The sequence below is a fragment of the Saimiri boliviensis genome, chromosome 12 (assembly GCF_048565385.1).
Source record: "Saimiri boliviensis isolate mSaiBol1 chromosome 12, mSaiBol1.pri, whole genome shotgun sequence".
NCBI lineage: Eukaryota > Metazoa > Chordata > Mammalia > Primates > Cebidae > Saimiri > Saimiri boliviensis.
In genome coordinates, this window is record NC_133460.1 from 71,673,190 (window position 1) to 71,795,085 (window position 121,896).

General features: G+C 36.1%; 1 protein-coding gene across 8 annotated transcripts; it reads left to right on the plus strand.

Annotated features, from left to right (window-relative positions):
* The first annotated feature begins 43,243 nt into the window (after nt 1–43,243).
* A1CF (APOBEC1 complementation factor) lies at nt 43,244–119,024 on the plus strand. 8 transcript variants are annotated; one of them, XM_039465328.2, is made up of 13 exons: nt 43,244–43,331; nt 55,846–55,985; nt 66,928–67,071; nt 82,547–82,681; nt 84,692–84,822; nt 89,676–89,914; nt 97,607–97,771; nt 102,545–102,642; nt 106,898–107,171; nt 109,153–109,358; nt 112,400–112,536; nt 113,562–113,713; nt 116,839–119,024. In XM_039465328.2, exons 3-13 carry the CDS (start codon nt 66,973–66,975, stop codon nt 116,982–116,984), a joined length of 1,782 nt encoding a protein of 593 aa, XP_039321262.2. In that variant the 5' UTR covers nt 43,244–43,331; nt 55,846–55,985; nt 66,928–66,972; the 3' UTR covers nt 116,985–119,024. The 8 variants fall into 8 exon arrangements, with proteins under 8 accessions (XP_039321262.2, XP_003922495.3, XP_010331614.3 ...); XM_074382513.1 differs by lacking the exon at nt 55,846–55,985 and adding an exon at nt 59,416–59,524 and having other exon boundaries at nt 43,282–43,331; XM_074382512.1 differs by lacking the exon at nt 55,846–55,985 and adding an exon at nt 59,410–59,524 and having other exon boundaries at nt 43,294–43,331.
* Nucleotides 119,025–121,896: the final 2,872 nt, after the last annotated feature.

Consider the following 121,896-nt stretch of genomic DNA (forward strand, 5'->3'; position numbering starts at 1 on the left):
TTAATATATTTGGTGACTGATATGGTTTGGCTCTGTGTCCTTGCCCAAATTTCACCTTGAATTGTAATAATCCCCATAGGTCAAGGGTAGGATGAGGTGGAGGTAATTGATTCATGGGGGGGCAGGGGAGGGTGATTTCTCCCATGCAGTTCCGGTAATAATGAGTGATTCTCATGAGGTCTGATAGTTTCATGAGCATATGTCCTTTCCCCAGCTCGTACTCATTTTCTCTCCTGCTGCTCTGTGAAGAGATGCCTTCCACCATGATTGTAAGTTTCCTGAGGCTCCCCTAGCCATGCAGAACTGTAAGTCAATTAAACCTCTTTTCTTTACAAATTACTCAATCTCAAGTATTTCTTTACAACAGCAATGAGAATGAACTAATACAGTGGCAAAGAAAATCTTGTTTCCTGTTCTATAACATGAAATAATTGTGAAAACTTTCTAGCCATGTGCAGAATCAGAAACTGGATCTCTTCCTTATACCATACACAAAAAATTGACTTAAGATGGATTAAAGACTTAAATGTAAAACATAAAACCATAAAAACAATGAACAATAATTGAGGAAATACTATCCTGAACATGGGCCCTGGCAAAGATTTCATGATGAAGAATCAAAAGCAATTGCATCAAAAACAAAAATTGGCAAATGAAACCTAATTAAACTGAAGAGCTTCTGCACAGCAAAAGAAACTATCAAAAGAGTAAACAGACAATCTAAAAAATGGGAGAAAATATTTGCAAACTACGCATCTAACAAAGATCTAATATCCAGAATCTTTAAGAAACTTAAATTAACAAGCAAAAAACAAACAACCACATTAAAAAGTGGGCAAAGGACATGAACACACTTTTCAAAAGAAGACATACATGGACAACAAGCATATGAGAAAATGCTCAATATCACTAATCATTAAAGCAGGCATCCCCAAACTTTTTACACAGGGGGCCAGTTCACTGTCCCTCAGACCATTGGAGGGCCGCCACATACTGTGCTCCTCTCACTGACCACCAGTGAAGAGAGATGCCCCTTCCTGAAGTGCGGCGGGGGGCCAGATAAATGGCCTCAGGGGGCCACATGCGGCCTGTGGGCTGTAGTTTGGGGATGCCTGCATTAGAGAAATGCAAATCAAACCCATTATGAGATACCATCTCACACTAGTCAGAATGGCTATTATTAAAAAGGGAAAAAAAATGAACAGATGCTGGCAAGGTTGTGGAGAAAAGGGAACCCTTACCTATACACTGCTGGTGGGAATGTAAATTTGTTCAGCCACTGTGGAAATTAGTTTGGTGATTTCTCAAAGAACTTAAAACAGAATTATCATTTGATCCAGCAATCCCTTTATTAGGTATATACCCAAAGGAATATAAATTGGTAGACTGGATAAGGAAAATGTGATACACACACACTCACACACACACACACACACACACACACACACACACACACAATACACACCATGGAATTACTACACAGCCATAAAAAGAATGAGATCGTGTCCTATGCAGCAACATGGAACACAAAAAAGATAACAATAGACACTGGGACCTACTTGAAGGTGAAAGGTAAGAGGAGGACAAGGATTCAAAAACTACCTATCAGGTGCTTGTTACCTGCATGATGAAAAAATCTGTACACCAAACCCATGACACACAATTCACCTATATGACAAACCTGCATATGTACGCCTAAACCTAAACTAAAAGTTAGAAATAAAATAAAGTGGAACATTTAACCAGGAGTTTTATGATGCCTTTTTTAGCTGCAGTGGTCTATTGCATTGGCCCTTTTGTGCCAATGTTGCTTAAAGTTATATGTGTTCTTATAAAAGAACTGGGGAATGATCCATCTGTTATAGAACCAGTTATCACTGAATTTAAACTGGCAATCAGTAGGGACATTGAGCTAAATGTTTTATTAAATGAAAAAGTTTATCTTCCTAGCAAAAATCCTTTTGTTTGTTCTTTCTGCATCCTCTTAGTAACTTAGATCATCCACCACAACTCCAGCCTCACCAAACCTGCCTCAATGGAAATAATATATGCATCCACAGCATTCATTCACTTAAGAATACATGTTGAATATGTTCTGTGTATCAGTTACTATGCTGGCGACAGAATGGGAATGAAAAATGCTCACAGGTAACACCCTTCTTGAGAGGACAGTCCACAGGGACCATGATGAATATTGATTAAATAAGCAAATAAAAGTAAGTATGAAAATACAGTGAGAAGGCAAGAGATAGGAAAACATGCTGGAGGAGGTGATACCGCATTAGTAAAAGCTGATGGTTGAGTAGGTATTAACTAGGGACATTTGTGGGAAAAGTAGCCCAGCTAGAGACAGCAGCAGTTTGAAAATACCTGAGACAGGAAGAGGCTGATGCTTTTGAGGAAGTGGAAAAGGCTAGAGTACACTAAAGGGAGCCTGTGATGAAAGACAGAGGGGGCCAGCACATGGGGCCAGTTGTGGTCTTTATCCCAAGAGTCAGAAGCTCCAGTGTCCACAGGGAGCTCTGCTTCTGCTTTTGGCTGCTCCCTAACTTCATGATAAACATACTGTTTTAACACTCACAGTCCAGATTATCTTTTCCTCCCTTGTAAAAAGAAAAGGTTGAATTAAATGAGCATTAAGTTTTATTCAAGCAGTGAATGTCTGCCTTTTACACACTCTGCATTTTGCTCATACTTAAGTTGTGAGAATATGATGAAGATTCCCAAGGATTTATTATGATTATAAAGCCATTTGCCCCTGTTGAAACTGTCTTTTGAGGGGCTTGGAATATTTGTGAACTGCAAAGTCAGTGTTCATCATCATCTTACAAAGCAAACTGATCCACAATAGTGTGTATCAAACACTTCAGCTATTATTATTTGCTTCCTTAGTATGGAACACAACAAACTCAAATGCAGGATGTTTCAGCCACACCACCAATGAACTCTGAGGCCCCTTACAGTAAAGCCGATTTGGGATGATGTTAACATTATTCAAATACTTTCTATCCTTTTTTTTCTAGTCACAGCCTCTACCTTAGCAAAACAGGTACTAAGGAACAGAGATCATTCTTTAGAATCCGATGCCATTTAATGTTATGTATCCTGCAACTTAAATGTTTAATCTTGCTTTGGTTCTAACTCCAGTCTAACACAGTCTTCTTGTATGGATTTGAAGAAGCTCAGTCTTGTGTTCCTTTCAGTGTATTTCTGAATTCACCTTCCAGTGTTTTACTATTGTCATGAATGTCAGGAGTGGGAAAGCCTGAGTATGAAATGACAACTAAGAAGAAAGTCATTAAACATCTTTACAAAGCCAATTGAACAACATAATAGTAATTATCAACTGCTTAGTTTTAAGACATTCTTGCCGCAAAATTCAACTGCATCCTTTCAGAATGTCGTGAGTAACAGAAACGTGTTATATACAGACGATAGATTGTCTTCAGTAAAATAACACAAATTTCTTTCTTCCTTCACAGTGAGCTTATTATATTTCAAACAAGAAGTTGTGAGTTAAGGCTTGAAATTGAAGCAAAACAATTTTCTCAGATTTTTCAATTTTGTCTAAGTGGTTGCTTCAACTCTTACCTACTGCTTTTATTTGGCAGTGGTGAAGTGCTGTTTTCTCTGTGTAAAGAATCTGGAATTTAAAGTTCAGAAAGTAGTGACTTTCTCAGATGTCATAAAAGACAGATATATGTTGAATAGAATGAAAATTTCCTTTCAGAAAAAAGCCTGAATGATGTTGCAAATACGTGAGAAGAGACAATAAAACCCTTTGGCTATTGTATTCTAAAATGTTCTAATTCTTTACCTCTTGTGTGTGTGCATGTGTGTGTGTGTGTGTGTGTGTGTCTGGCATCTGTGGCCTTACAGGAGAGGTTAGGAGAAAGCAGCAGGTGGAAGACTAGTGGGATAGCGAGCATCAGCAGGCTGCCCATGATGGTGTTCCTGCAGGAAGAAACTACATAGTGAAGGTTATGGATTCTCGAGTTGCCAGCCAGCTCTATCATGCACTTGGCTGAGTAACTCAGGGTATAGCCATTTTAAATAAATATCTCTGTGCCTCAGACTCTTCCCCTAGGAATTATGTTTAACGGTACTTACTGTTTACAATTGTTGTGAGGCTGAAATGAGATAATTCATGTAGCATGCTCAGAAGAGTGTCTGCACATTATCTTACATTACAGCAATGCCGCATATGACCCCAGTTATTGCCTGTCATGAGTAATACATTTTAACAGTGATCACTACCACATCTGAGAGATTAAATCAGGCTGTTTACCACAAAGTTTATCAGTACATATGTGAAATAAGCAGTTGTCAAATGGAAATCACAGATCAATGAGAAACTCTTTGGGTAATTTTTATGCTTCCAGGGAGATAATGTCTTACATTCTAATGTAGAATAATGACTGTATAGTCAAAAATTGAATATTTTGTGGTGAAAGTTTCTAATAATAAAAAGATTTATTAGTCCTCTATAATAACTTACAACCTACTGAGATACTAGATTTATAAACACTTTCATTTAACTTCCATGCCTTAAACATATTGTGAGTCTGACTCATCCTATTAAATTGGCCTCTTTTCTGGAACACCTATCTCAGATAATTTCACCTAAGTAAATTGCTACCATGTTAAGAAAATATTTTCAAAAAATCAGCATTTCAACAATGTGGGCGCTCCTTTAAGAGAAAAGTCCAAAATGCATTATTCCTTTAAATGATTTCTTAACCATGTCAGAAGAAAGATAAAGTTCTTATTTTAGAATTGGGTGATTGATGTGAGCATTAAAGTCTAGCAGTTTAATAGATCCTGGTCTAAGCTGAAGAGTCCATAATGCATAATTTATTAACCTAGGTCTGCCATACGGATTTATGGATAGTGAAAACAACCTGAGCTAGGAAGTTGGTAAGTATTCATATCATGTCTGACGTCATAGCATGTTGGAGATTGACTGTCTCTTTAAAATCTAGGAATTTCTTTGGATACCTAGTGCCAGGGTTAAAAAATAAAATATAAATCTCTAAATTGAAACATGAGAAGGAAAGTGTAGAGATAATGTAAGTACTACTTTTGAAAAAATTTAGTAGTCTAAAAGTAAGTTATGGAGTGTTAAATGAATTAAAATCATTTTGAAAAATGTATAATAAAAATGGTTTTAACTCCTCTTAATATTAATTTATTCCTTCAACTATATGAGATTAAGGATAAATTTTGGTATTTCTTACTACTAAAATTGACCAAATATTTATCCATGTTTATGCTGTGTCAATCAGATATCTTCTGATTTTGAACTTTAAAAAGTTACTATTATGAAATGGAAAAATAACTAATTTTCAGAATAAAGAGGGACCTAAATGGTATTTTCTGTTGCTGCTGCTGCTGCTACTACATTTTGAGAATAAAGCTTTAAAAAATAGTACTCATTCCCATTTTTAGAGGGTTTGATAAAAAGATTACTAGCTATACCCACTAAATAGAAAAATAGTGGATGAAAAATATGAACAGGAAATTCAGAAGAAAAGTACAATCAACATATTAACAAATTTTGGCCTCATTCACTATTACAGAGACATAATTCTAAAATGCTGTTGGTACACATAAATACTTCAGTTGTATCATATTCAGGATATGGAGAACCAGGTACTGTGATACACTACAGGTAAGAATCTAAAATTAGTGAAGCCACGTTAGAGGATAAATTCTTGGGTCTGGCCATTCCACTGCCAGAAATTTCCTTTCAGAGATTTTCTACAAAATTATGCCAAGCTATCTAGGTACAAGAATGTTTTCTGAAGCATTGCATCTGCTAGGAAAAAAACTAATTCCAACCTGAAAGCTCTTTAAGAAGGAGCTGGTTATGTGAATAACAGACCATCCATCCAACATATTATGACACAGCCTTGCACTGAATGTCCCTGGGGAAAACAGTCTTGTGTGGAATCTGAGCCACGTTGAACAAATGCCTAGTTTATAACAAGACTATCTGCTTTGAACAATAGGTCACTCCCTAAATTAGTTAAAACCTGTGAGTTTTTAGAAAGATGAAATTCAGTTGAAATTCAAGTATAATGTAGTCATTTAAATGCTGATGCAAATGAGGTGTCTTCTTATGGAATGATAGATACATTAAAAGACTGATAAGATAGTTGGTTAGGGAAAGCTTAGCCTCTGAATTCCTAGCTGCTCAATCATAGGGGCTCTGGTAATCTACAATGATCTCCATAGAAGAGCAGGTCCCAGGTTCTCTTTCTACAATGGCCAGAGGTAATAGGCTGTATTTGTAGTTGGGGACACTGCTATAACAGTGGCTGAAACTGTCGTCTGCTTCCTCTCCCCCATTTCAGAAATCACTCAGCCCCACTGGCTGCTGAGACAATGTTGTCCCCTCCAAGCTTCTCAGCAGCCACCAAACCCTGTAATTCTTAACTTTCTCCTGCTTTGGAGTCCTCTGCTTTCTTTCCTAATGAGACTAGGGAGAATATAAAATTACATTAAAACTTTGGTTTTATACCTGGAGGGTCAGTAGACTCTGTTTGAAGACCCCCTTGTTATAGAAGAAAAATGAGTTGCTCCTAATTCTACCGTTGAACAAGAAAGTAGCCTTTAACCTAACTTAGTCACTAAAAATGAGTTTCATTTGTATATAATTAATTAATCAATTATTTCATTCACTTATTAAACAAATATTTATTAAATACCTACTATGTGTCAGGGTATGTCCTGTGTGCTGCAGATACTGCCCAACCTAGCAAAATCTCTATACTCTTAGAGCTAACATTCTCATAAAGGAGGACAATAAATATACTACACACACACACACACACACACACACATACACACACACACACACACACACACACACATACACATAAACAATATATGTAATAGAAAACAGTAGTGAGACAAAGGATAGTAAAGGAATAGAGTTGGTACTAGATAGGGTATGTATCTCTGTGGAGGTGATATTTGAGGAATCTCTAATCAGTGTACAGGGTTTACTCTTTTTATTACATCTGAATAGAGAAGAACTGAGACAAAATCGAATAGTGCTGGGGTAAATTTGCCATTACTAAATCGAAAGAAACATTAATTGCCTTGGTCCAAAATTAGCCCCCTCTTGTTTGGTGGGGCACTATACCTGTTGCAGTGCAGATGACGTAACAATGGTGGAAATGTGCCCAGAATAGCTGCCTTTTAGAAGATGTAGGTTACGTCTATATGTTTCTAACATCACTGGCTAAATTGTCTTGAATTCAAATTAGAAAAGGTACAAGAAGAGCTGTGAAGTATTTTTTTTAGACCCAGTCTGGGTCTTTTCTGGTCCCAATTCCTTTGAACTTGAAGCTACACTCCCATCATCCATATTATGCCCCACCACAGACAATATTGCAGCATGTAGGGTGGCCGACCTTCCCCGTCACCCAGGAGGCAGGACTTCCATTACTAAAGCAGGATAATCCCAGACACATGGTACAGTTGATTATGCAAAGTACTTATTTCTCATGGAGGGAAAGGCTGTAGTAATATGACCACAGACTAATCCCTGCTCCCCTGGAAGCCCGATCCACTTAGCTTGATCCCACTGCTGAGAATCTGGCAGATCTTTGGCAAAATAAAGCCATGATGAAAAAAGGAAAGGGAAAAACTACCTGAGTTCCTAATGGTTTTTGAATTCCTGATTCCAGTGGTACCCCACAACCACCAGAAACTTTACCCTCTCTTAGTTACATTAAACACTTTTATAAAAAATTGGGTATTTTGTTGTTATTGTTGTTGTTTACATCAGTGCAGGTTTGTTTCTGTAACTCATAACAAAAATAACTTTGATTAATATAATATCCATCAACAGGCACTGTCCAAACAATTTTAAAAAATTTTTTCAATCTCCTGCCTTCTTGATGGGAGGTCAGTAGTATAGTATTTGGGGAGATTTATAAGAGTAGTATTTTCAAGGGGAGAATTATTAATAGTTTCTAGAGCAGTAGCAAAGTTCATTAATGCATCAGAAAGCAAGCATTAATGGAAAAATGCCACCCAGTTTCCAATTTTCTTTGTTAATGAGCACATTTCATTTTCAGGCCAACAATGATTTGTTCAGATTCCCTGGTGCCAGTAAAATTCTAAACTCAGTACTATCTTGGACTCACAAAATCACAGTGCAAATAAAGGCTGATATGCCTAGGCCTTCAAACATTTTTGGAAGCTAAAATTTTATAAACAACAAATATTTTTAAAATATTATTACCTAAAGTCCCAAGTCAAGGCTTCAGGAATTAACAATCCAATGCAGGATAATAAAAAGATAATTTATGAAAATGTCATGATCTGTTTGAGCCCTGAATTGCCTCATCCTCACAAGGGATGGAGTCCCTATCCCCTGCCTAGGACTTGTTGGTCATCTACTTTGATCTCTCCCACTAGGTCTGAGGATAGAGAAGTATAAGCCACAAAAAGACAAAGAGAAGGTCCAAAGTGGGTGGAAAGAGCTCTCCCCTGCCTAAAATAAAATGACAGAAGAAGCACAGTCTTGAAGTGATGATCAATCATGAATCTCACCACTTCTCACCATTTCCCCAGCACTGACCTGGTCCATGCCACTGTCATGTCTCATTTTCATGGTATTTGCCTACTAACAACTGCCCCTGCTCCTCTTTTGTCTCCCAAGAGTCAACCTTCTACAAAACAGATAGAGTGTATCTTTTGAAAATGGAAGGCAGACTGTACCTCTCTTTGCTGAAAACGTTCTGATTTCCCACCATACTCAGGACAAAATCCAAACTCCTTACATTAGCTTACAAGGTCTTACATAACCTGGCTGTTATTGTTGATATTGCCTGTCTTCCTCACTACAACGTAAAGTTCATAAGGGCAAAATCTTGCTTTCTTATGCACTGCTGTGTCCCCACTTCCTGAAACGTAGTATGTCAGTGAGGGAATGGGGGAGCAAATGAACAAAGATATAAAACACACCTAGTTTCAAGTCCCAGCTCTTTCACCTCCAGGCTCCGTTAATTTAACAAGTTACTTTACTTCCCTAGACCCCAGGTTTTTTTTTTTTTCCAATCTCTAAAGCAAGCAAAACTACCTCCTCCCTCCAAAAGCTGTCATGAAGAATAACTGAGATAAATTATATCCCTTAGACCAATGCTAGAACTTAGTAAGTTATATGGTTTGGCTGTGGCCCCACCCAAATCTCATGTTGAACTGTAGCTCCTATAATCTTCACATGTCATGGGAGGGACACAGTGGGAGGTAATTGAATCATGGGGAGGATTTTTCCCATGCTGCTTTTATGGTAGTGAGTAAGTCTCACAAGAGCTGATGGTTTTCTAAAAGACATTTTCCCTGAACATGTGCTCTTGCCTGCCACCATATAAGACATACCTTTGCTCCTCCTTTGCCTTCCACCATGATTGTGAGGCCTCCCCAGCCATGTGGAACTGTTAGTTCATTAAACCTCTTTCCTTTATAAATTGCCTCGTCTTGGATTATTTCTTCATAACAGTATGAAAATGGATTATTACAGTAAATTATTATCAGTAGAATGAGGTACTGCTGTGGAAGCAACTTTGGAACTGGGCAACAGGCAGAAGGTTGGAACAGTTTGGAGGGCTCAGAATAAGATGGGAAAATGTGGGAAAGTTGGGAACTTCCTAGAGACTTGGAGATCTCAGAAGACAGGAAGACGTGGGAAAGTTTCAAACTTCCTAGAGACTTATTGAATGGCTGTGTCAAAATGCTGATAGTGATATGAACAATAAAGTCCTGGCTGAGGTGGCCTCAGATGAAGATTAGGAACTCATTGAGAACTGAAGTAAAGGTCACTCTTGCTATGCAAAGAGACTGCCAGCATTTCGCCCCTGCCTAGATATCTGCGGAACTGTGAACTTAAGAGAAAGAATCTGGTGAAAGAAATTCCTAAGCAGCAAAGCATTTGCTCTCAAGCACCCAAGTCACATCTCAAATGCTTTGCTGCTTAGAAATTTGGTTTTATTCATTCATGAAGATATGGCTTGGAATGGAAACTTATGCTTAAAAGGGAAGCAGAACATAAAAGTTCAGACCATTTGCAGCCTGATGATGCGACAGAAAAGGAAAATCCATTTCTGGTGAGAAATTCAAGCCTGCTGCATAAATTTGCATAAGTAATGAGGAGACAAATGTTAATGCCAAGACAGTGGGGAAAATGTCTCTAAGACATATCAGATGTCTTCACGGCAGCCCCTCCCATCACAGGCCTAGAGGCCTAGGAAGAATAAATGGTGTCATAGGCTGGTCCCAGGGCCTTACTCTTTGTGCAGTCTTGGGACATGGTGTCCTGTGTCTCATCTATGGCTAAAAGTGGCCAACATACAGCTCAGACCATTTCTTCAGAGGTTGCAAGTCCCAAGTCTTGGCAGCTAACACATAGTGTTGGGCCTGTGGGCACACAGAAGTCAAGAATAGAGGTTTGGGAATCTCTACCTAGATTTCAGAGGATTTACAGAAATGCCTGGATGTCCAGCCAGAGGTGTGCTTCAGGGGTAGAGCCTTCATGGAGAAACTCTGCTAGGGCAGTGTGAAAGGGAAATGTTGGGTGGGAGCCCCCACATAAGAGTCCCCATTGGGGCAGTGCCTAGAGGAACTGTGAAGAGAGGGACACTGTCCTCCAGACCCAAGAATGGTAGATCCACCAACAGCTTGCACCATGTGTCTGAAAAAGCTTTAGATACTCAATGTCAGCCCATGAAAGCAGCCAGGAAGGAGGCTGTATCCTGCAGAGCCACAGGGGCAGAGCTGCCCAAGACCATGGAACCCACCTCTTGCATCACTGTGACATAGACTTCAGACATGGAGTCAAAGGAGATCATTTTGGAGTTTTAAAATTTGACTGCCCTGCTAAATTTCAGACTTGCACGGGGCCTGCAGTCCCTTCATTTTGGCCAATTTCTCCCATTTGGAACAGGTGTATTTACCCAATGCCTGTGTCCCCATTGTATTTAGGAAGTAACTAACCTGCTTTTGATTTTACAGGCTCATAGGCAGAAGGGACTTGCCTTGTCTCAGATGAGACTTGGACTGTGGACTTTTGAGTAAATGTTGAAATGAATTAAGACTTTGGGGGACTGTTGGCAAGGCATGATTGGTCTTTAAATCTGAGGACATGAGATTTGGGAAGGGTCAGGGAGGAACAATACTGTTTGTCTGTGTTCCCACACAAATCTCATGTTAAAATGTAGCTTCCATAATCCCCACAGGTTGTGAGAGGGACCCAGTGGGAGGTAATTGAACCATGGCGGTGAGTTTTCCTGTGCTATTCTTGTGATAGTGAATAAGTATCATGAGATCTGATGGTTTTATAAAGAACAGTTCCCCTGCCCATGACTCTTGCCTGCCACCATGTAAGATGTGCCTTCACTCCTCCTTTGCCTTCTTCCTTGATCGTAAGACCTCACCAGTCATGTGAAACTATGAGTCCATTAAATCTCTTTTCTTTATCAATTATTTCTTTATCTTTATCTCATGCTGTCTTTAGCAGCAGCATGAGAATGGACTAATACAGGAAATGTTCAACAAATTTTCTTTCCTCCTAGTCATTCCTCTACCCTCCCAGGAAAACCAACAGCAGCATAAAGTGAGATTCACAGGTCATCAGAGCAGCTGTTGGGTTACGCAAGCCATGAATTTATGAACTCTCCTGAGTCTGAAATTCTATTTATTCAATTAGATTTCTTTGTCCCTGTATATTTCTTAAAGATTCAAATATTCCTGGAAGAAAACATTCATAAAGTCATCCTTTATCTTAGTTAAATAGTTTTTCAAGTGAATTCTTTCTGTGACTAAAAGTCCTATAGAATACATCAAAAGCAGAAATGAAAGATGCCAAAGAGAAGCTTCACAGATGTCTAGAGAGTTTGTTTAATCTAAAATCAAAGCCTAATATCAGAGTCATAACTAAATCATGAGATGAAACAGCTGGTTATTGAACAAGAGTAACCAAAGATACATGCCTTTAGTGTGGACATCACTTAATGTCAGCAGGTTTGTTGCTACGTGACCAATGGATACAAGTGCTGAGAAATGCCCCAGTGGTTAAGCCAGAAACAAACTGTGAATTTTTTCATTAGTTATGTAAATGATTATATTAAAATTAAACTAGTGACACGATCATTCCAAAAAGCCTTAAGATTTCTGTATAGTTTAGCGAAGATGACCAGATGGCCCAAATCCTGCTACAATTTTGCCTAATATATCTATGTCTTCCATTTCCTTTTACTCTTGGGGTAGAAAAGGGAGAAACTAGCCATGACCAGCTACCCTTCTTTTATTTCCACCATCCTTCCATAAAGGATAGATATATTGAAACAAACTCACCTAAGCTGATCACACTACCATCCTAGGCATTGTAGTAGTGTGAGACTCTAATGTTGCTACCCTATCATGATATCTCTTTAATGGCCCTGAAATACCTCACCAATCCTTTCTCTTCTATCCCCATAGAGATTGTAGTTTAAAAATGGCTGGGTTCCCTGGATCACAGAGAATTTGTAATCAGGGAAAAGTCTCTGGAAGCTGAAGGGCTTGAGGGCCTGTAACAGTGTGGGATTTCAAAGGCTATCCTTTTATTCATTTTATCTTCTTCAATGACATGCTTCTTTTCCCCATATCTCCATTGCCATCCCCAATCTAGATATATTTTTGAAGTTGAAATCCTCTTTGAAAATAAATAAAATTCTTTCATTTATAAAATGTATTCTCTTTTTGTTGCCAAGATATGTTTTTAATAGTATATCACATTAAAGCATCTGCAGTTATGTGTGAAATCATAGGGTAGATAGTGAATAATTGACCTGGTTTGGCTGAGGTATTATAACTTTCTTTTTATTTCCTCACATATTTCTTCAGGTAATTTTGAGCTTGCATTCCTAAAATGAATGGCTCTGTTTCCATAAACAGACATAAATAAAACTGATCTTTGGACAGACATAAACGTTTTTATAGAAAGTAGAGCTCATTTCTTACATACCCATACCTGAAGTTCAGCCAAAAATGTCTTCCCTCTTCAGAAATCTGTGTTGCTGATATTTCTTAAAGAAAGAACTCTGAATCAGGGAGGGAAGAATGACCTGAAATCTCATCAGTGTCCTAAATTCTGTACTAGTAATTTTAGAACCATAATTTTAGAACATGAGATTGCACTGAGGAGCTAATAATACTACTAAAACTTGTTGCTATCTTTTCTCAGCCTAGATCAAAGGTTTTATAAGCAAAGAACACCAAAGCTCTAAAAAAATTGTAATTATTACTATGTCATTTGCAGGGCAACCTAGATTAATTCTTTGTTTCGAGAGGCCACATTGTCTTCTCCATATGCTAAAGGTAGAGTAGGTAGAAATAAAATGCAAATTATTTTTAAATATCAGCTTACTTAAATGGTTAAAAAAATATTTCTCAGGTAGAAAGTCCTTGGTCTGTAGTTTCACATTTTGTAGAGTTTTCCCTTGCTATTCAAACTTTGCTGATTATGAAAAGGAGGAAAAAATGTGAGATAGCCCCTGGGGTTTTGTTTTATTTAAAGGTCTTCCAGGGATCTCATATGATGCATCAATGTCAACTATACCCCCTTCATTGTTTTCTCTATTTTCAATTTTTTTTTTTTTCAGAATTGTAGACTGTTGCTAGAGGCTAAGCACTGTGTTAGGATCTGAAGATTAAGTTGACTCCATTCCCATTTTCAAGACAATAACTCAGTCTTTTTTTAACTTCTAAGTTCAGGAGTACAAGTGCAGGTTTATTACACTGGCAAACTTGTATCATGGGGGTTTATTGTACAGATTATGTATCATCCAGGTTTTCACCTCAGTACCCATTAGAATAACTCAGTCTTAAAGATGACTAGTTCTAATCAGTGCCTCTACTTACAGTGAAAGTTATCATTGCTTGCTTCTGGAGTCCATCAACTCTCCTTTTTTCCTTTCAGTGTTTTGCTCTCTCCAAAAGCTCTTTAAAAAGTAGCTACTGGGTACTACTGACCTCTCCTTTTACTTTCTTCACCTTCACCTACAATTCATTTTCCACAATAGACTAAGAATCTACCATTACAGAAGATATATAATGATATATAGGAGTATTGCCTTTCAAGGAATATAACTTTTTTAAGTGGATCTTGGGAGAGGACAAAATTTAGCCCAGTATAAAGCTTCTGGCAATGAACTTTCACAGTGTGGGGCATATGGCTACTTGATGTGTTCAATCTCCTATGTTTATAAAAACCAGAAATATACTAACATAAATAAATACAAAGTAGGATTAATGGTAAGAATACAGGTATTTCATGGACCAAAGACAGAAAATAAAGAACAGTTGGGAATTCAGTGGCATTTTTACTGGGAACTAAAGTACTCAAAGGCAGTTATGGTTCTCCAACCCTCTCTTTCTCTCTCAAAGTTTCTAACCTCTACACCTCTCTGAGCTTGGTGCATCTTCTTTTCTTAATGAGTTAATTCTTCTCATTCACCTTGCACATGGCTCAATGTAGCCAGCAGTCCTGACTCCATATCATAAAGTTGTAGCCCTTCTACCCCTCACTAATTAATATTAACCCTTAATTTAAATATGAAGAAGGGACCAGGGGAAAGTATGGGAGTCAGAGTCTAATTGATCTAGCTCATCTCTTAAAACCAGGCTACAAAATTTGCAGACTAACGCATAGGCAGATATTGGGTAAGGCATTCCTCTTGGCCCAATCATCTGAGCTCAGAAACTGTCAAGTTACCAAAGTAGATAGGGCTGTCTGAGCGGGATCTAGATAGGGCAGATGTTTTAAAAAGTCTGTGTGTAAGATCAGGCAGTAACATATTTTTAATGGACCCAGGCTCAGTATCCTATCACAATATGTCTGTAGATTTTCACATGTTCAGCCCTTGCTCTCTTCCTGCTTTCCAATTATTATTATTATTTATAATTTGAAATCCATTTTAAATTTGCTTGTTTGCTTCCCACATCGTTTGTATTCTCCTTCATTTTAGGCCCTCAAACTTCAGAGCTTAGTTAGCATTGAGACAAAATAAAATCTACAAAGACGCTCTAGTGGCCACAATTGCCCACTTCTAAAGCAATCATAATAAGAGAGTACTCAAACCATCTCCATCTGCCATGGCACACTGTGGCTGGAACACTGTGTATCATAGAGACAAGTGGGCAAAAAGGATGAGATGTTCTAAATGCCCTTCAAAAACAGCCAGAAAGCAGCCCAGGGGCCTCTGGATTGCTCCCTCTTCAACCTACCACATGGGACTGGCCCTGCCTCAAAATATGATTTGGTATCTTTTCTATACTCACCTGATCTCTTTACAACTATCTCCCTTTGGTTTTCTCTTTCTCTTCCTCCTCCCAATATGTTAGCCCTAATCTTAGCTGTTGAGGGAAAAAAAATTACTGCAGATGGGCAAATTGCTCACTTGCACGCATAGTGCAATACACAGTGGTCCAAGAAACTGTGCCATGGAAGATATAAAATCTGCCCTGATAAAAACTCCCTCATGAAATGCCGCAACCTTCCATAAATTTAACTAGTTGATGGGATTATATTACACATCTCATTTTGCAAAGGTGACTTTGATGAGACAGACAACTTGAAAAGTAAATTCTAGTTTTTGTCCTTCAGAAGCAACTTTTTGGATGAATAGGAATGAACTGAATGTTAGAAAAATGTTTCTTGCTAGTATAGGTCATCTCCTACTATAGAAAATAAACCTAATCATTTTCACTTCTTCAGGCTCCCCTGCAGCTAGGACATGGGCACCTAACCTGTCTTAGACAATGAAACTGATCATTGTGCATGGGGCACTCTGGGAAAGGTTTTCCTCACTATTGAAAATAAATTTGCCTCCTACCTACATGCCTTTGGAAGTTTTCATGTCTGCAGCTGTAAAAGCTATCATGCAAACCATGACACAGTAGCTAGTAAGATTATACAGAATCTGACCCAGAGCCCTGCCATGTTTTTAGCTGCTGAATCATCATCCCTAGAAGTCAATAAACAATGTATCATTATATAATCTATTTTTATCTGGGTATTCCATTATTTATAGCCAAAAACATACTCTTATTGAACTGATACCATTATCTCTAAGACCCCCACCAGCCTTAAGAGTATATAATCCTGTACAAAAAAAGAGAGAAAAGCAATGAAAGTTGTCCCATTGATAAGTAAATTGTTTTAAGGATCAATAGAAGAGAGACTTCAAAAAGGGATACTCTAAGAAGGCAGACTTATAGCCAAAGTAGATAGCTGATTATATGGTGTGGCTTGGGAAGCCCAGAGATGAACCTACCATAAACAACTGCTGTCTTTATACAAAAGTTGGTGGAAGGGACATCTGTGGTATACACCTGCAATATTTTAACTGACCATTATTGTTAATACTCTTTCTACTTTAGAAATCTGCCTCACACCATAAAAGTCAAAGGAAGATTTTACCCCTTGCTATCCCTAGCAGCCAGAGTAACAGAAAATGGCTAAGAACTGATCAGTTGAATGTTCCTAGACAGGATTTTGGATCTTAGAGGGTAGAAAATAGGGATGCCAAGTCAAGTTATAACGTTATTGATGGAAGACTCCTTAGCCTTGATGGAGTACTGAAGTACCACTAATTGTGGCTTCTTAACCAGACTGTTTTTGTGATATGAACTTGGATAAGAATTCTTGATGCTCAGTCTCCCTTAGTCCTGCCTGTGTTTTAAACCTGGTTCTTCAATTTTTCAAAACCTTTGGGAGCTATCTCCATTATATTCAAGGTATGTTCATTTTTGGTTTTTGTTAACCAGGACCCATTTTTGTTCATCACAACCAAGAAACCTGACTGAGTCTCAAAATCTTCAATGTAAAGAAGTATGTCTTCAGAAACCTAGATTTCATATAGACTTGTGAAACTAAAATTTAGAAGAACAACTTCAGCTTTCAGAGAATGTCTGGAACTTTCCAGTAACTTCTGCCCCTATCCAAGAAAATAATTTCAGTCCTGGGAGGTATGGAGGGAACCAAATCAGTCCTCCATGAGGCAGCTGTGACTTTATTGGCTGCCCACCCCTGGCAGGTGCATACCTTCCCCAAGGACTTTAGAATAAGTGGTGGTCATTTATGACATCAGAAAACACCTTCATTTCTCACTGCCGTTTTTCAAGGATAGCTATGACTGTCCTTCAAAAGTATTTCTGACACATATTCAGAGAGGTGTGTGTGTTTGAGAATCAACATTGAGTAGAATATGACCTTTATTAAGAACAAGACCTGCAGAGTTGGCTGGAGAGAAAGAGGCCCACAATTGTTCCATTTATAGTGGAGTTGCTTGCCTATCCACCAAAGACCAGACTTCTTGCTACAATTATGAAAACAAGTTACAAAATTACAAATAAAATAAAAGGAAAAAATAAACGAGAGCTACATCAACACAAACGTAATAGTTAATTGTAGGCTAAAGTAGTTGGTAGAAAAATATAATGAACAAAATAAGTGCAAAAAAAGATTATTATTAACAAGAAAACAGGAATTAGGATACAATTCAATATAGAGAAAGAAAAATAAAAAATTTAAACAAATAAAAGATAATGAAAAATCTCAGATTAAAATGAATAAAAAGGAAGATAAGTCATAGAGATTAAAAAGATAATATGAATCAATAAGAAAACATTATTTTTAAAAACCATTTTTCAAAATAAGGTGTACCAAACAATGCAAAGCTCAATGGGTGTGTGTGTTTTAAATAACAGCAATGCCATTCTCAGTAAAGATAAGGAAAACATAAACAACTGAAGGAGGTAGCTGGAAGCCCTCAAGAATCAAACAAATTCCTTTGTAGGAAGATGTAGAGAGAGAGAGAAAAAAAAAAAAAGGACTATCTGTAGCATTCTGGGACAGTTATCTTTGTCAATTTTACCTAATTAAGATAATATACTGTCTCAGAAAACATAATGCCAGAAATTAGGCAAGTATGTAGTTTACCTAATGTCACCTTTATTGCCTTTGGTAGCCAAATACCTTTTCTTGAGCCCCCACTATATATATGTCAATATGAGTCTTGTCATTTTCATGTTGGCTGCCTTATGTAATTTCCTCAACAAAACTGGCAAGGCTCAGCCATCCTCAGATGCTATCCATACACTGTGTATTAGTTTCCCTCTGTTTCTGTAAAAATGAGTTGGTGGCTTAAAACAATATGTATTTATTATCTTACAATTTTGGAGTCCAGGAACCTACCATGAGTCTTCCATAACTAAAATCAAGGCATTGAGAAAGGGCTGCTCCTTCTGGAAGTTCTGTGAAATAATCTCTTCCCCTGACTTTTCCAGTTTTTAGTTTTTTGAGGCTGTCCTCATTTCTTGGCTCATAGGTTGCATCGCAATGCTTTTTCTTCTTTTGCTTTCAGCATCACATTTCTTCTTCTCTGATCCTAACTCTTCCTGTGTCCTTATGATTACAAGGACCATTGTGATTACATCAGGTCACCTGGATGATCCACACCGTGCCCCCTTCTCATGATCCTAATTTAGTCACATCTACAAACTCCGTTTTGCTATATAAGTTGACATTCACAAGTTCTAGAAATTAGGATGTGGACATCTTCAGGGACTGTTATTCAGTCTACCAAAGACTAGTCGTGTCAGAATTTCCTGAGGAGTGGATAGTTAACAGTATTGTACCAATGTCAATTTCCCGGTTTTTATCACTATATTAGGATGATATAAATGGTTAACATCAGGGGAAGATGGATGAGGTGATACATAAATTCTCTACAATTTTTGAAACATTTTTGTAATTCTAAAGTTATTAAAAAACAAAACAATATAATCGAGGATATAAACAACAACAAAGAATTTCCTGGAGGTTTTAAAAGATTTCCCAGCTGCTCCCAAAATTATAGAATCACATTCTCCAGAAATAGAGACTAAGAATCTGCCTTATAGACAAGCACATGATCCTGTTTCACAGCCAGGTACAAGAACTGCTAACTTGAAGATCATTCTAGTATTATTCCAAGTGTGGTCCACTATCATCAGCATCATTTGAGGTCTTATTAGAAAGGAAATTTTCTCAGGAACTACCCAGACCTACCAATCAGGATCTGTCCTAGGCACAGGGCCCAGGAATCTTGTGTTTTAACATATTCTCCAGATAAGTCTTCACACAAAACTTTGATAAGCACTGAATTGCACATATTTTAAATCACAGAACATAGCTATTGCTATCTCTAGTGTTTGAACCAGAGGCAATTGAGGCTCAGTTAAATGAGATACTCAAGGTAACATAGCCAGTAATTGCTAAAACTGGAACAAAATTTCAAGTTTGATTGAAATAGTCATCAAATTGTCATTTAATTCTGGTATTTCACCTTAAGCTTTATATTAAAGTATCAAAGTCTTTCCCCAGATGAAAATATATTAATCTGCTTGGATAAATTATTAAGATATTAAGAATGAATAAGAGGACACCCATTCATTAAACATAAATAAGATAACCTGCTACCAGCAGAGACTTGAGGGAATGAGATCCAGAACAGTCAGCTTGACAGCCAAAGCAAAACCTTGTGTCATAGCCCATGAATATATTGACCCAATCATATATTTCAAAAACTTCAGTCCTGGTCCTTTTAAAATTATTTTAGTCTATAGTCTCTACATTCATATTCCCAGATATAACTTCCAAAGAATGAGATTCAGGAAAATATATCTCTCACATATGGAAAAATAGCCAAGGAGACAGGTCTACATGTGCACTGGGAGGAAGAACCTATCCCCACTCCATACCCACTCCCTGAATCTTGGGGACTAGTACATTCAAGGACTTGCAGAGAAAAGAGGGACTTTTGGTAAGGAAACCCAAAGCAAACAAAGAAGGAAGCAACTCTAAGATGTTGGCCATCATAGAAGAGTGCCAGGTCTGACTGTAATGCCACACCTGGGATCTGAACATCTTCCTCAGTACATCCTTCACCTGGGTCCACACTGCATAGAAAATATGAAACTAAATGATGGACAGTTAACACCAGAAAAGAGGCAAGGCAAGAGAAGAGGAGGTAGAAATTTAAAAGCATCCAAAAACAGCAAGAATTTTCCCTAGTGACATTGGCAAAAGTAGTTAACTGAAAGGGCCCTGCGGATTGGGAATGGTGAGTGGCCCACATTCACTAAGGGTTAGAAGAACAAGCTGTGAAAGAAGCAGAGCCACTTGCCCATTCCACCCCAACTGTGGATTCCCTTGAAGCGATAAGATACAAATTGAACCTAAAGGACTTTTCCATTCATTTTTCTTGACTTGGGTGTGCTTATCCAGTTGATTGTAAGGATGCTTGATGAGTTGAACTACTAACCTATCTACAAGCAGTGATGAGTTCTGAGAGAACAGTAGAGCCGGCACCAGATGAGGGCTTGAAGCACTGAGGGAGGTTTGGTGAGCAGAAAATCAACTTCCCCTAAGACTAAGGGAGTTCAGCGGGTGAGCCTGCATCCACACTGTGGGCCTCCAAGTCAGGACATCCTCTTTCTGTGGACTCCAGAACTTTGCTCTCTGTATTATGTGGGAAAGTGACTAACTCCTACTCAGAACATTTCCAAATGCTAAGGATGCTTCAAAAGCTCACTTATTTTAGATCTTCACTTTTCAGTCCATAAAAACTTCTGGCTATGAGAAACCCAGTTGTCTTTTGAAGGAACAAAGATGAAGAAAATAAATCCTAGAAATGATTCTGAGCCCTGTTTGACAACGGTACAACAATTTCCATCACTAATACCTGAGGCCTGATTAGAATGACTTTAGAAGTGGTTTGTAAACCACTCAAGTACTTAGTGGTTCTTGCTAGGAAAGAAGTCTAAATGTCTCCATGCAGATTGGGAGATAGGGGAAAACATGCACTACTCACTCTGAGCTGTCCTGACATGCTGGCTTCCTTCCAGACTACCTGATTAAATCAGGACCTACATTTGTCACTGACCTGTTTTCGCATTTCTGGCACAGGCAGTTAATATAAGCCCAATGCTCTGTGAATAATTTTTGTGTGAAACTTAGGGTTAACCTATTATATTTCTATATTTGAATCTTGCTAATGGTGGCCTATGATTCTAATTATTGTCAGAAGTGGGTAATGAGCTAATAGTGTGGGGGCAAAAGAATACTGGGCAGGAGCCAAGCAAACAAGATTCACCTCCATGAATGATCTCCACAAATGGTCTCATACATATGCTACTACAAATGCCTGCTGAGAACACAAAAGGCCAAGGAGAAACAAGAAAAGCATTGAAATGACCTGCATTGATTCAACACTTTTGGAATGTCATAGCTCTGCACTGATATTGAGAAGAATCTTCACCCCAGTATCATTCTAGCCACTTGAGGCTGAGAAGCTCTTTGGTGTTCAATGCCTGCAATGCTAGAACAGGTTATATAAAAATAAAACACTCAGCTCCTGGCCACAAGAAATACACAGTCTACTGGAGGAAAAACAAGTAAACATATCTATGAAACAGCGTGATAAGTGCTGTGATGGAAGTGAGCCTTGCATGGCCAAAGAGCAGAGACAGAGGAATAGAGGGAGCTCACAGGGGAAGAACAATAAAAACCTCTTTATTATTTTTTTATGTGTGTGATCCAATGAGGTGATTTTTTTGTTTGTTTGCATCATTCCATATTTTCAGAAGATAGGATCAGGGAATAGTGATTCCCCGTTAGTGTCTCCTGGGTTTCCCATCAAAGACTAGGTCCTTAAGAAGACCTATCTTTCCCTAAGGCATTGAGGAGAAGCAGCAGCTTGAATGGGCTGATGGCAACAGGAATCATTCCAAATGAGAAAAATTGTGTAAGACAGTTTATACATGTCACCAACCTCCAGAGAAAAACAACATAGAACACACAACTGGACACTATTTCCCGTAACTAAATTAACCTTATTTCTTCAGAATTTCCTGTAACCATTTTCTCCATAGCTTCTCTCCATACCAATGAGGTCCCTGACTCCGATGCATCCACTGGAGTCGATCTTCACAATCTCCCACCCACTCCCATCATTTTGCCTCTGTTCTTGCTTGCATAACACATTCCAGAGCCTGTTTATGTCCCTCCTGGCGGTCCATAGTAACAGGCTCAGAACCTACTCACTCCAGTGCAACCCACCAGTGCTGCCAAATGAGTATTTGCAAACTACGGCTACTGCCAAATGAGTCCTCTGCTTGATGTCTCTGCAACACCTCCATGAAAGAGCTTCTTTGACATTTGAACCTAACATCACCCCATGCAGCAGCCAAAAAGACATCTATGCTACTTTTCTGGGCCTGACTCAAATGCTCTTCATTTGGTCGTTGCTGCTGCTTTTAAACTTTATTTTTTTAATTCCATAGGTGTGCATGGTAAATATTCAAACTGTACAAAGGATAAGAAGTTAGAAAGTGTGTCTTCTTTCACCACTGAAACTCACTCATACCTCCCTGAATTTCCCAGAGGCAACAATGTATTTGGTTTCATGGTCATTCATTGCACCTATAAGAATGAATATATATGTATATATACACATATATATATTTTCATATACATGTATATGCATACACACATATATATACACATACATACACAATATGAATGCATGAATCTATATCCATATATATACACATACACACCATATACATACACATATACATAGGTATGTATGTGTGTATCTATATCAGTACATCCATACAGAACTGCCTTATCCTTCTTAGCAGCTGCACAATACTCAATTATAAAATATGTTGTAATTTAATCAGTGGTCTATTAACAACTTATTTAGTTCATTCTTTTGCCACTAAAAATGGTGCTAAGTTATACATTCTAGCTCTAGTCAGGGAAAGATTTGTATAATAAAGCAAATTGTGTTCAATCTTCAGGGTCCCTCAGTTAAATGGGCTCATTAACAGTTTTTTTCTCATCACAAGGGAACTGCAAAATTATACATGCTTCAAGATACATAGAACTTAGATTGACACCTGAATATAGCGTAAATTTTCTATGACAGCAGAGTCAAAGTATACATGTATTTTACATTTTGGATGATGTTGCTGAATTCCAAAGTCATGTCTGTAATCCATGCTGATGAAAACTCTCTTCACTTCTTTAGAATTTCCATAGCCTTTCATTGACATTTCTACTGGTATACATCTCTTTATGCCTTGTTAGTTATTCAGGGACTCATCTCACCTTCTTCATGTAGCTGTAAGCCCTTTGAAGTCAGCCCTGGCGTCTCTGTATTCTACCCAGTGTCTACCAAGGTGCCTTTCACAATGTAGACATGTAAATATTTGTTGAGTCTGCTTGAAGTTGTTTTGGATATGATGGATATATTGCATAATAAATCAGTTGATAAAACACTTATACAGAGTGAAAAAATAGACTACTTCTGCATTGCCTTAAGTACAATTTGAATTTGGATTCTATCCATAAGATACCAGCTCTTCTACCTTTGCAGGTTTAATGGCTGTTCCTTCCTTTCATCATTAAAATCATGTACAAATAGTATCTGGCAGTGGCCTCATTCCAAAGACCTACAAAATAGTATCTAATTTGTTCTCTTACCAACTTTTCCAGTTAATATTAAGCAACTGATACTACAGTCTAAATACAAACTTGTACCCAAATTTGCAAATATTAAAAAGAATCAAAATCTCATTGAAGCCTGAACACTGAACACATGCTGGCTACTGCCTTCTCATTATCTTTAAGGGGCCTACTACTTTCCAGCAGAGGCAAATTTTACTTGTTAGACATAATTGGGTTTTGTGTGTTTTTTTGTTTTGTTTTGTATTTTTTTTTTTTTTGAGACAGAGTCTTGCTCTGTTGCCAAGCGCCAGGCTGTCTCAGCCTCCCAAGTAGCTGGGACTACAGGTGCGTGCCACCAAGCCCAGCAATTTTTTGTATTTTTTTAGTAGAGACAGGGTTTCACCATGTTGGCCAGGATGGTCACGATGTCTTGACCTCCTGATCCGCCTACCTCAGCCTCCCAAAGTGCTGGGATTACAAGCATGAGCCACCATGCCCGGCCTGATATAGTTATTCTTTACAAAAGCAGTGCCAGGTACTAAAAAGCTCTTCGATGTATGTGCAGTATTTTCCAATTAGTTCAGAGCATTCACGTTAAGCTGATCAGAATACATAAATGTTAAAATGAATGGGATATGTAATTTCTAATTTTAAGCAATACAAAGCTTAGCAATGTTGGAATCATTAGTTTTTCCTTGATCTAAATAAAAATTTAAAGTCTCCCAGAGCTCAAGTTAAGCCTTATCATACATTAATCTTAGGCTTTTTGATTGTCAACTGATACTAACTCGATTCTAACTCTGCTAATCCCTCTATGCTTCCTAAAATCTCAATGTTTTTTTCTCTCTCATTATTCCTAGTAGTCCTCTCACTTTGATATACATTATGATTCCCTAGGAAGTTAGCTAAAAATACAATTTCCCAGTCTCATCCCTACAGTGTCTGATTCAGTAATTTCTCAAAAATATGCTACTCCATGTATGGTCCCTGTGACATAGCCTTGACATCACCTGAAGGCTTGTTAGGCACACAGGATCTCAAGCCTCACCCCAGTCCTACTAAATTATACTCTGCAATTTTAACAACATCCTAGTAGAGTCATATGCACATTAAAGTTGGAGAAGTTCTGAACTATTCCCCTCTTCCTTCCCATCTTTTTTCAGTTTGTCTCCTTGACTCCATTCTCTCTTACCTACTCCGACATTAGTCTTCAAATCACCTTCTTGTTTTCTTACATCTTCACTGTACCCAATGCTTAAAATATAACAGTAAATGAGTCCAACAAAGCTCCTACCATCAAGAGTTTGTCTTGTCTTTGGGAAGACAGACAACAAATAAAATCAACAAATGAAATTTTTAAAAAGGTCATGACTTGGATAGGTTAACAAAGAAATAAACATAGTAGAATGAGAATGAGGTAGGTACTATTATTCTTTTCGTCCAGATGAGGAAACTGAAGTTGGAGATCACACAATTAGTTGAGGGCCACATAGCTAGTAAATGGCAAAGATCCAAATCTCTCTAATGCCAGGCCCTATGGTCTTACTCAGTCTGCTAAAATGCCTTCAGTAGAAATCCAATTGGGATTTATCCACAGACCCTCTCTGGTCACCTGTGAGACCTTTTCTCTTTTATTTCCAGGATTTTTAAAGCCTTTGCTCCCCCAGACTTTTTGCTCTAATTAGTTTGAACACATTTCTGAAGCTCTGATCCTGGCACCACTAATACATTAGCCCATCTTAAGGCTTGTCACAGTGATAGAGAAAAAAACAGTGCAAACTTTCTTGCCCACCCCAGAAGCTCTAACTATCCCTCCATTGATTAATGAAATTAGACACTTCTGGCCATTTTGTCCATAGTTTAAGAATTTTATCATCTTGCCTCTTATAAAAGAAGAATCTACTTCTTGGTATCTACAAATTACCAGTAGTTAGTGTCTTCTCATATCTTTTCCAGGAAGTAAAGTAGATAGTAAAACATAAGCCCAGGGTATAGAACAGGCCCCATCTTTTATCCCAAATCCAGAAAATGGCAACTATTCTTTTTCCAAGGTCCCAGGTTACAAAGACACTCAGTTGATCTCAGTTAACATTAGACAAATATATTCCCAGAGAGCACTGCTTAATTTTCTTGCTAAAGAAAATTATGCTATGCTAAAATATCCTCACCCAACTTTGATTCCCTGAAATGTTGATACCACTTACGTTAAAATAGAAATATTGATATACTAGAGTATTCTAGCAAATAAGTCTGATATATTTTGTATGTATTTCCTTCAAGAAAATATTTTATAACTTGCCCATATGTAAATATTATAATTGTATTTCAGTTTCCTATTTTTTAATTTTTAATTTTTGTGTCTACTTGGTAGGTGTATATATTTATTATGCACATGAGATATTTTGATACAGGAATACAATATATAATAATCACATCAGGGTAAATGGGATATCCATCACATCAAGCATTTATCCTTTGTGTTATAAACAATCTAATTAATATTACTTTAGTTACCTTAAATGTGTAAATTATTTTTTATTAAATTCATCCTATTTTGCTATCAAATACTAGATTATATTCATTCTTTTTAACTATTCTTTTAGACCCATTAACTACTCCCACTCCCTCTCACCCACTTTCCAGCCTCTTGTAACCATTGTTCTATGCTACGTCTCTATGAGTTTGTTTTAACTTTTGGTTCCCACAAATAAGTGAGAACATGTGAAGTTTGTCTTTCTATGTGTGGCTTATTTCACTTAATGTAATGACCTCCAGTTTAATCCATGTCGTTGCAAATGACTGGATCTAGTTCTTTTTTATAGCTGAATAGTACTCAGTATACCATGCATATGTACTGCATTTTACCTTTTCATTCCCCTGTTGATGGACACTTGGGTTGCTTTCCAATCTTGCCTATTGTGCATAGTGCAACAATAAATATGGAAGTGCAGATATCTCTTTCATATACTGATTTCCTTTATTTGAAATATGTACTTAGCAGTGGAATTGCTAGATCATATAGTAGTTCTATTTTTAGTTTTTTGAGGAACCTGCAAACTGTTCTTTTATAGTGGTTGTACTAATTTACATTCCTAACAACAGTGTACAAGGATTCACTTTTCTCCACATCCCCATCAACATTTGTCATGGCTGTCTTTTGTTTTCCACAGTGGCTGAAAAATTTACATTCCCACCAACAACATAGCAATCCCTTTTCTCTGCAACCTCATCAACATCTGTTTTTTTTTTTCTTTTTAATAATAGCTGCTCTTACTAGTGTGAGATGATACGTCATTGTGGGTTTGATTTGCATTTCTCTAATGATTAGTGACATTGAGCATTTTTCATATATTTATTGGCTACATTTATGTCTGCTTTTGAGATGTATCTGTTCAAGTTTTTTGCCCATTTTCTAATGGGGTTATTTCTCTTTTGTTAAATTGTCTAAGATCCTAACAAATTCTGGATATTAGATCTTTGGTGGATGCATAATATATGAGTATTTTCTCCCACATAATTGGGTTGCCTGTTTACACTGTTGATAGTTTCTTTTGCTATGCAAAAGCTTTTTAGTTTAATTAGGTCTCACTTATTGATTTTTTGTTTTGTTGCAATTACTTTTGGGGACTTAGTAATAAATTCTTTGCTATGGTTGATGACCAGAGGGTATTTCTTAGGTTTTCTTCAAGGATTTTTGTAGTTTTAGGTCTTACATTTAAGTCTTTAAGTATTCTTGAGTTAATATTTGTGTATGGTGAAAAGCAGAGACCCAGTTTTATTCTTGTGTGTGTGGTAGCCAGTTTTCTCAGCATCATTTATTGACTAGGGAGTCATTTCCCTATTGCTTGTTATGGTCAACTTTGTTGAAGATCAGATATTTACAGATGTGCAGCTCTATTTCTGAGTTCTCTATCCTATTTCATTGGTCTATGTGTCTGTTTTTGTACCAATATCATGCTGTTTTACAAATAAGCCTATTTCTATATAAATTACCCATTCTCTGGTATTCCTTTATAGCAATACAAATGAACTAATTTATTTCCATATCCTGGCTATTGTGAATAATTCTGCAATGAAAGTGCAGAATTTCCACTTCAATTTCTTTTGATATATACACAGAATAGGAATTGCTGAATTACATGATGGTTCTATTTTTAATTTTTTGGGAACCTTCATACTGTGGCTGTACCATTGGACAACCCACCACCAGTGTACAAGGATACCGATTTCTGCAAATTCTCATAAATACTGCTTTTCATTTGCATTTTGATAATGGTCATCCTAACAGGTGTGAAATGCTATTTTCATTGTATATTTGACTTGCATATCCTTGATGATTAATGATATTGAGCAGCTTTTTATATACCTGTTGCCATTTGTATGTCTTCTTCGGAAAAATGTCTATTCAAGACCATTGCCTATTTTTCAATCATGTTTTATTTTGTGGGTTTTTTTTTCTGTTGAATTATAGAAGTTTCTTATATTTTGCATATTAACCAGTTACCAGTCAAATTGTTTGCAGATATTTTCTCCCATTATTTAGGTTGCCTTTCACTCTAATTGTTTCTGTGTTGTACAGAAGCTTTTGGGTTTGATGTAGTCTTACTTGTCTATTTTTGCTTTTGTTGCCTGATATTTTGTGCAGATAATTACTAGAAATTTTGATGCTTATTGAATCTAGTAATGGGAAGAGATTTGGGTTTCAACAAAAGTGGTAAACTTTAAAAATGTGCCTTGACACTATTCGTTTAAACAAAAAGAAAGAAAACCATTGTAGTGGACACTGTGTGGTTGCCTTTCAACATTCCTCCGTCTTCTTCCCTTTGTGTGCCAGCTCACATAGTTTTCAAATTTTACACTGATTAATATTAATCATGATACTGTCAGTCCCTCTTGCCAATAGTTGAAGAAATGAGATGTAAGCCAAGCAGCATACAGCTTTTCCCTATAGACAGGGGTTATAAGAGAATGGACCCATGAAGATCTCTGTCTTCCCTGGATCTCTGTTTAAGGATGTGAGGCCTGAACCAACCTAAGCATGAGGCTGACACATTAAACCAAGAGCATTAGCTGGAAAATGAAGCCAGAAGTTCTATAGCAAAACCAAAGCCTGTGCCACTTAAGGACTTCCAGCTCCCATATTTTATCCAGCTTGAGGACATCTAGCTACCATTTTTTGTCAAATCTATTACACGGCCATTGTGAAATACACATTTTATGTACCAGTAAGAGAAGAAAAACACCACTGTCCCATGATGTAATGCTTTCTTTATCCCTTAGATTTTTTTTATTAATTTTCTTGCTGAAATAGCTTCTTTAGATTTATTTAGATACAGATTTTCATTATATATGCTTTTATACATAATAATAAGGAGCAGATGGAAAACAAATTTAAGGTCATTTCAAAACTTCTCACACTCAATCTGGCTCTCCTTAGGTCTAGGTTTCTCCACATACTTTCCCTCCCTGTGCCATCAAGACCATTGAATACCTATTTTTAAAAAGAATCGCACACTGCTATCTTCAGGACTTTGTTCTAAACCAGTGATACCTAATCCTTCAAATATTGATGTGCATGTCCAAGTAATAACATCATTATACTCACTATCTGGCCGACAGTGATTATAAGATGCAGTTTGAGATATTAAAATATGGAAAATGTATATCTTAGTATTGCTGAAATATAGTACGTATGCCAAGGAAATATAGTATGTATGCCACTGAAGTAATAAAAAATAAGGGCTTTGTTAACTTTATTTTTATTACCTATTTTTTATTACTTCAGTGGACCCTAACTATCAACATGAAAACATGCCCCTGAGAGGCCACCCTGCCTCCTGCCATTATTGCTGACTTATGTCTTTAGAACCATGTTGAACAACTAGAGAGCTGGAGCCAAGCAGAGTGTTTGTGTTGAAGAATTTTGTAAAGCAACAGTGATTTGCTGCTTGAAGGGTGAATTATTAGTGTGACTTTTCACATTATCAGAAAGCAATTCTTAAAGGTTATAGAAACTGTTTCGTAGTAGATATCACAGTAATAGCCATATTACAACTCATGGGCCAACTCACCCAAACTGAGTAATATTTGACATTACTTGTCTTAATATAAATTAAAACTTGGTATTATTAGTTTAAAAGAAAATTTTCAAAAGTAGTATTCTATTTAATTACAGAAGTGATGATCTGTGCTTTGGGCCATTAAAAACGGGGTCGGAGGCATGTTTTTCATAGAGTATGAAAAACATGCTTTAGTTAACTAAAGCATGGAAGCTATCTTTAAAATAAAGTACAAGTTAAGAGTAAATATATTTGAGTTAATAATATTATTTTTACAAGATAAATAATCTTACCTTGTACTAAATGTCCTTCAAAACCACTTGTGTACAACAAATGAATTCTCAGCTTGAATTTCCCAATAGTCCATAACAGTCCTCCACTAAAACAAAACATTATTTAAACTCTCAAATACATTTTGATCTCTAGAGAAGACAGAAGACAATGAAGGCAGTAATTTAAAAATTTTAAAAAGCTATCATATATTAAGTTCTTTATATGTGACAGGCATTGTGTTATGCACTTAATACACAGTGCCCCATTTAACTTTCACTCATGAAGTGGTCAATTTTAATATCACCATTTTATTAAATATAGAAGAGAAAAACTGAGGCTTGAAAGCACTAGAGAACCTGCCTGCAGTTCTCTTGGAAAATGCAAAGCTGTGAATCCAACCTGGTCTTTTAATACCCTACACGTATGTGCTTTCCTTTACCTACCTCATTACTTTTCAACATTAATTTCTAAGGTGATATAGCAAAGCCAAGGACCTCTTCTAGATTTCCCAGACAGATCAAAAAGGTACTTTTCTCAACTCTCCCCAGTGTATTGAATTTGCTAATATTTATTTAAATACATAATCTGCTCAAATTTTTTAGTTCCTCTAGCAAACTAGGATATGGGAGAAATACTTGAAAGATGCATAACTTAGGCATTGAGTAAAGGATTGGCAACATTTAAATATTTTCTTGAAATTTATGTTGACTTTTAGGGTCCATTTTTAATAGATAATATTTGCTTGTATATAAGTATGGAGAAAGAGAAAATGACAGAGAGAAATAGTGATAGAGGTGGATATAGATGCATGGATATAACTTTATAATATGGGTTTTGAAAATCCATAACATATATCTCAATAGGAATATTCAGCGCTGCCTATGGGCACAAGGTTGGGCAATCCTGGGTTCAAGTTCTTGCTTACTGGCTGAGTGACCTTGGGCAGATATTTAACTTATCTGAGTTTAATCCCTTCATCTATAAAATAGGGAAAGCATTATTAATGCTTTCCTTTGACAACTGTTTTGAAGTTTTGGAATGGTATACGTAATGTGACTTACACAATGTTGATACATTCTTATGCTCATTCATTCATACATTTCTCCACTTAATATTCACTGCACACTTACTATGTTCCAGGCACACTTCTAAGTATTAAGGATACAGTAGTAAACAATCAAACAAACTAAGATACCTATGCTTCCCCCATAAAGTATATGATTTTGTGTGGGAAACTGCATCAAATTTGAAAATAATACATATATTATATATATATATATGATACAACTGAGAAAAGTGTTTCTGGACACAGCAAGTAACTGAAAGAGCTCCCAGTGGTCATAGCTGGAACAATTTGAATAATGAAAGTATTGACCTGGTGGCTCATGCCTGTAATTCCATCTCTTTGGGAGGCAGAGGCAGCTGGATCACCTGACATCGGGAGTTCAAGACCAACCTGACAAACAGGGAGAAACCTCGTCTCTACTGAAAATACAAAAATTAGCTGGGCATGGTGGCGCATGCCTGTAATCCCAGCTACTCGAGAAGCTGATGCAGGAGAATCGCTTGAACCTGGGGCAGAGGTTGTGGTGAGCTGAGATCGTGCCATTGCACTCCAGCCTGAGCAATAAGAGCGAAACTCCATCTCAAAAAAAAAAAAAAAGTATTATTGGGTTATAACCCAAGATATAAAATAAATAAATTAATGAGTAAATTCTGATTTAAATAAATGATTAAATAAATAGGTACAAAGAGACAAATCTCCTGTGCAAAAGAATTCCAAATAATATAAACAGATACTATGCCCAAAAAGAGAATGAACATAAATTTCCATTCCTTAAATGTGGGCTATGCATAGTGACTTCCTTTCAAAGGGTACAATATGTAAAGCGAAAGGAAAGAGTAATTTTTCAGTGGAGAAACCTGACAAACACTATTTTATCTAGATGATCAAAGTCAACATCAACAGCCACGTATCATGTTGCTGGTACATATCCTTGATAGAATGTAATAAAGGCAGCATTTTAGCTCTGTGATCTTTCTACCAAACTGTCAACCCTAGTCTAATAATAAGAAACACATCAGATAAATTCTAATTAAAGGACATTCTATAATATACTTGATCAGTATGCCTCAAAACTGTCAGGGTCTTCAAAAACAAAGTCTAAGAAATTGTCACAGCAAAAAGAGAGCTTAAGTAGACATGATGAATAAATGTATATGGTATCCTCGATGAGATGCTATGACAGAGAATATGAAGTAAAAATCTAAGGAAATCTGATGAAAGTACAGATTTTGGTTAAAAATTAATACCCATATTGGCTCATTAACTATAACATGTGTACTATGCTAATGTTATGTTAATAATAGGGGAAAAGGGTGTTGGGTATATAGAAACTGTGCTATCTTTATAATTTTTCTGTAAATTTAAAGCTCTTATAAAAATAATGTTTATCTTAAAGAAACAGCTGCAAAAATCTAGAATGGACATGTCCTAAACCTTAATAAACATTTTTTCAAAAGTTTTAAAAAGTTCACCTAAAGAGAGGCCTATGGAAGTAGTGAGCAGACAATTGCTAGATTTGACTTTCCTATGTATAGGTATATAAATGGCTTCCTGAGGTGGTCCTGGTGAGGCTGAGATAGGATTCATTAAAGAGTAGCTACTGTAGTTTTTTTTCTGACTAGCTTTGTTAGTTTAACAACAACAACAACAACAAAAGGATCTTTGCCTCTTTATCTAGAAGTCAACACTACTAGAGTCACTCACTGAGTTTGCCTAGCCATGGACCAGTGCCTGGGAGAGAACAAGGCATGTAAGTATGAGTTCCCTCCAAGACACCACCAGTAGCCATCAGTCTACAAACGAAATCAACATGTATTAAATGATTTTATGCCCAGCAAAGCAGCAAGCCTTTACACAGAGTATTCATCTCACTCTTTGTACAAAGATATGAAAACTCCATTTTACAGACGAGGAAACTAAGGTTCAGAAATTATATGGCTAGACCTGCCAGAGCTCAGACTTAAAATCTTTGACTCCTGCCTTTTCCATACTACCTAGACTAATGTGTTTATTTTGTTTGCCATGGAGATCATAGCCCTAATGAGATAAAACCATTTTTAAAGGCTTGCCCTGGTCACAGTTGTATAATAATATACAAAGTGCACAGGATGGTAAAAATGTTAGTCGACTACTCTGGTAAATTTTTTTTAAAGTATAGTAAAAAATATCTACCCTGGCATAAAGTCAGCAGTCAGATGTTTGAACTCAGAGGAACTTAGCAAAGTAGGTCTTGCTGAATTAAGTGTGCCTTTAACTGGTGCTTTGGTTGAATGTCCCTTTTGCAGCAAATGAATCCACAATAACTATCATTAACACGAAGCTCATTTTCCAACTGAGTGAACAGAACTGGGTGAGGTTGTAAAGTGTGGTTGTTCCATTTTCAGTGGCACTTTATTGTGTGAAGTTAATGCATTACAAGTAATCCATGTGGACAAGCAAAAATATTTCCAGCAACAAAATCCAGAAATATTTTGGTTGGCCAAAGCAAACACAACCTGGGATGCGTTTTAAACCATGAGCTGCTGTCCTCTCTAATCCTCCTACTCAAAGATTTAGATATAACACTACCATGAGCTCCAAACACACAAAAATGTATGTTTTGACACAAACTCAATGTACTGTGAATCCTTTCACTTTCTCTTCTATATTTTTGTCAGATAACAAATAAAGGAACTCCCTCCTTTTTCTCTTACTACTAAATCCTTCTGAATAATAAACTAATCATATTATTGGAACTCATGTTTTACTTAAATAATCTATAGTTAACCTTCATTGAATACTTACTGTATACCAGACAATAGGCTAAATGTTTTATTGAATTAAATTAATTAATCCTCAAAATACCACATTTTACATGGAAAAACAGTTAAGAAACATGGAGAGTAGGTTGAGACATTTCAAAATGTATTTAATAGTGGAGAAAGTGTACATTATGTAAATTACATCTCAACAGAACTGTTTTAAAATAGATCTGTGTTTATCATCTGTCTTTCTCTATCATCATCTGTAAGTGAGATCCAAAAGAGAATACAGGGAATTGTGGAGAAATGATAGTAAAGAGATAGCAGCTGATCATTTCTAGAACTGAATAAAACCTAAGATCTCTGACTGGAAGCCCTAGATACACTCTAGTGAATCTGCAAAATAAGAAAGTGAGACAATTTTCACATAATATATGCATTGGAAGTCCTCCTTTATCTATCCCCTCAATCTTACAGCCTCCTTCACAAGCTACTATTAGTAAAAGTTTCATGTATGGGAACAGAGATATAACTATATATTTTTGCAAATATATTACACAGTTTGCTATGTATGTGCTTTTAGTAAAAGGGATCATACAATATAATTGCTGTGCAGCTTTCTCTTTTCATGTGGCAATAAACCATGAGGATCTTGACATGTAACTCTATATGAATCTTGGTTTTATCTATTGTAAGATTTTCCATTTTTAATGCTATTTAAAAACATTTGTTTTTTTTTTTTCAAATTCAGAGAAAACAAGAGAAGTTCATGATTCCCCCCTCCCAAAACAAAACAAAAATAATCCGTTTTAGAGAGAAGGAAATTTAAATAATTCCATCAAGATTTCACAGCTCGTGAATAGGAGTTCTAAACTTGAAGTAAGCAGGAAAGCTAGCTTGAGGGCCCAAATGCTTAGCCCCTGCACCTTCCTACCAGGTACTTAGCAGTGTTACTACTCAGCCAGTGCACTCCAGTACTGACCTCCCAGGTCAAACCTAGAACCCACCAAGTTCTAATGTCCGAAGTGAAGTTTTAGAGTTTCTCATTTCAGTTCTCTATGTTCTCCTCCAAATTCAACCTTTGCCAGCCCTGCATAGGCCACTTCCTTATGGGACTCAGTTACCTCAATTACTAAAAGAGACGGTCAGACTAAAAACTTTTCCAAATCTCATATTCTCTTTCTTTTCCTGTGGATTGAAGCTTCTGATCTGACGGTCCACACAAAGGTTCACTCTGAGCTTCCTACTTGACAGAACTTTAACCTCATCAGGTATACCTAGGAGGCATGGTACAAGTTTATAGAGTCACGGTCACAGAATTAAAGAATCACAAGATTTTACCACTAGAAGAGAAGTTAATGGTTACAGGGTGCCAATGAGTACCCAGGTGAAAAGCAGAAGCCAGCAGCTCCCAATGCCATTTTCTAAAGCCAGACTGAACTTAGCTACATGTCAAGGTATTCATACCCAAGTTCTATTTCTTTCTCTGATTATTTTAGTAGAACAAAATGTAAGAAGGAAATTGGTGAACACTAAATAAACATCACCAAAAACTGAAAAACAAAAGAAGGCAAGAGAACATCAACTGCCACCACCTTGGTGGTAGAGAGTGGGAAGAAAAAACATTTGCCTGCTACTTAAAATACACCCATCCTGCTCTATGCACTGTAAAAAGCATTCTGCAAACAGCCACTCTTCAGCAGCCTTCTATATGTGTATATATATATATATATATATATATATATATATATATATATATATATATCTCACTTATGGTATAAACACATAGATCACTTAATTACTTTAAAAAATATACTTAGAGATTAATAGCCCTACTTTGCAATTAAGAACACTGATATTCAAAGACATTAAGACATCTTCCAAGGCCTCTCTGTGCTCTTTGCTTCACTCCATGCTGGCTCCTGGTGTAACAGTACCATGCAGAAAATATTTAACCTCATTATCTCATTTTCAAAACAGAAAAAATTGCACCCCCTGCTCTAATTACTTTCCAGAGTTGATATAAGGATAAAATACAAATACCTATAGCAATGTCTTAACTTCCACAGTGATCTATGAAGCTCAAGGCAAATTCACATTGTTCACCCCGCAGTGTAAATACATAACATTGTTAACCAAACCATGCAGATGGCATTAGACCTTGTGACAGAAAACACAGTAGTTTTCAGAGCAGTGTATTTTGAGAACACATAGAATCACAGTTTCATTTTTGTTTGTTAGGATAATAGAAAAAATACAGTTAATGTTCAAGACTTCTTTTAAGACTGATTAATATAAAATTAATATAGGTGAATATTTTTACCTTTTGTTAAATGTAAAGGGTAGAAATGCAGTTTCATTACATAAATATGTTACATAGTGGTGAAGTCTGGGCTTTTAGTGTAACCATGACTCAAAAAGTATACATTGTACCCATTAAGTAATATTTAAATAATATCTCATCCCTCATCCCCCTTCTATCCCCTGACCCTTTCAAATATGGGGAAATAATTAACATGAATCTCTCATTGAACTAAGTACTTTCCATCTCATCTTTCCTCTGAGTCTCATGGCAACTCTATGAAGTGGGTGCTATTATTATCTCCATTTCCCTCTCTCTCTCTCCACACACATTTGCTGAGAGTTGTTTGTTTTATTCTTGTAAATTTGTTTAAGTTCTCTGTAGATTCTAGATATTAGCTCTTTGTCAGATGGGTAGACTGCAAAGATTTTTTTCCCATTTTGAACTGATTGCCAGTTCCTCTAATTATAGTTTCTTTTGCTGTGCAGAAACTCTTAAGTTTAGTTAGATCTTATTTGTCTATTTTGGCTTTTGTTGCCATCGCTTTTGGTGTTTTAGTCATGAAGTTCTTGCCCATGCCTATGTCCTGAACAGTATTGCCTAGGTTTTCTTCTAAAGTTTTTATGGTGTTAGGCCTCATGTTTAAATCTTTAATCCATCTAGAGTTAATTTTTGTATTAGGTGTAAGGAAGGGGTCTACTTTCAGCTTCCTGCATGTGGCTAGCCAGTTTTCCCAACACCATTATTAAATAGGGAATCCTTTCCCCATTGCTTGTTTCTGTCAGGTTTGTCAAAGAACAGATGGTTGTAGTTGTATGGCATTCTTTCTGAGGCCTCTGTTCTGTTCCATTGGTCTATACCTCTGTTTTGCTACCAGTACCATGCTGCTCTGATTATGGTAGCCTTGTAACATAGTTTGAAGTCAGGTAGCTTGATGCCTCCAGCTGTGTTTTGTTGTTGTTGTTGTTGTTTATTTGTTTGTTTTTTGCTTAGGATTGTCTTGGCTATGCAGGCTCTTTTTTGGCTCTATATAAAGTTTATGGTGGTTTTTTCCAATTGGTAGTTTGCCATTTCTAGATGTGAGAATAGATGCTTTGAGAGTGAGATGACTTACCTGAAAGTAGGTAAACAGTGAGTGGTTGAGTAGTAACTGGGCTGCAAAACCTATGATTTTTAACATTATACTCTACCAGCTTTTAAGACTGAGATGATTGTTTTTAAGATCTGCTGAAAGTATTATGGAAACTGCAAAGCACATTTGAAAGGTTAATTTCCATTTTGCATAAGCTACAAATAACACAAATCGAAAATTAGCCTCCTCAAATACAGCCTCATTTTTGGTTGAAAGTTTAATATTCTCTTCACAAAAATCTTGATATTAGTTTCAGCTTTCTTTTTTATTCCATTTGAAAATGTATGAATGCATACAATTGCATTTTATTATTCCACTTTTGTTACTCTTCCAAGTTCTTCTAGTATTTATTAACAAAGTCAGAAAAAATGCCCTTTTTATTTTATTGATAAATGTTTTCTACTTGGATATAGAAAGTATGGATTTGGTGAATTAGTCCTGATTTAAATTCTGGCAATTATATTGGCCAGATCCAGTTTTTATTTGGGAAAAAATGAAAAAAAATACTGCTTAAACTGCTGTATTTAGCTTCTCAAGAGTCATCTGTTAGCTTGAAGAATTCAAAATATCAATTGGTCATAAGGAGCAATACATCTGTGTGAAAGCAGAAACAAATATGCTTTTTTCATAATCTTTGCTCTGTGTGTGTATGTGTGTGTGTAGTACACACACAAACACATGTGTATTCTTATTTTAACTTTGCTTCCCCCAGAGTGTCCCCTACCTTTTGAAAAGAATATATCTCTTTTTATCAAAGGTTAGTAAAATTAACAACAACAAAAAAATAGTTAATGACATCATCATTTTAAACAAAAGATTATGTGATAACTCTTTCTCAGGTCATTAACTAAAAGCTAGTGCAGATTTTTCTGCGGAAATTTGTTTATTTATAGTAAATAGAATAAAGTCGATTCTAGTGCAGATTAAAGACCTAACATAACTAAAGGAATACACCAGATTCAGTAACCGAATTTTTCTTTCTAAAGTTTCTCCTTTACACAAAATCAGTATTTGCTTTTATGTTGGTTAAGCTGGATAACATTTCTTTAAAAAAAAAAAGACTACATTTAAAAATTCTAATTTCAAGAACATTCATTAACGGGGTAAGGATGAAAAGGAACAAGGTAAGGTGGGAGGTTCTTAACTCAGGTGAAAGGGCAGGGCCAGGCTAGCATCCCACTGTTACGGTTTTTAGATGTAGCCAGGGCTTTATTAAATTCCTAATTTCTCATCTTAACCTACAATTATGTTGTGTTAAAATACCATTCTAATGTGCCAGGAGAACAAGATGTGATTTCCTAAAGCACAAAATAAAGAAGGGGAAAGAGAGAGAGAGAGAAAGAGTGTGTGTGTGTGTGTGTGTGTGTGTGTGTGTGTGTGTGTGTGTGTTTAATCAACTCAACACTAGATGGCTCTAGTTACAAAACCAAAACATTTTCAAAAATCGAAAACTGGGATATGACGTAAGAACAAATGAATTCTAACCCACTGAATCAAATTCTGCTGTCTTCCAAAGTCTTGCAAGCATTAAGAATAGCATTGAGCGTTTAGGTTTGATATGTTATGAATCTCCAAAGGATCAGGTATAAATCCTAGAAGTTCTTATGTCACAGATCAAAACAAGAAGTTGCACTGACATCACCTCAAAGGCTACAGATCTAATCTGCTTTGTAATCACCCTGTTCTGTATATACATGGTACTCTATTATTTTCTAGTCATTTTTACATATACCAATTCCCTCAACCCCCTCAACAACTAATGAGGTATATAAGGGATGGAGATATTTTCCCCATTAAAGGCAAAGACTCTGAGACTCAGAAAAGGGCCAGAAACTTGCTCAAGATTAAGTAGCTCATAAGTTATAGTGTGTTGGGACTGAAGCGCTAAGGTCCCGACTCCCAGATCAGAGTACTTTCTAGTCAACAGGCAAGGAAAGAGAATGAGCTTTTGCAATACTCAGTGTGTCTGATATGGCCCCTCAATTCTTTGAAATACTCCCTTCCAGTGAATTAAATAGCCCTACCCACCCACCAAACACTCTAAAATGAAACGTTGAATTCTTAGGAGATTGAAGTGAAAGGGTTTTGTTTGTTTGTTTTTTAGATGAGTCTTACTCCGTTGCCCAGGCTAGAGTGCAGTGGTGTAATGTAATCTTGGCTCACTGCAACCTTCGCCTCCCTGTTTGAGTGATTCTCCTGCCTCAGCCTCCTGAGTAGCTGATTACAGGAACCTGCCACCATGCCAGCAAATTTTTATATTTTTTGTAGAGACAGGATTTCACCATCTCAGCCAGGCTGATCTTGATCTCCCAACCTCGTGGTCTATCCAGAAGAGATTTTTTATGGAACTAGGACAGGAAGGATGGTGGCAGGGAAGGAAGTGTCTTATGCTTGGTAATCTTTGATTTTGATTTATATTTTAGGTTTTTAAAAGCTTTATGTGTTAGCTTCAGCAGCAAAAATTGATGATTTTCACCTAAATACAGTCTGAAAGCAAGATTCGTTAAAATCCATAAGCCAAGTATTTCATGTATGAATGACTGATCATTGCAACCACTGAATGAGCACTTACTATGAATCTGCTATAGCCTGTTTTTGTAAGTCTCTTTCTTTTTGAGTATGCCCACCTCATCAAATAGTATCACCATCCAGCCAATGGCTCCATCCAGTAATTTGAGACTTGTCCTTTAGATGTCATGCCCCCTCAGTTCCCACATCCTCTTGATGATTTGCCTCCTACACATTTCACTGACCATGTCTACTTTCCTCTATTCCCAGAGCCACCACCCTAATCTCAACTACCATCCCCTGCCACCTCCCCTCCAACTAATCTCTTTTAGATGTTTCATCTCCTTCAAGTTCAAATCACCAACTTACTTGAATATATACATGAGTAAAATTATTCTAAGATAACCAAAAAAAAAAAAATAGGGAGAGAGGTAGGCAATGTTGTCCCATGGCAATTTATTCTCCATGCTACACCCAGAATCTATACAAATGGTTCATGTGGCTCCCCTTTGTCAGATGCTTCAGTGACTTTCCATTGCCCTGGGATAATGCTGGGAATCTCATGATGGCCCTTTATGAATCGCCTGATTTGGCAACCTAATCCAATCACTGTCCCCATCAGTTTCCCTCTTGCCCTTCACAACTGACCTTCTATCAGTTATTTGGATGTGTAAAACTCATGTGAACTCAGAGCTTCCCCATGTGCTATTTCCACTGACTAGAATGCCCACCTCCCACCCACACATCCTTCAGGTCTCAGCTTAAATGTCTTGTGTTCTGGAAAGATCCCACCCAGCCCTACATGAGGTTAGGTCCCTGTGTTTTATGTCCTGTTTAGCATTCTGTACTTCTCCTTCATAACACTTATTATAATTATTATAATTAGTTAATCATTGAGGTATTTGCTTAATGTGTGTACCTTTTATCTGGTCTGTTAACCACTGCATCCCTTAACACTAGCACAGTATTTCCCAAACATTTAAAATTGTGATCCATAATAAAAAAAATAAATTTTATAACCAGTACACACAGATATATACATAATTAGAAAAAAGTTTCAGGAATAATATTACCCTTTCTAGATGTAATTCACTTGATAGTTTCTATTTTTAATATGTTAGATACAACCCACTTTATTGATTTTATAGCCTACTAACAGACTGAAATCTCATTTTAAATAACCACCTTTCTATCGCAACACTTAGCAGAGAGAATTTTCTCAGTAATTGTTTGTAGAATAAAGTAATAGAAATTTCACATTTACCAGCCACTATCTAAACTGGGTTTATTTTTACGAAGCAAAGGCAAGCCTTGCCATCCTTGGTACAGTTAACTCTCTTGATTAGACTGATGAAGTCAAAGTCATAAATTTGATCTTATTCTGATCTATTGGTTTCTCTGTCTCAGGGCCACAAACTTTCTCTCTAATTAGCCCTCAGAAAAAGAGAGGCTTTTTGTTTTTCTTTCTATTCCTTATCAGTATATTCCTATCCTTGTAACAAAATGGTTTCAAAAATAAAAAGGAATAACAACAATTCATTACTACCAAATTCATTACCACCATTGGCTCTTAGGAGTGATATATGAATTGTCTTACTGAAATCATCAGACTCTGGGTTAATGTGATTATAGTCCTGCCCTGTTGAATGACAGGATCCATCAGATAATAAATTGACATATTTTTAATAACTGGTTACAACAGACTGAATGTTTATGTTCCCCCTAAAATTAATGTTAAAACCCTAACCCCCAATGTGATGGTATTTGGAAACAGGTCCTTTTGGAGGTAATTATGATTACAGCAGGTCATGAGGCTAGGTCTCTCATGATAGGATTAATGCCCTTATTTTTAAAAAGAAGAAGATATAGGATCTCTCTTTCTGTGTGCCTGCACCAAGGAAGGCCATGTAAGGACATAACCAAAAAGAGGGCCCTGCTGGAACCCTGATTTTGGGCTTCCAGCATCCAGAACTATGAGAAACAAATGTTTGTTGTTGAAGCTACCCATTGTATGGTATTTTATTATAGTAACCTGAATGGACTGAGACACAGTTAATATCATTCTTTTTACCTATTGTGTTTCGATGTTTCCTTCAGATACCTAAAAATCCTAGCTTTCCTTTCTTCTAGATGCAATTCACTTATCACCATCTAAGTACCTACCACACAAAACAATAAAGGAAACCCTCCCAAAACTGTCCATCTTACAATATCAACAATTCTTTGTTGGACCAGGCAAACTCAAACTAAGAATTCCACACTCCTTTGGGAACTATGCAATCCCAGACTGTGCTTTCACTAGGGAAACCAATAGGACTGCTTTGTGAGGGGATCCTTTTTCAAGAAGGAAGCAGAGGGATGTGTCCCTCATTCACCTATCTAGCTGGGTGGGACATAAATGCTTCCTCTAGCTCTAACATCAGGGGTACAATTCTGGGGTAAAACAATTGTTCCTGGGGTGTTTTGTTAAATCCTGTCATGCATTGCTATGGGAAAAAGGTAAATCATTTCACATTTGAGAACTGAAATAATTTCATGTTTGAGAACTAAAAACTGCAGGCAGAACTAGCATTCCAACAGTATCTTTTATCTCTTCTCTTATGTATTCATAGATGTGCTTAATTGATGGATCTTCCTTTGAGTCTCTATTATAGAAGTATTGCTTGTTCTGTGCTTTTTTGTAGACAAAAATGCTCTCTTAATGGTTGGTTCCTAAAAAAATTGACTCTTCTTACTAGAAATGAAGCCAAGGAAGCATATCCTCTAATTCTAGTTTTGGAGCATGTGGTTTCCAAGCCCTTAAATCAAAATTTACTCAAAATTAGAAAGGTTTTGGTTCTTTTTTCTTTTCTTTAAGTGGGTTTTATTACCCTTAGGGATTTATTCTGTAGAGTAGAGCTCTTACCAGAGAACTCAGAGTATAGAGTTTGTATTTTTGAAAGCACCATTTGTCTATTTTTCAAGAAATTCAGTTACCACTGAGATTTCAGGCAATCAGCAATAGCATCAGTTATCATATAACCCCAGTACATGACTGATTTTTATGTTTCTCACAAGTTAACCCCTCTTACAATCTAAATTAGCAGCTTGTATACAAAGAAGTATGCTTTCCCCAACCTGATCTGGCCCAAATCTATCTACTTTATTGTATAAGTGCTTTGTGTATTTTCTGTTTGTAGGCCAGCATTTATCTATGTACTTGACCTAAAACTCTACACTTTACTCCCTGTAATACAGTGATATAAAAAGTGTAAAACAAAGAAATAGTCTCAAAATTACCTTAGGCATAATATCATTTTGGCATAGCAAAAAACAAAGGAACTGACATTTAAAAAGCTTACATGTCCAATTGCAGTGAATTTTACTTTTTAAATATATCATATAAATCAATGAAATAGCTTCAAAATAATATTTACCCCAACATTTTTACAACATTTATTTTAATTTTGTAAACAAATAACAAAGATAGTTTTCATAAATTATATCTGGGCTGTAGTGACCCAGTTATCTGGTCAAAGGGCTCCATGGATGCAAGAGACAGGGTGAGTTAAAGTTTAACTCCCAGGAATTGTAAACCAAACCTAAAGCCACTGAACCTTTGGAGTTTGATATGATGATTAGAGCATAACCCAAGTGACACGTTGAATTCGCCATAATCAAGGAAACCTTTTCCGGGTGGGGATCTCTGAAATTACTCAGGTATGATCCATGTGTTTTCCTCTTTTCTATTTCTGTGAAACTGTGCATTGTTGTAACAGTGGGAATGCAGTGAACACAGCTTTTACTCTCTTCTGCTATCTAGCCTAATTCGAGGAATTATCTAGCTTGTTTTTATACTAATGAAACAATTGGAAAACAAAAGAATATATTGGAATTATCATATAATCTCAAAATGAGACAGCTACCAGGATTTAATAAATTTCTGAGGGTTCAAGAGTGGAACAAATGTTCTGAGAAGTTTATTTAGCTGTAACCAGACACCAGGGAGAGTTGTGGTTGAGTGCCTGTCCTGATCCTAGGAATCTGAGAAACAAAAATGCAATTAGCAAAAGAAATAGTATTAACATCCCTGGCAGATTTTGAGTTCTGTATGTTGGTCACAATTCCTATCATACTTCAGACTTCATATATTTAATTATCTACTACCACCATAAAAAATGTCTTGGTAAATTCTTGCTATTTCTCCTGCCATTATCTTGCTAACCAAAGGAATGTGTAAACTCTTCACTTTTGATTCTGGCAAAAAAATATTATGGAAAATGACTGGCTTTTAGTATGTTAAATCTCAACCTTGGAATGGCTAATTATTGGGTTGTTTCCACAGTTTAGGTAACTGTGCTGAGGTGGATATATTTTCACATATTTTTGTTTACTCCAAAAAGATTATTCACAACCAGAATATAATGGTATTTTATCTCAAGAAAGTAATCAATCTGGGTATTTACCAGAAATATTCCACTTCTGCCAGAAACCTCCTAAACTCTGACTTTTTGTCATATTACCAATGTAATTTCCAAGAAGAACAGATTCCAACTAAACAAGGTATTTACTATAGGACTTTTCAGATATGTATTGTATATTTCCAACAAGATGAAGAATACAGCATTATTTGTGCATTCTGCAGGATTAGTGTTTTGTAGAGTGTATTTTGGTAAATTCAGCTCTAGTTATAATTTAGGATCAAGAAAAAAATGCGTTGGTCTGCTCTGAAATTTCCTTTATAATGTGTGTTACGGAGCATGCAATGGAACATAGGTCTGGAAATGACAGTGATATCACTTACTTGTCAAAGCAGTAAGGCTTTGCCCTGCTCAATACAGAGAAAGAGACCAATGACTTACAAGGTTCACATTTTCTGGAATAACATTTACTCTGCCCATTTTATATAACTCTTAACACTTTACTGTTTCATTTTACTATTTATCCATTTTAAGGGAAAAAGGAAGACAGGTGGCAAGGAAAAGAAATATTGTTGTGGGCAAACACTATAAAATGACATAATGGATATTAAAACACTGTAAATACTTAGTTCTTATTTTCTGCTGCAGTAATACCAAGGTGGTTTTCTGTCATTTCAAATATCAACACTATATTTAATGGATGTTAATAAATGTGGCTCAGAAGAAAAGTGACTCCATTGTCAAGTAAGTCGAGGAAATGGTGTTAGAAAAGTTATAGCAGGTCGTATTACCCCATGAGTGTTTTTAGTAAAACATGAGTGTTTTTAGTAATAATGATAACAGACATCTATGAAACACTATATTGTCAGGTCTACTTTTAAGTTCTTTCCATGAATTACCTCACGTGATTCTTAGGACAACTCTGTGGGGTAGATACTATTATAACAGGTTATACATAGGAAAATAGAGGCACAGGTGAATTATCTAACAGGCTCAGCTACTAAGCAATTGGCAGAGCCAGGCTCCCTAGTCTGGTGGTCTGATTCAGAGCCCAAGCATGTACCCATTGTACCATACCTTCAAGGACTGGGGACTCATGAAACATGCAAATATTGTCATTTATCATGACTACCTAAGAAAGTAGGCAATATTTTGCTTCCTGGGCTTCATTTACAACAGAACATCTTCTTTCAGGAACATCTATCAACATCTCTCAAAACTGATATTTCTCAGAATACAGAAAAGGAAAGACCAAATCACTTTTATAGCCCATGTCCAGCATTCATAACAATCAGAATCGATTGAAATCATCACAATTGAAAAATCTAAAGGACTTTAGAGTTTAGTCTTCTTCTACCAAATACAACTATGCCTATCTGAGAAACTTTAAATTAATTACAGAAAGAACGCTAGGTTTTTTGCCTGGACACAGCTAAGTCAGAACGCCTATTGCAAAACTTCCTAGGTTTGTGACCTTGGGCATGTTGTTTGACTCCTCTGAATCTCAGATTCCTCAAATGTGGAATAGGGGTACAATCTGCCCCACAGTATTTTGTGAAGGTTAAATTAGATGATAAAGCAAAGAAGTGAAGTACAGTCACTGGTATTTAAGAATTCAGCAGCAACTCCCTTCCCTTTTCACTTTCCTGTTTGTAACAACCTCCAGAAAACTTTTCTAAAATTGCCCAAGTGTACCTATTAGGTCTTGTTTGTCAAAACAATATTAATAAAGTTGAAATCAAAAACTGTACATAAACAAAATTTCAATTAATTGCAAATAGCAGTACTATTCCATTTATTCAGAGAAAGTCAGTCTGTAATTATTGTTTTTAGTATTAAAACACACAGGACATATGTTTATTTTAGAGAATATTTTACCTGACACAGGACACACTTGTTTCATCATGGAGGCAGTTAATGTTAAAAATTTGTTTCAGTAACTGTCTCTCAAAATATTGTCATCCCTTAGAAAGCTGAGTGGTACTGTGGGTACTATTACACAATGGTTTTCATTACCTTATGTGTCTCTAAAATGACTCAATAAGTTCAAACAAGACAGTATTGATCGACAGAGGATAAACACCATTTTATCTTATTCACAGAAACAGTAACCAGGCTCCCGCAAAGTGCAGCTCTTACAGTCCAACTGCTCCCAGGAAAAGCATCTGGAAAAGGAGCAGTACCCTTGCAGTGACATTCTGTATTAGAAATCTATAGCCCATCTGCTCCTTGGCCTGATCCTGTAAAATCCAGAGAGTCGTTAACAAATGTTTGCTGCCCATTAAATCAGAAAAGCTAGTTTATCATTTTATTTCATCAAATCTACTGCAGCTAGGTTATCAGTTTTGTTTTTGTTTTGTTTTGTTTTGTTTGAGACAGAGTCTCGCTCTGTTGCCCAGGCTGGAGTGCAGTGGAGTGATCTTGGTTCACTGCAACCTCTGCCTCCTGGGTCCAGGTGATTCTCCTGCCTCAGCCTCCTGAGTAGCTGGGACTACAGGCTCTAGCCACCATGCCTGGCTAATTTTTTGTATTTTCAGTAGAGATGGGGTTTCACTATGTAGGCCAGGCTGGTCTCGAACTCCTGACCTTGTGATCTGCCTGCCTTGGTCTCCCAAAGTGCTGGGATTACAGACATGAGCCACCGCACCCCATCTAGGTTATCGGTTTAAATGACTACTTAGAATTTTCAATTTAATGAAATAAAATTTTGTATTGAATATTTTTGACTGATGCAATCCAAAAATTAAAACATAACTTTTGTAAAAAATTATTGTCTTGACTAAAATATGCTTGTATCTTGAAAGTTCTAATTTGATTTCTTTTAAAGATATGTAAGCTGAGTTTTTTTTCCTATATAGATTTATGAGTAGAGTTTTATGCATATATGTATTAATCACATGTAGAACATTTTCCAAATTTGCTTATTCAGTAGGGTTTGGTCCCTGGTAATATTAAGAGGGAAATAGTAACAAGGATGTAAGATAAATCTCTCTGGTTTTCACAGTTGGGTACAATGCTCTGCTCCAGACATAATACAACTAAAGAGAATTAGCACATGACCAATTTGGCCAGACAGAATGTCTGAGTGAGCAGATTAGTTTGTAATTCTATAAAATCTCACCTGCAATGATGTAGTGATGTCTTCCCTTCCTCCAGCAATTAAAAAATAATCACTGTTTTAGGATGTCCAATTGATTTAAAAATCACTAGGATTAGTTAAGTAGTAGAACCAACTACAATAATACCTTATTTCCATAGGATATTCTAGTTTATAAAGCTTTTCATATAGAAGAACTTATACAGATTTTTAATGGCAAATTTCTTCATAGTTGATGTCAATTCAGGATGCCTTGTCTCTTCAAGGTAACTGTGTCAATATTCACCATTCCAATTGTACAAATCTGATTAACTGAAAGACACTCCCACCTAACGTTTATAAGCCCAACTCTGTTCATGTAGCACAATGACGATTAGGTAATGGGCCTTCAACAACTTCACTGGACATTAGTGTATTAATCAGTTAAGAGGCTAGATGAAAACAATGAAGAGAGGAGAGGACATAAGGGCCCACATAGAAAGCAAGAGAAGAACCACTCCCATATGGGTCCTAGAAGAAAACGGCCCTGAAAAGATTCAATTATAACTCAGTCCAGATGCTGTAACTAACACAGTGAAACATATAAAGGAACAGAGGATTATAAAATCTCCTACCTGCCTGGCAGGGGACTGGCAAAGCATTGTATACAAATGAAATTTTAAAAATTTCTATTGGTTTTAGTATTCTTCTATACTACTCTTCTATTGGGATTCTGCTTAGTGCTTATCTTTCCAGCTGGGGCCTTTAGCATGAAGTAAATTTTACTTTTAATTATTAGATGTAATTACACCCTAATGCCTCTGACTATTTGCAATGGAAGTCAGAAATCAAAATCTGGTACCATGGGGGAAAACGGGGTTGGCACATATAGATGCTCATCTCAGAAATCCTCTTTCTAATCCTCTTTTCTGAAGATCCCTAACAGTTCCTCTCAATTCATGCACTACCAACTAACTAGAATCGGCACCCTGTGATGATTATAACAATGATGTTAATAAAAGCTCTTACATCCTCTTACATTCTGCCAGACACCAGGCACATAGGTTAACTCATTTAATCCTCCATCACTCTATGGAATAGGTACTATTGCTATGCCATTTTTCCAATAAAGCATCTACAGCTTTAGGAACATGAAGAAATTTGCCCCAGGTCACACCAGTAGTAAGTGGTACAGGAGTGAGTCCCAGCAATCTGGCACAGGCCACCCTGCAAAGAAAGGACCAATGGAACACTGGGAAGCATCACAGCTTAGAACTAGAAGGAAACTTTTGAGATCCTTTATTTGACAAAGAAACTTGGGTTCCCCAAAGATAGAAGACAAATTTTTGTTAGAATGAGAATCCAAGAGCAGGACCTGAACCCTCAGGGAGCACTTTTCCATCATACCACTTCCGGCTGTATAGCATTTCTAATTCAGCCTGATTCTCTATGAAAATTCTGAGAGACATATTAATAGAGCCCCATGGTTAAAGAGGAATACTCCCTTCACTCTGAGTCTCACCTTCCTTGCTATGCCCAGACTCATGGACTGACACAGTCAGAGACTCTGTTAAAGGAGACCCATTTTGTGACTTGGAGAGGCTGAGAGGCCCAAATCATAGAGGAAATATGTGCAGACACCGGCATGGATATGGTTTAGCTTTGTGTTTCCACCCAAATATCATCATAAATTGTAATCCCTAGGCCTGAAGGGAAGATTCTGGTGAAAAGTGATAGGGTTGTGGGGGAGGTTTCCCCTGTGATTTTTCATGTTAGTGAGAAATTCTCATGAGATCTGATGGTTTTATAAGTGTTCGACATTTCCCCCTGCACACACTCCTTCTCTCTCCGGCTGCCATGAGAGAAGGTCCAAGCTTGATTCCCTTTGCCTTCTGCCATGATTGTGAGTTTCCTGAGCCCTCCCCAGCCATGCAGAACTGTGAGTCAATTAAACCTCTTTATAAATTATGCAGTCTCAGATATTTCTTTATAGCAGTGTGAGAACAGAGTAATACAGGCACCGTGAACATAGTGACAGGATAAACCACAGAGGCATTGCTAAACATACAAAGTAATTGTCCTGAATGACTTGGTTACCTTATACTCAAATTCTGTTAGTGTCTGAATAGGACATAGCACCTCCTACCTGGAGGACACACCCTTTTCCCTGTGGAAAAATAATTGGGCTGCTAGGTCTATATCTGTTAAGGGAGTCCCATATTTAAACTGACCTGATTTAGAACTTTAAATTGAAACTTAGATGCTCCCAAATAGCAGCTCCACCAACCTGAACAGAGTTGTTCATTTAAAATAAGAGTTTGTTTCCACAAGTTTTGTTAAAATATAAATTAGTTTGGATGCAGGATGTGAGTGATAGGGACAAAAGTCACTTAACAGACCAACTAGCTTGGCAAACCCTTGTGGGAATCAAATTTTGATGGTGGAGAAAGAAGATATTAAGAGTAGATGGTCCAGGGAGGAAGTATCAAAAATAACTGGAGGGTGATATAAGGGACTTGAGTAGCAGGCATTTATCTGATCTTTAAGGAATAATTAACTTATTAAAGAATTCTGTTAGTAAAGTCACTTGAATATCACACTTGTGAAATACTAATTCATCTGTGTCTATTTTTCTCATTATATAACAGATACTTAACAGGTGCATTGACTTGAATTGGCATCATGCAGGAAATGCTATTATATGGACCCTTAAGACATTTTAAGAGAAAAACCTATAATGCCTAGAAATTCAATTTTCTCTGCCTTTTAAAAACAAGCCATCAAGTCCAATCTTCTCTATAATAAGTTAGTAACTCAGAATTGCAAAGGATTTCCTAAAGCCCAATGATCCAAATCTCTGATTTGTGGTGTTGATATAGCAGAGTGGAGACAAATTATATGTTAAAGCAGAAGGTTCTGGACCTGGAATGGTTGGACACAAATTCTGGCTCTACCACTTGCTACAATTTAACTCTAGGCAATTTATTGAACTCTGTGACTATTTCCTCTTCTGTAAAGGCAGGTTGTTTAAATAATTAGATCAGAAATTATATATACTTAGAATAATGCCAAGCAAATGTGCATAAATTTTAGCCATTTAGCTATAATGCTGATCATATTTCTGTGTTGATTATAAAATGTTTTACTAGAGGAAAATAGGTGAGAAACAGGCCATGCGGTGCAAATGTAGAGTGCTTTTTAGAGTGCAGTAAGATGGCTTAGAAATTAACTCTATCCCCATCACTGGCTTGCAGTGCAAATTTGGAACACTCTTTCTGACTTTCTTGCAGTTTTTTTCTTTTCTTTTTCTTTCTTTCGAGAGGGAGTCTCACTCTGTAACACAGGCTGGAGTGCAGTGGCATGATCTTGGCTCGCTGCAACCTCCACCTCCCAGGTGCAAGTGATTCTCCTGCCTCAGTCTCCTGAGTAGCAGGAGTACAGGCATGCACCACCACACCTGGCTTTTTTTTTTTTTTTTTTTTTTTTTTTTTTGTATTCTTAGTAGAGACAGGGTTTCACCATGTTGGTCAAGCTGGTCTTAAACTCCTGATCTCATGATCTGCCTGCCTCAGCCTCCCGAAGTGCTGGGATTACAGGCGTGAGCCATTTCACCCAGCCCTCTTGCAGTTTTCCTAAGACAGAGACACTCCCTATCATAGACAGGGTCTCCTAAATTAGTATAGAATGATTTGAAGGAACCTGAGTAATTATAGGAGGAAGAAAAAGAGAAATACAGATCCTCACACCAGAGTGCAAATCTCTTAATACTTCATTATTTTCATAGTTGTGATAAAAAAGGTTAATACTCAAAGCCACTTATGATGATGCATGTAAATTAGCATAATATCAGGACAAATATAATATGGCTTTTAAACTAGAAACATAAGGCTGTCTTTCCTTACAAGTCTCAGATTGCTTCTGTGCCACTGTAACATAGAGCTTTAGATAGATTTTGTAAGCTTCACTCAGAGATCAAATATACTCCATTAGTCAGGGATTGGCAGACTTCGTGAAAATTGAGTTTTCTACTTAAATTTCTCCAAATTGGTCTGAGGAAACCAGATGCAGCAACTAAGTTCAAAAGATCAGATTCCCAATGAGGTTAAAAAGAGAGGAAGAAACATAACACTAGACAAAGAATGAATGAAACAGCACTCACAGTTCATCAGGTCTCTATAATATACCACACAAATAATTGGTACCAGGACTATTGAATAATCACCTGCTTTTAAGCTGAAGAATATCTACATTATATGCCATGATTACCACTTTACGAATTCATAAGATAACTTAAAAATTAAACATATTTGTATTAAACATGCAAAGACATTCTACTTTTCTCATTAGGCCATGTCATTCGACAATTTCTAAATTCTGCCAGTTCTCTTTCCCAGGAATCTTACAGAAGTCAGGCATTTTGGGAATAGCTGAGTATCATAACGGAATAAAGACAGCACAACAGTCACCAGCAGTAGTCTGATCTTAGAGGTACTAGAACAATAATAGCACAAAAAAAAGAGTTATGTATATGTATTAGTCAATGTTCTCTAGAAAAACATAGAATATATATGTAGATACAGGCAATAAATTTATAAATGCACCAAAACATAAATAAAATATAAATTTATATAAATATGTAAGTCTACACATATCAATACAAATAAACAGATTTATTGTAAGGGGTTGGCTCATGCAATTATAGAAGCAGAAGTCCCAAGGTTTGCAGTTAGCAAGCTGGAGATTCGGGGGAGTCCATGTGTAGTTCTAGCACAAGTCCAAAGGCCTGAGACCCAGGAAAGTCAACGGTATAAGTTCCAGTCCAGAAGCCAGCAGGTTACAGACACAAGAAAAGCCAATATTTCAAGTCCAAAGATCAGGAAAGGCCACTGTCTCTGCTCTGTCATGCAGGCAGAGCTCCCTCTTACGCAGCTTTTGTTTTATCTAGGTCTTCAATTGATTGGATGAGGCCTACTCACATTGCATCTGCTGTTAAAATTTTCCAAGATATTTTTTGGGTTAAAAACCCATCATTCTTCTCTGAATCTTCAGTGTTGACAAAGACAGGTCCCTTATGAGTATTCCCGTTTCTGAGTTTCTGATATGCTTCTCCAAGTTGAGCACAGGCTGGAAGCTTTATAAGAGAGTACTGAAGTCAGAGCAGCTGCAAAAGGAAAGGGGTGCATTGAAAGGTCTCTTGTGTGATGCTGTGCTGCCAAAACTGACCTCTCAAGAGTTTATTCACCCCTGTGTGTATACATGTATACACACAAAATCACATACACCCAACACCTAATGAAATAGGCATGAATTCGGCTTAGCCAGGGAAATTATAGAAAGAATAATGGGAATCCTAGTCGTGTGGTAAATGGGAAACAAAGACAAAGGCACTTAGGTAAAATAAAAAGTGACTGGTGTGCCTAGGAGACCTGACGGGCTTGAGCGTGGCATAGCTCCAGGCTTGCATTGAAAGTCAGGAAAGCCAAGTAAGGACCAGGACATGGCAAGCTCTGAATGTCAGGCTAAGGGGCTGAACTCTTGTTTCTTTCTAGTTAGTGATGAGTCCAGTGAAGGATGTGGGGGCGGAGAATACTAGAAGGGATATTTTAGGGAGGTTGATCTTTCAGTGGTGTGCAGAACAGACATGCTGTGCCCAGAAGGTAGTAAGCAGTGACATTCCTTTCACTCTACACTTTCGCTGAGCTCAGGTTAAGTTCAGTAATGGAAAATGGGGTGGGAAATAGAGCTGGGAGTGTAGAGGGAACAACAGGTAAGTATACGTATGTACAGAAAGCAGAAAACAAGTGAAGATCCAGGCTTCATTTGCCTATATCGAAGACTCCGCTGGATAAAGAGACTGTTAGAGTTTTAGAGGCAGAATTCATGGCAACTCACAGAACTCTAAGGCTCTTCATGATTCACATGATTCAACTTTCCTACATCTGCCCTTTTCTCCTAAGAGATTTCCTTGCTCTCTGTACTTTCTCCACCCCACAGCTTTTGCTTCCTTTCCATATGTAGAACCATACAAGTACTAGTTTTATGGATGCAGTGGTAATATAAATATCTTATTGGCTAGTCCTCATCAAAACTGAGTTGAAAACAAATCATATGAGCCAGAATCTAGTAAAAGTCAGATTTTTAAAGGTTGTTCAAGGTTTTTTATTTGTAAATGCTAACTAGGAAAATATTCTTTAGAAATGATGAAAATGTAGATAAAACAATTATTAGAGAAAAATTTGAATTATGTTTTATTTCCTCCTATCTAGTTTCTACCTTTGTCATGCAGTTTTTTTCTTTTTAATTCGATTTTTTATGTGACTGTATGGCCCATTTATTTGGTAGGTGGAATAAATTCAATTACCCTCAACTGTTTGGTTTGGTTTGACCTGTAACATATATAAGTTAGAGATTAAGTCAGCTGTTGTACATGCAGCTGCATATTGTTATCACCTGGGAAGCTTTAAAATATATCATGTCCTGGGCCCCATTCCAGACCAGCTGAATCAGAATCCTTCCAGGGGTGGGAAAGATGATGCCTAAGCACAGGTGATTCTACATGAGGTCAGGTAGGCAGTCTGGTTTTTGTAAACAGCTTCTGTATGTCATTGCTATTGGCACCTGGCTCTACTACAGCTGTTCTTAAGTGATCTTTTAATGCCAGTCGTGAGTATGCTTTAATAGTGGTACAATATTTCAAGAATAGGGCTTTAACGCAACTTATTGAAAGTCACAGTTATGGGATTTACTCAAATTGGACACAACCTCTCTTGGAGAAGATTACAGTGAAGTTTTGAGGCCATGGAATAAAAAAAGAGGAAGGAGAGATTTAATGGGGTGAGTATTACTTGCTAAAATTCAAGAACCCTTGCAGTTAAACCTCATAGTACTATTTTGACAAGATGTGCATAGGTGCATAGGTTAATGCTTCCTCTTCTGGTATTTCCTTGTGTAATTTACACTTCAAGCTAAATCCTAAGGATTTAAAGTGCTTTTCATTAATATTTAAAGGGCATTGGAGAAATGCCCTTTAAACAATGGAGAAATGTCTTTCAAAACAGAAAATGTACCTTTATAAAATCCACTTAATGAGAATATGCTAAAAAGCAAGATGTGTTTCTATTGGATCATAAGTTGTATAATTTTAAACAAAATTTTATATGAAAATAAATTGTTCTAACTATTTGAAATTACTTTTCAAACAAAACAAAAAAGATTTCTAGATGTCAGGATTGTTTTGCAAAAATGATGATCTGATGATCTGTGGGCCAGATGAATATGCTTAACTTCCCTAAGAGTTGAGGTAACACTTTTCTTTTCATGAGCTTGTGTCCGATTTCTGACTTGATGGAGTTTTTTTAAAAATTGAGAAAATATACCTCCTCTACCACTTGCATGTATTGATGCCCTGATTTAATACAGGTGTGTGTGCATATGTACATATACACAGATATATACATATATACACACATTAAAATTATAATAAAATAATTATTTGTTCATTATATATCTGCTTCTTTTTCTCTAATAAACTCTGAGACAGTGGTTTCTATGATACTTTTTCACTGATATAGGTTTTCTTTTCTCTATAGATATTTTCACTACAGTGAAATTTTTTCAGTATCTTAGGTTTTGCTATTTTAAGTTACTCTACTTAGGATTTAGAATGATTCCAAATTGGAGGGTATATAGATTTTAAACCTCAACAAACAGTAATCAAACATCAGCTAGTCCTATACTTCCTTGCAAAAATAGCAATTTCTTTAGACAGTTGTATCAGCACTACTCGTCCACAACATTTAATATCTTGCCTTAAAAGTACAATACTCATGTTAGATGGATTCAGCAAATTCTTTAGCCATGAGTGTCACTAGAAGAGCAAGAAAGAGAATAAAAATTAAAGAATAAGACAGAAAAAGAGATAGAAGAAGGAAAAATTAATTATAAGGACATCTGAGGATGGAGGGTGAGAAGATCCTACTCATTCCCTGAGAGTAGCTGTGTGTAACACATATACACAAAATAGTTGTGTTGGCTGCCTTGAGAAGCACTTGGGTCTTTGATTACCTCCACTGCACCCTCATGAGATATCTCTTCTATAGCTAATTTCTTCCTCTATTGCTATTTACAATCCAAAAGAACTAAAGATCAGTGGAAAGAAGAATCAACACTTTAAAGAATTTAAATGGCCTGGCTTGGTGGTTCACACCTATAATTGCAGCATTTTGGCAGGCTGAGGCATGTGGATCACCTGAGGTCAGACGTTTGAGACCAGCCTGGCTGACATGGCAAAATCCTGTCCCTACTAAAAATACAAAAATTAGCTAGGCGTGGTGGCATGCACCTGTAATCCCAGCTACTCAGGAGGCTGAGGCAGGAAATCACATGAATCTGGGAGGTGGAGGTTGCCATGAGCTGAGATCATGCCATTGTACTTGAACCTGAGTGATAGAGGGAGACTCCATCTCAGAAAAATAAAATAAAATATAAGAATAAAAGTATGCATGAAAGCTGAGTCAGATCTTGCCAAATGATACATCACTAGGTAAACCATGAAGGTGCCACACTTGCCAAGAAGTAAAATTTCAGTAAGATATGACTAAGTGCATAGCAGACAGCTGGATCCATTTGGACCATATTAACAGGGGGTCAGATCCTTGATGTGTCCGAGCAAAGCATCAGATAATCCACCCACAACATTCCTTGAAGAAGCTATTATAATAGTTCACTTTCATTCCAGCAAAGAGGCTAAGTAACCATAGTGCTTCAGATGCTCCAGTCCATGTGTCCATATGGAAGAGAATCTGGACCATAGCATCACCCTCATCAGCTCATTATGATGTCCTGTGTTCTTCACAGCAACACTTTAAGGAAGGCAGGGTAGGTATGATCTCCACACCCCCTGCCTAATTTTTTTTTAAGATGAGGAAACTGAAAAGAAGTAAAATTAGTAATTACGAACACAGTCTCAGCCACCAGGCTACCTAAATTCAAATCATCTCTCTGCCACTCATTACCTGTGTAACCTTGAGCACCTCAACCTTTCTCTATCTTGATTTATTACCCATATCATAGGAATAATAATACCTACAGCACTGAGCTTTTATGAGGTTTAAATAAATTGTGTTTAAAACTTTCAGAACGTAGCATATGTGTTCAGTAAATGTTACCTATGTATATTGTTCTTTTTTAAAGTGTTTTTAAATTTTGCCACATAATAGGCCAAAAAATGGTATCTCGGTTTTTTGTTTTAATTTGCCTTTTCTTGATCACTAAAGATTATCATTATTAAATTATAAATTTATATGCTATTTTGATTTCTTTTATTGATTTCCTTTGCTCATTTGTCCACTGATTTGTGTCTATTTATTTAAAAATAATCTTTATATTACAGATATTACTTCTCTGTCTGCTATATAAATAACAATCATTTTCTGCCAGCTGTGGACTCTTGTTAACTTCATTTATTTTGCCATTACAGAAGTTGGTAATATTCTCATAGTCAGATCTGTTAGCTTTTCACTTATCGTTCTTAATATGCTTGGTTTAGAAGACCTTCTGTACCACAAGATTATAAAAATACTCTTCTGTATTTTCTTCTGGGAGTTATACAATGTTTTTAAAGGTTATTTATTCCATTTAGATTGCTAGCATGTTATGAGGTGATATGTCCACTTTATTTTTTTCTCGAATTGTCTATGATCTTCCCATGTATTTGAAATTGCATCTATTTCCAAGTTCCAGTATAAACAAAACTATCGGTCCAGAGTTTTTATTTTATTCCGTTAGTCTAGCTCTCTATTTCTGTTTGTTTTCATCTTAACTGTTAATTAGGGTGATTCCAAATTATTCTATACTTTCAATACATGTGGCAGCATTTATTGCACATTGTTCCTGCCAGGTGAACTGTGAAATCAATTTGTCAAATTGCAGAATAATTTCATTGGACTTTAAATTAGAATTCCATTAAAGTAATAATTTGAAAACTGATATCTTTACATCAATAAGACTTTCATTCACTCAGGACTTTAGATCTTTTAGACAAATTTTATCAGTTTTTTCACATAGGTTTTAAACATTTCTCATTGTTTATTCATATTTTATAAGTTTTTCTTATATTGTTCAGATCTTCTCATTATACTTCACTTGTTATTTCTGTTAAATACAGAACATTTATTTTATAATTGTCCTTGTAGTATTCTTTCACTAGTTTCAATTATATTATATAGTTGATTTACTTGTTTTTAATGAAAATAAATAATTGCAATGTTTCATTGCTATGTGTAATATTTGTTTCATATTTCTGAGGGATGCTTTTTATCAATTTAAGGATATTTTGTTCTATTGCTAATTTATGAAGATTTTTTAAATTATCATACTTTAAGTTCTGAGGTACATGTGCAAAACGTCCAGGGCTGTTACATAGGTATAGACATGCCTTGGTGGTTTGTTGCATCCAGCCCCTCGTCATCTACATCAAGTATTTCTCCTAATGTTATCCTTTCCAATCTTCCTACCCCCTGCTATCCCTACCCTAGACCACCCAGCCCCTAACAGGTCCCAGTGTGTGATGTTCCCCTCCCTGTGTCCATGTGTTCTCATTGTTCAACAACCACTTATAAGTGAGAACATGCGGTGTTTGGTTTTCTGTTCTTGTGTCAGTTTGCTGAGAATTATGGTTTCCAGCTGTTTTTTAAACCAATAGTGGGTATTCACTTTTATTAAGTGCCACTTTTACATTTACTGTGATGTTCATATGTTTTCTCTTTATTAATGAAATGAATTAAACTTCCAGAACCCTTAATGTTGAATAGACTTTGTATTTTTGTAATGATCCCATCTTGTTTATTGTATATTATTATTTTGGATGCTTTTCCATATATAGTTCATATCTATACTCCTATGATATTGGTCTAGTGTTCTACTTTGTGGTATTTTTTTGTATTGGGTATTTTAAGTTTGTGGATAATTTCAGAAGTTTTCTATTATTTTCTACTCTTCAAAAGGCTTTATATTTCTTCAAAGGAATAATTTGCTTCTTAAGTAACTTATAAAACTTGCCTAATAAAACAATCTGGACCTGGTATTATTTGGGAGGGAAACACTGATTGTTTTCAATATAGATTATGATTACTAGTTTACTCAAATTTTTAACTTATCCTGAGGCAATTTTAAAAATTCATACTATTCTATGTATTTGTCTACTGCATGTATATTTTTCAAATTATTGGCAAAAGTGTTCTCTTTTTTAAAACTCTATGAATCTTTGGTTACATCAAATTTTTCTTGTTTTGAAAATTTATTTTCTCCTTTTTAGCTTGTCAGGATTGCCTGCTGGATGCTAATTTACTAATCTTTTCAATCAGCTGGTACATACATTTATCAAGTCTACAGATTTGTTTTATTAATTCTACTTTCGTCTTTGATTCCTTCTAATTTCTTTTAGTCCATTTTATTCTTTCCCTAGCTTCTTTAGTTGAATGCTTAGTTTCAGTGTTTATTGTCTTGTAATTAATAATAAACAGACAATAGTTTACAATAATCCACTGTACATTTCAAAACTTCAAAATGATTTAAATGTTTTTAGCATAAAGAAGAATCAAATGTTTAAAGTGATAGATATCCCAATTACGCTGATTTGAGCTTTATACATTATATAAATGGATTAAATTATCACGTGTACCCTAAAAATATGTTCATCTATTATGTATTAATTAAAAAATAAAATCTTGACCACATCTCAATGAAAAGTATGACATTTTTATTAACATCCACTTATTAACATAATTTTAACTTTTACATTTTATAGTATGAATAAGAGCTATGTATCATAGATAGCTAAATATAGTCAAATAAGCAAGAATGAAGAAAACAAAAATAATTTTTTAATCCACCCACCCAGAGATATCAATTAGCTTTTTGTAATCAAAGTATTTTTGAATATAAAAATTAATACAAATGAAATCAGACCATAAATTTTATTTTATAATCTGCCTTTTCTACTTTGTATTTTACAAATATCTGTCCAAGTCATTATATATTTTTCTATAACATTGATTTGCTGCACTGTACCACTGCTTATTCAAATATTTCTTTATTATTAGATATTTCACTTGTGCCTAACCTTAATAACGATGCTAATATATTCTATGAGAGGTGACAAACATGAACAGTCTCAGAAACTTAAGGACTTTTCTACTGAGAAGCAAAAACAAAGATAAATTAAGTAACTGAATCCATTATTAAGGCAATATAAAAAGCTTAAGATAACGCATTCAAAATTGCATTTTTCTCTGCACTGGAGAAACAGGAGGAGAGCAACCAATGAGAAAATCACAGATGATGGCTAAGATGAGTTAAACAAAGCAGCAGAAAAAGAATAAGAACAGAATATTTCCACAGCACCGTCTGTATGCCAGGTACTATGTTAGGCGCTCTCACATTCATTACTTTATTTATTTCATCCTTTAAAAACCCTTCAAATTAGGTATCAGTGTTCTTATCCCCTTTTAGACTAGAAAACCAGGTCTCAGAAAAGTTCAAATCATGGTACCAGAACTAAATTTTTTTAACTTTTATTTTTTAAGTTCATGTGTACAAGTGTAGGTTTCTTACATACGTTAACTGTGTCATGGCAATTTACTGCACAGATTATTGTATCACCCAGGTATTAAGCCTAGTACCCATTATTTATTTTTCCTGACCTTCTTCCTCCCACCCTCCACCCTCTGAAAGGCACCAGTGTGTGTTGTCCCCCTTATGTGTCCACATGTTCCCATCATTTAGCTCCCACTTCTAAGCGAGAACATGCAGTATTTGGTTTGTTATTCTCCTCTATAGCAGGTTCCACGTTTTAAAAGACGCTTACATTTAAATTTCAGTTCTGTTTCTGTGTAAGTTTGCTACCGATAATGCAGGAACAGAACTGAAATTTCAGTGTAAGCTTGTCCTTCTTTACAATGTGGAAACCTACTACAGAGAAAAATTTTCATCAATAAGTATAAGTAAAATTAACATGTCTGCTATGAACAGCTTTTACATTTCTTTTCTTTAAGCCTTGTCTTGGTCCAAATTGACAAATTCCAAATTAATGTATGATTTATTACTAATGCCTTAATAACATAGAGGAGGTTCTGGTTAATTTTGTTCTACTATTGTTTTAGAACAATAAGATGCCATATATTGGGACTTTGTGTGATATCTTCATGGCTACATTTTTGAAATTTTAAGCATTCATATTCTCTATTAATTTTGCTACAGCTCATGATGCATGTCCAAAATGCATGCTGCCACATTAATTTATTTCCAAAATAGACTTATGATCAATTGTAAATATTTTTCCAAGGTGAATATTAGCGCTTTGTATCAAGCAATGCAAAGTATTACTTACTCAGCATCATCAGGCAAATATATAGACTTTGGTTATAAATCCTCATCAACCATTTCAAATCTCACTTAAAATCCTCTCTTAGTTTTCTTTCCATGACTTGGTTCTTCATGTGGGGTGAGTTTTTAGTTACAAGATAAATGTGTTTCCTCTTTTTAGCTCTTTGGTTATAAAACCAAAGAGCAGGACATAGTATCTGTCTAATACGTTTAGATTTAGAAAAGTCAGAATGTGCTACCCTGCCTGTGACTCTCTTCCAACTTTCTTCTCATCTGATTCCCTGCCAACTTCCCTGAAACAGGATCTACTGGCACCTGAGGCCAACAGGGTCAGGAACCGCAACTCTAACCTTGCCCAATAGTGAACTCTGGCAATTTCCATTGAGCAATTGCAGCCAAGTGATGGGTGAGCTATTCATTCCAACCCTCTCTGCCTTTCAGAAATGCAGAAATCTTGAACCCTAATAATTTCTAGATATTTGTTTTCTTAGTCAAATAGGCACTGGCGTTGCAAATATAAAACTAGACAGATGTAGAAAAGTGTGTCCAAATATTAACTTTATATTTTAATCACTCTATTCTGAATTTTTTTTACTTTTCTTGTCTCTCTCACAAGTATGATGGCATATTGGCAAATGCAGAGAAACCACAAGAATCAATTTCTTACATAAAACAAGTTCATTCCAGGAGAGAACTTCCAGGAAGTAACCAGAGAAGAGAAATAATAAGTATTAGGACTTTCAATTCAGATTACTTTTACTTCAGTTTGACTGCAAGTCACTGTAATTCATAAACTTGCTGATCCAAAGTTTTGCATTTCTTCTACAAGTATCTATTAAGCACTTAGCATAATGTCAAGCAGAGCCTTCTGGGCAAACAAAGATGAGGTATAAGATAGTCCCTATGCTCAGAAAGCTCACAATTTGGTGACAAAAATAGACATATAAGCCAATAAATACAGTCATGTGTGAAACAATACAGGGATGTACAGGTTTTTTTGAGAGCACCAAGGAGCTGACACTTAAAGGTTACCTACAGAGGTTGTCAAAGAAAGAAAGCATCACAGAGCAAAGAAGATGTTAATCAAGTCGAGAAGGATCAATACAGCTGCTATGGTGAAGTTAGGAGGCATGGGAAGGAAAGGGCATTCCAAGCAGTGATCCTGGAGGTGTAAGAAAACATGAGAAGGCCAAGTGGCAGGGCATGTGAACGACACTGGAAGGGGAGTATAGGATCTAGTTCTGAAGGGGTAATGCATCATGCTAAGAACCTGGGGCTTCATCCTTTCCACAGTTTTGAAATTCTGCCTCTTGGATTTAGAGATTGATAATTATAATAATTAAAATGATATAATAGCTAATATTTATTGGACAGTTATTACATGCCAGAAATCATTTTAAGTATTTTAAATGTATGTTCATTATTTGGCTCCCAATATTAATATTGAATTATCAAAGAACCCTGTGGTGAACTTATTAGCATCCCAGTTGTATTTATTTAATGATTAGTAGTAGTAGTAGTAGTAGTAGTAGTAGTAGTAGCAGCAGCAGCAGCATTTTTGAGACAGGGTCTCATTCTGTCACCCAGGCTGGAGTGCAGTATCCCAATCAAAGCTCATTGCAGGTTCAACCTCCCAGGCTCAGGTGATCAGCTTCCCAGGTAGTGTGACTACAGGTGCATGTGCATGCCACTATACCTGGCTGATTTTTTGTATTTTTTATAGTGATGAGGTTTTGCCATGTTACCCATGCTGGTCTGGAACTCCCAGGCCTCCCAAATTGCTGAGATTACAGGCATGAACCACCACACCCGGCCTCATCCTATTTTTATGCGTAAATAAACAGGCTCAGAGAACTTCCTCTGGGATGAAAGTTGAAGAAGAAAAGAAGGGGCCATTTTCACATAGCAGGTTTGGTGGTGAGGATATATTTCAACCAAATGTTCCACTGCTAATAAAAACATACTGTCTGAGAGGACAGGGAAACACTGATTGCCAGTTAACGGAAACTGTAAGAACTAGAGGAAGTCCTGGTCTTTCACACTTAGTGTCCTTTCCCCGTCCCCTTGTTAGAAGGGATATAAAGAAGAAGTGAAAGGGGAGGAAATTAAACAAGGAAGGGTTGGCATTTCATCAGGCCCTTCCTGGAGTCCTTTTGCTATTCCTCTACTCTGCTTCTCCCCTCCAGCATGAGTTATTAGCAAACATAGGACAGTGTTTCACAGGTGTTTTCACATTTCATCTTCACAATATGGTGCACAGCCTGCTCATCACCCCAATTCACAAATGAGGAAACTGATGCTTAGAGTATGTGAATATATGATTATTTCCTGTAATACTGACAGTAGTCTTCCCCTCCATCCAATCTCCATCTTTTTTGATCCTTTCTGTTCTCGGCCATCCTTATCTAGATAACAGTGCTGTGCCACAAACCTGTGGATTTTCTCCACATAAATTATATAAGCATACTATATTTTACTTACTGTGTATTGATATATATTGGTTTGTACATATTTTGAGAGTACATGTAATATTGTGATATCTCTACACAATACGTAATGATCAAATTAATGTAATTGGAATATCACATCAAATATTTATTTTCTCTTTATGTTTGGAATATTATAAATCTTCTAGTTATTTTAAAATATAAAATAAATTATTTTTAGCTATAATTTCCCTACTGTACTATCAAATACTAGAACTTATAACTGTATTTTGTACCCCTTAACCAACTTCTCATCTCCTCTCCACTACCTTTCTCAGCCTCTGGTAACCACCTTTCTACTTTTTGCCTCCATGAGATCCACTTTTTCATATTTTACTTACTGATCTTATTTATTATCTCTTTCATGCCCTATAAAACTCCATCATATTTTGGGGGATGAGAGGTCTGGTATTTTCTCAGCTACATCCCTATGTCTTGAAAATTCTTGAAAGACAGTAGATACTCAATAAATAATTTCTGAATTAATAGGTGGTAAATACTCATGAATGCTTTTCTTTAGTTCCTAAAGTTTTAATGCATGCCATATGTTTGTTTTAAATTCTATTTCCTCAATAAGATACATTAAGATAACATATATCCTTTTATAATTCTGATCTGAAGAACTTATAAGGTGCTAAATTAGAAGATGTATTACAAAGACTTTATTTCAAATTGACCAAGCTTTTTAACAAAAGTTTGACTTGCTTAAAATAAATATTTATCTGGGATTCAAGTTCACCCCTTAGAACAGGTCAATACTTTGAGAGGGTTATTTTTGCAAAATGAAAATTAAAGATTAAGTGTTTCTTATGGCAGATTTTGAATTTTATTTCCATGCCCTGATTCCCAATGACTTAACACTATAATTGAGATATTATAGAGATTTTCTCAATAACTTCAGAGTGAATTTATATGTGATCGAAAGACCTTTCTGATCTCAAAATACCTTTAATAACCTTTACTAATGATTAACCAGAACTAAAGGCAGATTTTGCAAATACGACCTTGTCATTTCACCATGGCTGTTATCTTTTCAATGGCAAAGATGAAGTTCAGCAAAGAACAAATCTACAATTTGGCCAGTAGACTGTAGACTTTGCCTTTAAATAGCCTCAAGACATACATAAATAATCCTAGCAGACCCCATCCACAGCCTCCCTGCTTTTGTTAGGTTAATTCAGTACAGTAGGAGAGTTTGAGGGTGTCATCACAAAAAGACAATTTTAGTAACCTTTGGGAAAAGAGCAAGAGTTAGATTTTATCTTAAAGACTAGTTTCCTTTGTAAGTCTTCAAAAGTCTTTGCCTTTTGCAAAGTACAAACACTGAAGCTGGCATGTTAACTTACTAAGTTAACAGAGTCCCCATAAAACACGATGCCCTAAAGCCAGGCAGAAGGTAGAGCTGGCAAACAGAGAGTATTAACTGTATGCTTCTTGAAACAATCAGTGAATGCAAACTTAATTGGCCTGGATCAGCAGCAAGCAAGAACCATCAGAAAGGTGAAGGCAAGAATGTCCATGTTGATATGCAGAGAATAACATTGTTCTGGCCCTGAAAACAGTTAACTCTTCATAATCTCAATTTTTCTTTTGATTTTCTAAATTATACTGAAAATACACTTTCTTTCTTTCTTTCTTTTTGAGACGGTCTCACTCTGTTGCCCAGGCTGCAGTGCGATGGCATGATCTTGACTTACTGCAACCTCCACCTCCCGAGTTCAAGTGATTCTCATGCTTCAGCTTCCCAAGTAGCTGGGATTACAGGCATGCACTACCACTCCTGGCTAATTTTTGCATTTTTAATAGAGACGGGGTTTCACTATGTTGGCCAGGCTGGTCTCGAACTCCTGACCTCATGTGATCTGCCTACCTCAGCCTCCCAAAGTGCTGAGATTATAGGCATGAGGCACTGTACCTAGCCAAAATATTACTTTCTAAATGAAGCTTATCTATTAGTTTGGGACATTCTTTTTTTTTTTTTTTTTTTTTTTTTTGAGATGGAGTTTCGCTCTTGTTACCCAGGCTGGAGTGCAATGGCGCGATCTCGGCTCACCGCAACCTCCGCCTCCTGGGTTCAGGCAATTCTCCTGCCTCAGCCTCCTGAGTAGCTGGGATTACAGGCACGCGCCACCACGCCCAGCTAATGTTTTGTATTTTTGGTAGAGACGGGGTTTCACCATGTTGACCAGGATGGTCTCCATCTCTTGACCTCGTGATCCACCCACCTCGTCCTCCCAAAGTGCTGGGATTACAGGCTTGAGCCACCGCACCCGGCCGGTGGAATTCTTTATTTCTACTACTTCAATAGTAGAAACCCTATGTCTATTACTAATAGTAGTACTATTAGTATTACTACAGTAGCACTAATTATAACAATAGTATTAATAGTAATAATTACCTGTAATTAAAATAATACTATAATAATGGTGGTAGCAATAGTAATACTAATAGTAATACACAATTACTATATTAGTATTTCCATTATTACAACTATTAGTAACACTAGCACTGGCATTATTAATAGTGCTACAATTAGTAATACTAATGCTATTAGTAATATTAGTACTAATATTAGTGCTATTAGTAATAGTAGTACTATTAATACTAATATTAGTAGACAGTCCTAATAATATTGCTATTGTTGCTGATAGTAATATTCTATTACTCTTCTATTATTCAAGTAATGGTAAATTTTTTTCTATTACTATTCTATTATTCAAGTAATGGTAATTTTTGTACTAGAATACCTTAAAGCTGCATTTTTCAGAAATGACCACTTCCACTTCTTTTTTCTTGAAAGAAAGTTTTTTCTTTCACCCAATTTTTCACTCAGTTTCTTATATTATTAATGGTATCTTCATCCTCAATATTTAAAGGACAATGAAAAGCAGTACAGGAATTCTCAATGAATAAGTCAGAAAATTTTCAAAAGTACCTATATTCAAATACATTCTAGTTGCATTTGAGTCAGATCATTGTAAAACATATTTCCTCTGTCCTTGTTGACAGCGCACATTAAACAGAATGAAAACCCAGCATAGAACCTTCCCTGAGCCACTAATTCTGTAATTAGTGTGGCAGCCTTCACCTCTGTATATGTGGGAACCTCTCAGGCCTCACACCCCCAACAGCCTAGAACCTTCAAAATGGATATTATCCTGTTCTGGAAACCTGTGGATGTGAGAACTACCCATTTAAAATGTAATTCAAATCATGTTTCCAAAATAGAAAATACAGACAATGAAATGCTGTATATGCAACATGAACATATGTAAACTTGCATCATTTTTTAGATTTTACAGACTTTTTCATGTACTCTACTGAGCATATCTGTGGCATGTGATCTGGATGTCAGCAGACCCTTCCCACATCAACGCAAAAGTATCTATTGTTCTTGTTTTGTTAAAATCAATGTCACATTTTTATTACATAGAGTAGTTTGCACGATGACTTCTGTATATATGATACTGGCACATTTTGTTCTAAAATTTTATCTTTGGAGAATAAGTAGATAATTGTTTCAGCTGACACATAAAATACAGCTCAATCTCTGAGAATTCTGATGCCTTATCTTAGTGATTAGAATTAATGATGGTGCCCTCTTCCCACATCTTTAAGGACCATCCTTCATATTATTTTAATAGATGGGAGCTGATCTGTTTTTGGGCATTTGGTGACATCCTGAGATAAGTGGATTCAGAATTACTAATCTGCATTATAATTGGAGAATGAGTATTATTCATTGTTGTGTTTCTAAATTTCAACTAATATTGCACATTTTTAAAAGTTTTTGAGTACATTCACCGAGCCTTATTTGTATATAACTCTTAGTTGCTCTAACTTTAATGACTCATTTACAGACAGTATTTCCTAAAGATGACCTTCATGAAAAGGAGAAGTTTGGACTTGGCAACAGTAATTTACTTAATTTATCTTAAATTTGGTTTCAGTGAGCAACCCTAATTAACCTGATTTTTTGCTGATAATCACTCTCAATGGAATCAAATCACAAATCCGGGGATGGATTGAGCGGCACCCAGAAGGAAGCAGCCCTCCGTGCACTGGTCCAGCGCACAGGATATAGCTTGGTCCAGGTAGGAACTTCTTGTGAAATCTGCTGAGACTCACCACTGAATTTGCACAGTGGTGGGAATATTAGTGGTCCTAAAATGCAAAATGGGAATGGTCAGTTATGTAGCTCTTTAAAAAAATGTCCCTTTCTAAAAGAGAAGGGAATTGCAACATTTCAGTTTTGTAGATGACCCTGAATGTAACCTTCTTTCTACTCTAGGTTATCAATTCAACCTTAACTTGTCACAGAATCAGTGTCCACAGTTATAGAGACTATCACAAAAAGGCAGCTAGAATTTGCCACTCAAGGCTGTGAAGTAGAACCACATTGGTGTTTCAGAAATCAGCAGAAAGTAAACTATAGCAGGAACCAGACTTAGTTTCCAGAGAGATCACTGCAGATGTAAGACTTCTAGACGTGGGATCCAAGGAATGAACATTTTGTGTCTAGCTGCTGCAGTTTGTTTTCTCAGAATACCCACTCATCCAGTCTAGTATATATAATACTAACTTCTGTCCATGTTTTGCATTTTTTAAAAGAAAAAAAAAACCACAATAAAACTGTCTATTCATAGATGTTGTCTTTTAGAAATTATCTGTATTTTACTATTATCTTTATGATTCCTTCCTTTAGAGAACTTATGCTGCATTAAAAAGCAAACAATGTAGTGTTAGATACATATATTATCTTATTTAAAGAAAAAATGTTGGTCTTTTTACAGTAGGACAAAGTATTTTAATTTCTATTAAGTTTCTATTATTTCATAGTTGACTTTTTGAAGTTTCATTTAAGTCACTGAGATACTGATGTATTAGTTTTCTTAATAGTTAAAAGTCAAATTATTTTAGGCTCATTAATAAACTTTTGAAAAAAGGGTTTTTTTTTTTTTAGCAATCAACACTTCCCATAAATGTTATAACATCAAGAATGTTTTGAATCTTTTTTTAATTTTGAACTTCTTGATATTAGAAACATTTGTGCAAAGATGGTGAAATAGAAAGCATTTCAATCCTTTCAAACAGCAATCTGTTAATATTTATACATAAGAGTGTTCCCTTTCTGGAACTGTATTTCTAAGAACCCATAATATAAGATAGAAATATGCATAAACCTGTCTAATGTGACATTAGCCAGAATGCATGTCATAAACCTAAATGTATAAATATAAGAAAATTACTAAGTAAACTATCAATGTATAATTATTATACTCAACAAGCAGAATTTATAAAAAATAATATTAAAATAATATAAATTGCCAATTATATTTAATTCAATTCTGGGTACTTGTTCTTCCTTTTCCCCCAGATGAAATTTAGGTCAAGTCTCGTAACTTTTCTGGTAACGTTCAGATAATAAAAGATCCTTCATTAAAAAACTGATATTTTTTTCATATTGATATTATTCCAAAGTAGATACAGTTTGGAATAAAAGTAAAGACTTAAAATCACTCGAAGTTATAGTTATTTCTCCTTCCCCACGTATGTCAGGGTGGAGAATTATTTCTTTTCCGTTTTTCTGAGCTTTGTTTTCCTCTTCCAACACCAGTTTGGTAACAATAATTTCTGACTCCTGATTGAAGCAGAAGGGAAAAATTAAGCAAAGGAATGGGGGAAGGAAAGTTTTTACTGAGCTATCTTCATTGGGTTCTGGGACCTGACAGGTATCTAAAGCTTGTGCAATTCTTTGCAGGATCCTCATACACCCAGCCTCCTGCTGGGTTCTCTTTGATATCTGAATCTGCCCTCATGGAGAGGATGGGAGATAATCATTAATTCCTACCTGCGGCCAAACTCTAGTCCCCTGGAAACACACATTCCCTGACCCAGCAAAATCTGGAAGTTAAGGTGACACAAAGCAACCACCTCTCCTTGCCAACAACGAAGCTGTTGTTCACATTGAGAGATTTCAGGAGTGAGTTAGACCCACCAGCTAGCGTCTTTCCCAAACACAAAGGCAAGGAATACACATCAAGCTGTCTAGGTGGTTTCTCTGCTACTCCTCTCTCCTGCTTGAGGCAAAATGATAGGCAACTCCCAATTCCTCCCATTTAGGGGGAACTAAAACTCACAACACAAGAGCAGTTGTCTCCAAATATCTTTGCATAAATTCCAAAAACTCCCCTCAAACCCTCCAACCTCTTTTCTAAGTGTGGAATGTTGAGTAAGAGTTAACAATGCAAAAATAGTTTCCTGCTACCTTCTCATACTGCTTGGTACTCTAGTCACTTGGTTTCATACCAAAACCAGAGGCCAGAGTTAATGATAATTTATTACATATTTCAAAATAGCTAGAAAAGAAGATCTGAAATGTTCCCGACACAAATAATTGAGATGAGAGATACCCTACTCACCCTGATTCAATCATTATATATTGTATGCATGTATTAAAATACCATATACGGACTCCATAAATATGCATATTATTATGCATCAATCTTAAAAGTCCAATTCCATCTTAAATTCCTGTTACAGATGAAATACTATTCAGTTACTAACAGTAATCATATAAAAAATTCTGAAGGACAATTGTAGCATTATTGTTAAAGCTACGTAGATAGTTTGCAAATAATTTTTTTGAAGAGACCCAAATAACATTGGAGATAATGTTACTCCATTTTAAAATTTTACTCCATTGTAAGGTCTAATGTTATGATTTAAGAACATTTATCTGATAGAGAAAAATCATATGCATAATTTAAAATGTTTTCATATAACATACTCCTAAAATAATATGGCCAATCTCCATATTACCTTGATCTTATATATTCAATAATATTCAGAAAATGTTTATAGTCATGACTTAGACCACAATTTAATTGTAATAATAATAACAAAAATATTCTAACTGCTTTGTGTATGTTAATTAATCTAGTCCTTACTATACACTGTGTGGTAGCTACTATGTTTATTCCCAATTTCCTGATGAAGAAAACACGGCACAAACAGTTTAGATAACTTGTGAGATTGATAGGCTAAGATTCTGTTGTTATTGGCCAATTTTTTTGCCTAGATTCAGAAAACTAAGAGTTGCTATAATGAGACTTTTAAGATTGCAATTTTAGAGATCAGCATGCCAGAGCATGCAAAAAACATTTTATTTGAAACTAAACTTTGTAACATGATTCACTTTAAGTAATATTGGTTAGCAATGTGAATGTTGAATCAGAAGATCTTCAATAATGTGGAAGCCTAATATTCTAAACGCTAGTTATCTATAGCTAAGGCTTCTGATCGTAATGTAAATACCTATATAACTCAATCATTTGGAATGAATTGAAGAATCCCTCCTGATTTTGGCTACAGAGTGTGGAAAATTACACAAAACTTTAAGTCGGAAGGCCTATAATCTAATCTAGTCCCAACCACATATGAGTTGTATGATCTTGAATAAGTCCCTTAACAACTTCAAGCCATAATCTCCTGGAAGATCAGCTTGGTAATACCCAACTATTTGCCCATGATTTTTGTGATTCTAGTATCTTCTAAATCTAGTCACTGGTCAGCACACCGGACTATTTGGTCGAAAGGGTAGACCAGGCATGCGTAGAAACACAACTTCAAACTTTTCGTAAGTTAGGGAAAATCCTTTAGTCGTACTAATACTTCAGCCTTCCTATTCTGGATTATACAAAAGATTAGTATGATTATCCAAAAAGAAAGAAAGACAACATTAAGAACATCAGGTTCACTTTTTTTTAAAGTTTTTGTACGAAAGTTAAGGTAAAGAAACATCTTAATACAATCAAAAAAGCATACCCATAAAATGATAGTTTAGAATTCTATGAACTAGAGTTTGAAGGCTTTACTTTTGCTGTATCTTTACAGTCTCTAATACTGAATGTTGAATATTTGCAAAACAAGAATTCAAAAACAGAGTGATAAATTTGTGCTCTCTTATCACTAGCAGGACAAATACAGATATTAAAAATAGAATTATGTGAGTTACTTAATAACGTGAGCCAGTCTTTTATGTAGCAACTGATGCAATAATGCGTGCTTCTAAGGATTTGGAAATATGCTTTGTGATTTTTAAAAAATAATTAAATATCTTTGGATATTGATGGCTGAACTGTTTGTCAAAGTATTTTAGAGAATAAAGAGACGTAATGCAGTACCCCACATATAGTAGGTATTCAATAAATACTATTGATAAAAATTGTATAATGCTACTAAGTTAAACTTTAAGCTTCATAATTGCATTAAGCCTTATAAAAGTATTTTGGAAGGAAATGTGCTACATTATTAACATGGGGATAGTCTTTGCCTCTGGGTAATGGAATTGTATGTGGGGATTTTTTTTCCCAGCTTTTTTATTCTTAACTGTACTTCCAGATTTCTAAAGCTAGCATATATTTCTTTGATAGCTAAAGACAAAAACAAATTACATTATGATGAGCCTTTCCTCAAGAATGCATTAATGATGTGGGTCATAAACTGTGATATGTGATACTCCTCCCACCTGGAATTTTATCCTTAGAACTAAAAAAATACATTCTCATAGGTAAGCATATTCAGAAAAGTATACACTTCCACCCAATGTGGTATCTGGTGACATCAAGTTTAATTCTATTGCAACTAAACCTAAATGTATATTTAATAAAAATCACCCTCAAGTAGCCTGAATATTTTTAAAAATAGACACAGACTTAAAAATATATTAAAAAATAGTATTTTAAAATATATACACATATATAAATATATATAAGTTAAAATGTGGTATGTATTAGCATTGTTTATCTAGTTATCCTATTGGTAGTTTATTTTCTAAAACTCATTACAGCACAATCAATTTTTATAAGGTATGATAGTCTCCTTGCTTTCTTAAACCAATGCTCATCCTAAATAAGCATCAAGGTTTTGTTGTTTTGTTGTTTTGGGGGGTGTTTTTTGTTTTTTCGTGTGTTTTTTGTTGTTGTTGTTTTGGTTTTGTTCTTGTTTTGCTTCCTTAATCCTTATTATTGAAAAAAATGTGTTAGTGCTGGGTCTTGGGATTAGAGAATATAAAAACGCAGTGCCTGACCTAAAGTTCATATAACATGGGTAAAATGAAAAAGAATATATTCAAAATTTAAAACAGCAACAACATAAGGCAGCCTCAAATGAGCAATACAGCTGTGGGTACCAAATAGATGAGCAATTTTTGTACAGAGGCTTAAAACTGACCATGCTCTTTGACCTGAGGAATGAGGACAAATATCTAGACATAAGAATGTTCATCATAGTGAAATTTATAATTTTTTTAGAAATTTAAAGTTAAACATATCTTAAATATCCAACAAATATTAATGGTCAAATAAACTATGATCATCCTTATATTTTCAAATTATATAGTAATATAAAATTATTATTTCAAAGAATTTTCAGACATGGAGAAGTATCCAAATTTTAACATTTAGTTAAAAATCTGAGGGCTACATATATTTATAAATAATATTTTAAGAAATTATTCACATACAATAAAGAATATTGTAAAATAACAAAGGGTAATCTAATTTTTTCTTGCTTGTTCTTCTTCATTTTCTAAATTTTCTGTAATAAACACAGATTATTTTTATTACAAGGAAAAATCTTATAAGGTAAAAAAAATTCTAAGGGTCATTTGGTTAGGAGTAAAAGAAAGAAAAAAAACATGGAAAAAATCTTCGTTATTAAATTTGGATGATAGGTGCCTACGTTCACTAGACTATTATTTCTAATTCTACACATATATAAGCTTTTTAAAAATATTGATATAGTCCAATCCTTTTGTTTTGTAGTTAGAAAATAAGCCCCAGAGTTACACAATTATAAAACAGGGGTCAACAAACTATGCCCCATGAACCAAATGTGGCTACCACTTGTTTCTGTCATAATTGCAGGCTATGAATACTTTTTAAAAATGTTTTAAGGATTTCTTTTTTAAAACAAACAAAAAGCCTAAAACATCAACTATCTGGCCCTTTACAAAAAAAGTTTGCTGACTCCAACTCAAATCCTTAAACTAGTGCTCTATATTAGAAGCTAATCTAGCTTTTAAAGAAAATTCCTTATAATATAGAAGAGTATTTACTCTTCCTTAAAAGAAGTAGGTGTATCCCTTCTTGTGCTGCCTATTCACACCAACTCAAGCACTGGGCTCTCACCCATTCATTTATTAATTCATTTGTTGATTCCACCACAAAGAGAGACATGTTTCTACCTTTATGAAGATTAGCCTCATAGAAAAGATAGAAAATAAACAAAGAAACAAGCAAAGTAATTACAGACCATGGTAAGTGCCAAGAATCCGATAAAACATATTGTGTAAAAGAGAATGCCAGGTGACCTTCTTTAGGAAAAATGACATTGAAGCTGAGACTTACGAGAGCAAACAAACTTTGCAAGGAGCTAAGTATCCCAGGAAGATGGAACACACAGCCAGTACTCCTTAAACAAAATATTTATAAAACGCAGAACACTTTAGGGCAGTGAAGACATTAATATGTCTTAATTTCTAACATCTAGTGTTATTACTGCAGATAAGTAAGTGGGTGTCATCTTTCAATTCCTCTATTAATCAGCCTGGTGTCCTGGGAACAATCTCTACAAACTAGGAACAAAATACAGCATTCAATTTCCACTCCTCACACTTTCCTTTCTATCCATACTCTCTTGTATTGAGTTTCAATGAAATTACATGTTTTGATTCTAATTTTTTCGATTCTTCAGCAAATACAAGCCATCAGGTACAAAGGATGGTGCTAGATCAAGTCTAATTGGAATATCGTTTCTCTTCTAAGAGTGCCCCAGATTAAGTTACCTCTCCGTCTTTCTGGTTTGAAATAATATACTTAGGCAATTTTAATTGGATATTTCTCAAATGGCATTTTTTCCTACAAATAATACAATAAAAATAACTTGAGGGCCTCAGGTTTACTAACTGGCTTCATCTAGACTAGTTCTGAGAAGAGCAGATGGAAAAACACTGTAGCGTTGACATTCTTTTTCAACCACTGCACAAAAAACCCTAGTGACAGAAATAGGAATTTGACTTCATAGAAAAATATAGCTCCTGGGTCCTACTTTTGCCTCTATTGACTGTTCTCACCACCTGCTCACATCCCTGCTATCCAAGGACTTAGGTCATTCACCAAGTGCATAGATACCAACTCTTTAAATAGGTAGCAATAAGCATCAGAACAGGATGGGACCAGTAGATGATCACAGGCTCATGCTTCCCTAAGTTTATCACCCCAGCCACCCACAGGCCAACTTTATTTTAAAGCTCGGAAGCAGTCTTACTTCTACTAGCCAGAGATGCCACCGCATGGTGCAAAAGACTCCAAATGAAGAAGCAGTTCTGTGAATTCCTTTGTGGAGGGGTGTGTGCCCAACATTTGAGGGAACTTCATTATCCCAAGGAACACAGATATGTTCCAGAAGCCATTGTTTCCAAATAGTAATGAATTCCTCCTTGAATAGCCTAACAGGGTGTTGGCTATACATGAAGTCTTTGACATAAGATTCAAAATCTTCATAAACTGCACGTGGTAGTGCTTTCCCTTAAGCTATAAGCAAAGAAGTTTTCTATTTTATCAGCTTAAAAATCAGTGTGAACTTCATGACCCAATCATGCAGAAGCAAGACCAGGCATTATGGACTTTGGACTCCACTTGCTGACAAATTCGCAATTTTTAAAAGTGCTATCTGGTTGTTAGTACTGATCGGCAACTAAACATAAGTGACTCTTCATCTTCAGAACCTGAAAGCTTACCATTATGAGATGCAAAGACAGCTTTCAAACAAGCTAGGCAAAGAAGAAATTATGGAGATTACAGATCCTGCCAATCATGAATTTTTATAGGATTTCAACAGCTGTGATCCTTTATAACATTGTCAAAGAGGTGCTGAGCAGAGAACCGAGATGACGTTAAATGGTACATTCGCCACATCATTAAATAACATCCAATCCCATACAGAGAGTATTATTTCACTTTCAACACTCCTTCAGGCTTTCAGGTGAGGAAAGTTAGTTGTTGGAGGTATGATTTAAATACTTCTCTAGGCCCTGCGAGCCTTTTTAAGTACCAAGAGCAGGTCTAGAGCTTTTAGTAGAGGACAATGTCTTGGTAGAAGTTGATCATTATTTCCCTCTTTTACAATTGTCTTTGTAATTACCATTCATTTGTGAGAAATAATACTGATATTTCACTTATAAGACAATATATATTTTCTTTTTGGTACAAGTTTCTTTAAGTAACAAAGTGAATCAATGCATAAAAAGTCATTAGGTAGTTAACAGAACACATGTCAAGTGGATATGGAATTGGAGATACACTGATTTCTAAAATTACAACAACGTCCTCTTAAGACTCCAATTGACTAACTCACAAAACATCCTATGATTATTTTCCTCCATTAAACATGATATCAAAGTCAGCCTTCCTTTCACAAGTACCCTGACATCCTGACAGGACTACTGCAATTGCCTAGTCTACCCTCCTACTCCTTTGTAGATGAAGTAATTAAAATCAGAAAAGACTTAGTGGCTTGCCAAGTCCCTCAGCTTGTCAGAAATTAAAATTCACAAGGGTGTTGTAAGTAGAAGAATGATTGTATAAAATTCCTTACATGCCTCAACCCCAGTGCATTAGATGGGATTATGTTTGGCATAAGTTGAACTAGGAAAAGATAGAAGAGCAATTACCCATATCAAAAGTTCTTCATTGTGTCTTTATCTGTACAAGGGAAGTTTTGCATAAATTAATCAGATCTAATGGCAATAATAATAGTTAATTCAAAAAGGCAAATTGTATCTGTAAGTAAACAAAAAGTTAGATGGGCCTATTGAATAAATTGCACATTCTGAAAGGATAAAAGCCCCAAACCGATTAAGGAATCACTAAAGCTGTTACCTAATTACTTCTTGGAAGGAATTAGAGGTTCCTACAGATGGCAGCAGTGTGTCAAGCCACATGCCCAGAGTCAGAAGTGAGCATGAGCACAGCAATTCCCAGACTCAAAAAAACGAGATAATGCTTTGCAGTCCATCATTATGCAAACTTTACTGGAAAAGGTAAACAGAGAGTCTTAGAAGCTGGCATTTTACTTGTTCTCTTTTGTAGAAACACACACACACACACACACACACAGAGTAATGCTTGTTTTCTAATTTTGAAAAACACTAAAAGTTTTCTGTTTTCTAATTTTGAAAAAAAATTTTTTGTTTTCTAATTTTGTCTATTTTCAAATTCAGCATTCTTATGAAGGACCAAAATCATAAATTATAAAAATCTTTTCAAAACATATCATTTTAAAAAGCCTATTTGCTTTTGAATGCTTCAAACATTGATACTGAATAATCCCTTAAATATAAGGGGAAATTATTAAAAGATATTATTAAATGCATCAATTTGATAACACAAATTGCTTCTGCTTCCCTGAGACAATTAACAACTTCAAGTGAAATTAGGATTAATTTCCTTGGAAATAGATTTTTAATTGTCAACCTTCCAAAGTGTAACAGGAAGTTGACTCATAATTTACTAATAGCTGTTTCCTCAGAAGAACCATGTCATACACTTTTTAAAGATAAAATGTTAGGGCTCTGTAAAAAGTAAAATCAATCAATAAATTTTCAAGAGTCAAGAGCCATTTGCATCTTTCTTTTGATGCAAATCTTTATGATTTTTGCCATAGAAACATGCCGCCAATATTTATTTTATTTAGAATTAATTAAATCAACTTACTATTTTTAGTCATTTATTTTTAAAAGTAAACTTTTTCTCATTTATAGAAGTAGAAACCCATAGGTTTTGTGTGCTAATTATACTTTTTCTAATGTACATTTTAAAAATCCATAATTATTAAAATAAGAAATATTGACCTATTAACTACCTAATATCATCCTCACATATTTTGAGAAATACAGGGTTTATGATGATAAAGCTAAATTAATATTTGAATATTATATTCATATCGTAGCTTTCCCTGTCTTTGTTTCTAATTCTATATGTCCATAAATTTCAACAACTCATTTAGACTTTATGTTACAATTGTTATTACTCTTTCTACTTCAGTAACATTTTAGCTGGCATTCATATTGCATATGCCTTATAAAAATTGTAGAAAATAGCTAATAGAAATAATGCCAACTTCTACAGTATATTAAGCCAAATAAATTCTGCTTTCTAAATTCCAATGTAGAAACAGATTTTACCAACATGAAGTCACTGATTTTAACAAGATGTGAAGGTGAACAAACTATACAAAATAGATAATTATTTTATATACAATTTAAAAATGAATATCCCTTATAGCACTGTTTGTTGTCCTCAGTCAACAAAATCTGTGGAAGGAGCCAAAGGTAAAATCACATCGAAGAGAGTTCTGTTGGTACATTTTATGGCCCTATCGACTTTCATTAAACTATCACATAATGAAGGATCTAGTATATAGGTGGAATACAGTAGAAATAATGTATAATAAATACTTTTATTCAATCTCATAAATCAATAACTAGAAAAATACAGTATACACTCATGAAACCCAAGTGACACAGTTAAGAGAGATGTTCTCAATGCCTTGTCAACTTTAAGAACCATGCACAGGAGTTTGGGCACAGAACCACTGTTCCAGGCATGGTTCTGGTGACTGGCAAGCTGATAAAGGCTTGAAATGCTACTAAGCATGGGTAGATTGGCCAGGACCTAAGGGAACAGGAGCAGGAATAAAAACAAACCCGATCAATTAGAAAATGGATAGGAAAACATCTGAAACAAGTTTAGTTATGAAAAGTACACAATTTCTTCCCTCTTAGAGAGAAAAAAAAGAACCAAAGAGAACCACAAAGATGATTACAAATTAAAATATGAACTTTCCAAAGAGCCATTAAAGAAATTGAAATTAGTACTCAGGAAAAAACAGGCTGAATGACGATTCGTTAATTAATGTCCTTCCAGTTATGAATGGGCTTGTTTATGGGAAACAATAATCATCCAGTGTCCATGATTGGTGAAGTTGAACGGGAAAGTAAATGTAACACACAACATGAGGTTTTATGAGGCTAGTAAGCCTGAGAAAAATAATCATCAGAATTTTTGAATACTATATATGCCATAAAGTTCACCAAATCTAGAATGATAGGATCTTTATTCTAGTGTTTTCTACAACAAATTAAACCATCATGATATTAGACAAGTTAAATATCTCTGGACATAGTTTCCTCATCTATAAAATTAGTGTATTGTGTTAATGTAAAAATGAAAGAAAGATAATATGACTATAAGCATCTTCATATTTAGTCTCTGCTGTTTACTGCTTATATAAATTTGGACATATTCCAAGCCTTGGATTCCTCATCTATAAAATGAAAGCAATAGTAGTAGCATCCTCATAGATTTGTTGAGAAAAATGAATGTATAACACTCAGCAAAATACTTGATTCAGTTGGAGATAGTTGTTGTTTCTGCTACCATTCCTATCATGTGCAAGTAACAGAAGCTAACTCTGACTGGCTAAATAGAAAAGAGTTTATTAAAAGGGAATTGGTTCACAGAAACTTTAGATGTGGAGAATACAATTCAAGGGTAAGCTTTTAAGAACAATACCCAAAACCACATCACATATTTGTCATGGTAAGAAAATGCTATCTACCATCACAGAACACTCAACATTAAAGTTTGCACCATTTGTGATTTTTACATCAGAACTAAATTTTAGTAAAGGAAACCATGATTATCCATGGTTTAGTAAAGGAAACCATGATTGTCCAATAACCATGATGGCCCCAGATGCAAGGAAAGCTGGAAAAATCAAGTACCTGCCATTTTTAAGTTCTAGAAGAGAAGGTATTTTTTGCCCAGATTCCCCAGCTGTATAATAAGATCAAATGCTCAGTGGCCAACATTAACTCAGTTCATTCAACCTCAATGCTAAGACTTTTGCTTAAAATCATTTATTGAAGAAGGTTGTGTGGTTTTTATCCAAGGTCAAGAAGATGGTAGACATAATCTCTTGAAGACTCTATGGCTCCATCATGAACAGCTTGAAATCTCTGTGATAGGAGGAAATTTCCAAGTACTCTTGACATATTAACTGAGTTACTGAGTAGACTCAACATCCAATATTTAAATTAAAGCCACTGGATTTATAGTTAGAATTGTGTCCTCAATTGTTCATTTACATAGCTGAAGATGTTCCACCTATTTGCATATGACTCTAGAGAGACAACAGTTCCTAAGTCTTTGATTAGAAAAATAAACGTTTCCAGAGTTTAATGAACACTGTCTCATGAAAAATAAAAATCTATATTCTTTTATTCTGAACTATTAATACATTTGTGCTGCTGGAAAGAATGCTTCCCTTGAGTAAGATATCAGCTAGGAGGGAAAAGAGCAGTTATAACTGGGCTTTATCTATTTTAAACTCCTCAACTATGAAAATAGTGCCTGACATACCAGCAACCCAGAGCCCAACTGTCCTTTCTGAGTAATGGACAGCTATACTAACCTCATGACTAATGCCCAGTGCCTGCCTTAAATTGGTCTGGACTTCCATTACTGGTGCATTCCAAGACCAGTGGGTGGCTCACAGAGCAAATCTCCCCCACTGAGAGAACTTCAGGACATCTCTTTACAGTCTCAAAAAATATTCTTTGGAATTTTTTCAAGTGTTTGCAGAAATCACAGAAAGATAATTAATATGCTTTCCTGGTCAATTATTTCAGATCATAAATGAATAAATCCTCCTATACACATGATATGCATAAAATAGTTGGATGACATTTTTAGCAATTACAGCAAACAAGAAAGTTGAAGATAAATTTTCTTTTTTTTTTTTAATCTTTGTTTTTTTTTTTTTTTAAATTGCATTTTAGGTTTTGGGGTACATGTGATGAACATGCAAGATTGTTGCATAGGTACACACATAGCAGTGTGGTTTGCTGCCTTCCGTCCCCTCACCTGTATCTGTCATTTCTCCCCATGCTAGAAGATAAATTTTCAAAAGTCAATCTGCTGGTTGCCTATTTAGTTTCAAACTATCAAAGCTTTTCAATGTAGAATTTCTGGAATTGCCACTTTACTATTATGGGATGAAAGTTTGGTGTCCTCAACTGCAAGGGTAAAAATGCCACCAAATGTAGAGTAAATTTATTTTAATAATCTGTTGAATGTTATAGACATCAAAGATATGCAAAAATGGGCTCAGAGGAATCGTGGTCACTCAGATGGAGAGTTTGCCCAGGGAGGAAGATGGTAATTTGGCAATTCAGGTTGAGTATCTGGTATGCAAATTGCTTAGGACCAGAAGTATTTTGGATTTCAGATTTTTTTTTTTAATTTTAGAATTTTCACATATACATAATAAAGATATCTTGGGGATGGGACCCAAATATAAACATGAAACTCATTTACATTTCATATATACCTTATACACATAGCCTGAAGGTAATTTTATACAATGCTTTTAATAATTTTGGTTAACCATCATATGAGGTCAGGTGTGGGATTTTCTACTTGTGGAAATTTCAGTGCATCATATTGGCACCGAAAAGTTTTGAACTTTGAATTTTGTGGTTAGAAATATGAGATATATTCTTCCAAATATTTTATGTAATAAAATGATTGGAAATTGAAATGATTTTAAATTGCAGTAGGGAATTTGCTATTTAATGCCATGATCAATTTTTTCATAAATAAGGAGTAATTTTTTTTTTTTTTTTGAGACAAGAGTCTTGCTCTGTCACCCAGGCTGGAGTACAGTGACATAATCTCACCTGGGTTCAAGTGTTTCTCATGCCTCAGCCTCCCAGCTAGCTGGGATTACAGGTATGTGCCACCATGTCTGGCTAATTTTTATATTTTTAGTAAAAATGGGGTTTTACCATATTGGCCAGGCTGGTCTCAAACTCCTAGACTCAAGCTATCTACCCACCTCAGCCTCCTAAAGTGCTGGGATTACAAGCATGAGTCACCATGCCAGGCGAATAAGGAATATTTTAATGTATGCATCTGTTCTAAATGGCTTTCATATATCAAATGAGCAAAATATAGAAATTAAGCTGATGAACTTTGATGTCTGACTGCCTGGGTTCAAATTTTGGCTTCTCCACTTCCCAACCATGTGATCTTGGCAAATTACTTAATTTATCTGGGCTTTGGCACCTTATGTGAATGGAATAATAATAGTCCTTAACTCATGACATTAAGTAATGACAGAGCAGTATCTGGCATATAGTAAGTACTATATAGCTATTTGTTTGAAAATAAGTAAAGGAATAAAAGCCATTAATGTCTCTGAAAATGTAAATTGCACATTTTTAAGGTAATTCTTGGTTGAGATATAGACCACCAAGTTACCAAGGTTTGGGGTTTTTTCTATAAGCATGAAGAATTCAATTTCTCATACTTTCAGTGATATCAAAGTTTTGCTACTAGACAAGAATGTTAAAGTAAGAAAAATATACAAGAACTATCTAGTCAAAAATTTAAATATTCAGTTTGATTTTTAAAAATTCAGTTGTTTGAAACAAAAAAAAAAAAAGAATCCAGGCAAAGTAGAAGACTCATATGACCTCTTTTAAAATTATTATTTTTAAAAACTTGGTATGAGTTATTAGAAATAAAAAAGTGATCAGGACCGCAGACACTACAGACATCAATTAAATACTGTGATCCAAAGAGACTTTGTGCTAACACTTAGAAAATAATTGAGAAAAACTCAAGTTGATGTATATGAAGATTTAACAGGCACACCACAAGCTGCTTTACTTAAATTTTAAAAAACAACTATCATACAAAATAATGTCTTTAAACAACTAACAAGTCTTTTAAAAATATACATAGAAAAATGCTTGAAAAGGCAGACTGAAATTTTTAACAGTAGCTACATCTAAGTATGGGTAGAGTGTTACACTGAAGAATTTTTCTTTTACCTTATATATCACTATTTTTTTTCCACAACATGTATGATTTTATGGCATAAAACTTCTTAAAATATTAGTTGTAGAAGTTAGTAATGAACTCCTGGGCTCAAGGGATCCTTCTGTTTCAGCCAGAGTAAGTTGTAGTGTTCTATAGCACTGCAGGATGACTACCATTAACAATAATATATTATTAATATGTAGTCTTAAATAGCTAGATGAAGGCTATTCCTTATATTGCCAACACAAAGAAATGATAAATGTTTGAGATGATGGCTATGCTAATTACCCTGATCTGTTCACTGTTTAGTTTTTTAAGAAAATAGATCTCTTAATTGTTCTTACCTCAATGAAATTAAAAAAGAAAAACCTTATACTTGCCTAGCACTTTACAAGTTTTTACAATGTTTATCTCAAGCAAGATGCTGAAGCAAAGAGTGTAGTATTATAATCCATATAAAACGTTTTAATTTTTCTCCTTTAACCAGTCAACTATTATTATTTGTCAATGATAAATACATTCCTTATTGTGAAGTGATTTTGAAAAATATTCAAGGAAACTGAATTAAAGACTTTATTGTTTTCTCCTCTTCTTCACACCTGTCCTGGATTTGCAGGAGAATGGACAAAGAAAATATGGTGGCCCTCCACCTGGCTGGGATGCTGCACCCCCCGAAAGGGGCTGTGAAATTTTTATTGGAAAACTTCCTCGAGACCTTTTTGAGGATGAGCTTATACCATTATGTGAAAAAGTGAGTCTAAATTTAACATTTAATTTTTATTATCTTTCAAGGGAAAAATCCTATTCTCTTCCCTTCATTCTCATCCTTCTTGGTCAATGATTATTTCCATTCCAATCACCATTCTTCAGTTATGGACAAAGTTTTTAGTGATTGTCTCTTTATAATCAGTGCTTTGACCTAGCTCTTGTCCTGTTACTGACAGCTTGAATTGCTACAGTTCTAATGACTTTCAAATTTATATCTTGTTTCCCAATCTTTGCCATCTAACTACAAACTCAATGTGTCTATCCATCTATAATAACACTACAACACCCTGTCTAAAATTAGATATTCCTCCAACTTGAAATTTTAATATGGCTTTATAAAGTACAACATTTTCATTTTAAAAGAATGTGTATGTTTGTCATGACTCAACATGTATCTGTACACGTTAATCTAGAATGAAATCTTCTTCTCCAAGTTTAATTTTTTTTATCTATTTAAATGCGTGAAGAATATTAAGAACATCGCTTTTCAATTAAAGGAAGAACACAAATTTAAATTTTATTTTTAATAATTTACCAAGTAGTTTTTAGCAACAAGCACATTCCCGAAAATTTTAGTAAATATGAGAATTTAGCTCTCTGTCTAAATGCCAAAATCAATTTTGTCTGTGTGTATGTATAATACCCTCAGATTCAGAACTGCACCTAATTTTACACACGCAATCCCTCTTGGCACAGGACAAATAATGAGGACTTAATTCTGTAAGAATCTTATCTACGGAATCTGAAAATGAGCATCAAGAAAACCTGAAACATAGAAATGAAATCAAATCTTTCCTAATGAGCCCAGAAAAAAAATAGGTGTTCATTACTGAAGAACTGGGGGTGGGGTAGTGTAAGGCTGAGAAGTGACCAACCACAAAGGTTGGCATGTGCTTAACGGCACTTCTCTGAAACATGCCCCATCATATTTATTTAGGCAACCCTTCCTATAGCAGCCAGCAATAGTAAATTGCTCAGTCTAGATTGCTGCAAGACAGTCATGGGGGTAGAAGGGAGTATGACATGGGCAAGCAGAGTCACGATAGCCAGGGGAATAGAGTACTATCCTGCTCTGGAGGCCCTGGCCCTGAGTTAGTAGTATGTAGGCTAGCATTTACAATCAGCCAGCAGACTGAGAAAATGACAAGGCTCCCAGATCATCCCCTGAAATATATCTGTGTCCATTTTGATGTCATGACTGAGGAAAAAGACAGTTAAGTTAGTTTGGCAAATGAGCATTCTTGGTTTTTGTTTTAAACATGAATGATAGAATAGGACAAACTGGACATTAAACTATGGAGATTCAGAGAACAATTTAGAGGACATGGACATATACATCGAGAAATTATACTTCTTTTAGAGACAGTGTCTTGCTCTGTTTTCCAGGCTGGATTGCAGTAGCACAATTATGGCTCCCTGCAGCCTCAATTGCCTGGGCTCAAGCAATTCTCCCAACTCAGCCTTCCAAGTGGCTGGGACACAAGCACGGACCACCATGCTAGCTAATTTTTGTATTTTTTGTAGACACAGGGTATCACCATCTTGCCCAAATTGGTTTCAAACTCCCAGGGTCAAGCAATCCACCTGCCTTGGCCTCCCGAAATGCTGGAATTACAGATGTAAGAAATTGTACTTAGGATAAAATGTGTTTTCATGTCTCTGAGATGTTTCAGATAATTATGTGATGAAAGTTCATTTGCTCTAACAAAAACACATTCTATTAACTCAGGCTGAAATGTTACTTGTACACATTTTATTTAACTTGACTTCTCTCATGAATCAGATAAATGATCTGAACCCACATGAAAATATGCAAACCATTCCACATTGCAAATGCCAATTAGTACCAGCAGGAGGCATACTTCAGAAAACACTGTGTGTGTGTGTGTGTGTGTGTGTGTGTGTGTGTGTGTGTGTGTGTCTGCATCAGCGCATACACACATTCAGGAGTACAAACATATAAATATAAATTTTCTATTTCTATTACTTACAGATCGGTAAAATTTATGAAATGAGAATGATGATGGATTTTAATGGCAACAATAGAGGATATGCATTTGTAACATTCTCAAATAAACTGGAAGCCAAGAATGCAATCAAGCAACTTAATAATTATGAAATTAGGTAAGTTTTACCTCTTCTAGATTAAAAGTGAAACAGACAATGCACCTATATCTGTTTTTCTGTCAGGTTTATCTAATATGATAAATGCCAAAAAAGAAGCCAAGCCAGAAATAAAATAGGTTAGTATGTTTTTTGTAAAAATAAATATGACTAAATATTTACTTAATATCTAAGTTCTATGAGTGTTCAAAGAAACAAAACACTAATTTACCTATTTCATCAATATATATTAGGCATTGTTCAAAATATTGGGAATATATCAAGGTATAATTTCCTAATCACAGAGCAAATATCTAAGATTACTTAAAATAGTATGAAAAAAATCAAACAAGGGATGGTATAAAGTTGTATGAGGAGTTGGCTACTCTAATTTGGGTTATTTAAGAAAATACTCTCTGGGAGAATGAAACTTAACTTGAGACTTGAATGAAAAGAGCCAGTCATGACAATCGGATCTTGGGAAGGTTATTTCAGGAAAGGAGAGCACATCAAGTGCAAAGCTCCCAAAGTGAAAACAAGTGTGATATGTTTGAGGGGCAGAAAGTAAGCCCATGGAGTCAGCAAGGGTAAAGACAGGAGAACTGAAAGCAATACAGTTGGGAGAGCTGTGTACTCTCTGAGAAAGTACAGATGAAGTACAGAATCCTCTGTGGTGAAGAATTTGAATTTTCTTCTAATAGAAGGGAGGAAAGAGTTTTGATTACATTTATAGTTTTTAAAACATTCCTCTGCTGTTTGGTGGAGAATGTACTATAGCAGGTGAGGTTTGAAAGAGGACACCAGTTAGAAGGCTACTACAGTTGTCGAGATCTGGACAAGAGAGTGTGGTAGTTGGATGAGGGGGTCAGTGGTGGACAAGATAAGAAAGGGTGAGATCTGGGATATATTTTGGAGATTGAGTACACAAAACTGGTTAGATTCTGGATTTAGAATGTAAGATAATTCAGAATTCAGAGAAGAAACCTCGGATTTTGGTCCAAGTATCTGTGAACTTGTCAGTGCCATTGCAATGGATAGCACAGGAAGGACACTTTGGGGCGCTTTTCATTTGAGATGCACACTGGACATCCCAGGGGAGGTATTGAGAAGGTGACTGCATTGTATTGGAGTCAGGAGACAGGTCGTAGTTGGAAAATAAATTTGCAGGGCAGCTAAAATAGATAATAGTTAAGACTATGGGACTTGAGGACAGTTCCTGGATGCAATTGACTGTGTGCAACAAGTAACCAGTTTTCATAAACTGGAAACAGAACTGACATCATAAAATTGTCTGATTCCTAAAATCTTCACTTGGAGAGAGAACTGTCATAAATTCTTTCTTAAAGGAAGCCCTGAGCCATGCATGAGGAAGATTAGAACAGCAGTTAAAAAGCAACAGTTTTGGAGTCAGCCATGCTTCATTTGAGTGCCAGCAAGTAACTTTACCTCTCTCAGCCTCAATTTCCTCTCTATAAAATAGGGATACTATCTATTTCATAGGTTTATTGCAGGGATACTGTAACAACTTTACAGTGCCTGACCCAGTGTTTGAAACATGGTAATAAGTTGGCAAATGATTTTTTTAAAAAACTGTATTTTAGCACAGTTTATCAATTCTAGATGCAGTTTTCCTTTAAACATCTATTCCCTTTCTGAAACAAAACTGTGCCTTAAAATGGGTAGATCTTAAATTTGGTGAATGCCAGAAGAGCAGATTTACCACAATCACTTTTCTCTCACTTTCTATAGGCCCAAAATAAGTCATACATTATCCTTACATTTCTGTAAATCAATTAACTACTGGCTCATTTTGTTACAAGCTCCCTAGCCACAGATCAATCGGATTCGGCAACTGCTAGTAGTCTAACCATTCAGTTCCAAGGTTAAATTCTAGAAGAGAGTCTTGGAGGAAACATAAACGAGGTTCCCCTCCCACAGGTGCCTCCATGGACCCAAAGAGCTTTGTGTGGTGTGTGAAGGATTGTTTGCAGTAGGAATCAGGAGACCTGGGGTTCAGTCCAGGTTCCTTCGCACAAATCCTTTGACCTCTTTGATCATCACTTTTATCATTGGCACTTGAATACAGAGATGTTCTGAGCATTCACCATATGAAAGAACATATACTGAAGTGCTTTGAAAGGGCTGCAAAATGCTATAGTACAGTTCTATGATTTCAGGAATTGGAAGGTTTCCCCATTCCTTGGTCTTTTGTGGAACCTGGACATCCCAACAGTAAGCATTATTCCCAAAATGGTATTTGAGTTGAGATGGATGTAGAGTTGGCTTCGTAGGGAATCAACTGGATTTGGGTACCTACTTAACACATTGTCACCCATTAGTGCCTGTAAATGCTTTTGGGCAATAGATAGGAAATGAATAATGAATACAATCAATTCACCATGGCCACTGATAATTAACAGTATCCTCTGTGAACTTTAACATCTTTGTCTATAAAATAAAGATAAAACTATACAGTGTTTTGAAAAATAAATGATATAATGTACATAAATCTCAGTGCTGACACATACTAGGTGCTCTGTGAATGTTTGCAGAAGGCTATGATGGTGATATTGGAGGAGGAGAAGAGAAAAAGAAAGGGAAAATATGACAAAGAACTTAGGAAGAGAAAGTTACTGGCCAGGATTCCAGTCAAAGCACAGGTTGGATGCCAGAAGCAAGGTAAAGGCAGAGTGTTGGCTTACAAATTAGTGGGTAGGGTAAATGGAATATGACATGCCAGAATAAACACCCCTAGACAGCCTCACCTAATTCCACTGCCTTGGGTCTGTCTGGCCAGAGAGAGAACTTCTTTTGCAGAGAAGAAACCTTCAATTTGCTTTTATCGGTCATTTCTCTCCCACATATCATCATATCAGCTTCTACTTCATCAAATATTCACTGATCATCATCTAAATGTCTGGCTTCTAGAGACATTAAAGTTGTGCCCTCAGCTTTTGAGAGGAGACGGCTCTTTGCCTCTAAATAATTCCGGGAAAGGTGCCTGACAAACCACAACGCTTTAAAAATAAAAGATGGAATTTTAGGCTCCCCCTGCTGGTAACTGATGTATGAACAGCCCCCTAACTATCAAAAATAATATAATTTCTAAATACATTAATACTGTGGAAAATAAGGTTTTGGTGTTTTCTAAGTAAAGTTAAAATAAAAAGACTTGGAAGATTATTTTATCAACACTTCCCTCCCCACGAGAAACACACTCCTGGCACAATTCTTACTAGATTAAGACGGACCTGTCCCAGATCTGACTTATGGTCCTTGATTCCTCAGCAAATCATAGGAAACAGCTAGGACAGTGGCCTAACCCTGGTCAGAAAGCCTGCCACACAACCAAGAGACACTCGCTCCATGGAAATCAGACCAGTCGTCCACTCACCTGGCCAAGACCTTTTATTCATGGCAAATGAATTGTTTCTGCTACGCATACTTTAGCCATTTTTAATAACTTAGTGTTATTATAAAAGTCATATAGCTGAATATGTAACACATGGAAAACATCAAAAAGCATGAAGTAATAAAAGTTAAAAACATTTCTCTGTAACCCCATTGCCCCAAAATAACCATTATGTTGATATTTTATTGTCTTTCCAGATTTTTCCATACATTTTTTAATCAAAATGGCCTTCTCATATACTTATTTTATAGCTTTTTAAAACCTAGCAGCATAGTGTGAACTGTTTTTTAAAACCAATAAATATTTTTCTACATTACTCTTTTTAATGGCTGCAGAGCATGTGATGGTATGAATGCCTATCTTTTGTTTACCAGTGATTCTCAGCCAGGAGCAGTACTGTCCACCCAAGTGGACATTTAGAAAGGTGGGGAGACAGTTTTGAATGATCCAATTGGTCACTATTGGCATGTAGTGAGCAAGAACTAGAGATGATAAACGTACTATGGTATACAATGAGAAAATGTCTAATCCCAAAGCCAGTAACATCTCAGTTGAGATGCATTAAACCAGTTCTTTACTGTGAAGTATTTTGCTCATTTCTAATTCGGGGCAATTTTAAAGAGCAGTAATAAATCTCCTCAAACATAAATTCTAGTGCACATTTTTATTTTCCAGGGATGTATTCCTAGAAGATAATTTATTTGGTCAAAGGTTATGCACCTTTAAGACTCTTGATACATTTTGCCAAATGTTCTCCAGAATAGTTTAATTAATGTATACTCTGCCAGTGAAGGTGTACATACCTCAATTTGCTAAGAAGCAACTCTGTACAGTGGAAAAAACAGGGACTGAGATCCCAGAGCTAGGTTTCATTCCTTAAAATCTATAACATTTTAAGTAAATCTTCTAATTTCTTGGAGTCTCAAGTTTATCTGTCAGTGGAAATAACATCTACTCTGCCCATCTCACAGTCTCTTTGTGTGAGCCAGAAAAAATAATATGTAAAAATGTGATCAAGTATAAGAGACTGTTTTTAACAGATCACATGAGAAAAGCTTTTCTCTTTGGCTGCAGAAGAAAGGGAATGTTGGGTGTTGCAAACTCAAGTGACTGCAGGGACAGGCAGGTGGCTTGAGTTAGGTGTAGGTTAGGTTAGGTGTAGTTAGGTTAGGTGTAGGGGCCTCAGTGCTAGGGATGCGTAAGGGAGTGGTGAGGACTGACAACTCTTGAATCTAAATCTAGCCTAAAGAAAGTAGATGCTACTCAGCTTCAAATGATGTACAGCACATACTGACACATGTAATAAGCTTGCAAAAGAAGCCACAACTCTCCAAAAATGGTTTCAACACTATGAAGACCAAACATCCCACATCTGCAGGCCATATCTGGCCCAGGGCCATCCATTTTCAACCTGAATCCTACAAGGATTCTCATCAACCAAACCTCCCTGCTCTTTTTGCAGAAATGGGCGTCTCTTAGGGGTTTGTGCCAGCGTGGACAACTGCCGATTATTTGTTGGGGGCATCCCAAAAACCAAAAAGAGAGAAGAAATCTTATCAGAGATGAAAAAGGTTACTGAAGGTGTTGTTGATGTCATCGTCTACCCAAGCGCTGCAGATAAAACCAAAAACCGGGGCTTTGCCTTTGTGGAGTATGAGAGTCATCGAGCGGCTGCCATGGCCAGGAGGAAACTGTTACCAGGTTAGCAATCCCCTCCTCAAAGATGGGACTTCTCCACTTCTATCCTGCCTGCCTCCGCCAAGAAAATCAGCATTTTTAATTTTTTTTTTTTTTTTTTGCTCTCTAACTTTCATTATGTTATATTTTAAACTTTTTAACCTTCTTCACTATCTCACAGTTGATTCCCTGAAGTTTTCAAAGACTTGGTTTTGAAAAATATTCATTCTGTGCATTGAGGCTATTTTACATGCACTGAAGAAACCCAGAACTTTAAATGACAGCAGTCCTATAATGAATAGAGAGTCTTCTTAAAATGAAATAAATCAATCACAGTTACTTTTGTGTATAGATTTTGTTATCAGGCTTATTAGAAATAGGGTATATTATCCATTAGAATGTAGAAATAATACACCTCAAGTGATACATTATCCCAATGACAACTAGGTGACATACTTTCATTATGAATCCCCATTGTCTAATAATTTCTGTCTAATTTGAGAGAAAAGAGATAAAAGCTCTCCTTAGAAAGGCGCCTTTATTTGTTAGTTACTACAACCACAGGATAGATCCCATTTGGTCAATGATTATCAAATTCTAACTTTAAAAGACTCCCTCCACTGCAACACTGCCTTGATCAGATCAACTTAGGACAATTGTTTACAGTTCTTGACTTATTTTAAAACATTAACTACAACTTACACAGGTTTTAAAATGAATATTAAAATAAGAAGATTTCAAGAATGACGGACTGAACACATTGGAATGAACTTTTCTCGTGAAAATTATGGGAGAGCCACCAGAATTCCAAGCAAAACAACCACAACAAAGACATCCATATTTATGTCACCTTTGTACACACTCTTAAAAATAAACCAATAGTAGATCAGGCCCCTAGAAATTTTCAAATTGTGTGACAGCGTCTAGCTTGGGGAAGATTTTTCAACAGTATCTTCAGGAAGGCAGCTTAAAGTGAAAACAAAGAGTCAGTTCTTAAAGATTGCTGAATCTTTTAAAGAGGTAGATACTTTTAATGTTGAATCTTTCATCCACAACTTTGTCCTTCTTCACTGGCCAGTAATCAAGTCATCTAAGTCACAGGCCCACAGATGAACTCACTAAAACTCCTCAGGGGGGCATACTTCCTAGTGACCTGGACATTATACTTTGCGATCTGCTTTAACTCTTTTTTCTTCATCAACATCAACAACTCTACCATTGAAAAGTCTTTTGTATCCATCCTGTTATCAGGCCACCATTGAAGTCTAAACACACATGTTCTAAGCCTTACATAGTTTTTTCAACATCTACTTATTCTCCCAGCTCTGCCTTCTTTTCTGTGCGCCCCACCCTCTGCCTGCTCCATCCTGAACATTACCACCAGATTAATGTTTCCAAAATAGTAGGAATTCAATCTTTCTCTATAGGATGAACGGTGTCACTCACTGGCCAGCTCAAAAATATTCATAACTCCTTGCTGCATTTGAGATAAGAACTAAATATGCGATTTCGTTATTCAAGACCTTTTATTTGTTCCCCATTCTTTTATGATCATATTTGCTACCTTCTATTTCCCAATAAAAACTCTTTCTTCTATCAAGACAGATACCTCAATGACCTAGACACTGCCATGCTTATATCTGTCTCCATTATTTCTAATGCTGTATCCTCTGCTAGGAATACCTGTCCCTCCTTCACTCGTGACATTCACCCCAGCTCAGCCAGCACCTTCTGGAGAAAACTGCCTCCAGTATTCCAGCCCGAATTAATCACTTTTCTCCCTCAATGCAGGAAGCATTTATTATCTGTAAAAACAGATATGTGAAATCATTTTGGGTGTGGGGGAGTAGGACAGTGAAATAGGGTCCAAAACAAGTGAAAGACAGTTTCCAGGGTCAAGACAATCCAGTACTCCTGGAGAAGCTCAACCTCCTAAAAGCTTCCCTATCTCTCCAAACAAAGTGGCACATTGGCCCACCAAAGGAACTCCTTTATGTAAGTCAAGCTGACTAGGCTGGCCAGGGCCTATCAGATAAGCTTCAGAAATTCGCAAGCACTTTATTAAGCTTCCACCCACAGTCCTGACTTTTCTTTGTGGATTCTCTGTCCAGGATACACCATAGGGAGGCTATCGCCCCTCCCCATCCACTACCCATATTCACCATGATCCAAGGCAAACCCCGTTACCTGTGGCCCTCTGAGCCAGTCTCAGGTGGATTTCACTCAGCTGGATTTTAGTCAGCAACTAACTCATCCGCAAACTAACAAGATGAAGCACAGTGGTGAGTAAGCCAGCCAGAGCAACCTCCTTCACCTCTAATGAGACCTCAGAACAAAACCCAGCACCCGTTTGGGTCGCGCTACCTGTTAACACACTGCAGACTCACACACAACAAAGGAATTCTGTAATTGCCAACCCTCTGAAGAACCCAGTTTTAAAGAACAAGGAGACTGTTAAGAAAAATGATAAGTGAGGACTGCAAGAAACTTTTCTTTCTTAATTGACCCAGACTTGGAGACAGAGAGACAATGGTTGTCTAAAGAGATGTAACTGCTCCTCAGCCACTTACCTTCTCTTAACAGTGGCAGTTCTCCCTCGACAAATCTCATCTTTACTGAGCTCTTTACAGGACAAAGTTGCTGCGTCCCACTCGGAGATTAGAAAGACATTCTGAGAATGTGCTGAAGAAGGTCCTGGTAGTGATTCTCAGCTTCAGGCTGCGTCAGCATCACCTGGAGAGCTTGTTAAGGCACAGATTGCTAGATCCCACCACGAGAGTTCTTGATTCTGTAGGTCTGGTGTGGAGCCAGGTAATTTGCGTTTACAACAAGCTCCCAGGCACATTTGAAAACCCATGATTTGACTAAATGATTTTCCATCCTGGGCTGCACGTTGGAATTACCTGATGTTTTCAAACAATATCAGTACCCATATCAGTTTCTAATCAATTGAATCTGCTTCACTGGGGTATAAGGTTGGAGTACTGGTGTTTTAAGTTTTCCAGATGATTCTATTCTTCAGTCAAATTTTGTGATTCACTGCTAAATCTATCAGCTAATGATACTGGGTATTCATCTTCATGGCATGTAAATAGGAATACCTGGGAACCGCTCAGTCGGTAAATATTTATTAAGCATTTAGAACATATATTTTTCCCTTCTGAATGAATGAGAGATTCTAAAATAAAACAAAAAAATAGTACCTAACCATTGCACTCAAAGAGTGCATATTCTGAGAAAACTATACACATATAAAAACAGGCAAAAAACATCAAAAGGAGAGCGCATTGTTGAATCATGTAAAAGTTAAGTCTTTTATCTGCATCATCTTTACTTCACAACAATAGTAGGCCATAGATAAGGAAACTGAGGATAGAAAGGATATGTTTTCTAGCCAGGATCATTGTTCTCACATTTGAACTTGTCTTACTTCAAGCTCGTGTTCTCATATCATTCTGTAACAGTCATTTCTACCAAGGGCCTTCACAAGGATGTTGGTGGAAATCACTGCTTCCTATACCTCCTCTCATTTTTGTTCCCTTAGCCGTATGCAGATCTTCATGGTCCTAGGCTTAGAAGAATAAAGCTACAGCAGTAGTACTCCACTGTGGCTGCATTTTAAAGTTAACTGAGCTACTTTTAAAAATACCGAGATCCAGCCCACTTATATCAGAATCGGGAGGGGCAGTCCAGAGGTCAGTAATGAGCTGGTAAATCTTTAACAGCCAGCTCCCAGAGGAAAAACCAAAAGCCCTGATTTGTAGTCTTTGCCAACTTCCATGATACTAACACTCCCACTGTCGCTGATTTCAAGCTGCCAATGTGACTGCAATTGGCTCACAAAATTCTGATGCTTTTTTTATTCATTTATCTGTTGATGAACATTTAAGATGATTCCATATTGTGATGCTTGTGACTAATGCTTCAATAAACATGGGAATACAGATATCTCTTTAACATAAAAATTTTATTTGGGGGGAATATAAACCCAGTACAGCAATTGGAGGATCATATGGTAGCTCTATTTATTTTCCATAATGGCTGAACCAACTTACGCTACTACCAACAGTGTGCAAGTATTCCTGTTTCTCCAAATCCTGGCCAACACTGTTATCTTTGATCTTTTTGATAATGGCCATTCTAACAGGTGTGAGGTGATAACTCATTTTCCTTTTGATTTATATTTCCCTGATGATTACAGTTGTCAAGCATTTTTTCATATACCTGTTGGCTATTTATATTTCTTCTTTTGAGATATGTCTATTCAAGTCCTTTGCCAATTTTTTTTTAATTTGAAGTTAAATTTTACTCTTGTTGCTCAGGCTAGAGTGCAGTGGCATGATCTCGGCTCACTGCAACCTCCATTTCCCGGGCTCAAGTGATTCTCCTGCCTCAACCTCCTGTAGCTGGAATTACAGGCATGCACCACCATGCCCAGCTAATTTTGTATTTTTAGTAGAGACAGGGTTTTTCCATGTTAGTCAGGCTGATCTCAGACAGGTGATCTGCCCATCTCAGCCTCCCAAAGTGCTGGGATTACAGGCATGAGCCACTGCGCCCAGCCTTTTGTGCATTTTTAATTGGATTATTTGTTTTCCTACTACTGATTGTTTGAGTTCCTTATATATTTGGGATATTAACTCCTTACTGAATATATGCTTTGTAAATATTTTCTCTCATTCCTTAGGTTATCTCTTCACTCCATTGATTGTTTCCTTTGCTGTGAAGAAACTTTAGTTTGATGCAATCCCATTCATCTATTTTTGCCCTTGTTGCCTGTGCTTTGGGGGTTTTAGCCAAAAAATTATTGCCCAGACCAATGTCAAGAGACTTTTCTCCATGTTTTTTTCTAGTAGTTTTACAGTTTCAGGTCTTACATTTAAGTCTTTATTCCATTTTAACTTGAGTTTGTGTATGTTGAAAGATAAGGGTCCCATTTCATTCTTCTGCATATGGATATCCAGTTTTCCATACACCATTTTGTTAAACAGGCTGTTTGTTCCCCACCTGTGTGTTCTTGGCACCTTTGTCAAAGAACAATTAACCATAAATGTGTGGATTTACTTCTGGACTCTATTTTGTTTCATTGGCATAAATGTCTTATCTGTTTTTATGCTAGTATCATACTGTTTTGATTACTATTGCTTTGTAGTATATTTTGAAATCAAGTACTATGATGATACCAGCTTTGTTCTTTTTGTTCAGATTGCTTTGGCTAGGATCCTTTGTGGTCCCATACAAATTTTAGGATTGTCTTCTATGAAAAATGTCACTGGAATTTCAATAAAGATTTCATTGAATCTGCAGATTGCTTTGGATAGCATGAAACTTTCAACAACAATAATGTCTCCAATCCATGAACTTAGGATATTTTTCCATTTATTGATTTCTTTAATTTTTTATCAATATTTTACAGTTTTTAATTATACATATCTTTTATCTTCTTGGTTAAATTTATTTCTAAGTATTTTCTTGGGGGATGATACTATAAATGAGATTGTTTTCTTGATTTTTTTCAGTTTCCTTGATTTCTTCTTATTAGTGTATAGAAAGACTTATTTATATATGTTGGTTTTGTATTTTGTAGCTGTACTGAGCTCGTTTATTAGTTACAATGAAATACTATTCAGCCTTTATATGGAAGAAAATTCTATCATTTGCAACAACATGGATAAACCTGGAGGACACTATATTAAGTGAAATAATCCAGGCACAGAAAGACAAATATGGCATGACCTCATTTATAGGTGGAATCTAAAAAGTTGAATTCTTATAAGCAAAGTGTAGAACGGTGTTTGCCAGGGCTGAGGGCAGAGGTATGAGGAGATATTGGTCAAATGATACAAAGTTTCCATTAAAATGAGGAATTTCTGGAAATCTATTGTATATTATGACTATAGTTAACATATTTGTATACTTGAAAATTGCTAAGAGAGTAGATCTTAAATGTTATCACCACTGAAAAAATGTATGTGAGATGAGGGATATGTTAATTAGTTTCATTTAATCATTTTACTATGTATACATATATCAAAACATCATGTTGTATACCATAAATAGAGGCAATTTTGATTAATCAATTATACCTTAATAAAGCTGGGAAGTAAAAATGCAAAAACTTAATAATCTATTTTTGCAAGTAGATAGGAACCAGCTCCACTACATCATTGGGTGGAACCCAGGTTTCATTATTTTTTAAACTTTATCTATTATGGGGCCAAGGCTGAGAACTACTGAGCTACAAAAACCAGAGTTTACTGGGAGCCTTGGGGATCTTGGAATAATACAAATGAAAAATCTATGTAAAGCCTAGAAGGGGAAGGGAAGAGAGTAATGAGGAAAACTATCCCCTGGAATGCAATACAGAACAAGATAGTCACAGCTAGAGTAACAAGAGCCAGCTTCTCTAGGGTCCATTATCTCTTAAGACATGCCTATTCTTCATTTGGATTTTAGAATGCCAGTGCCACAGATGCTTTCACTGACTGCTTTTCAAGCAATATAAAGACACATTCTGACTGAAAATAATTGCTTCCCATGAGTAATAATTAAACAACTAAACCCTTACCAATACTGAGAATTCCTGATTTTGTTCTCTCAAAATTTGTATTGCTTACAGGATAAAGTTTATTCCCAAACAATGAATGAAAAACAAACTAGATTTCCTGTCAAATTTAGAACTTGGGTTGGCTCTCACCCTCCTCTAATCACTTTGACAGGATTTACAATTTGTAGGGGTACAGGAGTAGAGTCACCAATAAACAAAACAAAACAAAAACAAAAATAAAAATGGGAGAGGTGGTTAAGTAGAAGAGGTCTGGGAAAGTTACCCTCTCTGTAGCTCATTTCCCATCCTGTAAAATTGGGAGCCATTCACTTCCCCACAATGTTACTGTGAGGAGGAACTGAGATGGCACATGAGTTGGAAACACATGGTATAGTACAAGATACTCAATAAATTGTATTTATAGAAATACAAAAATATATGAAGCCATGGAGAACAACTACCCTTTACAGAAGAGTTAAATTTCTCATCATAGACACTTCGTTGTTCATCATCTGTCTTCTTAATTAGGATTTTTTAAAAATGTGTCCAGATTCCCAATTTATTCATGTTGTAAAAGAGGATTAAGAGGGAACACAGCTGTTCTAAGCCTTGACCAAGTGTAAGGGACAGAGAACAAACCAAGGATGGCTGAGCCCCACCCACCTTTGCCCAAGCATCATTTTTTGAACATTTCAATTGTGGTACCCAGCCTAGTTAACAACATAGATTCCAACAGCAGTAAACACTCTTCCTAGTAACCTTCGTAAAGTTCTGTGGAGTCAGACTCTATGTCTAGGCCCTAAATTCATACTTTTTCTTTCTCCCTTTTGCTATCTTACCTTAAGTGACTATCTCTACCCAATGAGTGCTGTTCTCAGAGTCAAATGTGCTCTTCGTTGCCTTATTTCTCTTCAACCTCAAACCACATCCTGGTTCCTTTATAATCAATATAAAGTTTAACAAGCCACTGGTCACACAGGACTCCCTTCTAGTCAACTACTGTATTTATTTGGAATGTCTCTTAAGATCAGTACTCACCAATTTTAATGGTCATCTTGCTCATTCAAGACCCCAAGGGTCAGGTCAATTTAAAAGACCACCAGTATAAACTGAGATGATGTTGTCCTGATTTCTACATAATTAATCATAATTGTAATCATTTTCAACAGGAAGAATTCAGTTATGGGGACATCCTATTGCAGTAGACTGGGCAGAGCCAGAAGTAGAAGTTGATGAAGATACAATGTCTTCAGTGAAAATCCTGTATGTAAGAAATCTTATGCTGTCTACCTCTGAGGAGATGATTGAAAAGGAATTCAACAATATCAAACCAGGTAGGACATATATATATATATATAAGATTATCTTTTCAAAACATTTTTTAAAAGCACCTATGCTTGAGATAACATCCCATAACTTCAAATAGAAATGGTTTTATTTAGCTCATCTGATAATTGCATGCACACCTTTCAAACTAGATTCCTAACTTTGGATTAAAAAATCAACCACATGGTCCTATAACGTTTATCAACATTATAATTGTATAGTTATCTGTGTGATTATTTAATGAATACATATTTTCTTCACTAAACTATAAATTTCATGAGTTTTTCCCACCTCTTATCGTTTCCTCTGTCCTCAGACATTTAGTTTCTGGGCCTAGGGTACAATGATTGCCCAATCAATATTTACTATAATAATTAATGCATGACATAACTTTAGGTCTGATGCAGGGTTTCTCAACCTTAACACTATTGATATTTTGGAGTAGATCATTCTTGGTTGTGAGGGTCTGTCCAGTGGATTGTAGGATGTTTAGCAGCATCTCAGGCCCATCCCTGTTAGATACGAGTAGCAACCTACGAGATGCAACAACCAAAAATATCTTCAGACTTTGAAAAGTATACCCCATGGGTGGTCAAACTGCCCCCAGTTTAGAACCACCAGCCTAATGGAATATGCTTGTGACATAAGTAAAAAGGTGGCAATCCTAGGAAACTGATTTGAGTGAAGAAGAAGGGAAAGGAATAGAGGGAATGTGGAAGGGGATTATTAGCTGATACTCATCTTGTCAATATTTTTCAGTATCAATTCTAAGCCATCAGATTGACTCCCCATCTCTTTCTTCTCCATACGGGAGCTACAATGCTGAGAGAGGTAGAGCATTTCAAGAAACAATGTCCAAATTACCATTTCCCAAACCCAGTTAAGAACATTAATTCTACAGTCTTTTAGTAGATGTTACTGATAAAAGTGCTCCATGGTCAAATCAGCTTGTCAACACCATATTCTGCAAAATTAAATTAATTTCTTCATTATGGAACTTATTAAAGTCTTTAGCCTTCTAACATGCTTTGAAATTCTCCAGAAAGAGATACAGAAAGCTTCATTTTTCAAGTTTCTGAAACATGGATGCTCTTTTTTGGCAGATCATCTTGTGGGATTACTGTGTCTTTAAACACACTCTGAGATGCAGTGGCTTAGGGTTATCATAGTAGTAATATCCTTTTATAATTGAGTATTTCCCAGTCTCCTGTCAAATTCCCTAGGTTGTTAATAAGCGTGGGTCATGGTGCTGCATGTTAAAGCTGCCTGAGAATATTGACTTGCACATACTAGCATTGTCTGTTTTCAACTCTGGATGCTATCTCAAATATAACAGAATGATCAGCTGATGATTTGCCCTAAAGGTATTCAGTAAGGATGTGACTGCTCCATTTTGAAAGATTCACCAAAGATCTTTCTCCAGCCTCAGGAACTCTGCTTTCCCTAAAATCTTAGTGTGATAGTATGGCTCCACACCAAGAGCTGTGAATCCATGAATAAGCTAGAAACTGATAATGATGTACCACCTCACTGTGTGCCAAGCATTGCAGTGGGCACTTTCACAGCATGTGTCATTTATTCATCACAACTCTATAATGCAGGTTGCTGTATTTGTTCCATTACTTTCTAGAAAAGAAAACCAGGACCCAGAGCAGTTAAGTAGTTTGCCCAGGATCACACAGCCAGCAGGTGGCAGATGCTGAATTTGAACCCAGGTCTGGTAAAGGGCAAGTTCTTAACAACTTTAATACTCTCATGCCCAACCTTATTCCATTCACTCATTGATTCATTCAACTGTCTTTCCTTCAGTAGCTCCTATGTGTGAGGCACTGTGGAAGGAACCAACAGCTATGATATATGTGTGGAAAAAGTTTAAGAAATCCAGAAAAATCACAGCTTAGACAGGCTACTTAGTGGAGTGCAGAGAAGACTTGTGTTTGGAAGTGACATCTAAGCTGAGGTCTGAATGTTGATGCAGTTGTAGGCATAGGAACCAATATGTGTGTGTATAAAAAGACAGTTGAATAAATCAATGAGTGAGTGGAATAAGGTTGGGCATGAGAGTATTAAAGTATTACTCAATATCCTCCCTCATTCCATGTTGACTTTCTACTTTCCCAGAGTGAATAATACTTCTTATTTTTATCTAATTAAAACAGAACATTTTTTTGCAAATGGGATAGAATGAGAAACTACTAAAAGGCTGCTTCCTTTCCTAGTCCCTGGTTATCAGCTTCAGCTTTCCCAGTCTGCCTATTGGGATATATTGAAGAGACATGTGTGCCCAGATCCTACTAATTATCATGAAAATAATGAACATCATCATCATCATCATCATCATCATCATCATCATATTTCTCTCTCTCTCTCTCTGTCTCTCTCTCTCTCTCTCTCTCTCTCTCTCTCTCTCTCTCGGTCTCTTGCTCTCTCACTTTCTCTCTCGCTTTCTCTTTTCTCTTGGGACTAAAATGTGTCCAGCGATTTCAGGGCAGAGTCTGCAGCTGGTGGCACAATTCTCAGGGCTATGTAATGATGTGTGGCTTGTTCTTCCTGGCCCTCTGCAAAAATAAATATGAATTGCAGAAGGTGAACAACTAGCAGACATCTGCTGCCTTGAGAGGGAAAAGTCAGAACTAACTAGTTCATTTTATCTTGGAAAGTATGTACTGTGCCAAAGCTATACTTATCTAGAAAAAATTGTGGAAAGAAACAGGAAAATTACTCTTTAAAAATTCCATTTAAAGTTTAGGTTCCTCAGAGGAACCTACATATTCCCTCAAAATATTTGACCATGTATCATTTTAACCATGATTAACTTGAATAATACTATATTGCCACTCAGAGCAAATGATAATTAGAACAAAAATTGGTACCTGAAGATGGTTTGTTCTTCCCCACTCTAGCCAGAGTATCAGCTGAATTTTCAGTTATAGTCCAAGCTCTGATTTTCCCACAAGAGTTCAGCAGTATTAGAAGCACTTGAAGGGCACGTTAAATCACTGACTGCTTTACCTATTGGGGATAGGTTCAAGCATTTGAATTTCTATTAAGTTTCAAGGCAAAGCTGATTCTGCTGGTCAGGGGACCACACTTGGGGAAACAAGACCCTCAGATAGCCTCTGCTTTGGCATGCAGGTGTGTTTCTCCTCATGTTGATGCGTTGCTGACAAGTTGATAATAAACACAGCAATAATTTTCCAATTCCTTTCATCATGATTTCAGAGGATCTTTTTCTTCTTTGCTAATGGATGATTGAGTAGTAATAATCATTCATATTCTATGGACTCACCCTCTGCCAAATGAGGACTAATCATTAAACTTCTATGCACTAAAGAAGAAACATATGAAAATAAGCCATGTGGTGAATACTGTTGTAGGGAAAACCAGCTTTTAGGATACAAACTCTAACTTTTTAAATTGTCTGTTTTATGAGGCCACATTTTTAAATATCAAATTTTCCAAAACCAGATGCATCTGGAAATTATCATTCAACAGTGCAAGATAATTTTAAATATCTGCAAAAAGAATTTCAGAAAACCTAAATTCATTATCATCTGAAATGCCACCTAACTGGTGTAGATGACAGAAGTTAGGGTGTGAATTGACTGATAATATTCCCTTATTCCATGTGTATTTATCGAGTAGCTCCTGTGTCCAAGGCAGTAAGCAGGAACTGGGTAAAGATGATAATAAGAAGTCTCTGAAACAGGTCCTGTTCTCAGGGAGATAACAGACCAGGGAGCCTAGGTGGAGAATGACATTGAAATATGAACAGAGCAAAGACGGAAAGATGAAGGTCATCATTGGCCAACGTCTTTCTTCTCAATTACTAAAACAAGTCATAGGAGTGACTCACAATCATCACCCCACATGACACTGAAGGGAATAAAGAGACTATATTGAAAATTCAATTAATTATATGTCCCATGCTTCATGATCTCAGAGAGCTTTGTTATCCTTAGCCTGACCAGACAATTTTGCTCTGTATAACCATTGCCATAAGCAACCAAAGGTTGAATCTTGACGGGAGTGAAAAGAGAAGTATCACAATGTCTTTATGTTACAGGCCAACTATTATTCCAAAGGAAGGTAATTCTTAGTCATTGAACTATATGGGAGAGTAAATACTCTACCTACTCTATCTTTGTTATCTTGAATCTAAGAGGATAATGAAAAACTCTGCTACATTTATACCAACACCAAGGAGAGTGTCTGTAAAGAAAACAAAACTACACCTGTATGTGATCACATGGAAAGATTAAAGACCTATTGTTAAATTTTAAAAAGCTATAAAATAATAAGTATAATATTATAGCATTTGTGTTTTTAATAATCCAAAACCATATATATGTTCACACAAATATAAATACACTCATACAGAAGGCAAACTGAAAAGATAGAGACCAAACTCTTAGCAGGGGTTATTTCAGGAATGGGGAGAAAAGTTGGCAAGAATGAAGGGAATTTTCATATTTAATGATATATTTGGTATTTTACAAATAAAATATTTGCAAAGCTTATATAAATTATTTGTATAGAAAACCCAAACAAAACAACAATCTATTTTTATATAAAAGAACTGCCGTACATGATGGCAACATATAAAAATGAAGAAGGTAGTTGCACCAAGATAGTTGGAATGTTCTTGATGAGATCCTTACTTAAATATAAGGTCTCCATTAAAAAGAAATCAAATTCTCTTGGAAGCTAGGTGCTAAAATATATCATTTTCAGGGCTTTCTTAAGTTTGTTAATGGGGCAAACTTCACTCTATCTTACAGGTGCTGTGGAGAGGGTGAAGAAAATTCGAGACTATGCTTTTGTGCACTTCAGTAACCGAGAAGATGCAGTTGAGGCTATGAAGGCTTTAAATGGGAAGGTAAGGTAGAACAAAGATAAAAATATGCAGATTGCATCCAAGTTTGGTGTGGACATTACATTTAAAAGCGCAGTCCTGCAAGTCTGTTTCACTCCAAGCTTCTCTGACATGGCTGCCTCTGTCTATTTAAGAGGTACTAAAGAGAAATGATGGAAAATACAATGGAAAATGGAGATGTACCTAATACATCCAACTTTACCTCTATTTTTTTTTCTAATTTAGACAAGTCACTGGCCCTCAATTTTCATGGAAAGAGGAAATTGAGGTAGATTATTTCAAGGTGACTTTCATAATTCCAGTTTCCTCTCATTATTTCAAAAAGATTATCATCATTTTAGTGCAGTATTTTAGAAGCTGATTATTTAAAAAGATGTCAAGATAGCTGTTATTCTGCCTTCATAGTTTGATCTTCCAACTTAGAAAGCTTAGAATCTCTCACCTTGCCAAGAGTAAGGGCTGGGGAAGCTTCTAAATCCTCACTACTGAGTTGTCTATAGAAACAAATATAATATTTATATATCAAACCAATAAACATTTAAAACCTTTTGTAGATCACTTATCATGCTATGATACAAAAAGAATCATAGATGTTTGACAAAGAGTTAAAAGTCTGTTGGAGGAATAAGACAACTACACATGTGTTTACATGCCAAGTACAGGCAAGTAAATATCATGAAAAGAGATAAACATGGTGAGAAAGTTCAAAGGAAGAAGTGGGCCATAAAGAATAAAACAACTTCATGAATATGAAATGAAAATATTTAAGAGAAGACATGAAAATTGGGTATAACTTCAAAAATCAAAATATGGAAAGACTAGCAGTCTTAGAGGCACAGAATTAGAGAAGAGCAAGACAAAATTGGAGAACAGGAAAATGTAGAGTAACTTAGTTGGAACATAATATATGTGGGACTGTTGAACCCATGGGGTCTGGTATCAGTCAGGGTCCCAAAAGAAAACAAAGAGCAAAGGAATTAATTACAAAAGCGTGCATGGGGACTACGGGCATCAAAAGAGAATATCATAATCTGGGGTTCACAGCATTCTGGAGGCAAAGGTACAGGGCTGGAGAATTAACAGGAATCCTGAAAGTGGAGAGAATTGTGTAGAGCAGATCTCTTTGCAAGAAGTAGCTAGGCGCAGTGGCTCACACCTGTAATCTCAGAACTTTGGGAGGCCAAGGTGGGAAGATTGCTTGAGCCCTGGAGTGTGAGACCAGCCTGAGCGACATGGCAAGACCTCATATCTACAATAAATTAACTGAGCATGGTGGCATGGACTACTATAGTAGTCCCAGCTACTTGTGAGTCTGAGGTAGGAGGAGCCCATGATTCCAGGAAGCTGAGGCTGCAGTAATCTATGATTATGCCATTGCTCTCCAGGCTAGGCAACAAAGTGAGACTCCATCAATAAGGAAAAAAAGAAAAGATAAAAGAAAGAAGTCGTGATTTTGGTCAAAAGACACAGTCTGCCGAAGGTGACCTCTCAAAGAGGGAGTGAGCAGAATAAACACCCCAAACTCACTGTTGTCTCTTTCGCCCACCTCCTACCAGGGTTCCCCATTGGCTAAATCCAGTCACAATCCAGAAGGTTAAAGAAGACCCCATATAGAATAGCCTCCCAGAGCAGAGAGCAGGCTAGAGCTAGTAGGCAGTGGATTCCATAGGGAGTGGATCCAGGGGCAAAGGGAGAATCTCTTAGCCTAGGCCCTTCAGACACTGTGGAGCCTCTTACATATTAGCTCCTCGGGGACCCACTCAAAGTCAAAAATGTTTGACTACTGGAGGAAGGGTGGAGAAAGTATTGACTCTGAAATATAAAAAAAGAAAACTGCAAAGCAAAAGCTAATGCACAGTTAAATACATGTGTATAAAGAAAAGCATTATTTCGTCTTCATTGATTCTCACATTTAGTTATCATAAAAGTGTTATTACTTGGAAAACAATTTGTAAGTTAGATTTTCTCCATTTGGAAACATCCTTGAGTTTACAAGATGATTGCTGGGAAGGAACAGCCATCACAAATTAAATGTCAATAATTACATTGGAATAATTGCAATGGAAACATATTCAAATTATTCAAAATTTTTACAGCTAGGTATTTTTATAGAAATGTTTACATATATTATTTAGTTAAATATATACTTAATATTATATTTGACTATAATGTGGTATGGAAAAATCAAAAGTAAGTTTTCCTAGGAACTAAGAAAATTTTTGAGCATATATATGGATATTTATATTTAATTTATTAGATGAGGTGAGACTTTGAAATTTTTTTCCAATAATTATCACATTTACAACTCAGGACAATTAACCTAGTAAGAATTTACTTTTTAATGTAAGCGAGTGGAACATATTATAGAAACTAGTTATAAAGCTATTACAGTCACCCAAATGGGACAAAATAAGGTCTTGAACTCAGGTAGGTATAGAAAGCAGGGGACAGCCATGTACAGAAGTGTAGGGGACCAAGTCAAAGGCCTCAGGAACTGATTGGAGACAGGGGTGGGGAAAAAAGGACAAGTTATTATAAGTTTCCAATATGGTAGATTGTTATGGAAGTCAGGAAGTCTATTCAGAGAAACATGATGAATTGAGCTCCAGAATGATTATTCATTTATTCTTTTTGTAAGTCTATGAAGTGAAAGAAATTTTACTGAGCTTGGCCTATACAGATTAATAAGATATTGTCCAAGCTCTGGAACTACCTAAACCAAATAACTAAAATACAATGTTGAGTTTAAAATACTGCTGGATGGAACAGAGGAAGGCAGAGCAAAACCAATTACAAGAAGAAATCTGAATTTGTAGCAAAGAATCATTCCATACAAAATATCTCTAATTGGAAGTGCCAACAAGCAGAGACCCATTTGGATCTCTCATCTTCCTTATGACAAGACTGAAGATATAAAGAATCTTATACCCGAGGTCCTCCCCTATTTTCAATATCCCAGATCTATTTTTTCTAACTACATCACCATCAATATAAGATTATTGACTACCAGCTGGATTCTGTCTGTCTCTCGGAGTATTCCGTCTAACTTATTTGACACTGGCTCCTGCTACTAAAGAGTAAGGTAAACACATAACACTGGGGACAAATTGATCCAGAGGCTGAATAAAATGGTCAAGATGACCATGAAGCACAAGCTTTCTCCAGCAGACTTCAATAATCCAGGAAGCACAGAGTCACTGATGAAATCAGAGGATAAGGGTGCACACTCAGCTGCAGTGAATGGGAAATTCTGTAGGAACACTTTATATAAAAGCATTCTATATATAAAATAGAGGATCATCATATTCTTATTTTTAAAAAGCCACAAATGCTTTCTGACAATACTTTGCCCTTTGATAATAAATATATCAATCTATCAAGAATTTGTTGAGAGCCACTTGTTTCTTGTGTAGGCAAGCAGTACACAGAATGTATTTGCACATGCAGATCTACACACATCCATTATCCTCGACATCTGGAGCTGTGTGCAATTTCAAAACTTGTGTCAATAATTCTTGAGGACAAGTGTTAAGGGGTGCATGATCTGAGAACCTCAATACTACTCTCACTCCCAATTACACCGACCCCGTCATCACTGTTTATTAGTTCCCAACTGTTCAGCAGATCCAAAGGTGGCTTCACAAGGAAGAACTTGTGGCAGGCAATGCAACAGCCTCCCAGATTCCTCTTCCTGTGGTAGGGCCACACTATGCCTCTCTTCTTCCCCAGTGAAAACTTGTGTGGCTGCTTTAAGGAGCATGACATTTAGCTAGCTATCAGCTGGAAGGGCCTGGCTTAGCTGTCCATGCTAAATGCTAATCATTGATAAGATCTCGTTATTGGTTTCCTTTCATCTTCATTTTATCGTGCTAGGTAATGGAGATTTTATACCATCCATAACAATCCTCAATTTTCTTGTAGTTGTCTAATTATATAAACATGTAATTTAAAACATATATGACATAATAGAAATATTAAATAACTTTCTGTCTCACTGACTGTAACCAGATTGTAAATTTATAATGAATATGTCAATAGACACTGGCCAATATGTTACTGTCAAACCTGTTGGCATCTTATGCAACTTACCGGCAAATTGCTCAGACATATGAACACAAACCTATAAAGCGACAAGATACAATCACTAAGCCTACAGCAAATAGTCTAACACTTGAAAGTAGTCACATTATTAGGGCTCAGCTACACCTGGTTATCTTCATATCATCTCATGTTGATTTTTCTTTGCTACCTACAACAGGTGCTGGATGGTTCTCCCATTGAAGTGACCCTGGCAAAACCAGTGGACAAGGACAGTTATGTTAGGTACACCCGAGGTACAGGTGGAAGGGGTACCATGCTGCAAGGAGAGTATACCTACTCTTTGGGCCAAGTTTATGATCCCACCACAACCTACCTTGGAGCTCCTGTCTTCTATGCCCCCCAGGCCTATGCAGCAATTCCCAGTCTTCATTTCCCAGCCACCAAAGGACACCTCAGCAACAGAGCCATTATCCGAGCACCTTCTGTTAGAGGTAACACCAGTCAGATCTTGCTTCTGTTAGAGGTAACACCAGTCAGATCTAGAGTAATCCCAAGATTTCAAATGATTCGTACTGCAGTAGCCTTAGATACATTTGATGGGTCCACTGGGTGAAAAGCAGTGAAAAAATTTTTATTAAAAATCAAGTATTATATCAATAGTTTCCCTTTAATAGGAGTCTTTTTTACATTACAACTGGTTATTGAAAAAATGTGGTCAGAACATTGTGCAAATGAGCCTAGTGCACAAATTCAAACTTTGCATGGGCTCATAAAATTTGCACAAACTAAAACCTAGTTCCATAATCGTTAGCTTATGTATCACTTGTCCACTATTGTGCAGTCATCTGTGGCTCATTACAACACTTCTGGGATAGACAAGTATAGTTCAGTGGAAACCAACTTCCTTATAGCAAAAATATTTCAAGGCATGTGTGTATTTTATGGTAACTCAGTGACATCATCTTAACATATAAATCGCAAATAATAATAGATATAATATAACAGACATATGAGATATTCTCATCTGACCTCTTCCAAGAAATATGTCTTATACTTTCTTAAAAGCCAAACTATTAAGGAAATCACTGTATTTCTTTAGTACATGGAGAACTAAATAAACACTAACTAGAAAAAAAAAGAACCCTCAACTGGACTGCTAATAAAACAATAAATATTTCACATTTGAATCCTGTAAGAATTCTAAATGTTTGAGCAGTTTTTCAAGCTTCATTTCTTCAAGGAAGCTAGAAAATAAAGAAAGCCTTTATTTTATTTCCAAGAAACTAGCTTATCCCTGTGTTTTTGGTTTCTTCAGATTAGTTCTTCTAGGATGTGGCTAATGCCAGCTGAATCCCAGTTCTATCTTCCAAATACGACATGAATCTGGGCAATTCAATAAACAAACTGTGTATTTAGGTCTATTTTTGGGTTTGACTTAGAAGCAAAGAGGCACATCTAGATTATGTGGAAACACTTACCTTACTACGTTTTACTAATTTTCAGAGGAACTGAATTGATCATCCTAGGAGCTCTAGTCTTCAACAGCCTTAAAAGTTTCATACTCATAATTATTTTGCCCAAAACTGTAATGCAAATGAAATAATCAGGATTTCCTTTAGGATAATTTGTTTATGTGATGATAAATTGTATCATTGAAATATTATGCATTTATAATGTAAAATCACATCATTAACGAATCCATACATCGAATGCAAATTGTCCACCAGTTATAATGTAGAAAAAACCAAACTCCAGTAAAAGGGAAAAAAAATGTCTATCTTATAACAAGAAAATAATCAATGAATAATATTCATGGATGAAGGGAAATCAATTTAATTTTTATCTCTATGCCACCAATAGATCAAAGCAGTAACATGGCAAAACAAAAATCAAAAGGAATCTATGCATGAAACTCAATGGAAATTTAAGCATCACATTGACCAAACATAAGAGAGAGGATGGTGAACTTAAAAGCATGCTTTCTAAATGTTTATTTTCCAGTAAGTCATTGAAGGTGGGATAATTAGGGAAGCCGGAATTTATTTCTGATATACTGATCAGTGACAGTCTCTAAGCAAGACTGATTTCAAAACAAGTGTTTGAATTATGTTGGAATGCTGTAGTAAATACATTTCCAGTCTTTATTAGTCTATAGAAAATGCCAATAAAAGGTTACCTAAAGAAAAAAATTGCAAAATTTCTCTACCAAAACTTTTAAGTTGCTTGTGTACTTATCAGTAGTACTGCACTTATCAATGGTATTGCTTTCTTCTGAAGGCTTTTTTAAAAAAGAGAGAGACATCTATGTTAAACCTTACCTTATGTTGAGTTTCATTACATTAGAATCCTAGAGTTTCCCACCCATCTTCAGGGCAATAATCACCATGAATTGGGCTAACTTTTCCATTACAGTAAGATTCAGGGTGATTTTCTGGTGGTTTGATTCAGTTTAATGCCTTCTTACGTTCCTAGAAATTTACATGAATGTACCTGTAGGGGCTGCGGGAGTGAGAGGACTGGGCGGCCGTGGCTATTTGGCATACACAGGCCTGGGTCGAGGATACCAGGTCAAAGGAGACAAGAGAGAAGACAAACTCTATGACATTTTACCTGGGATGGAGCTCACCCCAATGAATCCTGTCACGTTAAAACCCCAAGGAATTAAACTTGCTCCCCAGGTAGGTAATGTTATTCCAGAAGTAGTTTCTTTAAGTTGTGCCAACGAGCATCATTCACTTTTATCACATGAATTGATCCCTACCCAAGCTATGGATTTTTTTTTTTTTAACGTATAAAACATCCAATCAACATGATACACTTTGAGCAAATGCTGGACATTGGGTGCCGTTATGCTATTATAGGCCCTTACTCTTTTTTTTTTTAAACCATGAAGTTTAACACCTTGAACAATATTCCACTGAAAGGCAAAGAACCTTAGAGCTATTAAGAATTATCAGCCTCGGCTGGGCGCGGTGGCTCAAGCTTGTAATCCCAGCACTTTGGGAGGCTGAGGCGGGTGGATCACGAGGTCAAGAGATCGAGACCATCCTGGTCAACATGGTGAAACCCCGTCTCTACTAAAAATACAAAACATTAGCTGGGCATGGTGGCACGTGCCTGTAATCCCAGCTACTCAGGAGGCTGAGGCAGGAGAATTGCCTGAACCCAGGAGGCGGAGGTTGCGGTGAGCCGAGATCGCGCCATTGCACTCCAGCCTGGGTAACAAGAGCAAAACTCCGTCTCAAAAAAAAAAAAAAAAAAAAAAAAAAAAAGAGAGAGAGAGAATTATCAGCCAATAACCTATATGAAAATAAAATGAGGCAAAGACCCCATCTCAGAATAAATGTCTATTGTGTGTGAGCCAGGTTGTTTGGCAAATGAAGAGTATTATGGCAGGGCCCTGAATAAACCATGTAGGACATCTTTTCTTGGAAATAGTGTATCTAAGGGAAAACTCCACCATGATATCTAGGTGAATATCTACGTTTACTACAAGATGTCATCAGTCATACCAAATTAACTCTTCCTCAATAGTTATATTTGGGTAGTGCCATTACAGTGAATTTTTATTGTGTTTATTTAACAGTTCTGAGTTTCCATACTTCAGAATTAGCCTGTGGTTTTTATTATTGGAAAATTAAAATTTATAAAAGTTCTGATATGGAAACTGACTCCCAGGTTTAAAAATAAAACAAATCAGGGTCTATGCTAACCCTGAAACTGTTCCCTGTGGGAGTGTTATAGGTGCTGATCTCTCTGAAATACATTTTGGCTGAATAACCAGAGTTACAGTTTGTGTATCTTCAAGGAAACTTCCCTACTCCCATGCCAAAGGTATACGCACCACATGTATGGTAGGAGCCCTTATAATTTTCATCAAGAATAAAATGTGGTTTTCTAAAAGCTCATTTTGGGTAATTGTATTACGGGATTTCTGGCTGTCTTTTATCTACAAATTAGTTTATCTAAGGATTCTGCTAACCCTACCCAGGCAATTAAAAAACAAAGAGAATGCCTATCAGAGTGCTAAACAGCCATCATTTGTTTGTTCACAAAAGATTTAGTAAGCTTCTCTTATGCACCCTGTAGTGCGCTAGGTGCTGGAGATGTAGAAGTAAATATAACAAAATACCTCTCATCAAAAATCAGATGGCAATTCAGTGGGGAAAAAAATTGACATGTAAACATATAATTATAATGAAATCTGGTAAGTGATATGATGAAGTTTGTTCAGAAAATACAAAAGCTAGTCATCCAGTTTCTCTTGGGTTAAAACCCAAAACAAAGAACCTGATTCAAGTACTGAAATACTTATAAATCTTTCAAGAAAATAAAAAATAATAGTCACAAATTCTGTATAACAGTAATTCTGAGTGCTGCTATAATATAAAGAGATCTCTTTGTTTTACATTAAACTCAAGCTAGAAATTCATCATGTTTTATATTAATATGTAGGTAATAATCTCTATCAATTAATAAAAGTTCTTTAATTTGTCTCTGAAATTCTACAACTAGAGCTTAGACATGAAGACCATGCCACCACCTATATAGATGGGGCCTAAACAACCCCAAAGTAAAGTTACAAACTTCCAGCCAAAAGCAGAGAGACAAGCACTGCCCTACAAAGTCAGCAGTGAGAGCTGGCACTCTTTCCACCAGGGTTTGCTCACCTGGCATGAACAGGCAGGCATAATATCTACCAGAAAAAGCTCCTTTATTATTGCCCAAGAACTGTAGAGAATGCTCTGAGGATGACAAGACATCCTACACAACAAGAGTATTAAAAAGAAAATGTCAATAGAGAAAATAGGAACAATCTACAAATTAATAACCTGGAAAATGTCATGCTATTGCAGCTGGGTTTGTTAGCACAAATTAAGTAAGAAACCCCAGAGACCCATTCTGGGGCATTGTTCTGTCTTATAGTTATTTTCTCAGCCTGATGCCCTGTTTTGCACAGTCTACTAAATCTGCTGACTAAAGAGAGCATCAGGACCTCTGGACAACCAAAAATGGCTTCAGAATAAAGAAACTATGAATCTTTAGAAAATATTCAGTTTGGAGTAATTACAGAAGAGAAAAACATACAGGAGGATGCTAAAAAGCATATTGTCATTAAGAAAAAAAAAGCCAGAAGTAGTGTCTTACCAAGCAAATAAAAACATCGCAACTGTCAACTCCCATCTAGGAATGCTCAATAAATTCCAATCCATTAAACTTTTCAATTCTACTTTTATAAAATTGTGAGATTAAAACCTTATGACAAATGACATGAAAGAAAAATATATTGTTAGGTTATCATCTCTAAATCATTATAAACCCAGAGATTGAGGGTAACAATGAGTAAATCTATACATACAGTATTGGAGCAATAATTATACATACATATATATATATATATATATATATATATATATATATACACCAAACAAGTCATAAAAGTAAGCTTTTGGTAAAAAGTTACAGCTGAAGTACTAAACTAAAAACATATTACAGTAAATGGTGTGAAAGTTATTTTTATGAACTGATAGACCTAACATTTGTAATGGAGTTCAAATTGAGTTCATCTTAAATTTTATGAGTCATTAAACTATGTGGCATTTTATATCTTCTGATATTAGCTTGAACTCCGAAGATTAGTGTTTAAAAACCTGAAAACTTGGGAAATAATGTGAATGTGTCATTTGAGGGGAAATAACATTTTTTTTAATTCTTATAGATATTAGAAGAGATTTGTCAGAAAAATAACTGGGGACAGCCAGTGTACCAGCTGCATTCCGCTATTGGACAAGACCAAAGACAGCTCTTCTTATACAAAATAACCATCCCTGCTCTAGCCAGCCAGAATCCTGCAATGTGTGTAACTTCTCCAAATTCCTCACCATTTTGATTTTAGAGCAGGACACACTTCTAAAAATTAAGTGCATTTAGTCACCGTCTAAACAAGATACTCAGGTCTACCACTGACTCATTTTTCTTTAAGTGCAAACACTGAGATATGTAGTTGGGATGTGCCAGCTATGAAACCAGCACATAAAGGCCCCCAAATTTTATATATACAATGAAGGTTGTGTAGCATCACCAACCAGTGGAAAACAGTAATGTAAAATGCAATAGAAATAAAAAAACTATAGCCCATTCTTGGCTGGGCATGGTGGCTCATGCCTATAATCCCAGCACCTTGGGAGGCCAAGACAGGTGGATCACTTGAGGTCAGGAGTTCAAGACCAGCCTGGCCAACATAGTGAAATCTTGTCTCTACTAAAAATACTAAAATTAGCTGGGTGTGGTGGCAGGCCCCTGTAGTCCCAATTACTTGGGAGGCTGAGGCTAGAGAATTGCTTGAACCTGGGAGCTGGAGGTTGTTGAGATTGTGCCACTGCACTCCAGCCTAGGCAACAGAGCAAGACTCCATTTCAAACAAACAAACAAAACCATAGCCCATTCTTTTATCTGTGCAGTGTTTAGGTTGAATAATATGACATTACCACTTTTATACATAATAACACAATGGCCCATCATTTAAATTTTGGACCAAGTATATGACCTCTCTGTTAGTAGATATCACCTCCTGAAATTTACCTTGAACCTGTATTTCTATATATTTTAGGAAGAATTTGTTTCACTTTTGCTTTAGAAAAGCCATGTAGTGAATTACTTGTATGTCCCAGTAATGTCATCAACCACTGATGTTCTAGATCGATTTGTAAATATTCCTACATGCAACCTATATTTAGAAGCTTTAACAGCAAACAGAATGAAAAATACCCAAGCAAAATACCACCATCCAGTCATCTAACAAAGCTGATAGTGCCTTAGGTTTTCACCTGACTCAACTGTACCAGTTTAAAAATGCCTACCCTGACTGATTTGCTTTCCAGCCACCCTTTCACACCTCCAAAGCTGAGTGCCTATGTGGATGAAGCAAAGACATACGCAGCCGAATACACCCTGCAGACCCTGGGCATCCCCACCGATGGAGGCGATCCTGGCACCATGGCTGCTGCTGCTGCTGCTGCTACTGCTTTCCCAGGTATGGGGAAATTATGTCAGAATTGGCACCTTTCAGAGAGTATTAGGGAAACCCTAATGAGTGACCCACTAAAGCATGAGGCAAGAAAATCAAGCTGGGCAGCAGAGTGGGTTCTGGTCTCGGCCCAGCTTTAAACGGCTGTGTGATCTGAATGAGTCAGTCTCTCTGAGTCTGGTTTGTTTTGGTTTTTACTTTTAGTAAGAGAGTTTGAGACTGCCTATGGATAGATGATGTTTATTGGAGCTCTTACTGTGTGCTAGGCATTCACCTAAATGGTGAGGAAGCATTATAATATCTTAGTAATGCTCATGACACCACCAAGAGTTGGGTTTCATTAGAAAGCCCATTATGAAGATGAAGAACCCAAGTATAGAAAGATTAAGTAATTTGCCAATGGCAATTAGCTTTTCAGCAATCCTTTCTCCCTCTCCAATCTTCAATCTACTTTTATTAATTTTATTTCCAAAAAGATTTTAAAGTCAAAAATTATATGAGAGTGAGGAACAGACAGAAATATTTTCAATATGTGAATAATCAGGGCTCAACTCAATTTATCTGTTCTATAATATTGGTCTGGGGCATATGCTGATTGCTTAAAGCAAAGCCTATCTGTAGCTCAACAATGCCTTCAGAGGTCACATTTAAAAGACTTGTCCCCATTTATTATGTACTCACAACAAAGGCTAATAATTAAAAATGAATCCTTTAGAGATTAAAGGGAACCAGGCAAGAAAGTTGTTTAGAAAACTTTTTCTCACTGAAAATTTTTTATCCGTTTTTTTTAGTAAAAGCTCATTTCTATTTAAGAAATCTGTCATTCTGACTTGTCATTGTGTCAGTATGTGCCCCATAAGTCCAAATTGGATTTTTAACTAGAATTGATTAATTAATTCATATATTGCTCATGTGTAGGTGTGAGAACTTTTATGTTCCTCACACCACTGCATCTGGGACTTGCTCCCAGTTATGTTTTTTTGTTTGTTTGTTTTGTTTTTTCTCAAAAGTTGTGAATAACTCCTCCATTCTGGCAAACAAGGCTAACACTAATAATGTTTCACATCTGAAAGTGACCTCAACCCTGGCTTTGTTTCTCTGTAAGAACTTGGAAACACTCTGTGGTGAGTCCTTTGGAGGTTACCAAGCAAACAGCTGACACTACAGAGAGTAAGGTCCTTCCTGGGCAGTGTGGGGCCAGCAGCCGGTGCTTGCTTTCCACATCACAGGATGTTTACATGACCACTTACTCAGGACACATGCCAGGGCTTTCTTAGAGAAAGTTGAGCCCTCATCTTATAGAAAGCTGCCGCCAAAGACGCCTAACAAATGTACTATAAAACTAATGAGCTACTGTCAGGAGAATAAGTTTGCTTTCACATTGGAAATAATTTGCTTTTACCCAAGAATGTTTTACCTTATTCTCATTTCTATTGGCTTCTGTGAGAAGTTAAAAATATTTGGGGTATGAGCGTTGTCTTGGGAATGCCTAAGGATCTGAGAGCCTCTCGTAACTGCTGTGGAGTCAAGCAAAGAATAATAGGCACCAAGGGAAGGATTGATTTGAAACATAAACATCCTGACACTTAACAAATTGATCAAGTTGAAAAAGAAAATTCAAAATCCTTAAAGGTAAAACCTGTGCCATGAACACATGCATGCATGCATGCACACACTTGCACAATTATGTTACTTACTTACTTAGAAATACTGTTTCCAAATTTATGAAAATAACTGTTAACACATGTCTTCTATCCTGGGAAAATGGAACAAACTTCACTAGTGCATTAATCAGCAGTACTGACCAAAGTGAATGCTCCAAGCGTATTCAATTTTTGTTCAAAATAATCCAACCAGCTTCCTGCCACCACTTTCTGAGAAGCCACCAGAAAAAAATCAATGTGTCTGGGGTTGGGCAGGCTTCTACCGCACATAAACCAGACGGGGTTTAAGACAACAGCAACAACAACAACAACAACAACAAACTACCTATTTGTACTTAAGTATACTTCTCTCTTTCTCTTGTTATCTTTTACAGTTTTTGGATCATCTCAGAAATATTCAGGTTTTAGACTAAAACAATACAGAGAAATAATGTTTTAGATAGTAGCTACTATGCTTTCTTCTACAAAAGTGAATGCTCATCCACTAGACCACAATGCTAACATGAAAGCACATAGATTATTTTTTTAATTTTCAGGCACTTTGGTTCTCTGAGGGGGAGAACCAGCATCAGGGCCTCTGAACACACCAAGCACAGGCTTGATGAGGCACTTGGGAGATAATAAGGTGCTTTTGCCATTCTTGGTTAGATTTAAACATGGACAGGTTAGGCATTTGCTTTTAAGGTATTATGGAGAAGCACATTTAAACTTTATAGTATTTCTCCTACTGTCTCCCAGTCTCTATACATCTTCTTGGGTAAAGGCAAATCTTTTTTTTTTTTTATTGCATTTTAGGTTTGGGGGTACATGTGATGAACATGCAAGATTGTTGCATAGGTACACACATGGCAGTGTGGTTTGCTGCCTTCCGTCCCCTCACCTGTATCTGTCATTTCTCCCCATGCTATCTCTTCCCACCTCCCCACCCCCCCACCCCTCCCCAATTTCCCCCCAACAGACCCCAGTGTGTAGTGCTCCCCTCCCTGTGTCCATGTGTTCTCATTGTTCAACTTAAGTTTCATTGAGGCCGGTGTGGGGTTGCAAGAGAACTAGTCCTACAGAGCCCCACCTCCTCACATACCATGCCCAGCTAACCCTTCAATCACTCTTTCTCATTTATAAATTCAGAGGCCCTCAAATAGTTATAAATCACAAGCTTTAATCAACTCAGCATCCTGTTAAGTTTCTCTTCCTTGGACCCAATCCCAAGCATCTTTTAAGTATAAAGTGATTCTGGCACAGGTGGTTGACCCTACTTTTGGGAACCTTGTCCTAGGACTTTGTAAATGTCATTTAAAATCACTGAGTTAACATACTGTGTCCCTAATGGCACTTTAAAAATATATATATATTAACTTTTAGCTTTAAGCAATATGTTAAATATTCGTATTTCTAAAAAAAGACAATAAGCCAAAAGGGAGCAAATGTGAATTCCTTTCATGAAGTTTTCTCTGCATCTTCCTCCAGGATATGCTGTCCCTAATGCAACTGTGTCTGCAGCCCAGCTCAAGCAAGCAGTAACCCTTGGACAAGACTTAGCAGCATATACAACCTATGAGGTCTACCCTACTTTTGCAGTGACTGCCCGAGGGGATGGATATGGCGCCTTCTGAAGATACTTTTTAAATTTAAGAATAAGACACACAAAACTCTATTTAAAAAAGTAAATAAACCTCTAACTCAGTCCCCTAATGATCATAGTAATATCTTTCCTAAAGAAATGTCTTTCCAGAGACAGTATAGCTTACACCAGTTGTAGAATCATGAAGTAGGAATGTTATTCTGAAATGAAACCAAATGTTAAAGAGCCTTTTGTTTAACAGAAAGCTGGAGAGCCACTGCCCCAAAAGTTGTTCTTCCAGTGATCCTGAGTGTTTAGGGAATATGTTTACAAATCCTGCCAGGGTGGCAAGAGAGCTTTTAGCTGGCAAGGGTTGGGAGAGACGGAGCAGTCCTAAGCAGTCACTAACAACCAAGGAAGCCAAGTAAATGCCAGAGTCTTACCTCTGGCTCATAGCTGCTTTTGTGATACACAAAGTCATAAAGAGGAAAAGGGAAGGTAGAATGCATTTTCAAAATGCATTCACCATGGCCCACTCTTTGGGGCATGATTGCAGGCCTGAGCTCATGAAAGACTGTTCAAGATTTTGTGGATTCAACCTCTCTTCAGCCTGAAAATTACATCCAGTCAATTTGTCATAGATCAGGATCTTCCTGTCCCCTGCAACCCATGGGGACTTCCTAGAAATAGATATGATGTGATTAATGCAGATATGGTTAAAACAAATCCAGGTCCCACTGTTTATTCAGCTAATTAGTCCACACCTATATTTCCCTAGAACTCCTACCTCTTCCAATAATCATGCCAACATGAAATGACTTTTTCTAATTTAAAATGTTTTGACTTGTTCATATTGATTTATTTTCATCATCTAAGACTCATTTTTCTCCTACCTAATATTATAAAAAATGTAAATCAGATATACAGAATATCATTTATGATACTTCTTCCTATTCAGCAAATTGACTGAAAAGTCATTTTAAAGAGAGAAGTGCAGATTTACTATCATTTCGTTAATATTTTTGCAATATCCACCCCACCATCTAGTATTCAGAGACAGTTATATTAACTTGGGGTTAGCCTTGAATTATCTAACTGATTTATTTTAAATCTGCCAGGAAATCCTCTATCTTTCCTTCCTTTTTCTTTCAGTGAGTATCAGGCAGATTCACCATGCCTCAGTCCTTTTGTCTTGAAGCTGCCACAGAAAAATCTTAAATCAATCATTGCTGATTAGAAACTCTTTCAATCAGCATGGGTGTCATTTACCAAAATCCCCCTAGAGTCCTGGACCTCTTCTCCAGGAACATCTGATGATGAAGAGAGGGGAGCAACAGCACTACGAAACCTGGAACAGAGGTAAAGAGAAGGCACTACTTTCTTGCCATATTTGCAAATGAATGCTTTATTCAAACTTAAATAATCTAAGTCCAACAGCAAACACCTATTACTCCTACTTCAGCCTCATTCTTGGTTTAAGATACAGTACTACAATTTTCATTTTTTAAAATCCCTTGGCCCTTACAAAAATCTACAGAAAGCAAAGGAAAACATTAATACAAAGACAGAAAATTTTGCCAACTCCTTAATGGAATCCTGTGATCCAAAAGCAGACCAGATTCTAATCAAAATCAGGTAAATTTCAATCACAATTAAAAGTACTTGTAATATTTCAGTTGTACTAACTCCAGTGAGGTAACAAAGGCTTCAAGGCTACAACTGAAAGTCGGAAAGGCCCTGTGCTTTCTGTTATACATTTAGCTTCTAATATTTCTTAAGACAGTAGTTCCCAAAGTAAGCTGTACAACAGAATCATCTGGAGAGCTTTTAAAAATGCTAATGCCAATATGGTATCTCATAACATTTACATCAAAATTTCTTTGGATGGGTGCCTGGCGTCAGTATTTTTTAATGATCCCTAGGTGATTTCAATATGCACCTAGGTTTGGGAATTGCTATATTCTTGTATTTATACTCTATTTCTTAATTTCTTATTTTGTTTCACTTTTGTTAAATAGAAAAATGCAATTAAAAATCTTCTAAGTTAAAACAAATAGCCAAATCATACTTATCCCATTAACAGTATGAATTTAAAAGTAATTTATGTAGGCTTGAAACTAACTCTAAAAAGGAGAAAGTAAAACAACTTTCTCCTAAAGCAATTCTTAGATTCAAATTTATACTCTCCCAGAGATCTGCTTTTATTCTCAAAGATAGTAATTACATTGACATACAAATGTCCATTGGGGCGGGCAAATTTTTACTCAGTCTATAAAAGCATTCCAAATTCTAGGAGCGGAAGTTCTGACTTTCCTTAAAATCTTTGAAAATAAATAGCAAAGAGTATTTATTATCAGATGGCTAGTCAATGCAGATTAGGTTTGATTCGAAGAAGTTTTAAATTTAATCAAAATGAAAAAAATAGTTAATACTGGAATTTCTTTATGAGAAAAAAATTCATTATTCTGGATAAAGTCATAATTGCTTTTACACAAGATTAAGAGCAAACACCCAAACATACAATAATATCAAAGTATCGAGAAAATTACCACGGGAACATCATCTCAAGTTATCACACCATTTACCTCCCTAGAGCCAGTTTTGTACAAATAGGTAGATGTGGTTTTGTTTTTTTTGCTAAAATTTTACTTTATTTTAGTAGTATCTAAGGAATACTTTGAATTCCATTAAAATATATTCATAGAAACTGTTAATGTGTCTACCATGCCATATGTTTATTTTTACTTTCCCCCAAGTCAAGTAGATAGAGAAAGTCCTGCTGCTGTTAAGTTTAAAATTATTAAGAAAATTGGCTTTTTTAAATTGCTGGTAGAACCAAAGGCTAATTTTGCATAAGGTTTATATTTTTAGACTTAAGAAATTAGCACCTATTTAATACCTTCAAACCTTCTGCATCACTATCAATTCTTCTGTTATTTCTTATTGGAATGCTCCCTAATTCTTCATAGAAAAAAATTAAAATTAGCCAACCAGGTTATAATAACAAAACAATAATTTAGGAACATCCAGTACATTTGAATTGGGTCTCTAAATTCTGATAATTAATAGCTAATTGATAATTAAAATCAGCCTGATGTTGCTTCAGTAGGAGGAAATGGATCAGCAATGAGAATGGGTATCTATTTTCTTTCCCGTAAAAATGCTGCCTCTTCTCAAACTGCTTTACTTCTCTCCCACTGCATTACTATAGCTAGAACAGCACCTTCAGATGTAATGAAATATAATTCTCCTAGATGACTAGATTATCCTCCAATCTGTTATCATGCCAAACCATACTGTTTGGGGAACAGCACCCAAAGTGCTGCTAAAAAGCTACCTCATGTCAAGAAAATATGGATTTCAAAAAATATCTGGCACCGTGGCCCATGTCTGTAACCCCAGTACTTTGGGAGGCCAAGCAGGAAGATTGCTGGAGGCCAGGAGTTCAAGACCAGACTGGGCAACGTGGAGAGAACCCCACCTCTACAAAAAATAATGATAATAATAATAATTGGCCAGGTGTGATGATGTGGGCCTGTGGTCTCAGCTACTTGGGAAGCTGAGGCAGGAGGATTGCTGGAGTCCCAGAGGGCAAGGCTGCAGTGACCCATGTTCACATCACATCAACTCCAGCCTGGGTGACAGTGCAACACCCTGTCTCCAAAAAAAAAGCAAAAACAAGTATCTAACAAAAAGGGACCTATTTCCAAACCACAGTTCCTTAACTTTTTCAAGGTGGGATAGAAATTAAATTATAGGTATGCATTCATATCAGCTGTGAAGAAAATTGGTTTTTATTTTACTTAAAAGTTTTTTTTAGAAAAAAAAATTCTTCTGATTGCATTTAGCAAAATATTGCGTCAACATAATTTTTTATTTTTATTAATTTTTATTATATTCTAAATGACTATTTCATAATTCTGTCTTGGACAACTGGGCCACAATTAGAATCACATAGACAGTTAGGTTCTTAAGTGTGCCATTTGTAAAATAAAGGGCAATCAAGTTAATAATTGGGGTAATTTTCATTGCATTCTAAGCTATGAAGTTTGATAAAGTCTATTATTATTGAACAACTCCAACACTAAGATTTTCTAACAGTAACTTACAACAGAAAATTAACAATGTGTTCAATGTTCACACAAAGTCATGATTATTCTCTCCTTGCATTCAAATAAAAGTTCCCAGGGGGATGAAAATGTATCTAAAAATTAGCCCAGAAACTTGATACTTTTTATATTTTGTAGATATGCTTTTATATATTGTAAATAAATCTGTTAAAGATAAAACTAAGTTTCTAGTAAGTACTACAAAAATACTTTGGATAAATATTTTTAAAAAGAAAATATTAACAGGATAACTTAAGATTTTGTATATACTTATTGGAAGACAGAAAGAAACTAGGCAGTAAATATTCCTACCTGACATGCAACCATTGTCAACTAGGTTTTGTTAAATTGTCAAATTTGATTTTGAAATTTTAGTTTACTCGAACAATGTATTGAAAAATGCTCTGCATTTTACTAGAACATATTCATAGAAATGTAATGTATATACCAGACTCTATGTTTGTGTTTGCCAACGTTAGAAAAACAAAGTAAATTGTGCTATAATGAGTGAAACTAAGGAAAAAGAGATTTTTCTGACTCCCATTCTCTCTCTTTACCTAAGGAGCAAAACATTTAAACTTTTTTTATTAAATGAAAAATGGGCACAGAATACTCTATTGCCCTCAAAATATCCAGCATTTTGAAAGCCATGCTGTCTAACAATATTTATGCAGAAAATAGAATGTGTAAGTTTAATATAGATAGCAATGTATATGTAGGCTCATTTGTGGGAGACTGTAAACTTTATGTGTCCAGAGTTCTCCTCAGTTTTGTAGGAAAGCTAAAAGAAAACCTTGTACTCTCTCACTAATAATGAAATTTATAGCCAATTTTAGAAAGGGAATATTACTTGAA

Excerpts from the sequence above, each read along its gene's own strand:
- A1CF (XM_039465328.2), top strand. The coding sequence starts at position 66,973 with ATGGAATCAAATCACAAATCCGGGGATGGATTGAGCGGCACCCAGAAG. Across the intron at positions 102,643-106,897 it reads TGAAGGCTTTAAATGGGAAG|GTGCTGGATGGTTCTCCCAT; the intron begins GTAAGGTAGAAC and ends TACCTACAACAG. Across the intron at positions 113,714-116,838 it reads TGCTGCTACTGCTTTCCCAG|GATATGCTGTCCCTAATGCA; the intron begins GTATGGGGAAAT and ends ATCTTCCTCCAG.